Below are 144,179 nucleotides of genomic sequence, written 5' to 3' on the forward strand. Positions count from 1 at the left end.
GGAGTTCCTCAGGGGTCAGTGTTGGGATCCTTGCTCTTCCTGATATGTATTAATAACACAGGCAGAACACAATTTCAAAATTTGTGGATAATACGAAACTTGGGAGCATTGTGAACTGTGAAGAAGATGGTGTAGAACTTCAAAAGGACATAAACAAGTTGGTGAAATGGGCAGACAGGTGGCAGATGAAGTTCAATGCAGAGAAGTGTGAAGTGATTCATTTGGTAGGAAGAACATGGAGAGATAATATGAAATAAAGGGTACGATCCCATAGTGGGTGCAAGAGCAGAAGGACCTGGGTGTATATGTGCAAAAAGGAGTTGAATAAATACTTTACATCAGTCTTCATGTTAGAAGACACTAATAGCATTCCAAAAATACTAAATAATCAATGGGCAAGGGGGGTGAGGGGAGGATATAAATGCAATAATTATTACTAGAGAAAAAGTACGAGGGAAACTAATGGGCCTAAAGGCCAATAAGTCCCCTGGACCTGATGTGTTACATCCTAGGATATTAAAGGAAGATAGTGGATGCACTGGTAGTAATCTTCCTAGAATCCTTAGATTCTGGAAAAGTCCCAGAGGATTGGAAAACTGCCAATGTAACACCCTTATTCAAAAAGGAAGACAAAAAATAGGTAACTTTAGGCCAGTTAGCTTAACATTCATCATTGGGAAAATGTTACAGTCTATTATAAAGGATGTAATAGCAAAGCATTTAGAAATGCATAATATAATCAAGCAGAGTCAGCATGGCTTCATGAAGGGGAAATCATGCCTAATAAATTTATTAGAATTCTTTGAGGAGGTAACAAGCAGGATAGATAAAGGGGAACCAGTAGATATAATATATTTGCATTTCCAACAGGCATTTTACTAGATACCACACATGAGGCTACTTAATAATATAAGAGCCAATGGGGTTGTGGGGTAGTATATTAACATGGATAGAGGATTGGCTAACTAATAGAAGACAGAGAGCTGGGATAAGGGGGGCATTTTCAGGATGGCAACCTGTAAATAGTGGAGAGCCACAGGGATCAGTGCTGGGGCCACAATTATTTACAATATATATTAATGACTTGGATGAGGGAAATTAATATACTATCGCCAAGTTTGAGGATGACACAAAAATAGGTGGGAAGGCAAGTGGTGAGGATGACACAAGGAGTCTACAGAGGGAAAAAGACAGGTTAAGTGAGTGGGCAAAAGACATGGCAGATGGAATATAATATGGGAAAATGTGAGATTATGCATTTTGGCAGGAAGAATAGAGGAGCTGAATATTATTTAAATGGAGAAAGACTGGAGAAAGCTGCAGCACAGAGGGATTTGGGGGTCCTTGTGCATGAATCTCAAAAAGCTAGCATACAAGTTCAGCAGATAATAGGGAAGGCAAATGGAATGTTGGCCTTTATTTCAAAGGGAATGGAGTATAAAAATAGGGAAATCTTGCTAAAACCAAATAAGGCGCTAGTTAGGCCACACTAGAATACTGTGAACAGTTTTGGTCCCCTTATCTAAGGAAAGATATACTGGCATTGGAGGCAGTCCAGAGAAGGTTCACTAGGTTGATCCTGGGTATGGAGGGATTTTCTTATGAGGAAAGGTTGAGTAGGTTGGGCCTGTACTCATTGAAGTAAAGAAGAATGAGAGGGGACTTTATTGATTAATATAAGGTTCTTAGGGGGCTTGACAGCATAGGTGCTGAGAGATTGTTTCCCCTTGTGGGACAATCTAGGTCCAGAGGGCATAATCTCAGAGTGAGGGGTCACCCATTTAAGACAGATATGAGGATGAATTTCTTCTCTCAGGGGGTAGTCAATCTGTGGAATTCTTTACCACAGAGGGCTGCGATAGAGGCTGGGTCATTAAGTATATTCAAGGCTGAGATGGACAGATTTTTAATCAGTAAGGGAATCAAAGGTTATGGGGAAAAGGCAGGAAAATGAAGTTGAGGAATATCAGATCAACCATGATCTCATTGAATGGCCTACTTCTGCTCCTACTTCTCATGGTCTTATGGTTTTAAATCATTGAAGGTGGCAGGACAGGTTGAGAGAGTGGTTAATAAAGCATACAGTATTCTAGGCTTTATTGATAGGGGTACAGAGTACAAGAGCAAGGAGGTCATGTTGAACTTGAATAGGATGCTAGTTCAGCCTCAGCTGGAGTACTGCCTCCAGTTCTGGGTGCCACATTTTAGGAAAGATGTGAAGGTATCGGAGAGAGTGCAAAAAAGATTCATGAGAGTGGTCCTAGGGATGAGGAACTTCAGTTATGAAGATAGATTGGAGGAGTTGTGATTGTTTCCCTTTGAGAAGAGAAGACTGAGAGGAGTTTTGATAGAGGTATTCGAAACAATGAGGTATCTGGACAGAGTAGATAGGGAGAAACTGTTCCCACTCATGAAAGGATTGAGAACAAGAGGACACAGATTTAGGGCTCGATTTTACATCTCGTGGGCGGGCGTGCGCCCAGCCTGATCACGCGTAAAATAGCGCAAGATGACGTCGGGAGAGCGGTGTCCTGGTGTAATCCTGCGCTCAGGAGATATTTCGGTCAGCGAGTGCACGCAAAAGTCAGAAGCGCGCCCGCCGACAATTAAGAGGGCAATTCAGCCCATTAACGGTGCGATTGACTCCGATTTTTCGTTGCCCGTCCAGCTTTACGGTTGGCGGACGGGCGAATTGGCCAGGCGGCCTTTGCATTTTTCATCAAACCTCATCCATGGGCAGGATGAGATTTCCGCGATGAAATAAAATATAAATAAACTTCTGCGGACAGCATTTTCATTAGCTAAGTTTTCCGGTGATTGATTATGATGCATGGACACTTTTTTTCAGCTTTTGAAGCCTTTACTTTTGCTTTCTCAGGTCTTCAGCTCCCTGAAGGCAGCTGTGCCCGGAGGAAGCTCTCTGCCTTCCGGGAGCTTTCTTGTCAGCGCTGGCCCACGCCCATGTTAACGTCATCACCCACCCTCCTCCTGCTCCCATCCCAGCAGCACTGAAATTTTCAGCACGCATTTCACACTGGCCAGCAGCCAGTTAATTGGCCAGCAGCCAGCACAAAATTGTGGCCGGGGGCCGATCGCAGCTGGCAGTCCGTTTACCAGCCGATCCTGGGCCTGCCGATCGCAGCCCGTCTGCCGAGCTGAAAATTCAGGCCTTAAAGTAATTGGCAAAAGAAGCAAAAATGACGTAAGGAAAGCTTTTTCATGCAGTGAGTGGTTAAGGCCTGGAATGCATTGCCTGTGTGTGGTAGAGACAGGTTCAATTGAAGCATTCAAAAAAATTTTTAGCCTGTTATCTGTAAAGGAAGAATGTGCAGGATTACAGGAAGAGGTGAGGGAATGGCACTAGGTGAATTGCTCATTTGGAGAGCTGGTGCAGACATGATGGGTCGAATGGCCTCCTTCTGTGCTGTAACAATTCTATGATTCTGTGACAGGTATTATGATTAAGGGTAGACTAGGGGAAATGAGGGGAGGTGTGAGGAGTGGAGGGAAGGCAGGGTCATTACTCGTGAACACTATACCGTGATCCTGCTGAAAGTGTGACATGAGGGCAGCAGTGAATTGTTGGTGATGTTCACCATTGTGAAGGACTCACTGACAATAACAATCTGAATACATGAAGAGTGACCAATTGCCCTAAATACTGGAGGGTTGCTGGTGAAACCAGGGTGGGAGTCATTAACTTTAGAAGAGGAGAGAAGAGGAAACACGGAGGCCGGGTAACTGCTTTGTTCTAAGTGAATGTGAAGTGGAGTTTTTAGGGAAGTTGTCAGGCAGTTTGATAACAGTGAGACATCAGGGCTGGAAGGGTTACTGTCACCACATCACCTGCAGCAGGAGAGTTTCTTCCTTGGGCGAAGTCAGTCCTGGAAAGAGATCTTTCAGAATGTTTTCAAACAAGGGGACATCTTCAGCCAGGAATTTGGGGAGATTTGCATCCTTTAGTGCGTGGATGAGAATATGTGATTCATCAGTCTGGCTCATGGGCATCTTGGGATGTCTGCAGAGAAAGTATTTTTAAACATGGTGTTAGAAAAAAAGTTAATCTGAGCATTGAAGTTGTGTTGTTGCTGCGATTGCAGCCCTGAAAGTGACAATGAGATGAATTTCACAGGACAGACAGGAAAACATTAAAATGCATAATCACCATATTAATCCTTTCAATACTGTTCCACTCATCACAGAAAGGCAGTGGTTGCTGTTGGATACAAGGACCAGTCTAACAGGGAGTCATTGCTTGATATAATCTCACAGGGAAGTCAGTGCATGGGATGTGGGCATCACTGGCTAGGCTGGTATTTATTACCCATCTGTAACTGACCTTGTTCAGAGGGCAGTGAAGAGTCAACCTCTGAAGTCACATGTAGGCCAGACCAGCAGGTTGCCTTCCCCAAAGGGCATAAGTGAACCAGACAGGTTTTTAACAACAATGGTTTCATCATTAGACTTTTAATTCTGAATTTTTATTCAATTCAAATTTCACCATCTGCCATGGTGGGATTCAAACCCTGGTCCCCAGAGCATTACCCTGGGTCTCTGGATTACTAGCCCAGCGACAACACCACTATTCCGTCACCTCCCCCTATATCTGCTGGTTACAGTCCCACAGGAAGGTCAGTGTACAGTATATGCTGGGTACAGTATCACACAAAGGTCAATGTACAGTATCTACTGGGCACAGTCACACGAGAAGGTCATTGTTCAGTATCTGCAGTGTGCAGACTCACAGGAAGGCCAGTGTGCAATTTCTGCTGAGTACAGTATCACAGGAAAGTCAGTGTACACTATCTGCTGGGTACAGTCTCACAGGATGGTCTGGGTGCTGTCTAACAAGAAGGTCAGTGTACAGACCCACAGGAAGCTCAGCGTATTGGTTACAAGTGCCACACAAAGGGCACTGTACAGTATCTGCTGGTTACAGTGTCACAAGACAGTCAGAACTGTATCTGCTAGGTACCGTCTCATATGAAGTTCACTGTACAGCATCTGCTGGGTACAGTCTCACAGGATGTTCAGTGTACCGTATCTGCTGGGTACAGTGTCACATGAAGCTCACTGTTCTGTATCTTCTGGGTACAGTCTCACAGGGTGGTCTGTGTACAGTATCTGCTGGGTGCAGTCTCACAAGAAGGTTAGTGTACAGTCCCACAAGAAGTTCAGTGTACTGATTACAGCATCACATGAAGGTCACTGTACAGTATCTGCTGGGTACAGTATCACAGGATGGACAGTGTACAGTATCTGCTGGATACAGTCCCTGGGGAAGGTCAGTGTACAGTATTTGCTGAGTACACTATCCCAGGAAGGTCACTGTACAGTATCTCAGGTGTACAGTCTCACAGTGAGTGTACAGAATCTACTGGGTACAGAATCACATTAAGGTCACTGGCAGAGTGGATGAGATAAGATGATTATAAGCTTTGGTTGTTCCATACCAAGCTTGGACTTTCAAACAAGGTTTTGATCATGAGGTTGCAGGAGAAGAGAAGGACAAAGGTAATGGACAAAAGGATCCTCGGTTAAAGGAAACAAATATTAAGAAAAATGCAAAGGGGGCTGCAGATCCGCTTATTTTCATTAACACCCCAGATGTTTTTCACTGTTAGCAGCTCTGGAAACTCTGGTTAAATATCTCTCAAGGAGATATAGTACATAGAACTTCTGCTGCTGCTGTGTTTCGGGAACAACAGATCCTAGGTTAAAAACAAAAAAACTGCGGATGCTGGAAATCCAAAACAAAAACAGAATTACCTGGAAAAACTCAGCAGGTCTGGCAGCATCAGCGGAGAAGAAAAGAGTTGACGTTTCGAGTCCTCATGACCCTTAGACAGAACTTGAGTTCGAGTCCAAGAAAGAGTTGAAATATAGAGACCTTCTCTCTCTCTCTCTCTCTTCCCACCCCCCCTCTCCCACACACCTTAAACCAGCTTATATTTCAACTCTTTCTTGGACTCGAACTCAAGTTCTGTCGAAGGGTCATGAGGACTCGAAACGTCAACTCTTTTCTTCTCCGCCAATGCTGCCAGACCTGCTGAGTTTTTCCAGGTAATTCTGTTTTTGTTACAGATCCTAGGTTGTCAGAATGCTTAGTAAAAACGTTACATTTGCCACATCACAGCTTCAGTTACTGAGGATGATAAACAAGCATGTTTAGCAGACGGTGTTCATTAAAGCACCCAGATACATAATTCATCGACCTTTCATCACTCCACCACTCAGAACTATGGTGCAAATTAGCCTCCTCAGTTACAATTAGCTGTGTTACTTTCAGTCCCTGGCTGAGTACTGTTGATTAAATCTTGTGGATTAGATAATAACTGTCATGTCTCTCAGGCTGGCAGCACTCCCAAGAGGAAGTGCAACGCCCAAGCCTCTTTCATGCTGCTGAGGGTACTGACAGACCTGCTATCATGGTACATGACAGCAGGATCCCAGGTCACTTCCAAGCAGGCATGAGATGCTGAACAATCAGCAGTGAGCAGAGACAAACAGTGGCTCCAGAACCAAAGTTCCCAGCTTCCGCAGGATGTTTTCCAGCTGTCAGAGATAAACCTATTAGAGGGCATCAACAACAAAAACATCCATTTATAGAGCCCAATTAACCAGGTAGAAGCAGATTCAATGGCAACTTTTAAAGGGGAATTTGATAAAATTCTTGAAGGGTGGAGGTCTATGAAGGAGCAGGGTGGAGGGATTTACAAATAGGGGGCACAGACATAATGGGCCAAATAGTCCCCCTATGCTGTCTCATTTGAAACATAAAGTCGAATTAAACTAAACTTATAATTGGAATGATACTTTTGTTGTCAGCTTTGTTCAGATATTTAGCAGCATTATCTCAAGAATTGGCTTCACTGAGTCAGACACCCAGCTGCAAACAGGAGAGAGATATCGACCTCCATCTGTGGCCTGCAGGAAGGGAGCCTGTGAGCAGGGCAATGCAACTCAGACCGTCCCTCTCATCTATCTCCCTTGTTAACTGCTTCACCCTCAAGGTTCTGGTTGAGATTGGAACCATCCATCATGGGGAAATCTCTGATAGACAGTTCGTCCCATCCCCTCGGTACAGTTGGCATCTATCAGGGAGAAACTGAACAGCTCCCCATTAGTGCACTTACTCAATCTCAACTGCTCTCTTCTTCTGTCCTGCCATCACTAGCACAGACTTTATGGACCTCATTCCAAAGTCATAATGGTCCTAAGGAGACAGGAAAGGAGAGTGGATTGAGAGTTCAGAGATAGACACTTCAGTAACAACAATAACTTGTAGATATTTAGCACCTTTAAAGTAATAAAACATCCCACGAGGCTTCACAGAAGCATTTTTTTATTCCATCACAGGCTGTGGGTGTCATTGGCTGGGCCAGCATTTATTGCCTATCCCCAGTTGCCCTTAAATGGGCGACCCCTTATTTTTAAACAGTGACCCCTAGTTCTAGATTCTCCCACAAGAGGAAACATCCTCTCCACATCCTGTCAAGCCCCCTCAGGATCTTATATGTTTCGATCAAGTTGTGTCTTACTGTTCTAAACTCCAGCAGATACAAACCTAGTCTGTCCAACCTTTCCTCATAAGGCAATCCATCCATTCCAGCTATTAGTCTGGTAAACCTTCTCTGAACAGCTTCCAATGCATTTATATCCTTCCTTAAATAAGGTGATCAATACTGTACACAGTACTCCAGATGTGGACTCACTAGTGCCCTGTACAACTGAAGCATAACCTCCTTACTCTTGTAATCAATCCCCCCTCAATAAATGATAACATTCTATTAGCTTTCTTAATTACTTGCTGTACTTGCATACTAACCTTTTGTGATTCATGCACTAGGACACCCAGATCCCTCTGCACCTCAGAGCTCTGCAATCTCTCACCATTTAGATAATATGCTTCTCTTTTATTCTTCCTGCCAAAATGGACAATTTCATATTTTCCCATATTATACTCCATCTACCAGATCTTTGCCCCTTCACTTAACCTATTTATATCTGTTTGGAGTCTCCTTATGTCCTCTTCACAACTTACTTTCCTACCTATTTTTGTGTCATTAGCAAATTGGGCAACCATTCCTTTAATCCCTTCATCCAAGTCATTTCTATAAATTGTAAACTGTTGAGGTCCCAGCACTGATCCCTGTGGCACACTGCTCGTTCCATCTTGCCAAACTGAAAAAGGCCCAATTATGGCTACTTTCTGTTTTCTGTTAGCCAGCCAATCTTCTGTCCATGCCAATATGTTACCCCCTACACCATGAGCTTTGATTTTCAGCAATAACCTTTGATGTGGCCTTCTTGAAATCTAAGTACAGGACATCCTCCGGTTCCCCTTTATCCACAGCACACATTACTTCCTCAAAGAACTCCAATAAGCTGGTTAAACATGATTTCCCTTTCACAAAGCCATGTTGTCTTGCCTAATGACCTTGAGCTTCTTGAACTGCTGGAGTCCATGTGGTATAGGTATGCCCACAGTGCTGCTTGGGAAGGATTTCAAGGATTTTGACTGAGCGACAGTGATGGGACAGTGATGTATTTCCAATTCAGGATGGTGAGTGGCTTGGAGAGGAACTTGCGGGTGATGCTGTTACAATACTTCTGCTACCCTTGTCCTTCGAGGTGGTAGAGATCACAGGTTTGGAAAGTGCCGTTGAAGGAGCCTTGGTGAATTGCTGCAGTACATTTTGTAAATGGCACACACTGCCGTCTCTGTGCATTTGTGGTGGGGGGGAGAAAATGTTTAAGGTAGTGGCCGGGGTGCAGATCATGTAGGCTTTTTTGTCTTGGATTATAAAACAGAATATAATACTGAACCACATAAGGATAAATGAGGGCAGAATGCCAATACCTTGTTCAGAGAAGTAGGTTTTAATGACAGTCTTAAAGGAGGAAAGCACAGTAGAAAGGCATAGAGGTTTAGGGAGGGTATTTCAGAGCGTGGGGCCTGGGCAGCTGAAGGCAGGGCCACAAATGGTGGAGAAATTAAAATTGGGGATGCTCATGAGGACAAAATTAGATGAGTACAGATATCCTGAGGGGGTTGTAGGGCTGGAGGAGATTACAGAGATAGAGAGGTACAAGCCCATGGAGGGATTTGAAAACAAGGATGAGAATTTTAATATTGTGGTGTTAACTGGGAGCCAGCATAGGTCAGTGAGCAGAGCACATAGGATGTTATTTATGAGTTTGAGAAGAATTGATCAGTACTGTGGCAGGAGCAGAGGCCAAGAACATGGAGTTCCAGGAAGGATGCTCATGAATTTGGGAGGTGGCAACATGTTTATGGACCTTGGAGAGGAAAGGGAGATTGGAGATGGGGTGGAGGGGTCAAGGGTTGGTTTTTGCAGGAGAGGGGTGATATCAGATGGAGGAGCAGAACCTGCAGAAAGCGAACCATTAACAATGTCAGCTAAAATGGAAGCCAGGAAGAAAGGTGGGTGGTCAGTTTTTGAATGGGAATAAAGTAGCGAGAGCAAGAGCTGGGTCTCATGGACAAGATGAGCTCAGAAAGGACATGAGGAGAGAAAGGAGAGAAATTAAAGAAGGAAATGAATTTTCTCAGGGCTAGATGTTATTGTATACTACAAGTATTTAATTGTTTGCAGGTGGGGGGCATTAACTGGGGATTCATTTGAGTTTCATATAGACACAAACTAAAACTGTGGTTGTTATGTTAGGAAATGTTTGCTTGAAATGTGAAACTTTGTAAATTAATATAAAAGTGAGTAAAGAGTGCTCCATTTCTAATCTTCATCAATTGGTTTTCAGGAATAGGACCAGGGAGAATCTTAGAGGAAGTTTGACCGTATGGGCTAGTGGAAGGGAGGGAAGCGATAGATGCAGCTGATCAGTCTTGGTGACAAAGAGTTCCTCACACTTGTTGTTGGAGGTGAGGGTGGAGGAGACTGGGAGAGGTGTTTTAGAAGATGGTTTGCAATAAAGGGAAGAAGCCAGGGTTACCTAAAATATTTAATCAACAGCGTTTGTGTTATTGCTGAGAAAAGAGATTTTTTTGTCAAAGCTTTTCATCTTGCACTCATCAGGACAATTTGCAGGAATATCAAATGTAAAGGGAACAACACCACATGGACTGCAGCGGTTCAAGAAGGCAGCTCATCACCACCTTCTTGAGGACAATTAGCAATGGGCAATAAATGCTGGTTTGGTCAGCAATCCCCACATCCCGTAAAAAAACAATTTATACTGTATGAGAAGAGGATGCTGATTGGTTGAAAAGTGGACTCTGATTGGTAGAGGCGTTGCCACAGGGAATGCACTAGTGATGGTGACTGACAGTTAACTGCTAAGCATTGTTTGAGATTTAAACGAGGCAGCTTGACACTGATTGGTCAAGGCATTGCCCTGAGGGATGAACCAGCAAATGGCTTTCAGGTATTTTATTTAACTGGAATGGGCGCAATGTGTGTACATGCTTTTTCTGTTCGCAGAGAACAGGGCCCTGTGTATTAATATATGTAGCTTCAGTACATGCAAATGTGCCACACTGCAAGCTCAACTGATAATCTTAAATTGGTTGCCAGCATAATTCTTAACATGGAGATAAAAACAAAAAAACTGCGGATGCTGGAAATCCAAAACAAAAACAGAATTACCTGGAAAAACTCAGCAGGTCTGGCAGCATCGGCGGAGAAGAAAAGAGTTGATGTTTCGAGTTCTCATGACCCTTCGACAGAACTTGAGTTCGAGTCCAAGAAAGAGTTGAAATATAAGCTGGTTTAAGGTGTGTGTGTGGGGGGCGGAGAGAGAGAGAGACAGAGAGGTGGAGGGGGGGTGGTGTGGTTGTAGGGACAAACAAGCAGTGATAGAAGCAGATCATCAAAAGATGTCAACGACAATAGTACAATGGAACACATAGGTGTTAAAGTTAAAGTTGGTGATATTATCTAAACGAATGTGCTAATTAAGAATGGATGGTAGGGCACTCAAGGTATAGCTCTAGTGGGGTTTTTTTTTTTATTTTTTTTTATAATGGAAATAGGTGGGAAAAGGAAAATCTTTATAATTTATTGGAAAAAAAAAGGAAGGGGGAAACAGAAAGGGGGTGGGGATGGGGGAGGGAGCTCACGACCTAAAGTTGTTGAATTCAATGTTCAGTCCGGAAGGCTGTAAAGTGCCTAGTCGGAAGATGAGGTGTTGTTCCTCCAGTTTGCGTTGGGCTTCACTGGAACAATGCAGCAAGCCAAGGACAGACATGTGGGCAAGAGAGCAGGGTGGAGTGTTAAAATGGCAAGCGACAGGGAGGTTTGGGTCATTCTTGCGGACAGACCGCAGGTGTTCTGCAAAGCGGTCGCCCAGTTTACGTTTGGTCTCTCCAATGTAGAGGAGACCACATTGGGAGCAACGAATGCAGTAGACTAAGTTGGGGCAAATGCAAGTGAAATGCTGCTTCACTTGAAAGGAGTGTTTGGGTCCTTGGACGGTGAGGAGAGAGGAAGTGAAGGGGCAGGTGTTGCATCTTTTGCGTGGGCATGGGGTGGTGCCATAGGAGGGGGTTGAGGAGTAGGGGGTGATGGAGGAGTGGACCAGGGTGTCCCGGAGGGAGCGATCCCTACGGAATGCCGATAAGGGGGGTGAAGGGAAGATGTGTTTGGTGGTGGCATCATGCTGGAGTTGGCGGAAATGGCGGAGGATGATCCTTTGAATGCGGAGGCTGGTGGGGTGATAAGTGAGGACAAGGGGACCCTATCATGTTTCTGGGAGGGAGGAGAAGGCATGAGGGCGGATGCGCGGGAGATGGGCCGGACACGGTTGAGGGCCCTGTCAACGACCATGGGTGGAAAACCTCGGTTAAGGAAGAAGGAGGACATGTCAGAGGAACTGTTTTTGAATGTAGCATCATCGGAACAGATGCGATGGAGGCGAAGGAACTGAGAGAATGGGATGGAGTCCTTACAGGAAGCAGGGTGTGAGGAGCTGTAGTCGAGATACCTGTGGGAGTCGGTGGGTTTGTAATGGATATTGGTGGACAGTCTTTCACCAGAGATTGAGACAGAGAGGTCAAGGAAGGGAAGGGAAGTGTCAGAGATGGACCACATGAAAATGATGGAGGGGTGGAGATTGGAAGCAAAATTAATAAATTTTTCCAAGTCCCGACGAGAGCATGAAGCGGCACCGAATAATCATCGATGTACCAGAGAAAGAGTTGTGGAAGGGGGCCGGAGTAGGACTGCAACAAGGAATGTTCCACATACCCCATAAAGAAACAGGCATAGCTGGGGCCCATGAGGGTAACCATAGCCACACCTTTTATTTGGAGGAAGTGAGAGGAGTTGAAGGAGAAATTGTTCAGCGTGAGAACAAGTTCAGCCAGACGGAGGAGAGTAGTGGTGGATGGGGATTGTTCGGGCCTCTGTTCGAGGAAGAAGCTAAGGGCCCTCAGACCATCCTGGTGGGGGATGGAGGTGTAGAGGGATTGGACGTCCATGGTGAAGAGAAAGTGGTTGGGGCCAGGGAACTGGAAATTGTTGATGTGACGTAAGGTGTCAGAGGAATCACGGATGTAGGTGGGAAGGGACTGGACAAGGGGAGAGAGAAGGGAGTCAAGATATCGAGAAATGTTTGTTTGTCCCTACAACCACACCCCGCCCCCCTCCACCTCTCTGTCTCTCTATCTCTCCGCCCCCCACACACACACCTTAAACCAGCTTATATTTCAACTCTTTCTTGGACTCGAACATGACCTGTCGAAGGGTCATGAGGACTCGAAATGTCAACTCTTTTTTTCTCCGCCGATGCTGCCAGACCTGCTGAGTTTTTCCAGGTAATTCTGTTTTTGTTTTGGATTTCCAGCATCCGCAGTTTTTTTGTTTTTATCTCTGTGTTTAATTGACTGCCACTGCTCTTCAAGAAATGCCTACCTCCTTGAAGAAGTTCTGTTCCTCTCTGCGACAAGATTTCCGTATCTCTCTGTTGTCTTGCTCACCTTCCTTGCTTTCCATTTCCCTCCTGGTGTTTGACAAGGTGTTTACTAAAACCCGCTTTCACAGCCATATCTCCTTTCTCAGTGACTGTCTCCGTCTCCGACTTACCCCACGTGGATTTCAACTGAAATTCCACCCCTCATGTTTCGAACCCACCCAGGATTACAGGTATCTCCGGGACAAAAAACGTTTCTCGGACTGCTGTTCCCGTCACATTCTGAAATCCACACTCAGTGCCATGCGCCGCCATATGAACACACTCGACCTCTCCCTCCAGCAGCACCGCCGTACCTTTTTTCAAAGCTGCGCATGCCCCCAGTTTCATTTTATCCTTCGGCTCATCCGACGCCTCAACAAGAAACTTTTTCTCTTTCTCTCAAGTGCTAAGGAACGCAAGCTCCAACAACTCATCGACACCAACACCCATCTAGGACCCTCCACCCCTGCCTGTCCCTCCGTCCCCACCCTTTCTTCCAATCCCAACCCCAGCCTTGTATTCACTATACCCCCTGACCTTCCCCTCTCCGATGCTGAACGTTCAGTGCTCAGCAAAGGACTTAGTTTCATACCCTTACGCCCTCACCTCAATGAATTTCGGGCTCGGCATGATACTGAACTCTTCTTCCGCTGCCTTCGTTTCCGGGCTCACTCCTTTGGGCAGGAGTCCTCTCCCAGTTCAACGGATCCTTTTACCCATCTCCAATATTCTCCCTGCACCTGGACCCCTCCCTCTGGATTCTTACCTTCTCTTGATCTTTTCATTGAGAACTGTCGGCGCGACATTAGTCGTCTCAATTTCTCTGCTCCTCTCACCCATTCTAATCTCTCTCTCGCTGAACTTACTGCACTCCATTCTCTCAGGTCCAACCCTGACATTGTCATCAAACCCGCTGACAAGGGTGGTGCTGTTGTTGTCTGGCGCACTGACCTCTACCTCGCGGAGGCTGAGCGTCAACTCGCAGACACTTCCTCCTACCTCTCCCTGGACCATGACCCCACCACTGAACATCAAGCCATTGTTTCCAGGACTGTCACTGACCTCATCTCCTCTGGGGATCTCCCTCCCACAGCTTCCAACCTGATAGTCGCCCAACCTCGGACGGCCCGCTTCTATCTCCTACCCAAAATCCACAAACAGAACTGCCCCGGTAGACCGATCGTCTCAGCTTGCTCCTGCCCCACAGAACTCATTTCTCGTTATCTTGACTCCCTTCTCTCTCCCCTTGTCCAGTCCCTTCCCACCTACATCCGTGATTCCTCTGACACCTTACGTCACATCAACAATTTCCAGTTCCCTGGCCCCAACCACTTCCTCTTCACCATGGACGTCCGATCCCTCTACACCTCCATCCCCCACCAGGATGGTCTGAGGGCCCTTAGCTTCTTCCTCGAACAGAGGCCCGAACAATCCCCATCCACCACTACTCTCCTCCGTCTGGCTGAACTTGTTCTCACGCTGAACAATTTCTCCTTCAACTCCTCTCACTTCCTCCAAATAAAAGGTGTGGCTATGGGTACCCGCATGGGCCCCAGCTATGCCTGTCTCTTTATGGGGTATGTGGAACATTCCTTGTTGCAGTCCTACTCCGGCCCCCTTCCACAACTCTTTCTCCGGTACATCGATGATTACTTCGGTGCCGCTTCATGCTCTCGTCGGGACTTGGAAAAATTTATTAATTTTGCTTCCAATCTCCACCCCTCCATCATTTTCACGTGGTCCATCTCTGACACTTCCCTTCCCTTCCTTGACCTCTCTGTCTCAATTTCTGGTGATAGACTGTCCACCAATATCCATTACAAACCCACCGACTCCCACAGCTATCTCGACTACTGCTCCTCACACCCCGCTTCCTGTAAGGACTCCATCCCATTCTCTCAGTTCCTTCGCCTCCATCGCATCTGTTCCGATGATGCTACATTCAAAAACAGTTCCTCTGACATGTCCTCCTTCTTCCTTAACCGAGGTTTTCCACCCACGGTCGTTGACAGGGCCCTCAACCGTGTCCGGCCCATCTCCCGCGCATCCGCCCTCATGCCTTCTCCTCCCTCCCAGAAACATGATAGGGTCCCCCTTGTCCTCACTTATCACCCCACCAGCCTCCGCATTCAAAGGATCATCCTCCGCCATTTCTGCCAACTCCAGCATGATGCCACCACCAAACACATCTTCCCTTCACCCCCCTTATCGGCATTCCGTAGGGATCGCTCCCTCCGGGACACCCTGGTCCACTCCTCCATCACCCCCTACTCCTCAACCCCCTCCTATGGCACCACCCCATGCCCACGCAAAAGATGCAACACCTGCCCCTTCACTTCCTCTCTCCTCACCGTCCAAGGACCCAAACACTCCTTTCAAGTGAAGCAGCATTTCACTTGTATTTCCCCCAACTTAGTCTACTGCATTCGTTGCTCCCAATGTGGTCTCCTCTACATTGGAGAGACCAAACGTAAACTGGGCGACCGCTTTGCAAAACACCTGCGGTCTGTCCGCAAGAATGACCCAAACCTCCCTGTCGCTTGCCATTTTAACACTCCACCCTGCTCTCTTGCCCACATGTCTGTCCTTGGCTTGCTGCATTGTTCCAGTGAAGCCCAACGCAAACTGGAGGAACAACACCTCATCTTCCGACTAGGGACTTTACAGCCTTCCGGACTGAATATTGAATTCAACAACTTTAGGTCGTGAGCTCCCTCCCCCATCCCCACCCCCTTTCTGTTTCCCCCTTCCTTTTTTTTTTCCAATAATTTATAAAGATTTTCCTTTTCCCACCTATTTCCATTATATAAAAAAAAATTTAAAAAAAAACCCCACTAGAGCTATACCTTGAGTGCCCTACCATCCATTCTTAATTAGCACATTAGTTTAGATAATATCACCAACTTTAACTTTAACACCAATGTGTTCTATTGTACTATTGTCGTTGACATCTTCTGATGATCTGCTTCTATCACTGCTTGTTTGTCCCTATAACCACACCACCCCCCCTCCACCTCTCTGTCTCTCTATCTCTCCGCCCCCCACACACACACCTTAAATCAGCTTATATTTCAATTCTTTCTTGGACTCGAACTCAAGTTCTGTCGAAGGGTCATGAGGACTCGAAACATCAACTCTTTTCTTCTCCGCCGATGCTGCCGGACCTGCTGAGTTTTTCCAGGTAATTCTGTTTTTGTTTTTAATTCTTAACATGCTAAGGATTACTTAGCTAATATTGTCCAATCGCAGAATCACATCTAACGTTGGACACTGTGTTTTGAGTTTTGCAATCATGGGCTGACTGGGCACAGTCTGTACCTTGCCTGTTGTGAACAGTGGCTGGGACATGCTGTCTGATATGATCCGCCAGTCTTTGAGATGTACGGCCTACATACCTAGCATCACACTGGCACTGAAATTTATATACCACATTACTCATTTGTGGTTCAATGGCTGCAACCTGTTAGTGGTGAATACACTCATGTTGCTACTGCATAGTAACAATGTGAAGCACTTAGCTTCACCTTGCCCTTCCAGGGTAATCTGAGGTAGTTTGGTAAACTTTTCAGGGCCAAAAGTGATGGCCTTAGGCCCATTCATGAATTTGTGTGACATACAGCACAAAATGATCTGATCAGGGTAGCCATTATTTATTTTCTTTCATGGGATGTGGACATCACTCTTGTTGCCCATCCTGAACTGCCCTTGAATTGACCACTGTGGGCCTTGAGTCACATGTGGGCCAGATCAGTAAGGATGGCTATTTCTCTTCCCTAAAGGACATGAGTGAACTAGATGGGTTTTTATGACAATCAATGATAGACCATTACTGAGACAAGCTTTATATTCCAGATTTATTAACTGAATTCAAATTCTACCAGCTGTCATGATGGGATTTAAACCCATGTCCCCACGTTATTAGCCTGGGTCTCTAGATTATTAGTCCAGCAACATTATCACTACATCACCCTATCCCACCCTAGTATGCAGGATGCCTTTGATGTGACCTACTTCAGCATCAAGCTTGCATGGTAAGCAAATGGCTTGCGTGCCATTTATGAGATTGCCGATAAGGTCAATCTTATAGCGTGTGGAATTTAAATTCAAACAATGCTTGACAGTTAATTGCCTGTCACCGTCAACTGCTGCATTCTCCATGGCAACGCCTCTACCAATCAGAGTCCACTTGCCAATCAATCAGCATCCTCTTCTCATACAGTATAAATAGTTGTTCCCTTTACATTTGGTATTCTTGCAAATTGAATGCAAGACGAAAAGCTTTGACAAATAAAAGTCTCTTATTTCAGCAATACTCAAGTTCTGTACTACCAAATGACTGTAATTTCACAATTACATATGTCTTGTCTGTGTTCAGGCAAGTCCTATACTGAAACAGCTTCAATAATCTTTCAGGAGATTATTTTCAGAAGATGGAGGTGAAGATTGGGCTCTTACCTGTTGGGATAACTGCTTGCTGGCCAGCTGATATACATCAACAATCTTTCCAGAGAGGGACTTGGCTGATTTAAAGCCCTCGGAGAACAGCATGATTTCTGCGATAAGCTCATAATCAGGCTCCATCATTGCCACTGGTCGGAACAAGGATTTCAGGTTGTCTGGGAGTTCAACTCGTCCTTCATACCTGAAGCAATGAAAACAAATGCAAATTTGACATTAGGAACAGGAACTGCTGGGAGATTAGTCAGTATCAGAGAGAGATTGGGCTGGCAGCATTGGGAGCCATACCTCTGTCTTTACAAGGAAGATCAATGCAGAGGCAGCCAATTAGGAGGCCACCTCCCAGAAGATTGCTGAGCCGGTCTCCTTATTGGCAAGTGTGGCTCGGGACCAATGCCCATGTCACGCACACAAAGGTGGTCATGGTTGTTGGAAACCCATCAGTCACAGGATAACATGTTTTTCAAATTAATTTAGGGGATGTGGGCATCACTGGTTAGGCCAACATTTATTGCCCATCCCTAATTGTCCTTGAGAAGGTGATGGTGAGCTGCATTCTTGAACTGCTGCACTACACGGTAGACCAACATTCACGCTACGAACAGACATACACACCGCAGACTGATACGCTCGAACTGCAGACTGACACTCATACTGTAGACTGAAACTCATATTGCAGACTGACACACTCACACTGCAGATTGAAACGCACACCGCACGCTGAGCGACTCACACCACAGACTGACACACAGACCACAGATTGCCACACTTCCCCTGTAGACTGACGCACACGCCGGATATTTACAGACTCACACCGCAGACTAACACACTCATACTGCAGGCTGACACATTAACATCACAGAATGACACACTCACACCACAGACACACACTCACTTTACCTGACACTCTCACATGGCAGAATGACACACTCACACTGCAGACTGACACACTCACATTGCAAACTGACACACTCACAGTGCAGAATGACACACTCACACTGCAGACTGACACACTCACATCGCAAACTGACACACTCAGTGCAGAATGACACACTCACACTGCAGACTGACACACTCACATCGCAAACTGACACACACACACTGCAGAATGACACAAACACAGATTGACACATTCATATTGCAGATTGACACACACACCACAGACTGACACACTCGCACTGAAAACAGACACACACATCGCAGACTTATATATTCACATTGCAGACTGCCACATACCACAGACAGACACATTCACACCACTGACTGACACACACACCGCAGACTGACAGACTCACACTGCAAACTGACACACCCACACCGTAGACTGACACACTCACACGCAGGCTGACACATTCACACTGCAGACAGAGGGGAAAAATAGAGCATGAGAGGAAACTTCAAGGAACATAAAAGAGGACTCGAATAGCTTCTATAAGTGTGTATAAAGAAAAAGATTAGTGAAGACCAATGTAGGTCCCTTACAGTCCGAAACAGGAGAATTTACAATAGAGAACAAGGAACTGGCAGAGCAGTTAAATAACGACTTTGGTTCTGTCTGCACGGCGGAAGACACAAATAACTTTCCAGAAATTCTAGGGAACCAAGGGTCCAATGAGAAGGAGAAATCGGAGAAATTAGTATTATTAAAACAATAGAACAATAGTGCTGAAGAAATTAGTAGGACTGAAAGCTGATAAATCCCCAGGGCATGATAATCTACATCCCAGGGTACTAAAGAAGGTGGCATTGAAACAGTGGATGCTTTGGTTGTCATGGGCTGAATTTTATGCTGATTGGGCGGGCATGCAACCAAGCCAATTGGGCATGAAATTGCGCAAGATGACGTCGGGCGAGTGTCCCAACGTCATCCCGCACCCGCGCAACATTTCAGTCAGCGGGTGTTGGAGCCACACCCGCCATCAATTAAAAGGCCTCTGAAAAGGCAAGTGACCAAGACTTCACGCTGCCCATGCAATTCCGCACTCATCACAGACAGGAGCCAACATTTTGCAAAACCTCATCCAAGGGTGGGATAAAAAGTGTCTGTAGCATTGCCATTGTGAATGGTGAGGAGTTTTAGAGATAGTTTGCTGCTGGTTGCTTATTGGTGCGTGGCAGCTTGATCTCTGTTCGGGGCTTCATTGTCAGCATTTCCAGGCTGCATGTGAGGACTCTATTCTGCGCTGTGTCTTTCAGTCTGTCTAAAAAGGGTGCGGAGAGTGGCGGGGACTTCAGTTTGAAAAGGGCGTGGAGAGCAGGAGAGACTTCAGTTTGAAAAGGGCAGGGAGAGCGGCAGAGACCTCAGTTTGAAAAGGGTGCGGAGAGTGGCGGGGACTTCAGTTTAAAAAGTCCACAGTCGGGAAAAAAGATAAAAAGCAACTGTAATGTCACAGGAAGCTGGTAAATAGATTGGCCGGAAAGTGCTCAGTCTAAGGGGCAGTGTGTGAGGAACCAGCCTGGGACAGGCGAGTTCAGGCAGATCCATAAATAAAACAAACTAAAACTTTAAAATAATAAATCAACATTTGAAAACTTTAGAATTAAAATCAAATGATAAAGGTAAAAAAAGCCATAAAATAAAGTAATTTAAACAAACATCTAAAACACATACCTTGTAGTTAAGAAGCATATAACCTTTAGTTGTCAGTGGTACTAGCATTCAAAAGCACAGTAAATTGTAGCAGACATAGGAAGAAAGTAATTAAAGTAAATTAGCTAAATAACATAAGTCCGAATGGTGGGACAGGTGTTATGTTGCAGCTGTGAGATGTGGGAGCTTTTGGACGTCAAGGTGATCCATGACAAACACGTCTGCAAGAAGTGTAAGCAGCTTGAGGAATTCTGGATCAGGATTATTGATCTGGAAACCGAAATGCAGATACTGCACAACATAAGGGAGGGGGAGAAATACCTGGATACTTTGTTCCAGAAGACAGTCACTCCTCTTAGAATAGAGTCATCTGTTTTGGTCAGCAGTGAGGGATGGGCGATGTGACTGTCAGTGAGGCAGGTAATGGGACCGAGCAGACAGTAAGGAAGGAGCCTCAGGCTTTGCAGTTATCAAACAGGTTTGGGGTGCTCATAACCTGTGTGGATGAAAGCGAAGTCTACAAAGTGGATGAGCTGGCTGGCCATGGCACTGTAGTACAGGAAGTCATTCAAACGGGGGGAGCAAAAAGGAACGTAGTGGTAGTAGGGGATAGTACAGTGAGGCGAGATTGACAATGTTCTCTGCCACAAAGAGCAAGAGTCCAGGTAGCTGTGTTGCCTGCCCGGTGCCAGGGTTTGGGACATCTGCTCAGGGCTGGAGAGGAAATTGCAGTGGGAGGGGTAGGATCCAATTGCCATGGTCCATGTAAGTAGCAATGACATAGGTAGAACTAGGAAAGAGGTTCTGCAAAGTCAGTATGAGGAGTTATGCATCAAATTAAGAAGCAGAACCTCAAAGGTAATAATCCAGTTTGTTGGGAACTGGTATCAGTACTGGGGAAAGTGAGGGCTGTACCATTAGGACAGTTTACACCTGAACCTTGCTGGGATGAGTGTCCTCACATATCGCATAACTAGGGAAGTAGAGAGGGCTTTAAACTAAACAAGAGGAGTGAGAGATCAAGATTGAGTAGAGGTAGCAATTCAAGGTGTAGAGTCAAGACAGGAGAGCAAAATAGTAACATGAGAAATGAGGGTCAGAGAATAGCAGTAAGGGACAGAGAGAAAAAAAACCTAAGAATACATCAACAATCAAGACTAGATGTTACAAAGGTAACAAAAAGATAAAACTGAAGGCTATCTATCTGAATGCATGTAGCATTCATAGCAAAGTAAATGAATTGATGGGCCACATTGAAGTAATAAATATGATCTGCTAGCAATTACAGAGACGTGGCTGCAGGACGACAAAGATTGGGTCCTTAATATTGAAGAGTACATGACATTGAAGAAGAATAGGGAACTAGGTAAAGGTGGAGGGGTAGCACTGGTAATCAAAGAGGGCATTGGTGCAATAGTTAGAGATGACCTTGGTTCAGGACATCAGGATGTAGAATCGGTTTGGGTGGAGATGAGGAACAGTAGGGGAAAAAGTCATTAGTGGGAGTGGTCTACAGGCCCCCTAACAGTAGCCACAGTGCAGGACAAAGTATTCAAGAGAAAATATTATGTGCTTGTGATAAAGGGATGGCAATAATCATGGGTGATTTTAATCTACACATAAACTGGAAAAATCAGATTGGCAGTAGTATCCTGGCTGAGAAGTTCTTAGAATGCTTTTGAGATAATTTCTTAGAGCAGCATTGTTCTGGAAGCAACCAGAGAGCAGATTATATTAGATTTGGTATTGTGTAACGTGACAGGATTAATTAATGACCTCAGAGTAAAGGCACCCCTAGGTAGCAGCGACCACAATATGATTGAATTTTACATCCAGTTTAAAAGGGAGAAGAGTGGCTCTAAGACTCGTATCTTAAACTTAAATAAGGGCAACCATGTGGAGATGAAAGCTGAGCTAGCTGAAGTGAACTGGGAAACTAGGCTAGAGGATAGATCAATTGAGAAGCAGTGGCAGACATTTAAAGGGATATTTCAGAGTATTCAGAACAAGTACATTACACTATAAAGAAAAAATCGAAGGGGAGGACCCATTATCTGTGGTTAACTAGAGATGTTAAGGAAAGCATCAAGCTTAAGGAAAAAGCATACAACTCCACAAAGATCAGTGGCAGGACAGATGATTGGACAGAATATAAAGAATGGCAGTGAATGACTAAAAGGTTAATCAGGAGAAAGATATCAGAGTATGAGAGGAAGCTAGTGAGAAATGTAAAAGCGGATAGCAAGAGTTCTACATGTACTTAAAAAGGAATAATGTAAGTAAAGTGAGTGTTGGTCCTCTAGGGAGGGACAGTGGGGAGTTAATAGTCGATAATAAGGAAATGGCAGAAGAGATGAAAAAGTATTTTGCTTCTGTGTTCACTATAGTGGATACAAAGAACATTCCAGTAATAGCTGCAAATCAGGAGGTGAACAGGAGAAAGGAACTTGGTGAAATTGAAATCACTATGGAAATGGTACTGGGCAAATTGATGGAGCTGCAGGCTGGCAAGTCTCTGGGTCCCAATGGACTACATCCTAGGGTCTTAAAAGAGGTGGTTAATGAGGTAGTTGATGCGCTGGTGTTAATTTTCCAAAATTCACTAAATTCTGGAAAGGTTCCATCAGGTTGAAAAGTAGCAAATATAACCCCTCTATTCAAGAAGGGACAGAGGCAGAAAACAAGAAAGGATAGGCCAGTTAGTTTGACGTCTGTCGTGGGGAAGTTATTAGAATCGATCATTAAGGAGGTTATAGCTGGGCACTTAGAAGAGCTTAAGACAATTGGGAAGAGTCAGCATGGTATTGTGAAAAGAAATTTATTGGAGTTTTTTGAAGGAGTAATGTGTGCAGTAGATAAAGGGGAGCCTATAGACGTACTGTACTTGGATTTCCAGAAGGCATTTGATAAGGTGCCACATCAAAGGTTATTATGGAAAATAAAAGCGCATGGTGCAGTGGGTAACATATTAGCATGGATAGAAGATTGGCTGGGTGGCTGCCTGGCAGAAAGCAGTGAGTATGCATAAAGTTCTGTCGAAGGGTCATGAGGACTCGAAACGTCAACTCTTTTCTTCTCCGCCGATGCTGCCAGACCTGCTGAGTTTTCCCAGGTAATTCTGTTTTTGTTTTTGTTTTGGATTTCCAGCATCCGCAGTTTTTTTGTTTTTATGCATAAATGGATATTTTTCTGATTGGCAGGATGTGACGAGTGGCGTCCCTCAGGGGACTGTGCTGATGAGGGGAGTAAAGACATGGTAGCTAAATTTGCAGATGACACTAAGTTAGGTAGGTAAGTATGTCGTAAAGAGGACATGAGGAGGTTGCAGATGGATGTAAATATGTTGAGTGAGTGGGCAAAGATCTGGCACATGGAGTTTAATGTGGGAAAATGTGAAGTTGTTCACTTTGGCAGGAATAACAAAAAAGCAGAGTATTACTTAAATGGAGAATGGCTGCTAAATTCTGAAGTGCGGAGGGATCTAGGTGTTCTAGTCCACGAGTCACAAAAAGTTAGTATACAGGTACAGCAAGTAATTAAGAAGGCTAATGGAATGCTATCCTTTATTATGGGAGGGATTAAACATAAAAGTAAGGATGTTATGCTTCAGTTATACAGGGCATTGGTGAGACCGCACCTCAAATATTGTGTGCAGCTTTGGTCTCTTTATCTAAGGAAGGATGTAAATGTATTGGAGGTGGTTCAAAGGAGGTTTACTAGATTGATACCTGGAACGAGTGGGTTGTCTTATGAGGAAAGGTTGGACAGACTGGGCTTGTTTCCACTGGAGTTTAGAAAAGTGAGGGGTGATTTGATTGAAGTATACAAGATCCTGAACAGCCTTGACAAGGTGGACGTCAAAAGGATGTTTCCTCTTGTGGGTGAGTCCAGAAGTAGGGGGCACTGTTTAAAATTAGGGGTTCCTCTCTTAGGGCAGAGATGAGAAGAAATGTTTTCTCTCAGAGGGTTGTGCGACTTTGGAATTCTCTGCCTCAGAAGGTGGTAGAGGCGTGTCACTGAATATTTTTAAGGCAGAGGTAGATAGATTCTTGTTAGGCAAGGGAATCAAAGGTTATCGGGGTTAGATGGGAATGTGGAAATCGAAACACAAGAAGATCAGCCATGATCTTATTGAATGGCAGAGCAGGCTCAAGGAGCCGAATGGTCTGCTCCTGTTCCTATTTCTTACGTTCTTATGTTTTTATGACTCATTGTTGTCTTCAAGGCCTCTGTGGACCTTTCTCGGTATCAGACAGCCTTCTGTAATCCTGGGAATGGGGGTTGTGCTCTTTGCTGGAGGCACCTCCACTGAGGAGGAAAAGTGGGGGGGCAGAAGGGAGAGGAGGTCAGGTATCCCTATGCAGTTTCCATGGGAGTGACCTATGGGAGGAGAGGCACAGGCACAAGGAGCACAGGGCCAGCAGGCAGTCCAAGGCGGAACGGGCTGTAGAAGATGCCACTATCCTGCTGCCAGGGTTTACAGGCAGCAATGCAGCTACCTCAACATGCCAGAGGTGGAATGCCAAAGGAGGTTCCGCCTCTCCAAGGAGACTTTGACCTCCATTTGTCATATGATTGGGCCCAAGATCACCCCTGACTGTATGGGTGCACACCCCATGCCAGTTGCTCTGAAGGTTACAGTGGCCCTCAGCTTCTATGCCTCCGGCTCTTTCCAGGGGTCAGTGGGGGATTTGTGTGGAATCTCCCACTCAGCTGTCCACAGTTGTGTCAAACTGGTGACAGAAGCTCTGTTCAGATGAGTCATGACCTTTATTCATTTCCATACGGATGAGGCCAGCCAAGCTGAGCGAGCCAGAGGGTTTGCAGTGATTGCTGGGTTCCCCCACATCCAGGGTGCAACCAACTGTGCACATGTGTCAATCAAGGCGGCAGTGGGTCAGCCGGGTGCCTTTGTCAACAGAAAGGGATTCCACTCCACAAACGTGCAGACAGTGTATGAACACAAGACGCATATTCTGCAAGTCTGTGCAAGGTGCCTTGGCCGCTCCCATGACGCGTACATCCTGAGACACTCCCAGGTCCCGAGGCTCCAGCTCAGCTGGATGGATGACTGCTGGGTGATAAGGGCTATCCGCTCAAAAGGGGTTGACCAGTGAGAGACGCGACCTGTCCATGAGCATAAAGAGACGGGTGGGGGCGGGGGCTTAATGTCCGCCCGGTGCATTGCGGCCTCTGCAGCCCCTTATGTTATGATGGGCCTCTGTAGTCGTCCATGAAGCAGCAGATGCTGGATGTCCAGCAGGGTGTGCGGGAGGATCTGGTGGGGATACATGAGGGAATGCATGCCATGGTGTCGGTTGTGGAGGAGTTCCTGTGGAGCATAAGCACCTCGTTGACCCTCACGGCTGAGCGCAATGCCTCATCCATGGAGAGAGTGGCGACTTGCATGGAGAGACTCCTCGAGGGCCTCAATCAGGGCTTCCTGGGGAAGCACTTGGACCTGCAAACCCTCACACTGGCAATGATTTCAGCTGGTCAGTGTCATTGTGGGAGATGGATTGGGCACCCAGTATCCCAGCTACGTGCCCGTCCATCAATGGTGAGCAGGGAGGTTCCAAAACGGCCTCATGTTGGTGCAAGAGCTGCCTATCATCTCTGCGGTCTCCTCTCAGGGTGTTCTGGATGATGGCAGCAGCTCCTTCGCCCATGACGGTGGCATCTGATGCAGCTGCGGTGACTGGGGAGATGCCAGCCATGGCACTTGCTGCTCTCTCCCAGGCGGGGCCAGCACAAGCTCCATGGGCCAGAGTATGCCCGCCAAGGTCATCAAGGCCAACAGGACAGCTGAGTGAGCAGGCTGTCTCCAATGCTGGTGTCAGTGAGGGGGGAGCACCTAGATGTAGCACCCACAAGCGAAAACGTAAAGCACCTTAAACACAGCACGGCCTGATCAAGGGTGATATTTGTTTCCCCCAATTTTCTCTTTTTTTTTAATGGTGTGATGTCAAACACCAGTCCATGTTAATTTCTGCAATGTTTTTCAGTCACCAGTTAATGATGGTTTTTTGTGCAACTGGCCTCTGGATGCTTCATTGGCCTGCCCGTGTAAAATCACAGTGCGCTGCTGATCACGGGCGGTGGTCAGCTTCCTGACTGCCCTCGCTGATTCTGCACGCCAAGGGCAAAATTCTGCTCACACAGTGCAGACTGACACATTTGCACTATAGATAGACAGACTCACATGGCAGACTGACACACACACCGCAGACTGACACACACACCGCAGACTGACACACTCACACCACAGACTGACACTCGTACAGCAGATTGACACCCTCACACGGTAGATCGACACCCTCACAAAATCACAGAATTTTAACGGCACAAAAGGAGGCCATTCAGCCCATCATGTCTGCACTGGCTCTCCAAATGAGCATTATGACCTAGTGCCATTGCTCTGCTTTTACCCCAAACCCCTGCACATTGTTTCTATTCAAATAATCATCTAATCCCCTCTGGAATGCCTTGATTGAACCTGCCTCCACCACACTCCCAGTCAATGCGTTCCAGACCCGAACCACTCGTTGTGTGAAAAATCTTTTTCTCACATTACATTTGTTTCTTTTGCAAATCACTTTAAATCTGTGCCTTCTCATTCTTGATCCTTTTACAAGCAGGAACAGCTTCTCCCTATCTACTCTGTCCAGCCCCCTCATGATTTTGAACAACTCTATCAAATCCCCTCTTAGCCTTCTTCTCTCCAAGGAGAACAGTCCCAACCTCTCCAATCTATCCTAATATATGAGGTTTCTTATCCCTGGAACCATTCTTGTAAACCTCTTTTGCACTCTCTCCAATGTGTTCACATCCTTCCTGTAATGTGGCACCCAGAACTGTGCAGAATACTCCAGCTGAGGTCTGACAAGTGCCTTATGTAAATTCAACATAACTTCCCCGCTTTTGAACTCTATGCCCATATTAATAAAGCCCAGGATACTATATGCTTTATTAACTGCTCTCTCCACCTTTCCTGCCACCTTCAATGATCTATGAACATATACACCCAGGTGTTTCTGTTCCTGCATCCCTTTCACCCCTTATTTTATATTGTCTGTCCATGTTCTTCCTACCAAAATGCAGCACCTCACACTTCTCTGCATTGAACTTCATCTGCCACCTATCTGCCCACTCCACCAACTTGTCTATGTCCTTTTGAAGTTCTACACCATCCTCCTCACAGTTTACAACACTCACAAGCTTTATATCATCCACAAACTTTGAAATTGTCCCCTGCACACCAAGATCTAGATCATTAATATATATCAGGAACAGCAAGGGTCCCAATACTGACCCCTGGGGAACTCCACTACAAACCTTCCTCCAGCCTGAAAATATCCATTGACCATTACTCTGCTTCCTATTTTTCAGCCAATTTTGTATCCATGTTGCTACTGACCCTTTTATTCCATGAGCAATAACTTTTCTCACAGGTCTGTTATGTGGCACTGTATCAAATGCCTTCTGAAAGTCCTTGTACACCCCATCAACATGGTAGTCAGAGAAATGATAGACAGACACATGACAGACATCCTCGCAGGGTAGATGGGAAATCTCATACGGCAGACGGACACCCTTACACGGCAAACACACTCCCTCATACAGCAGACAGGCACCCACACATGGCAGACAGACACACACAAAAACTGTTCAATGGGCCTACCAGCTTTGGCCCTCAGTTTTTCATTTCTATCCATACCTCCGAGGTGCCTCCATTTTGTGGCGTCCTTGACCTCCTCAGTAGCCCCCATGTCTCTCAGTGTAGCTGCCAAGGCTCCAGAGTTGCCGGTCCTATGAGTAGGCTGGGATCCCAATTGGGAGAATTGGGAGCCATCCCTTAATAGGACAACAAGTGCCAAGATGGCCAATTGCTGAGCTGGCCTTGTGCCGTGCAGGCTAGGGACCACACTCTGGTCCTTATATTGGGTTCCTGATGGACAAAAGCAGTACAAGTAGAAAACGCACCACCACTATCTCAAGCGTAATTAGGATGGGCACTGAATATGACTTTGACTGAATTACTGAGAGCAATGTATTTTTTAAATGGTTGGAACTACTTCATAAAAAACATAAGGAAATTTCTAGGTTTGTGCAAAAGAACCAGGGACGAGATGGCCAGATTTTGTTTTAATTTAGCATGTTTTAATCTGTAATGCATTGCCTGAAAGAATGGTTGAAGCAAATCCCTGTGATAAGTTTTAAAATGCAATTGGATTTGTAATTAAAAAGGGAAAATTTGACAGGCTATGGACTGTGGAGCTAATTAGCATAATGACTCAATGGACCGGACAGGTTCCAATAAGAAACAGATAAACGTTAATACAGAAAGCTTTTCAGGTACTCAATGCTCAATGTGGACTCTCGTCAGGAAACCCCACTCCCCGGATGGCCAGCACATAAGGCTCATTAGTCGGAGCCTCCCAGAACATCACATGATGCCTGATAGACAGCAGGAGAGGCTGTACCTTCAGTTACTACAATTAGAAACATCTTTCAAAGAGCCAGCACAAGTACAGTGGGCAAAATGGCCTCCCTATGTGCTGTACTTCTAAGTTCTCATGAAAAAAATTGATACGGAGCTTGTCCCTTCCTCATGTTGTACATTGATCCTTTACTTTGAGTTGGGCAGGTAGGTGGGTAAGTGGGTAGGTGAACTGGGTTGGTAGATGGGTAAGTGGGTAGGATGGATAGGTGGGTAGGGTGGGTAGGTGGGTCAGACTGAGAAGTTTCATTGCCAACAGAGTTGAACCAAGGCATCAGAGAAGCCCAGAACTTCCCGGCAGCAGCAATTTTTTTAATTCATTCATGGGATATGGATGCCACTGGCTGTGCCAGCATTTATTGCCCATCCCTAATTGCCCTTGAGAAGGTGGTGTCACAGGATTCCTAGACTCTGATCTGCTCACGTAGGCACAGTATTTATATGGCTGGTCCAGTTCAGTTTCTGGTCAATGTTTAGATTGCTGCTGTAAATTCCCCAGACTTGATGCTGCTGTGGATTTCATCCAGGACATTCCGATCCTGGTTTTCACAGAAATGCACAACACAGCGTCTCTCGGGGAACTCCATCAAAGCAGATGCAGCCAGGGGAGGATAGGGTACGCCTCCTTTTTGCAGCACTAGCTGCCGTATGGCAAGTTTAAGGATCCAGTCTTAAAATGTTAGTGAATGGTTGAGTGAATGTGTGAGTGAGTGAATGGGAATGGGTGAGTGGGTAGTTGGGTAGGGTGGGTAGTTGGGTGAGATTGGTAGAGAGTGAGGTGGGTAGGTGAGTTGGGCAGGTAGGTGGGTAAGTGGGTAGGTGAACTGGGTTGGTAGATGGGTAAGTGGGTAGGATGGATAAGTGGGTAGGTGGGTCAGATTGAGAAGGGTAGTCAGGTATGGCTGGGAGTTTAGTCTGGTGGTCTGGGAGGCAGTCAGTTGGTCAGAAGGGGTAGTCAAGGCAGGGGGTAGTGGAGTGGTTGAAAGTTAGTCAGGTCGGGTTGGCGGGGGGTAGTTGGTCAGGCTAATGGGGAGGGGTAGTCATGTTGGGGGGTAATTGAGTCATTGAAGGTCAGCTGGGGTAGTTTGGGGGTGGCAGAGTGTTTGGTCAATTCAGTGAGGGGGGTGGTTGTCAGGTCGGCAGAGTGAGAGGTAAAGTAGTTAGGTCTGGTTGAAGGAGTAGTCGGGCTGTCAGGGTAGTTGATTGGAGGGGTTCAATTGTGTAGTTACCCAGTGTAAGGCTAGGTTTTAATCTGTCTAACATTTCCAAGGGAAGGATTTTCCCCTCATCGGGTGGGTATGGCGGGAGGGCCTGGGAGGGGCCGCGAAATAGTCCACCGCCTACGATCGGGCCTCGACTGCGATTTCGCTCTGGCTGGTCAATTAATGGCCAGCCAGCATGAAACTGCGCTGAGAGCCTCAGCACTGCTGGGGTGGGGTGGGGCGGGAGGAGCACAAACACTGAAGTTTGTGCATGCGCAGGGGTGCGTTCACTGAAAGCTCCCTGAAGGCAGAGAGCTGCCTCAGAGAGCTGAAGACTTTTAAAAACAAAATCAGAGATGTTAAAAATCTGGAAAAAATGTCCGCAGAGCAGACTCACGCACCTTTATATGGTGATTATTAAAATTCTGCCCAAACATTTTTATTTTTTACAATTTCATTATAGAAACCTCATCCCTCCCTTGGATAAGGTTTTGCTAAAAATGCAAAGGCTGCCTGGTCATTCGCCCACCGCCAATCATAAGGTTGGTCGGGCAGTGAAAAATTCACCTTAATTACCAGCTAAAGAGCCTTAATAGGTCTCTTACGTGTTGGCGGGTGTGCTGCCAATGCTGGCGCATGCCCGCCGAACAAAATATCACACAAGTGCATGATGACATCAGGACACTCGCCCGACCTCATCGCAAGGTATTTCACGCTCGGGCGTGTCGGGCGTGCTTCTGCACTCCAAGCTGAAAATCCTGCCCCTGGGTAACTATTTGCGTAAGCGCCCCGAAACTAGCTCAGGTACAGAGACATTCACAGAGGGTCCCGGGGAGCAGGGGAATTACCCATCAGATGTTTAAACTTCCCAGGCAATTGCCAGGGCGGAATGTAGGTCCACATGTCAGGATTTCCATAGTGTCCTTGCCTGCATCTTCAGTCACATGTCCAGCCTCTAATGATCCAGCTGCTGGAAGATTTGGTTCATTTATTTCTGTGAGTGATGTTACTTAATAACACATATCACCTGATGGACCTTTCAACTAATAGTACATTAAATTCTAATCTTGCACAAGTCACATTGTGGGATAAATAAACTGTCTGCTGTACCCTTACAGTATCAGGATGGAATTAGAAAAATGTACTATGAAGAGATGATCCTGGTGTAAGCCGAGCAGAAATGGCAGGGGTTTATTACCAGGACAGGAGTTGACGTCAATCCTGGAATTCATCAGCTGAGGAGAAGAAAGATGTTGAAGCTTAAGGAAAGTGGGTGAGGAATAAATACACTAATCCTGGCAGAATCAAACTAAACGGCACTAACACGTGTGGCTGGAACATCAAAGGCTTCCTACTTCAGCAGCACTTGGGGATTAAAGTTTAATGTCAGTCACATAGCTGACCCAAGAGGCTGAAGGAAGAGAGAGACTGACAACATTGGCATTTTGCAGCATTTCTGCAGTTCTTCAAAGCAGAGCTGAGAGTGAGCTGACCCATTTACAGTGCCACTTGGCTTTCTTCAAACAAAGTGTGTGATCTATATATATGGAGAGATGAGCAAATAGTGTTTTTCTAGAAGCTGGTATGAGACCCAAAGATGATTGATCTCCACAGAGGGTAGACAGGATATGCCACTGGGATTTATCAGTGCCCTGATACTTTAAACTGAACAGGTACATTGAACCTTTTAGAACAAAGGGTCATGTCTCATGAAATCACTTTTCAGTCGAGCAGAATCACCATTAATCACCACATTCCATCCATTTGTGTTTCTTGGAGTCTTTGAACATCACCATTTTCACCTCCTTTACTTCAGTCCCTGTTTCTCTGCTCTTTCATTTCTGTTCCTCATTCTCTATCTTGCCTCCTTCACTATTACCCTTGATACCCTCTCTTGCATTTCTCTCTCTCCACCCTCATATTCCTGTTTGCTACATTTCTGTTTCTTTCCTGATTCCTCCTCTTTCACTTGTTTCTGTCGTCTTCTATTTGTTTTTCTCTCCCTTCATCTTGTTTCTCTTCCCTCCTCCATTTATGTTTCTCTCTCTCTTCCTTCTGTATCTCTCTTCCCCTTTTCCTCTGTTTCCCCCACGTATTCACTATTTTCACCCTTGTTCACCTCTATTTTCAGAGCAGTTTTATTTATTTAGGATCTCGTGTTCAAGTCATTTTTGTTCAGGACCAAGCCAGCTTGTAAACTGGTCCGGGGATTGGGAACTAGCTCAAGGCTTGGGAACTGGCCCAGGAATTCAAAACTGGCCCAGGGATTGGGAACTGGCCCAGGGATTGGGAACTGGCCCAGGGATTTGAAACTGACCCAGGGATTGGGAACTGGCCCAGGGATTGGGAACTGGCCCAGGGATTGGGAACTGGCCCAGGGATTGGGAACTGGCCCAGGGATTGGGAACTGGCCCAGGGATTGGGAACTGGTCCAGGGATTTGAAACTGGCCCAGGGATTGGGAACTGACCCAGGAATTGGGAACTGGCCCAGGGATTGGGAACTGGCCCAGGGATTTGAAACTGGCCCAGGGATTGGGAACTGGCCCAGGGATTGGGAACTGGCCCAGGGATTGGGAACTGGCCCAGGGATTTGAAACTGACCCAGGGATTTGAAACTGACCCAGGGATTTGAAACTGACCCAGGGATTTGAAACTGGCCCAGGGATTTGAAACTGGCCCAGGGATTGGGAACTGGCCCAGGGATTTGAAACTGGCCCAGGGATCGGGAACTGGTCCAGGGATCGGGAACTGGTCCAGGGATTGGGAACTGGCCCAGGGATTGGGAACTGGCCCAGGGATTGGGAACTGGCCCAGGGATTGGGAACTGGCCCAGGGATTGGGAACTGGTCCAGGGATTTGAAACTGACCCAGGGATTTGAAACTGACCCAGGGATTTGAAACTGACCCAGGGATTGGGAACTGACCCAGAGATTGGGAACTGGCCCAGGGATTGGAAACTGACCCAAGGATTGGGAATTGGCCCAGGGATTGGGAATTGGCCCAGGGATTAGAAACTGACCCAGGGATTGGGAACTGGCCCAGGGATTGGGAACTGGCCCAGGGATTAGAAACTGACCCAGGGATTGGGAACTGGCCCAGGGATTGGGAACTGGTCCAGGGATTGGGAACTGGCCCAGGGATTGGGAACCGGCCCAGGGATTGGGAACTGGCCCAGGGATTGGGAACTGGCCCATGGATTGGAAACTGACCCAGAGCGTGGGAACTGGCCCAGGGATTGGAAACTGACCCAGAGCGTGGGAACTGGCCCAGGGATTGGAAACTGACCCAGAGCGTGGGAACTGGCCCAGGGATTGGAAACTGACCCAGAGCGTGGGAACTGGCCCAGGGATTGGAAACTGACCCAGGGATTGGGAACTGGCCCAGGGATTGGGAACTGACCCAGGGATTGGGAACTGGCCCAGGGACTGGGAACTGACCCAGGGATTGGGAACTGACCCAGGGATTGGGAACTGACCCAGGGATTGGGAACTGGCCCAGGGATTGGGAACTGGCCCAGGGATTGGAAACTGACCCAGAGCGTGGGAACTGGCCCAGGGATTGGAAACTGACCCAGAGCGTGGGAACTGGCTCAGGGATTGGGAACTGACCCAGAGCGTGGGAACTGGCCCAGGGATTGGGAACTGACCCAGGGATTGGGAACTGGCCCAGGGATTGGAAACTGACCCAGGGCATGGGAACTGGCCCAGGGATTGGGAACTGACCCAGGGATTGGGAACTGGCCCAGGGATTGGGAACTGGCCCAGGGATTGGGAACTGGCCCAGAGCATGGGAACTGGCCCAGGGATTGGGAACTGACCCAGAGCGTGGGAACTGGCCCAGGGATTGGGAACTGACCCAGGGATTGGGAACTGGCCCAGGGATTGGAAACTGACCCAGGGCATGGGAACTGGCCCAGGGATTGGGAACTGACCCAGGGATTGGGAACTGGCCCAGGGATTGGGAACTGGCCCAGGGATTGGGAACTGGCCCAGAGCATGGGAACTGGCCCAGGGATTGGGAACTGACCCAGGCTTTTGGAGCTGGATAGTCTGACCTTAAAGAGGCACTGCCATTATGTCAAAAATAAGGGAAGTAAGAAATAAAAATCCCAAATGGTGGAAGAAGGTCAGTCAACACCTCAAAAATAAAAATATTTTTGTGCTTGAGAACACAATAGATCAATGTATCCACGAAAATGATGGCAGATCTTCAGTGGCTCTTTACAAAGGACTTGAGTCAAATCTTTTCTTTCAATAGGTGTATCCAATTGAAGCATAATTTGTGTCATCAACGTACTGACTCTAGTCTCATTGAAATATTCCCAAAAATCAGACATGCAGTGTAGAGCACACAAACACAAGCAGGAATTGACACAAATGGGTTGTCCATTACAGAGGTAGGTGAAATGGCAGCTTTTCCACATTATGTTCTGAAGCAGAGTTTTTCACAGTCATACAGTACCAACCATCACTGAATTATTATTATTATTTTGTTTAGTTGGTGCCACATTGATGTGTACTTATCAGGCTATTTTGATTAAGTTTCTGGACAATAGTAACCGCCACGATGATGGGGCATTTGACAATTGTGATGCCATTGAATGTCAAGGGGAGATTGTTAGATTCTCCCTTGTTGGAGATGGTCTTTGCCTGGCACTTGTTTGGCACAAATGTTACTTGCCACTTATCAGCTCAAGCCTGAAGGTTGCTCAGGTCTTGTTAGACATGAGCACAGACTGCTTCATTAACCAAGGAATTGCAAATGAGGCTGAACACTGAAATTATGAGCGAACATCCCCACTACTGATCCTATGATGGATGGTGAAATAGAAGCAGCTGAAAATAGTTGAACATACAACACTGCCCTGAGGAATGGGTCAACAACAGTGCTATCAAGCGGCACTTGCTTAGCAATAACATGCTCACTGATGCCCAGTTTGGTTTCCGCCAGGGCCACTCAGTTCCTGACCTCATTACAGCCTTCGTTCAAACATGGACTAAAGAGCTGAACTCCACAGGTGAGGTGAAAGTGACTGCTCTTGACATCAAGGCGGCAGCATCTGACCGAGTGTGACATCAAGGAGCCCTAGCAAAACTGGAGTCAATGGGATTCAGGAGGAAAACTCTCTGCTGGTTGGAATCATACTTAGCATAAAGAAAGATGGTTGTGGTTGTTGTAGGTCAGTCATCCCAGCTCCAGGACTTCACTGCAGGAATTCCTCAGGGTAGTGTCCTCAGCCCAACCATCCCCAGCTGCTTCATCAATGACTTTCTTTCCATCATAAGGTCAGAAGTGGGGATGTTCGCTGATGATTGCACAATGTTCAGCACCATTCACAACTCCTCAGATACTGAAGCAGTCCATGTCCAAAAGCAGCAAGACTTGGGCAATATCCAGGCTTGGGTTGAGAAGTGGCAAGCAACATTCACACCACACAAGTGTCAGGCAATGACCATCTCCAACAAGACAGAATTGAACCATCACCCCTTGGATGTTCAATGGCATTACCATCACTGAATCCCCCACTATTGACATCCTAGTGATTACCATTGACCAGAAATTGAACTGGACTAGTGATATAAATACTGTGGCTACAAGAGCAGGTCAGAGGTTAGAAATCATGCGACGGGTAACTCGCCTCCTGACTCCCCAAAGCCTGTCCACCATCTACACGGCACAAATCAGAAATGTGATGGAATACTCCCTACTTGCCTGGATGAGTGCAGTTCCCACAACACGCAAGAAGCTGGATAGTGTCCAGCACAAAACAGCCCACTTGATTGACCCCACAGCCACAAACATTCACTCCCTCCACCACCGATGCACAGTAGCAGCAGTGTGTACCATCTACAAGATGCTCTGCAGGAATTCACCAAGGCTCCTTAGACAGCACCTTCCAAACCCACGACCACTAACACCTAGAAGGACAAGGGCAGTGGATAGATGGAAACACCACCACCTGGAAGCTCACCTCCAAGTCACTCACCAATCCTGACTTGTAAATATATCACCGTTCCTTCACTGTCACTGAGTCAAAATCCTGGCATTCCCTTCTTAACAGCACTGTAAGTGTACCTACAGCACATGGACAGCAGCGGTTCAAGAAGGCAGCTCACCACCACCTTCTCAAGGACAGCTAGGGATGGGCAATAAATGCTGGCCCAGGCAGTGAAGCCCACATTCCATGAATGAATAATAAAAATAGCAGGGGGAACTGGTCTGGTACTAGATGACACAAGGAATGCTTGCTTGGTACTGGATGACAGGGGGTGTATAGTCTGATACTGGATCAACAGTGGGTACTGGTCTGGTACTGGATTACATGGGGATTACCGGTCTGGTATTGGATCACATGGGGAGCACTGCTCTGGTACTGGGTCACACAGGGAGTACTGGTCTGGTATTGGAACAAAGTGTGAGTACTGGTCTGACATTGGATCACAGGGGGAGTACTGGTCTGGTATTGGATCACATAGTGAGCACTGGTCTGATACTCGATCACCCAGGGAACACTGGCTTGGCACTGAATCACACGGAGTGCTGATCTGATATTGGAATACACAGAGAGTGCTGGCCTGGTACTGGATCACATGGCGGGAACTGGTCTGGTATTAGATCACATGGTGGAGTACTGGTCTGGTATTGGATCACACAGGGAGTGCTTGTCTGGTACTGGATCACACAGTGAACACTGGTCTGATACTCAATCACACAGGGAGCACTGGCCTGGCACTGGATCACATGGGAAGAGCTGATCTGGAATTGGGTCTGGTAGTGGATCACAGAGCTAGTACTGGTCTGGTATTCGATCATATGGGTGGTACTGGTCTGGTGCTGGTTCACAAGGGGAGTATTGGTCTGGTATTAGATCACAAGGGGAGTGCTCGTCTAGTACTGGATCACAAGGTGAATGCTCATCTGGTACTGGATCATACGGTGAGCACTAATCTGATACTCAGTCACACGGGGAGCACTGGCCTGGCACTGGATCACACAGGGAGAGCTGATCTGGAATTGGAATTGGTAGTGGATCATAGGGCTCGTACTTGTCTGGTATCCAATCATATGGGTGGTACCAGTCTGGTGCTGGTGCACAAGGGGAGTACTGGGCTGGTACTGGATATCTGTGGAGTACTGGTCTGGTATTGGATCACAGGAGGAGTGCTCGCCTGGTACTGGATCACAGGACTAGTACTGGTCTGGTATTCGATCATATAGGTGGTACTGGTCTGGTATTGGATCACAAGGGGAATACTGGTCTGGTACTGGGTTGCACGGGTGGTACTGGTCTGGTACTGAATTACAAGGGACTACTGGTCTATTATTGGATCACACAGGGAGCATTTTTCTGGATCTGGAGAGCACTAGCCTCATATTGGATCACACGGGGTCTGCTAGTCTGGGCCCTGCATCGTATGGAGATAACTGGTTTGGTACAGGATCACACAGAGAATACTGGTCTGGAACTGGATCATACAGGGAATGCTGGTCTGGTACTGGATCACACAGGGTGCACTAGTTCTGGCATTGGATCACAAGGGTATAACTGGTCTGGTATTGAATCACAGGGGGAGTATTGGCCAGGTGTTGGATCATGCGGGAAATACTGGTCTGGTAATGGATGACAGGGGAGTATCGGTCTGGTATTGGATCACACAAGATTACTGGTCTGGTATTGGATCAAAAAGTGAGTACTGGTCTGGTACTGGATCATATGGGGAGTACTGGTCATGTAGTGGATTACACTGGGAGTACTGGTCTGGTACTGGATCACAAGGGGAGTACTAGTCTGGTACTGGATCACACGGGGAGTACTATTCTTGTAGTGGATCACACAGGGAATGCTGGTCTGGTATTGGATCACACGGGGGAGTACTGGTCTGGTACTGGATCACACAGGGAGTATCGGTCTGGTACTGGATCACACAGGGAGTATCGGTCTGGTACTGGATCACACAGGGAGTATCAGTCTGGTACTGGATCACACAGGGAGTACTGGTCTGGTACTGGATTGCACAGACAGTGCTGGTCTCATACTGGATCACACAGTTTTTACTGGTTTGCTACTGGATCACATGGGGTATATTGGTCTGGTATTGGATCACACCGGGAGAACTGGTCTCATATTGGATCACACAAGGATTACTGGTCTGACCTTGTATAGCATGGGCAGTGTAGGTCTGGGATTTTATCACATGGGAGTGCTGGTGTGGTATTGAATCACATGGGGAGGACTGAGTTGGTGCTGTATCACACAGGCAGTACTGGTCTGGGAATGAATTGCACTGGGGAGTACTGGTCTGATGTTGGTTCACATGGTGAGTACTTATCTGGCTGGACCACACATAGTACTATCGCGTTCTTGTCTCATTTAGAAAAACTCACTATTCCAGGATCATCTTAGAATGGAAAGGTAACCATTGTCTTCATTTCTCTAATGCAAGCCCTCTTCATAACCCCTTACCACTTCCCCTCTCTTCCAACAAAATGTGTAAGGAGCTCATTGACCTCTTTCTCAATAAGATTGAGATTCTTTGATTAGCTTCCTCTGTTTCGTCCCTCCCTTTCACTAGCCCACCTCTTCCTCTAATGCTCCTCCTGTGCCAGCCCTGAATTTTTCTCTAGATTCTCTCCAATCTCCACTCGTGCCCTCTCTAATATCTCACACTATATTTTATAAAATATAAATATATATATATCAACATGGCTACTTCCTAAAATTTTAAAAACTGGACAAGGGCTTTAAAAAGGCTGAAGCTATGTCTGCCTGTAACCCTGAGCAAAAGGAACTTTATGCTGTGACCTTCGAACCATAGGAGCCAATCTCGCAGTATCGAAGAAATTTGTGCCTCTTTATCTCTAAAGAGACGTAAGCGACCCAGCGAGTGACAGACACCAAACTCAAAAGGAATTATACAAAGTCCTGGCCAGCGGACACTACCATTCTGCTAGGACAAAGGACCCAGCACCTTTCCTTCCAAATTCTAAATGGTTGAACATTAACAATCTTAAGAATCCAGACAAAGGAATATACATCCTTTGCAAAAGCCAAAGTGGAGAAGTGGGAGTCATGCCACCTGACCACCCTAGCTGGCAGAACCAGTTACCCTGCCTTGTCATACTGTCAATCAATCTTCCTTCTTCCATCTAGCAAACAGTTGCTCAGGACAAGGGCTTGGTCCAGGTAGATGCCTGGGCCCATCTACACTCTTTATTCTGGAACTTCTGGCCCAGCAGCTACAAGACTAATTGATCTCTTTGTGCCTATCTCATCGTGGAAGCCAAATCTGCTGGAAAAGTGAATTAGCCAGCATCATTCGATTTTTCTGTGAAGGAATTCACCACTGGACGTTTGATTCTGGACTCTGGACTCACCTGAAAAAATAATTCTTTGTTCTGTGGTCTTTGCCCTGTAAGCCTTTCTTTCTTTATCCTCCCTCTTTTATTCTATGAATGAAAGAGGAGGCTATGTTGCGCCCCTCCTCTCATGTTGGAGTATGCGCAAATAAACTATCCCTCTGAGTTTACCCTATCTTGAGTTTGCTGCGGGGTAATTAATAGAAATTGAATCACACCAAAACTGATGGGTTGGAAAATATGCCACCACATAAAAAGGGGTAAATCAAAATCCAATTACCTTTCTGTTTATGGACGGGTGGTGAGAGGAGAAATCAAGGCTGTTTAAATTAAACCACCTCCTATCCATAGCACCAACTTTTGGTCCCTCAACTCTGATCCCACTAAAGTACGGACCACCCAGTTTCTCCTCCTGTCCCCCATGTTAGCCGATATTATTAACAGTTTTCTCTCTTCATTGTCTTTCCTCTTCTTCTAATCATCCGTCATCACCCCTTCCCTAAAAAATAAACCTTTGACCCCTATCCTTCCCATAAACTATTGCCCTATCTCTAACCTCCCTTTCCTCCTCTAAGTCCCTGAGCATGTGCTGTTGCCTCCCAAATCTGTGCCCATCTTTCCCAGGGTTCCATGCTACAATCCCTCCAATCAGGTTTCCAGTCCTAAATAAATACAGAAAATGCTGAAAATACTCAGCAGGTCTGCCAGCATCTGTGGAGAAAGAGTTAACATTTCGAGTCCATATGACTCTTCTTCAGAGCTGTGAAAATGGTGGAATTTGATGGTGCAATTTGAATTAAATCTAGAATTAAAAGTCTAATAATGACTATTGATTGTCGTAAAAATCAGTCCTTTAGAGAAGGAAATCTGCCCTCCTCACCTGGTCCGGCCTACGTATGACTCCTGATCCGCAGTACTGTCGTTGACTCTGAAAATGCCCTCTGAAATGGCCTAGCAAGCCACTCAGTTGGATCAAACTGCTAAAAAGCCAATAAAAAGGAATGAAACCGGACGGACCACCCGGGATCCAGCTAGGCTTTGGAAACGACAACAGCAATCCCAGCCCTGTCGACCCTGTAAAATCCTCCTTACTAACATCTGGGGGCTTGTGCCAAAATTGGGAGAGCTGTCTCACAGACTAGTCAAGCAACAGTCTGACACAGTCATACTCTCGGAACCATATCTTACAGATCTTGCCCCAGACATCACCAACGCCATCCCTAGGTATGTCCTGTTCGACTTTCAGGTCGGACCAAGCAGAGGTGGCAGCACAGTAGTTTACAGTCAGGAGGGAGTTGCCCTGGGGGTCTTCAGCATTGACTCTGACCCCCATGAAGTCTCATGGCATCAGGTCAAACTTGGGCAAGGAAATTTCCTGCTGCTTATCACGTACTGCGCCCCACGATCACCCCCCAGCTGATGAATTAGTTCTTCTCCATGTTGAACACCACTTGGAGGAGGCACTGAGGGTGGCAAGGGCGCAGAATGTTCTCTGAGTGGGGGGGCTTCAATGTCCATCACCAAGAGTGACTCGGTAGCACCACCACAGACTGAGCTGCTAGACTGAGTTTGTGGCAGATGGTGAGGCAACCAACAAGAGGGAAAAACATAATTGGCCTCATCAAAAACAGAAATACCTGAAAAAACTCAGAACTGTTCTGTTGAAGGGTCATGAGGACTCGAAACGTCAACTTTGCTCTTCTCTGCCAATGCTGCCAGACCCGCTGAGTTTTTCCAGGTATTTCTGTTTTTGTTTTGGATTTCCAGCATCTGCAGTTTTTTGTTTTTTTTAATTGGCCTCATCCTCACCAACTTGCCTGCTGCAAATTCATCTGTTCATGACAGTATCGGTAGGAGTGGCCACTGCACAGTCCTTGTGGAGACAAAGTCCCATCTTCACATTGAGGATACCCTCCATTGTGTTGTATGGCACTACCACCCTGCTAAATGGGATCGATTTTGAACAGATCGTGCAACTCAAGACTGGGCATCCAGGAGGGCTGTGGGCCATCAGCAGCAGCAGAACTGTACTCAAACACAACCTGTAACTTCATGGCCCGGCACATGCCCCACTCTATCATTACAACCAAGCCAGGGTGGTTAATGTGAAAAGTGTTCTACTCTTAAGAAATGTAATTTCTAATCATTGCAATTACAAAAATTCTGAAAATATAAATTTTCCAAAAAAGGAATGCAATCTGAATGTTTTAAAATACAGACTCAGCTTTAGATCAACATATGGCAGGAACATAAATATTTCTCATTAATTTACTGCTTACCCAGGGTTCATCGTTGCAAAGAAGCCACAGGACATATTCAGTCGGATTTCTCTGCCTTCAAACACAAACCTGGAAGAAAATAAGCAAACTGCTAATCGATTGATAATGACATAATGTACAACATTTCATAGGGCATGAATGTAGCCAACATTCAATTACTTATCACCATTGTTAAATAATCCAGCGAGTATCATCTTGAGGCAGCTGTTTGGATGGCTGCAAGCACTTTGTTCCACATTAAGTCCCATTGACCTGTCACCCTGTGCGTGCTGACCTACATTGGCCCCAGTTTTGCAATGCCTTGATTTTAAAATTCTCACTCTTGTTTTCAAATCCCTCTATCACCTCACCCTTCCCTACCTCAGTAAACTCTTTAAACAACAACTTATAGTTATATAGCACTTTTAACATAATGAAACATGCCGAGGTGCTTCTAAAGAGCAGTATAAAACAGTTTGACACTGAGCCACATAAGAAGACATGAGGTCAGGTGACCAAAATCTTGGTCAAAAATGTACAGAAAAGAAAGAAAGTGAACTAGAGAGATGCAGAGGTGTAGGGAGGGAATTTCAGGGCTTGGAGCCTAAGCAACTGAAGGCACAATCACCAATAGTGGGGCAATTATGATTGTGAATGCTCAAAAGGTGAGAATTAGAGGGGTGCAAATAGCTCGGAGGGTTATGGGGTTGGAGGAGATTACAGTTATAGGGAGGAACAAGGCAGTGGAGGGATTGGAAAACAAGGATCAATTTTAAAATCAAGACATTGCTTGACCGAGAGCCTAGGTCAGTGACTACAGGGCTGATAGGGGAAGAGGGGGCTTGCTGTGAGTTAAGACATGGGCAGCAGAGTTTTCGATGATCTCAGACACAGAGGGTAGAATGTGGGAATGCATTGGAATAGCCAACTGCAGAGATAATGAAGATAAGGAATGAGTGTTTCAGCAACAGATGAGTTGAAACATGGGTGAAGTCGAGCAATGTTACGGAGGTGGAAATAGCCAGTCTTAGTGATGGCACAAATATGAGATCAGCAGCTCATCTTACAATCAAATATAATACTAAGGTTGCAAACAGACTGGCTTAATTGCAGACTGTTGTCATAAACACTTTAATTACAGAAAATGGTTCATTTTCAAGGCCTAAGAACTTTCTGGAGGAATTTGTGTTTTTTTTAATTAATTCATGGCATGTGGGCTTCACTGGCTGGACCAGCATTTATTGCCCATCCCTAGTTGCCCTTGAGAAGGTGGCAGTGAGCTGCCTTCTTGAACCGCTGCAGTCCATGTGGTGTAGGTACGCCCATAGGGTTGTTAGGAAGGGAGTCCCAGGATTTGTTATGGACAAAGAAATAGAAAAGTTGCAAAAAAATGTTTTGGATTGGGGGAGAGTGGATTTTAGTAAAATAAGGCAGGATCTGGCCAAGGTAGACTAGGAACAGCTACTTGTGGGGAAGTCTACTGAGGAGCAGTGGGGAGCATTCAAAAAGGAAATGCTGATGGTACAGGCTCAGCATGTTCCCTCTAGGGTGATAGGAAGGAGTAACAAGCCCAGAGAACCATGGATGACCAGGGATATTCAGGATACGATGAGAAGGGAAAGAGAGGCTTTTAGCAGGTACAAGGGGAGCAAATCAGCGGAGGCATTAGTGCAGTATAGAAACTGTGGAGCTTAAGAAAGCAATTAGGAGAGCAAGGAGGGGAGATGAGAAAGCTCTGGTTGATAAGAGTAGGGAAAATCCCAAGGTATTCTACAAGTTTATCTTTGGGAAGAGGATAACCAGAGACAGAGTAGGGCCCATTAGGGACCAAGGGGGCAATCTATGGGTGGAGCCAGGGGACATTGGTAGAGTGTTGAATGATACTTCACATCCAACTTCACCCAAGAGAATGAGGGTGAAGGTATGGAACTCAGGGAGAGAGACTGCGAGGTTCTTGAGCAAATTGATATAGGGAGTGACAAGGTATTGGAAGTGTTGGCAGATGGAATTTAACCCTGAAATGTGTGAGGTAATACACTTTGGAAGGAGTAATTTGACAAGGAAGTATTCAATGAACAGCATGACACTAGGAAGTTCTGAGTAACAAAGGGACCTTGGCGTGTGTGTCCATAGATCTCTGAAGGCAGAGGGGCATGTTAGTGGAGTGGTGAAAAAGGCATATGGGACACTTGCTTTTATCAATTGAGGCATAGATTACAAAAGTAGGGAGGTCATGTTGGAGTTGTACAGAACCTTGGTGAGGCCACAGCTGGAGTACTGTGTGCAGTTCTGGTCGCCACATTATAGGAAGGATGTGATTGCACTGGAGGAGGTGATGAGGAGATTCACCAGGATGTTGCCTGGGATGAAACATTTAAGTTATGAAGAGAGGTTGGATAGACTTGGGTTGCTTTCATTGGAGCAGAGAAGACTGAGGGGTGACCTGATTGAGGTGTACAAGATTATAAGGGGCATGGACAGGGGGGATAGGGAGCAGCTGTTCCCCTTAGTTGAAGGGTCAGTCACAAGGGGACACAAGTTCAAGGTGAGGGGCAGGAGGTTTAGGGGGGATGTGAGGAAAAACTTTTTTACCCAGAGGGTGGTGACGGTCTGGAATGTGCTGCCTGGGAGGGTGGTGGAGGCGGGTTACCTCACATCCTTTAAAAAGTATCTGGATGAGCACTTGGCATGTCATAACATTCGAGGATATGGGCCAAGTATTGGCAAATGGGATTAGGTAGGTAGGTCAGGTGTTTCTCATGTGTTAGTGCAGACTCGATGGGCCGAGGGACCTCTTCTGCATTCTGTGATTCTGTGATTTTGACCCAGCGACCGTGAAGGAACAGCGATATATTTCCAAGTCAAAATGGTGAGTGACTTGGTGGGGAACCTCCCAGTGGTAGTGTTCCCATCTATCTGCTGCCCTTGTCCTTCTAGGCGGTAGTGGTCATGGGATTTGAAGGTGCTGCCTAAGGAGTCTTGATGAATTCCTGCAGTGCATCTTGTAGATGGTACACACACTGCTGCTACTGTGCGTAGGCGGTGGAGGGAGTGAATGTTTGAGGATGTGGTGCCAATCAAGCAAACTGCTTTGTCCTGGACACTAGGCAGTTTCTTGAGTGTTTTGGGAGCTGCACTCATCCAGGCAAGTGGGGATTATTCCATCACACTCCTGACTTGTGCCTTGTAGATGGTGGATAGGCTTTGGGGAGTCAGGAGGTGAGTTACCCGTCGCACGATCACTAACCTCTGGTCTGCTCTTGTCATAGAATCATAGTCATAGAAGCCTACAGCACAGAAAAAGTCCCTTTGGCCCACCGAGTCTGCACTGGTCAAACAAGTACCTAATTATTCTAATCCCATTTTCCAGCACTAGGCCCATAGCTTTGTATGCCATGGCATCGCAAGTGCACATCCAAATACCTCTTAAATGTTATGAGGGTTTCTGCCTCTACCACCCTTTCAGACTGTGAGTTCCAGATTCCTACCACCCTCTGGGTGAAAAAATTCTTCCTCACATCCCCCCTAAACCTCCTGCCCCTTACCTTAAATCTCTACCCCCTGGTTATTCATCCCTCCACAAAGGGGAAAATTTTCTTCCTGTCTCCCTATCTATGCCCCTCATAATTTTATACACCTCAATCATGTCCCACCTCAATCTCCTCTGCTCCAGGGAAAATAACCCCAGTCTATCCAATCTCTCCTCATAACTAAAACTCTCCAGCCCAGGCAACATCCTGGTAAATCTCCTCTGCACTTTGTCTAGTGCAATCACATCCTTTATGTAATGTGGATTCCAGAACTGCATGCTAGCTGTGGCCTAACCAGCAGTTTATACAGTTCCAGCATTACCTCCCTGCTCTTATATTCTGTCCTTCGGCTAATAAAAGCAAGTATCCCATATGCCTTCTTAACCACCTTGTCTACCTGTCCCGCTACCTTAAGGAACCGGTGGACACGTGCACCAAGCTCCCTCTGATCCTCGGTACTTCCCAGGGTCCTACCATTCATCGTGTATTCCTGTGTCTTGTTTGTCTTGACCAAGTGCATCACCTCACACTTATCCAGATTAAATTCCATTTGCCACTGATCAACCCATCTGATCAGTCCATCTATATCCTCCTGTAATCTAAGGCTATCCTCCTCACTATTTACCACCCCACCAATTTTTGTGTCATCCATGAACTTACTGATCAACTCTCCTACATTCAAGTCTAAATAATGTATATATACCACAAACAGCAAGGGACCCAACATTAATCCCTGTGGAACCCCACTGGACACAGGCATCCAGTCACAAAAACACCCCTCAACCATCACCCTCTGCTTCCTGCCACTCAGCCAATTCTGGATCCAATTTGCCAAACTGCGTTGGATCCCATGGGCTCTTATCTTCATTATCAGTCTCCCATGCGGGACCTTATCAAAAGCCTTGCTGAAGTCCAAGTAGACTACGTCAAATGCAATACCCTCATCTACACACCTGGTCACCTTTTTGAAGAGTTCAATCAAATTGGTCAGACATGACCTCCCCTTAACAAAACCATGCTGACTGTCCTTGATTAATCCCTGCCTCTCCAAGTGTAGATTAATTCTATCCCTCACAATTGTTTCCAATAGTATCCCCACCACTGAGGTTAGACTAACTGTCCTACAGTTCCCTGGTCTATCCCTTTCTTCCTACTGTAGCCACAGTATTTATATGACTGGTCCAGTTCAGTTTCTGGTCAAAGGTAACCCACAGGATGTCGATAGTGGGAGATTCAGTGATGGTAATGCCTTTGAACATCAAAGGAAGATAGTTGGATTCTTTCTGTTGGAGATGGTCATTGCCTGACACTTGTGTGGTGCAAATGTTACTTACCACTTGTCAACCCAAGCCTGGATATTGTCCAGGTCTTGCTGCATTTGGACTTGGGCTGCTTCAGTAGCTGAGGAGTCACGAATAGTGCTGAACATTGTGCAATCATCTGCAAATATCCCCATTTCTGATTGTATCATGGAAGGAAGGTATAATGTGATGAAGCAGCTGAAGATGGTTGGGCCTAGGACACTACCCTGAGGTAGTGATATCCTGGAGCTGATTTTACTTCACTGATTATGATGGGGTGGTAATTGGTCGGGTTGGATTTGTCCTGCTTTTTGTGTACAGGACAAACCTGGGCAGTTTTCCACATAACCAGGTAGATGCCAGTGTTGTCACTGTACTGGAACAGCTTGGCTAGGGGCACGGCAAGTTCTGGAGCACAAACCTTCAGTACTATTGCTGGAATATTGTCAGGGCCTTTGCTGTATCTGATCTTCAGTACTTTCCAGCGTCCTACCGTTCATAGTGTAATCCCATGCCTTGATAGCCCTCCCCAAGTGCATTACCTCACACTTTTCCAGGTTGAATTCCATTTGCCACTGCTCTGCCCACCTGACCAGTCCATTGATATCCTTCTGCAGTTTACGGCTATCCTCCTCATTATTTCCCGCCCTACCAATTTTAGTGTCATCCATGAACTTCTTGATCATACACCCTACATTTAAGTCCAAATCATTTATGTAAACCACAAACAGCAAGGGCCTCAGCACCGAGTCCTGCGGAACCCCACTAGAAACACCAGTCACAGAAATATCCCTCTACCATCACCCTCTGCTTCCTGCCTCTCAGACAATTTTGGATCCAATGTGCCACTCTTTGTCTTGGATCCCATGGGCTCTTACTTTCTTGACCAGTCTGCCATGAGGGACCTAATCAAAAGCCTTGCTAAAGTCTATGTAGACCACATCAAATACATTACCCTCATCAACATTCCTGGTTACCTCCTCAAAATATTCAATCAGATTTGTCAAACATGATCTTCCCTTAACAAATCCATGCTGATTATCCCTGATTAATGCATGTCTCTCCAATATTCTGTCCCTCAGAATTCTTTCTATGAACTTCCCCACCACCAAGGTTAGACTGACTGGCCTGTAATTTCCTGGTCTATCCCTTCCTCCCTTTTCTTTTAATGGGACAAAGGTAGCAGTCCTCCAGTCTTGAGTATAGGCTAGATGTTGGATCCTCTAGATAGACTAGATCCTCTAGGTGCTGCTGACTGCCTGTCCAAGGGTCCTCCTCTCACTTTCTCCTGTAGGTGTTGCTGACTGCCTGTCCCAGGGTCCTCCTCTCACACTCTCCTGTAGGTGCTGCTGATTGCCTGTCCCAGGATCCTCCTCTCACACTCTCCTCTACGTGGTCTGACTGCCTGTCGCAGGGTCCTCCTCTCACACTCTCCTCCAGATGCTGCTGAAACCTGTCCCAGGGTCCTCCTCTCACACTCTCCTCTAGGTGCTGCTGACTGTCCCAGGGTCCTCCTCTCGCACTCTCCTCTAGGTGCTGCTGGCTGCCTGTCCCAGGGTCCTCCTCTCACACTCTCCTCTAGGTGCTGCTGACTGCCTGCCCCAGGATCCTCCTCTCACACTCTCCTCTAGGTGCTGCTGACTGCCTGTCCCAGGGTCCTCCTCTCACACTCTCCTCCAGGTGCTGCTGACTGCCTGTCCCAGGGTCCTCCTACACATTTGCCTACTGTTCCTGGAAAAGACAGCATTTTACGAGAAAAGGCAATTAAGCAGTTTTAAAGAAGCTGGAAATCTCTTGACCCTGGAGGAATGTTTACAAGAAGGTCACATGATGATTTAAGAACTTGGGGGAAAAACCATGCCAGGAAAACTGCGTTTAAAAGCTGGTAGTCTGGTTTTGTTTTGGGAGAAAACAAAAAGGATTAACTGCTTGGGTAAGGAAGGCAACAGCTCCTGAAGCTCCAGACCCAGTTGAAAGCAAAAAGTGAATGGAAGTTGGTCCGAAGGTGCTCTATGTTCTGAAATCAATTGACTGCAAGTTTTCTGCAAAGTTCACCTGAAAAGTAGTACAAGAGTCATTAATTGTTTCACAGACCAACCATATAAGCCGGACGCCATTTCAAGGGCTCTATCATTTATCCTTTTCCCTTGAACCACTGACTTTAGACCTTTTGGGAGGATTCACCTATTTTACTTTATTGTTTTATCCATGTGTGTGAGTTAGGGTATTTAGGAAGAGTAATTATTATACTTTCATATTCCATGCTGTGTGTTAATAATCTTTGCCTTTTGGTTAACAAGCCTGGTTTTTTAATAAATTAGTAATATTGTTGTTTATTGAAGAAACCAGGGTATTGAGTAGTCATTCTGAGATCCATAGGTAAAGTGCATATTTGATTGTATACCTAGCTGGAGGAATCATTTAAATAAATGTTGTGACCCATGAAGCAGTGGAACTAGAGTCAGACAGTGCATGCCCTGCAAATGATTCTCTGACTACTATTGGATAATGGAATCATGTGAGAATGGTCCCTCCCAGCTGGATGACAGTGCAGAGGTGTTGGAGGAGGGTGGTACAGTCAACCATTGTGAAAGGCTACAGAATAACTGGCCTATAGTTTCCCTCCTTTCAAGAATGAAGGTATTACATTTGACTTGACAGAACATAGATGGTGAAACAAGCATTGGGCTTGACTGTATAGAAATGGTTAAACAGACATTATCTTGATTGTATATAGATGGCCTAACAAACATTGGGTTTGAATTTATGGGAATGTTTAAACAGGCATTGGGCTTGACTGTACATAGAGAGTTAAACTGACATTGTCTTGACTGCATACAGCTGGTGAAACAGACACTGGGCTTGACTGTGTGTAAATGGTTAAACAGACGTTGGGCTTGACTGCCTATCGATAACCAAACAAGTATTGGGTTTGACTATAGATAGATGGTTAAACAGACATTGTCTTGACTGTATACAGATTCCCAGACAAACATTGGGTTTGACTGCATACAGCTGGTGAAACAGACATTGGGCTTGACTGTATATAGATGGCCAAACAAACATTGGGCTTGAGTGTATTTATATCTGGTTAAACAAACATTGGGCTTGACTGTTTATAGGTGGTTAAACACACATTGTCTTGATAGTATATAAATAGTGAAACAGGCATTCAGCTTGACTGTAGATAAATGGTTAAACAAACATTGGCCTTGAATGTATCTGGATTGCTAAACAAGCATTGAGCTTGACTGTCTACAGATGGCCAAACAAACATTGGGCTTGACTGTATTTTTTTAATTCATTCACGGGATGTGGGCTTCACTGGCTGGGCCAACATTTATTGCCCATCCTTCGTTGCCCTTGAGAAGGTGGTGGTGAGCTGCATTCTTGAGCCGCTGCAGTCCATGTGGTGTAGGTACTCCCACAGTGTAATTAGGGAGGGAGTTCCAGGCTTTTGACCCAGCGACAGTGAAGGAACGGCGATATATTTCCAAGTCAGGATGGTGAGTGACTTGGAGGGGAACTTCCGGTGATGGTGTTCCCATCTATCTGCAGCCCTTGTCCTTCTGGTGGTAGTGGTCATGGGTTTGGAAGGTGCTGTCTAAGGAGCCTTGGTGAATTCTTGCAGTGCATCTTGTAGATGGTACACTCTGCTGCCACTGTATGTTGGTGTAGAGGGAGTGAATGTTTGTGGATGTGATGCCAATCAAGCGGGCTGCTTTGTCCTGGACAGTGTCCAGCTTCTTCAGTGCTGTAGGGGCTGCAGTCACCCAGGCAAGTGGAGGGTATTCCATCACACTCCTGATTTGTGCCTTGTAGATGGTGGGCAGGCTTTGGGGAGTCAGAAGGTGAGTTACACGTCACGCGATTCCTAGCCTCTGACCTGCTCTTGTAGTAACAGTATTTATATCACTAGTTCAGGTTAGTTTCTGGTCGATGGTAACCCCCAGGATGCTGATAGTGGAAGATTCAGTGATGGTAATGCCATTGAACATCAAGGGGCGATGGTTCCGTTCTCTCTTGTTGGAGATGGTCATTGCCTGACACTTGTGTACCGCGAATGTTACTTGCCACTTGTCAGCCCAAGCCTGGATATTGTCCAGGTCTTGTACACTTGGACATGGACTGCTTCAGTATCTGAGGAGTCGCGAATGGTGCTGAACATTGTGCAATCATCAGCGAACAACCCCACATCTGACCTTATGATGGAAGGAAGTTCATTGATGAAGCAGCTGAAGATGGTTATGCCTAGGACACTACCCTGAGGAGCTCCTGCAGTGATGTTCTGGAGCTGAGATGACTGACCTCCAACAACGTCAACCATCTTCCTTTGTGCTAGGTATGACTCCAACCATCGGAGAGTTTTCCCCCTGATTCCTATTGACTCCAGTTTTGCGAGGGCTCCTTGATGCCATACTCGGTCAAATGTTGCCTTGCTGTCAAGGGACAGTCACTCTCACCTCACCTCAGGAGTTCAGCTCTTTCAGCCATGTTTGAACCAAGGCTTTAATGAGGCCAGGAGCTGAGTGGCCCTGGCAGAACCCAAACTGGGCATCAGTGAGCAGGTTATTGCTAAGCAAGTGTCGCTTGATAGCGCTGTTGAGGACCCTTTCCATTACTTTACTGATGATCGAGAGTAGACTGATGGTGCGGTAATTGGCTGGGTTGAATTTGTCCAGCTTTTTGTGCACAGAACATACCTGGGCAATTTTCCACATAGCCAGATAGATGCCAGTGTTGTAGCTGTACTGGAACAGCTTGACTAGGGGCCAGGCAAGTTCTGGAGCACAAGTCTTCAGTACTATTGACGGATTGTTGTCAGGGCCCATAGCCTTTGCAGTATCCAGTGCCTTCAGCCATTTCTTGATATCGCATGGAGTGAATCAAATTGGCTGAAGACTGGCATCTGTGATGCTGGGAACCTCCGGATGAGGCTGAGATGGATCATCCACTCAGAAACCTCTGGCTGAAGATTGTTGCGAATGCTTCAGCCTTGTCTTTTGCAATGCTGTGCTGGGCTCCTCCATCATTGATGATGGGGATACTTGTGGAGCCTCCTCCTCCAGTGAACTGTTTAATTGTCCACCACCATTCATGACTGGATGTGGCAGGACTGCAGAGTTAGATCTGATCCGTTGGCTGTGGGATCGCTTAGCTTTGTCTATCACTTGCTGCTTATGCTGTTTGGCAAGTAGTTCTGTGTTACAGCTTCACCAGGTTGACACCTCATTTTTAGGTATGCCTGGTGCTGCTCCTGGCATGCCCTCCTGCACTTTTCATTGAACCAGAGTTGATCCCTTGGCTTGATGATAATGGTAGAGCGGGGGATATGCCGGGCCATGAGATTACCGATTATGTTCAAGTACAATTCTGCTGCTGCTGATGGCCCACAGCACCTCATGGATGCCCAGTCTTGAGTTGCTAGATCTGTTTGAAATCTATCCCATTTAGCACGGTGGTAGTGCCACACAACACGATGGACGGTATCCTCAATGTTAAGGTGGGAGTTCGTCTCCACAATGACTGTGCAGTGGTCACTCCTACCAATATTGCCATGGACAGATGCATCTGCAGCAGGCAGGTTGGTGAGGATGAGGTCAAGTATGTTTTTTCCTCTTGTTGGTTCCCTCACCACCTGCCACAGATCCAGTCTAGCAGCTATGTCATTTACAACATGGCCAGCTCACTCCGTAGTGGTGCTACCAAGTCACTTCTTGGTGATGGACATTGAAGTCCCCCACCCATTCTGCACCCTTAGTGCTTCCTCCAAGTGATGTTCAACATGGAGTAGCACTGATTCATCAGCTAAGGAAGGGTAGGATGTTTCCTTACCCACATTTGACCTGAATGCCATGAGACCCCAAGTCAATGTTGAGGACTCCCACCTGTATAGCACTGTGCTGCCACCTCTGTCCGGTGGGACAGGACATGCCCAGGGATGGTGATAGTGGGGTCTGGGACATTATCCGTAAGGTATGATTCCATTTGGATGACTATGTCTAACTGTAGCTTGACTAGTCTGTGAGACTAACCCCCAGCAGTTAGTAAAGAGGACTTTGCAGGATCGACAGACCAAGATTGCCATTGTCATTTCCAGTGCCTAGGTCAGTGCCGGGTGATCCATCTGGTTTCATTCCATTTTGTGTCTTTGTAGCAGTTTGTTACAACTGAGTATCTTGCTAGAGCATTTCAGAGTCAACCACACTGCTGTGGGTCTAAACTCATATGAAGGCCAGGTAAGGACAACAGTGAACCTGATGGGTTTTTACAACAATCAACAGTGGTTTCATGGTCACCATTGCAGTTTTAATTCCAGATTCTTATTGAATTCAAATTCCACCATCTGCCGTGGCAGGATTTGATCCTCGGTCCCCAGAGATTTACCCTGGGTCTCTGGATTACTAGTCCAGCGACAATACGACTATGCCATTGCCTCCAGACATTGGGCTTGGCTGTATATTGATGGTGAAATAGGCATTGGGCTTAACTGTGTATAGATGGCCAAACAGACATTGTCTTGACTGTATATAAATGGGCAAACAATCATTGGGCTTGATTGTAAATAGATGGTTAAACAATTATTGGGCTTGACTATATATTATCATGAAGCTATTAATGCATATTATATAATTGTCTGGTAGATCAGACATTGGGCTTGACTGTATACAGATGGTGAAACAGGCATTGGGCTTGACTGTATACAGATGGTGAAACAGACATTGGGCTTGACTCTATACAAATGGTGAAACAGACATTGGGCTTGACTGTATACAGATGGTGCAACAGGCATTGGGCTTGACTGTATATAGATGGTGAAACAGGCTTTGGGCTTGACTGTATATAGATGGCCAAGCATACATTGGCATTGACCATTTATAGATGGTTAAACAGACATTGGGCTTGATTGTAAATAGATGGTTAAACAATCACTGGGCTTGACTACATAGTGTCATGAGGCTATTAATGTATATAATATTTTGGAAAATAGAGGTTTAGGCTGCAGATGTGTCTTAATTTAATTAAAGTCAGCTAGTCTGGGTGCTTTGATGTGTACTGGTTCTGCTATGTAAGGGAGATAGCATGCATTTCCATTTTTTGAATAAAGCATTCAAGAAGTGGGGTGAAAACTTGATGCCCCACTTGGTATCTAGCAGATACCAAGCCATATGTTTATATTACTAATAAAATTAGTACTATGGAAGGAGTTTCATTGTTAAAAGGTACAGTTCAAAGAGGCTGGTGAGACAATTAATTCAATCAATGGTGGTTGGTATAACTTCAGCAGTTTTCAGGTGTGCAGAACAGAGGCAATGTGAGGTCAAAAGGCAGCTGCAAGCCTCCAACTGGTCCAACTGGCTCCACAGTGAAAAGCGCCTCGTTCTGAATTTGTAAAGTGTCATGAAGCTATAAATGTATATAATATTTTGGAAAATATCTTTCTTTTAAAATAGAGATTTAGTCTGTGGGTATGTCTTAATTGGATTAAAGCCAGCTAGTCTGGGTGCTTTGATGTGCTAGTTTGAGATGTAAACAGAGAGATAGTGGCGCATTTGCATTTTTTGAATAGAGCATTAAAAGATGTGGGGTAAAAACTGACACCTTTCTAGCAGCTACCAAGCAATATGTTTATATTACTAATAAAATTGGTACTATGAAAGGTGCTTCATTGTTAAAAGATGAAGTTCAAAGAGGTTGTTGATACAATGAGAATTAACATTCAATGGGGCTGGTAGATATAATTTCAGTAGTGTTTGGGTGTGCAGACAGAGGCAATGTAAGATCAAAAGGCAGCTGCAAAACTCCAACTGACTCCACAGTGAAAAGAACCTCATTTTGAATTTGTGAGGTGAAAATGCTTTACATGATGTTTTGGTTAAGCCTATGGGTTGCTGTTGCCTTAGTGGAGATTAATTTGGGAATTTGTTAAAAGTTATGGTAGTAGTAATTTGTAGCCATGTGTACTTTTTTAAAGATATGTAAATTAATAAAATGTTTCATTTAATTTAATGTAAAATCTCAAGAACTAGTGATTTAATTCCTGAGTTTAGAGTTGCATCTCAAAAATAACACTTAAAATTATAGGTTATGACAGTTCTTTAAAATTTCCCTCTGGGATTTTTAAATAACTCCGTCTTGCCAACTGCATCGGTCATTACAGTTGGGGGTTGTGGCGGGAATAAATTATATCTCTAATTCCTCAACTGGTTAGGAATTGGTGAATCTTAAGCTTATGAGTACGAGGGGCACTTTGAATTCAGGAGTTGATGAGGTATTTTAGAAGTGGTGACACTGCAAGATGGCTTTGGTAATTGCTAAGACTTGTCTGGGAGTAGAAGAGATAACTCTGATTGGGTTGGAGAGAATAACCAAAAGTAAGTTAACAGAGTTGGTGGATAAGTTAAAATTGGGGTTATGTGCAGGAGCTAGGAAATCAGATATAGTTAAAAGTATAGTACAGCATCTACAGTTGGAAGTGAAACCTGACACTAGTGAGTCACAGCTGGAGGTAGTGAGACAAATGAAGGTGCTGGAATTTAAATAAGCAAAGGAACTGAAAAAGTTTGAATTTGAAGCAAAGGACAGAGAAATGGCTTTTAAAAGGGAATTAGAAATTGTGAAGATAGAGAAGAAGGAAATAGAAATAGAAAGAGAGAGAGAATTCCAACTGCAAACGTTGGCAGTTAGGAAAGAGATGTCAGTAGGCGAGGGAGGATTTATCTCTAGAGTAGAACCCGGTGGGGATGTATTTAAATTTGTACAAGCTCTTCCAAAGTTTGAGAAAGCAGATATTGAAGTATTCTTTATTTCATTTGAGAAGCTAGCCAAACAGGTGAAATGGTCACAGGAAAACTGGACATTATTATTACAGTCTAAGTTGTTAGGTAGAGCACATGAGGTATATGCTTCACTTTCAGAAGAAATGTCGGTGAATTATTCCTTAGTTCTGTTGAAGAGTCATATGGGTTCAAAGCGTTAACTGTATTCCTCTCTGCAGATGCTGTCAGACCTGCTGAGTTTTCCAAGGTATTTTTATTTTTGTTTTTGTTTTGGATTTCCAGCATCTGCAGTTTTTTGCTTTAATCTTATGTCGGTGAATTATGACGTGGTGAAAAAAGTTATTTTGAGTGTATATGAGTTGGTTCCTGAAGCATACAGGCAGAAATTGAGGAATATGAGCAAACAGCCTGGGCAAACTTATACTGAGTTTGAAAGAGTAAAAGCAAGTAATTTTGACCAGTGGATATGGATGTTAAAAATAGAGATGACCCATGCAGCTCTTAGGGAAGGAATTTGTTTGGAAGAACTTAAAGATTCAACCCCTTCAGTGGTGAGAACTCATGGAGGAACAGAGGGTTAATTCTGTAAGGCAAGCGGTAGAGATAGCTGATGATTATGAGTTAGTTCATAGAGATAAACCTTTTTTCCATCACCCTTTCAAATTGGAAAATGATAAAAAGTGGGAAGGTGAAAGGAAGGTAGGTAGTCAGGGAAGAGAAGGAGTAGCTGGAAGTTCCCAGGAAGTTTTTTTCTCAGAATAAAAAGGAAGGTGTTGAAGGTAGAAGTGATATTCGAAAATTGAGATGTTTTCATTGTAATAAAGTGAGACACACGAAGTCAGTATGTTGGAGATTGCAGGGAAAATCTGTATGAATTATTACGGTACAGAAAAGATCTGGAAGTAAAAGTACTGTGGGTTCTGAGGTTCAGGCACAGGAGAAACCAGTGGTTTGTGTACAGGTGAAACAGGGAGAATCAGTGAAAGGTAAAGAAGTGGGAATGTGTTCACAGTTTACTCAAGGTTGTTCTGAGGAACAGGTCACAGAAATGTTTAAAGATTTTGTATGTGAAGGGAAAGTCTTTCCATGTGTACAGGGTGGAGTAGATAAAGATGTTAAAATGTTAAGAGGCACAGGGGCTAGTCAATCTTTAATGTTGTGGGATAGTGATATTTGTTGTTCACAGGGAGTATTGCAGGAGAAGGTGATAATAAGTGAGGCTTGTGGAGATGCTAAATCTATTGTGGAAGATAAAGAGCAGATGGAAGATGGGTGAAGTTATAGTTGGAGTGGTGGAAAAATTGCCTATTGCAGGGGTTCAGTTTATCCTGGGTAATGATATTGCTGTATTGCAAATGTGGGTGATGCCTATGGTAGTTAAGCAGCTTGTAGAAATGTTTTCAACAGAAGTGCTACAGAAGGAACATCCTGGATTGTTTCCTGATTGTGTTGTAATGATATTAAAGGCTCATAGGGAAGAACAAAATAAGCAAGATAACTGGCAGTTCAAAGACAAGAAGAAGGTGTTGAAATCCAATTAGCTGGCACTGTATTTGATAACATTGTTCAGGAGGAAGGAATGCAGAACAGTTCAGCTGAAGTGTATAACTCAAAGAGGTTAGTGGAGTCACAGAAAAATGATTTGCAATTAAAACAGTTATATCAGAAAGCTTATTCAGAAACAGAAGAAAAATGTATTCCAGTATGTTATTATATTCGAGGGAATATATTAATGAGAAAGTGGCGATTGGATCATGTCTCAGCAAATGAAATCTATAGAGGGAGGTGCATCAGATTGTTATCCCATTCAGGTATAGAAATGAGATTCTGAGAATTGCTCATGAAATTCCAATGGGGGGAAATTTAGGAATCAGGAAAACACAGGAAAAGAAACAGAAGTAAAAGCAAAAAACTGCGGATGCTGGAAATCCAAAACAAAAACAAAAATAGCTGGAAAAACTCAGCAGGTCTAACAGCATCTGCGGAGAGGAACACAGTTAACATTTCGAGTCCGTATGACTCTTCAGCAGAACTAAGGTAAAATAGAAAAGGGGTGAAATATAAGCTGGTTTAAGGGGGTGGGGGGGGGCGGTGGCGGGATGGTGGGGGTGGGACAGGTAGAGCTGGATAGAGAGCCAGTGATAGGTGGAGATAACCAAAAGATGTCAGAGACAAAAGGACAAAGAGGTGTTGAAGGTGGTGATATTATCTAAGGAATGTGCTAATAGGTAGCATTAAGAGTAGAAAGCAGGACGAGCAAGGTACAGATAGCCCTAGTGGGGGTGGGGTGAAGGGATCGAAATAGGCTAAAAAGTAGAGATAAAACAATGGATAGAAATACATTTAAAAATAATGGAAATAGATGGGAAAAGAAAAATCTATATAAATTATTGGAAAAAAGGGGGATCAGAAAGGGGGTGGGGATGGAGGAGAGAGTTCATGATCTAAAGTTGTTGAACTCAATATTCAGTCCAGAAGGCTGTAAAGTGCCTAGTCGGAAGATGAGGTGTTGTTCCTCCAGTTTGCGTTGAGCTTCACTGGAACAATGCAACAAGCCAAGGACAGACATGTGGGCATGAGAGCAGGGTGGAATGTTGAAATGGCAAGCAACAGGGAGGTCTGGGTCATGAATGCGGACAGACCGAAGGTGTTCCACAAAGCGGTCACCCAGTCTGCATTTGGTTTCTCCAATGTAGAGGAAACCGCATTGGGAGCAGCGAATGCAGTATACTAAATTGAGGGAAGTGCAAGTGAAATGCTGCTTCACTTGAAAGGAGTGTTTGGGCCCTTGGACAGTGACGAGAAGGGAAGTAAAGGGGCAGGTGTTGCACCTTCTGCGGTTGCATGGGAAGGTGCCATGGGAGGGGGTTGAGGTGTGGGGGTGATGCAGGAGTGGACCAGGCTGTCCCAGAGGGAACGATCCAGATACAGAGGGGTTTTTTTTGGCCAGGATTACATAGGGATGTAGTCAAATTCTGTAGAACCTGTCATATATGTCAAGTAACAGGAAAATCACAAGCAGTGACTAAGCTGGCTCCTTTAATCCCAATACCAGTATTTGAAGAACCTTTTACCAGGGTCATGATTGATTGTGTAGGACCCCTCCCTCAAACTAAAAGTGGAAATCAGTATTTATTAACAATAATGGATGTGTCTACCAGGTTTCCTGAAGCGATACCTTTAAGAAATATTACAACTAAGAAGATTGTGGAGGAGTTAATTAAAGTTTTTTCAAAATATGGTTTACCTAAAGAAATACAATCAGATCAGGGGTCAAATTTCATGTTACAGCTGTTTAAGGAAGTAATGAACAGTTTGGGGATAAAACAGTTTAAGTCAACAGCTTATCATCCAGAGTCACAAAGAGCTTTGGAAAGATAGCATCAAACTTTAAAAACTATGATAAGAGCATACTGTCAGAAATATACACAGGATTAGGATACAGGAATTCCATTTTTGTTATTTGCTATTAGAGACACTCCTAATGCATCGACTGGTTTTAGCCCTTTTGAACTAGTTTATGGCCGTGAGATAAGGGGACCACTGAAATTGATTCATGAGAAATTGGTGGGTCAAAATTCAGAAACTACTCTCCTGTATTACATATCAAATTTCAGGGCAAGAATGAACAGGGCATGTGAGTTGGCTAGGGACCATTTAAAGATATCACAGCAAGTGATTAAAGTGACGGCAGATAAGAAGGCTAAAATTCGCAGTTTTGTTTCTGGAAAGAAAGTATTAGTTTTGTTACCAGTACTAGAGGATTCCTTAAATGCAAGATTTAGTGGGCCTTACAGGATTGAAAAGAAATTGAGTGAAGTAAATGATTTAATAAATACTCCAAATAGAAGAAAGAAGCAGAGGGTGTGTCATGTAAATATGCTTAAAGAGCACTTTGACAGGGAAGAGGAACAAAAAGAGGTATTAGTGATGGTGGATGAAGAGAAAGAGATAGAAATGCAGGACTCTGAAATTGATTTTCCTCTAATCAATTTGAATAATGAGGGGGTGCTTGAAAATTTAAATGAAATATTGAGTTACCTTCCAAACAAGTGGCAAAGTGATTTGGAAAAGCTATTGCAGTCACACAAACCTATTTGTGGAAATCAGTTGGGAAAGACACATGGATTTACATGGTGTATGTATAGAAATATTATCTTCAGTGAGGCAACAACATTACAGATTAAATATGGCAAAATTACCACAAGTACAAAAAGAAATTGATTTCATGGTTCAAAGTCATATCATTGAGTCTAGTTGCAGTAACTGGAGTTCACCTAATGTACTGGTACCAAAACTGGATGGACCACAAAGGCTGTGTGTGGACTATCGAATGATGAATGTAGTGACAAAAGCAGATTCATATCCCATACCACGACTGGAGGATTGTATTGAGAAAGTGGGACAATCGTAATTTACCACAAAGAAAATGATTTGCTAAAAGGATAGTGGCAAGTATCATTGTCGGAGACAGCAAAGGAGATATCAGCTTTTGTAATGCCAAGTGGACTTTATCAGTTTAAAGTCATGATATTTAGTATGAAGAATGCACCTGCGACATTTCAAAGACTGACAAATAAAGTAATTCCGGGTCTAAGCAATTGTGCTGTGTATATTGATGATCTAATCATTTTCAGTCAGACGTGGGAGAAGCATTTACAACATCTGGAAGAATTATTTACTCAACTATAAGAAGCTAATTTGGTGATGAACTTGGCTAAAAGTGAATTTACAAAAGCTCAAGTTCCGTATCCAGGCGTTACCATTGGACATGGTGAGGAGGCTCCGAGATATGCAAAAGTCAAGGTTATCATGGATTTCCCAGTGTATACAACAAAATGAGAAGGTTTGAGATTTCTGGGTATGAGTGGATTTTACCGGAAATTTGCACCAAATTTTAGCCTAGTGGTTGCTCCACTGATTGAGCTATTAAAAAAGAACAAGAGGTTTCAATGGACACTGGAGTGTCAGAAGTCATTCAATAGTTTGAAAACTGTATTAACTATGACATCAGTGTTGGCAGAACCCAATTATGCCAAGCAATTCAAGTTAGCCATTGACACAAGCGATATAAGCATTGGGGCTGTACTGTTACAAGAAGATGACATTGGAATTGAAAAACTGAGAGGGTATTTTTGACGGAAGCTGAATGTACAACAGAGAGGATATTCAATGATTTAAAAAGAGACTTTGAGTTTGGTGTTAGCATTGCAGCATTTTGAAATTTATGTTGCAAACAACTGTTTACACAGACCATAATCCTTTGAAGTTTTTGGGCATATTTCAAGACAAAAGTGCAAGGCTTTTCAGATGCAGTCTATTCTTACAACCATTTAATCTACGTATTATACATATTGCTGGAAGAGAAAACCTGTTCGCAGATTTGCACTATCAAGAGATGCAAAAGTCAAGGCTATGGTGGATTTCCCAGTGTATACAACAAAATGAGAAGTTTTGAGATTTCTGGGCATGAGTGGGTTTTATTGGAAATTTGTACCAAATTTTATCCAAGTGGTTGCTCCACTGACTGAGTTATTATCAAAAGTTTGAAGCTTAAGGAAAATTGAGACAGTTAAAAAAAATCCTGGACATTGAACTGGAGTGATTTCTATTGATATCAAGGGCTTGTGTATATATATATTGTTATGTTAATGCCTGCATCCAGTAATGTAACAGTGTAGTGGGTAGAGGAGATATTGAAAGATAGTTTAGTAAAATTAAGCCATCTTTTAGAATTGTGACGGTTCATTTTCTGTTCAGGAGGGAGATGTCATGAAGCTATTAATGTATAGAATACTTCGGAAAATGCTTTTCATTTAAAATAGAGGTTTAGTCTGTGGGTGTTTCTTAATTGGATTAAAGTCAGCTAGTCTGGGTGCTTTGATATGTACTAGTTTTGATATGTAAGGGAGATAGCGTGCATTTGCATTTTAAAAATAGATCATCCAAGAAGTGGGGTGAAAACTTGACGCCTATCTGGTAGATACCAACCCATATGTTTATATTACTAATAAAATTGGTACTATGAAAGGGGTTTCATTGTTAAAATGTGAAGTTCAAAGAGGCTGGTGAGACAATGAGAATTTGAATTCAATCAGTGGTGGTGGGTATAACTTCAGCAGTTTTTGGGTGTGCAGAGCAGAGGCAATGTGAGATAAAAAGGCTGCTATAAGCCTCCAACTGGTCTAACTGGCTCCAAACTGAAAAGAACCTGATTTAGAATTTGAAAGATGAAAATACTTTGCCTGGTGTTTGGTTAAGTCTATGGGCTGCTGTTGCCTTAATGGAGATTAGATTGGGAATTTGTTAAAAGTTATGATAGTATTAATTTGTGGCCTGTGACATAATTTTAGCCATGTATATATTTTTATGTATTTACAGTGATATAATTTTAGCACTGCTTAAAGGTTCTGAGAGTGATATATGTTTAGAACTGTTTAATAAGTACCCTGAGATATTGTTAACACTTATAGTTGTTTGGTAGTACTGAACTTGAGTATTGCTGAAAAAATAGACATGCTATCAAAGCTTTCCTTCTTGCACTCATCAGGACAGCTAGCAAGAATACCAGTGGTAAAGGGAATAACAATTTATACAGATTGAGGAGAGAGTGCTGATTGGCAAGTGGACGCTGATTGATAGACATTGCCATGGAGAATGCACCAGGGAACAGTTAACTGCAAAGCTTTTGTTCAAATTCAAACCAAGCAGGTTGCCTTTGATTGGTCAAGGCTTTGCCATGGGGAATGAACCAGGGAATGCCTGTACCCCAATCTGTTGTTTAGTTGAAAAAGATGCAATGTGTGTACAGGCTCCTTCTGTCTGCAAAGGTAAGGGCTCAGTGTGTGAATACATCTAGCTTCTCACAATCATAAGAGAGCCACACTGCAAACCCAACAGATAATCTTAAATTAGCTTTCAGTGTAACTCTTATCATGATCAGGATTGTTTAGCAAATGTTGTCCAACCACGGAATCACATCTAATGTTGGATACTACTTTTTGAGCATGGTGTGTTTGGGTACAGTCTGTACTTTGCCTATTGCGAGCAGCCGAAGGGACATTCCACTTGATAAGATCTGCCAATCGTTGGGACGTACAGCTTGCATACCCGGCATCATACCGGCACTAAAATTCATATACCACATTACTCATTTGTGTGATATGCAGAATTTCATTTTGGCTTGACGGCAGCATCCTTTTAGTGGAGAATACCACTCGTGTTGCTATTACATAGAAACTATGTGAAAGGGCTATTTCAGTTTTGCTCAAATTTTTGAGACACCTTACCCTTCCAAGGCAATTAGAGGTAGACTGGGCACTTTTCAAGAACAAATGTTGGGGCCTTAGGCCCATTCATGAGTTTGCTTAATATACAGTGAGCAGTAATCTGAATAGCATAGCCATTACCTGCAGGACTACCATTGACCAGAAACTGAACTGGACTAGCCATATAAATACTGTGGTTACAAGAGCAGGTCAGAAGCTAGGAATCCTGCGACGAGTAACCCATCTCCTGACTCCCCAAGGCCTGTCCACCATCTACAAGGCACAAGTCAGGGGTGTAATGGAATTCTCTCCACCTGCCTGGATGAGTGCAGCTCCCACAACACTCAAGAAGCTTGACACCGTCCAGGACAAAGCAGCCTGCTTGATTGGCATCACATCCACAAACATTCACTCCCTCAACCACCAACGCACAATAGCAGCAGTGTGTACCATCTATAAGGCACACTGCAAGAATTCACCAAGGCTCCTTCGACACCACCTTCCAAACCCATGACCACTACCACTAGAAGCACAAGGGCAGCAGATTGATAGAAACATCACCACCTGGAAGTTCCCCTTCAAGTCCCTCACCATCCTGACCTGGAAATATATCGACATTAATTCACTGTCGCTGGGTCAAAATCCTGGAACTCCCTCCTGACAGCACTGTGGGTGTACCTACACCACGTGGACTGCAGCGGTTCAAGAAGGCAGCTCACCACCACCTTCTCAAGGGCAACTAGAGATAGGCAATAAATGATGGCCCTGCCTGTAAAGCCCACATCCCATGAATTAATTTTAAAAAAGGGATGGCTTTGATGCGCCCTATTTTAGCATCAAGCTTGCATGGTAAGCAAATGGCTCGGGCCCTATTTACGAGGTGCTGATGTGGCCAAGCTTATAGCACTTGCAACTGTGGAATCCTAAAATGTATATTGACAAGTGGATGTAGACAGTAACAGAAAATCCATTGCTAGCCCTCAGGAAAGGGACCTCATTTTATTGCTCCATTTCTAAGGTGACCTTGAGCACAGGATGGAGCTCATTAAGAACAAAAAAACTGCGGATGCTGGAAATCCAAAACAAAAACAGAATTACCTGGAAAAACTCAGCAGGTCTGGCAGCATCGGCGGAGAAGAAAAGAGTTGACGTTTCGAGTCCTCATGACCCTTCGACAGAACTTGCGTTCGAGTGCAAGAAAGAGTTGAATATTATTTCAATATTATTTCAACTCTTTCTTGGACTCGAACGCAAGTTCTGTCGAAGGGTCATGAGGACTCGAAACGTCAACTCTTTTCTTCTCCGCCGATGCTGCCAGACCTGCTGAGTTTTTCCAGGTAATTCTGTTTTTGTTTTGGAGCTCATTAAGGTGTGTAAGGAAATCCTCACCTGCAGCTGCAGATCCAAATATAGCAACTGTATCATCTACGTGTCACAGTTATGCAAGGGGTAGGTGGTCAGGTGTCATTCCATCTCGTGAAAACTGACAAAGATGTTTGCAAGAACTGGGCCCAGAGGGGATCCCATGACAACACCATCTACTTGAGCATACATGGTGTTGTTAAAACCAAATTCAACTGCATGAGTTGCTGAATTCATAAGTTCAATGAATACAATGACAATGGTTATGTGCCTAGATCATCATGATATAGTGACGTGGTTCCAATGTCTATGACTTCCTTGAATGGTACATTAGTGAATAGGCTTACAATGTTGAATGAGCACATGGACACAGGGCACAAGTTATATTCTGATGAAGAGTCATCGAAACGTTAATTCTGTCATCCTCTGCACAGATGCTGTCAGACCTGCTGAGTTTTTCCAGCTATTTTTGTTTTTGTTGCACAAGTCAGTACGATGGAATATTCTCCACTTGCCTAGATGAGTGTAACACTCAAGAAGATTGACACGATTCAGGACAAAGCAGTCCACTTGATTGGTGCCCCACTGATTGGCACACAAACATTCACTTCCTCCACCACTAAACTTTTGCGATTCATGCACTAAGACACCCATATCCTGCTGCATCTCAGAGCTCTGCAATCTCTCACCATTCAGATAATCTGCCTCTTTTTCATTCATCCTGCCAAAATAGACAACCTCACATTTCCCACATTATATTCCATATGCCATATCTTTTCCCGCTCACCTAACCTATCTATATCCCTTTGTCGCCTCCTTATGTTCTCTTCACAACTTACTTTCCTACTTATCTTTGTGTCATCAGCAAATTTACCAACCATACCATTGGTCCCTCCATCCAAATTATTGATATAACTTGCAAAGAGTTGGTGCCCCAGCATTGATCCCTGTGGCACACCATATGTCACAACCTGCCAACCAGAAAATGACCCTACTCTCTGTTTCCTGTTAGCTAGTCAATCTTCTATCCATGCTAATGTGTTACCACCTACAACATGAGCTTTTATTTTCCACAATAACCTTTTATGAGGCACCTTATCAAATTCTTTCTCAAAACCTAAGTACATTGGTTTTGGTCCACTGGTTCCCCATTATCCACAGCACCTGTTACTGCTTCAGAAAAACTCCAATAAATTGGTTAAACATGATTTCCCTTTCACAAAACCATGTTGACGCTGCCTGATTACCTTGAATTTATCTAAGTGCACTGTTATAGTCTCTTTAATAATAGCTTCTAACATTTCCCTATGACAGAAGCTAAGCTAACTGGCCTATAGTTTCCTGTTTTCTGTCTCCCTCCCTTTTTGAAGAAAGGGGTTACATTTGCTATTTTCCAGTCCAGTGGAACCTTCCCTGAATCCAGGGAATTTTGGAAAATTAATACCAACGCATCAACCATCTCATTCACCACTCCTTTTAAGACCTTGGAATAAGATCCATCAGGACCCGGGCACTTGTCAACCTAGAGTTCCAACAATTTGCTCAGTACCACTTCCCTGGTGATTGTAATTTTCTGAGCTGCTCCCTCTCTTTCAATTCCTCATTTACAGCTATTTCTGGGATGTTTCTTGTATGCCCTATAGTGAAGACGAATGCAAAATACCTATTCAATTTATTTGCCAACTCCTTATTTTCCATTATTAATTCCCCAGGCTCACTTTCTATGGGATCAATGCTCACTTTGTTAACTCTTTCCTTTTTTAAATATCTATAGAATTTCTTACTATATGTTTTTATACATCCAGCTAGCTTTCTCTCGTACTCTCATTTTTCCTCATTATCAACCTTTAGTCATTCTTTGCTGTTTTCTATATTTTGTCCAATCGTCCGACCTGCCATCCATCCCTGCGCAACTACATGCTTTTTCTTTAAAGTTGATAATGTCTTTAACTTTTTAGGTTAACCACAGATGGTGGGTCTTCCCCTTGGAATTTTTATTTCTCATTGGAATGTATCTATTTTGTGTATTATGAAATATCCTCTGAAATGTCTGCCACTGCATCTCTATTGACCTACCTCTTAATGTAAATTGCTACTTCACTTGTGCTAGCTCTGATTTTCATGCCCTCATAATTGCCTTTATTTAAATTTAACATACTAGTCTTAGACCCACTCTTCTCTCCCTCAAACTGAATGTAAAATTCAATTATATTATGATCGCTGATACCTAGGATAGAATTTTTCCTATGGCAGGCGGGGTGAGTGGGGGCAGGGGTGGGCGTGAAGCTGATCGCTGCCCGCAATCGGCTGCGCACCTCCACTTTACACCAGAGGGCCAATTACGGCCCGTCCAGTATAACGTGTGGCCAGAAGCGCTCAGTGCTACCTGTGTGGGCAGTGGGAGGGAGAGTCAGACCCTGTGCTCTTTTGTGCATGTTCGCGAAAAAGCGCAGCAATCTCCCTGAGGAACGGAGCTGCCTCAGGGAGATTGGATGGATTAGAAAACTTTTTAATAAATAAAGTAAAAATTTATTGAAACATGTCCCCTCATGTGACAGTGTCACATGAGCTGGGGCATGTTTGTGAAGTTAGGAACATTTATTTATTTATTTTATAAAAGCTTCAGGAAACCTCATCCCGCCCATGGATGAGGTTTCCTAAAAAATGCGAAGGCCGCTTGGGCTCTTTGCTTGCCCACCAACCTTAAGGTTGGATGGGCAGGGTTCTGAACAAGTTTAATTACTTTTTTAATGGCCTTAATAGGCTGTTGACAGTTCAGCCACCTGCGGCGCACGCCCGCCGAACGAAATATCGAAATGATGCGCGATGACATCGGGACGCACGCCCAATGTCATTGCGTGTCACTTTATGCATTGGCATGTCACTCCCGCCCTGACACGCAGACCAGAAGATTCAGCCCCCAGTGGAGCCTTCACTATGAGGTGGTTAACTAATCCTTTCTCATTGCACAATACCAGGTCTAGCATAGCCTACTCCTTGGTTGGCTGTAGGACATGTTGATCTAAGAAATTAACCCAAAAATACTCTATAAATTTGTCATCTACGCTACCTTTGCTTATCTGATTGTTCCAGTATATATGTAGATTAAAATCGCCCATGATAATCACTGTACCTTTCTGACAAGCTCCAATTATTTCTCCTTTGATACCCTGTCATACCATGTGATTACTGCTCGAGGGCCTGTACATGACTCCCACAAGTGCCTTCTTGCTTTTATCATTCTTTATCCATACCCAAACTACTTCTATAGCCTTTTTTCCTGAACTTAGTCCATCCCTCTCTATTGTGTTAATGTCGTTTTTAATTAACAGAGCCAGCCCTCCACCTTTTCCTAACTTCCCACCCTTCCCAAAAGCCACATACCCTTCACAAAATTCAGATCCAATCTATGGCATCCTGCAGCCTATCCTAATATCTCCTTATGCAGTTTGATGTCACATTTTGTTTGATAACTTTCTTGTAAAGTGCCTTGGGATGTTTTAAAGATCCTATAAAAGATGCTATAAAAATGGACATTGTTTTTATTGTCATTTTGCTGAATGTATTTAAGCCACTTCCAGAAATAGACAAAATGATGAATCGTTCAGCTCAGTGTGAAAACACTCACCTCAGAGCTTCACTGTCCTTGGCTGCCTTAATGGTGAGGATCTGTGAGGCAGTTACAGACAAGACCTCCACGTCAATCCGATTAAACTCATCAAAGCAGAACCATGCTCCAGACTGAGCCATTCCAGAGAACAATTTCCCCATCATCTAAAGGGAGGGGAGGTGGGCAGTGGCATAGGGGAAATATAAAGAAAAGGCCAAAGTTAATGACAGTCTTCATTAGCAGAGCTGCCTACTCAGAGGAACTTCTGTGTGGTAATATCTGCTTACCTTTACTGGAATGAGGCTTTAATTAACTAGATAGCAGTGCCCGGCTGTACATCACAGCTGTGGATGATCAAAGTGACAGCTTTGCTGCTTTCAAATGTAAGAAATGTATTTGTGTGTGCCAATAACTAATTTGCTCCATTATGCTGTGTAAATTCGCTTTTACCTGGAGGCAGTTGAGGTTGGGGGTTGGGTGCTGGGTGCTGCTGGGGCTCATGTCCTAAGTGATGTAATATGCTGACAAACTGGGAATTGGAACAATCAAATCTAACAAAGGTGCTCAGAAAACAAGACCTGGTGAGGATAGTTAATCAGGAGGAATGAGAATATACTGAATCTTGGGGTTTAGTTTTAGTCCCGGGGCATTAATTACCTTTCAATACCTCACCCAGACATCATGTCTGAGCCTAGATGGTGAGTGTCAGTGGGCTCCTGGACTATTGAAGCTCAAAATCAGACTAACTCACTGCCCACATTCGAAGCTTCCAGTAGGACTGACCGGTGGATCTAAAGCCCTGGTTGCTTAAACCCTTCTGAGGTTTGGGATGTTGAGACCAATTATATCATTCCAGCTTGTTGATGTCAGCTGGCTCATCACAGACCAGAGATTAAACCTGGAACCTTCTGATCTCCATAGCTATTACTAAATAATGTAATTCCTTTCATCAGTAGCTAGCCCAGCAGGGAATGGATTGAGGCTGAAACTTAAGCAGAATTAAATAAGAGTAATAACAATAATGGCCGAACAGCTGAAGGTACTTTCAGGGGCTGCAGTTCTTTTTCCCTTGATCTAGATGTCTCTGGTAAGATTAATCCCTTCACCTGGGTTTGACTCCAGTTCAGGCTGGTGGAAAGATCAAGAAGCCCAAGATTCAGCAATTTGATAATCCATGCTCAAAGGAAAAGTGACACATAGAACAAGCTCAACATTCTTACAGTTCTGTTACTGACCACACTCTTCCCATTAGAAGCACAGAATTTACCCCACAGTCTCCTCTCTCACTGCTACCTGAAAATGGTCTATATGAAATGTGTTTGGTGGTCTCAGGAATGTGCCAACATAGGGTAGACATTGGGAAGGGATGGGGATCATTTAGCTCCTTGAGCTTGTTCCATTTGGTGGATCTAATATGCAGACTCCCAATGTCCTTACAACTAAAGGAAGTGCAAGAACAGAGAGACCAGTGGGTGATTGTGCACAAATCTTTGAAGGTGCACAAAGCACTTAATAAAGCACATGGGATTCTAGGCTTTATAAATAAAGGCATGGAGTACAAAAGCAAGAAGCTATGCTAAAACTTTATAAATCACTAGTTTAGTCTCTTCTGGAGTATTGTATTCAATACTGGGCACAACACTAGGAGGAATGTGAAGGTTTTGGACAGCGTACAGAAGAGATTTCCTAGAATGGTTCCAGGAATAAGTAAGTGCATGGGTAGGCTTGAGGAACTGTGGTTGCTCTTCTTTGAGCAGAGAAGACTAAAAGGAGAGCTCATGGAAGTGTTTAGAACAATGAAGGGTTTAAACAGAGTAAACAAAGAGAAATAAAAACAGAAAGTATTGTAAATACTCAGTAGGCCTGGCAGATTTTATGGAGAGAGAAACAGAGTTAACAGAGTCCAATATGACTCTTCTTCAGGAAGGTACAAATGTGATGGGTTTTATGCCATCGATAGGGGGGGATAGGAGAGGAAGAACAAAAGGAAAGATCCGGGATAGGGTAGAGGGCGGGAGAGATTAAATGAGGAAGATGCCATAGAACGAAACCAAAGGGGGTGGTATGATAGTAGTAAAGAAACAAAGCATTTTTTCCAGAGTGAGTGTAAATACCAGAATAATGAACAGTTTTGTCCGAAAGCAAAAATATGAAAAACAAGATTAAGACCAGCATATGGCAAAAAACAGAATCAAAATGGAAGACAGAGTTCATGGTCTGAAATTGTTAACTCAAAGACTTACAGAAATTGTTAGCTCACCACCACCTTCTCAAGGGTAACTAGGGATGGGCAATAAATGCTGGCCCAGCCAGCAAAGCCCACATCCTGTGAATGAATTTTTAAAAAATGTTGAGTCTAGAAGGTTGTAAAGTGGCTAATTAGTTGATGAGGTGATGTTCCTCTAGCTTGCGTTGGGCTTCACTGGAACACTGCAGCAGGCCAAGAACAGAAACGTGAGCATGAGACTATGGTGGTGATTTGAAATGGCAAATAACCGGACACTCGGGTCATGCTTGTGGACTGAATGGAGGTGTTCTGCAAAGCAATCAGCCAGTCTGCGTTTGATCTTCTGCATGTATAGGAGACTGCATTGTGAGCAGCAAATACAGTATACTAGATTGAAAGAAGTACCAATAAATCACTGCTTCACCTGGAAGGAGTGTCAGGGGTCTTGGATGGTGGGGAGAGAGGATGTAATAGGACAACTGTCACACGTCCTGCGATAGGATGGGAAGGTGCTGTGGGAAGAAGATGAGATTTTGGGGGTAATTGAAAGTTGGATCAAGATATCACGGAAGGAACTGTCCCTTCGGAATGCTACAGAGGGGCGGGGAGGGGAAGACATGTTTGGTGGTGGCATCATGCTGGAAGTGGCGGAAATGGTGGAGGATGATCCACTGAATGTGGAGGCCAGTGGACAAGGGAACATTATTGTGGTTCTGGGAGAGCGGGGAGGGGGTGAGGGAAGAAGTACAGGAAATGGGGTGTACATGGTTGAGGGCACTGCCAGCCACGGTGGGCAAAATCCTCAGTTTCAGATTGCCAGCATTCACAGTATTTTGCTCTTGTTTTCATAAATAAAGGGAAACTTTTTTCAGTTGATAACGAGAGGGGACAGATTTAAGGTGATTGGAAAAAAACCCAGAGGAGACATAAGGAAAACTTTTTTTACACATGGGTTGCTAGTATCTGGAATACACTGCCTGATAAGGTGGAAAATACAGATTGAATAATCACTTTCAAAAGAAAATGGAATAAAAATTGCCGGGGATATGGAGAAAGGGCAGGAAGTGAAACTAACTGGATTGCTTTTCGTGAGTTACAGCGTAGACCCAATGGAAGGAATGACCTTTTTCCATGCTGGATTAGTCTATGATTCTATGAACTGCATTCCTCCAATGCCAGGAACTACAGACCAAAGGTCCAGTATTCTGGCTGGGACTGCTGTCAATTATTTGGAGCACATCTCAATTTGGTGGGACATTTTGGAAAGAGGAAAATGAGCAGGTACAGATAAAGTGGGGAGAGAAACAAAAGGAAAAGTTCATTGGATTTGCAGACCAGCAAGCAAATAGTGGAACCCGGGAGATGTGGCAAAAACAAGCATTAACAAAGTGAGCGTCAGTCCTATAGAAAGTGAGTCTGGGGAATTAATAGTGGAAAGTAAGGAGATGATAAATTAATTCAAGTTATTTTGCATCAGTCTTTATTATAGAGGATACAAGTAACAACTCAGGAATAGCTGCAAATCAGGAAATGGAAGGAAGAGAGGAACTCAGGAAAATTATAATTACCAGGGAAGTGGTATTGAGTAAATTGTTGAAGCTGCAGGCTGACAAGTCCTTGGGTCCTGATAGACCTCATCCTAGTGTTTTCAAAGAAGTGGCTAGTGAGATAGTTGATGTGCTGGTTTTAATTTTCCAAAACTCCCTAGATTTGGGAAGGCTCCATTAGATTGGAAAATAGCAAATGTAATTCCTTTATTCAAAAAGGGAGGGAGACAGAAAGCAGGAAACTACAGACAAGTTAGCTTAACATCTGTCATAGGGGAAATGTTAGAAGCTATTATTAAAGATATTATAGCTGGGCACTGAGAAAAATTCAAGGCAATCAGGCAGAGTCAACATGGTTTTGTGAAAGGAAAATCATGTTTAACCAATTTATTAGAGTTCTTTGAGGGAGTCATGTGTGCTGTGGATAAAGGGGAACTGGTGAATGTACTGTACTTAGATTTCCAGAAGGCATTTGATAAGGCGCCACATCAAAGGTTATTCCTGAAAATAAAAGCTCATGGTGTAGGGGGTAAGATATTGGCATGGATAGAAGATTTCCTATCTAACAGGAAACAGAGAGATGGCAATAATGAGTCTTTTTCAGGATGGCAAGATGTGACGAGTGGTGTGTGACAGAGATCAGTGATGTTGCCTCAAGTTCTTACAATTTATAGAACTGACTTGGGTGAAGGGACCAAAGGTGTGGTTGCTAAATTTGCTGATGACACAAATATCGGTAGGAAAGTAAGTTGTGAAGAGGGCATAAGAAAGCTACAAAAGGTATAGATAGATTAAATGAGTCTGCAAAGATGTGTTCAAAGATTTGGCGGCTTGTCATATGAGGAAAGGTTGGACGAGTTAGGCTTGCATCCACTGGAGTTTACTCTCCTAAACTTGATAGGGTGAATGTGGAGAGGATGCCTCCTCTTGTTGGACAATCTGGAACTAGGGGTCACTGTTTAAAAATAAGGGGTGGCTCACTTAAGGCAGAGATGAGGAGAACTTTTCTCTTTCAGAGGGTCGTGAGTCTTTGGAACTCATTTTTATTTATTCATGGGATGTGGGTGTCACTGCCCGGGCCAGCATTTATTGCCCATCCCTAGTTGCCCTTGAGAAGGTTGTGGTGAGCTGTCATTTTGAATCGCTGCAGTACATGTGGTGTAGGTATACCCACAGTGCTGTTAGGGAGGGAGTTCCAGGATTTTGATGCAGTGACAGTGAAGGAACAGCGATATATTTCCAAGTCAAGATGGTGTATGGCTTGGAGGGGAACTTATGGGCCGTGGTGTTTCCATGCGTCTGCTGCCTTTGTCCTTCTAGATGGTAGTTGTTGTAGGCTTGGAAAGTGCTTTTTCAGGAACCTTGGTGAGTTCCTGTATTGCATCTTTTAGATGGGACATACATGTGCATCGGTGGTGGAGGGAGTGAATGTTTGTTTTTGGGGCAACCAAGTGGGCTGCTTGTCCTGATAGTGTCAACCTTCTTGAGTGCTGTTGGAAGCTGCACTCATCCAGGCAAGTGGAGAGTTTTTAATCTGCCTTGTAGATGGTGGGCAGACTTTGGGTTACTCACCACAGGAACCCTAGCTTCTGACCTGCTCTTGTAGCCACAGTATTTATATGGCTAGTCCAGTTCAGTTTCTGGTGAATATTAAATCCCAGGATGCTGATAATGGGGGATTCAGTGATGGCAATGCCATTGAATGTCAAGGGGAAATGGTTAGATTCTCTCTTGTTGGAGATGGTCATTGCCTGGCACTTTTCTGGCGTAAATGTTTCTTGCCACTTGTTAGTCCAAGCCTGGATATTATCCAGCTCCTGCTGCATTTGGACATGGACTGCTTCAGCATCTGAGGAGTCATGAATGGTGCTGAACATTGTGCGATCATCAGCGAACATCCCCACTTCTGACCTTATGATAGAAGGGAGGTCATTGATGAAGCAGCTGAAGATAGTTGGGCCTAGGACACTACCCTGAGGAACTCCTGCAGTGACGTCCTGGAACTGAGGTAATTGACCTCCAAAACCATCACCATCTTCCCCCATGCTAGTTATGACTCCAACCAGGGGAGAGTTTTCCCCTTGACTCTCATTGATTCCAGTTTTGCTAGGGCTGATTGATGCCACAGTTGGTCATTGAACCAGGGTTGATCCCCTGGCTTGGTGGCAATGGTAGAGTGGGGGATATGCCTGGCCATGAGGTGACAGATTGTGTTTGAGTACAATTCTGCTGCTGCTGATGGCCCACAATGCCTCATGGATGCCCAGTCTTGAGTTGCTAGATCTGTTTGAAATCAATCCCAATTAACAAGGTGGTAGAGCCACACAACATGATATCCTCAATGTGAAGACAGGGCTTCATCTTCACAAGGACTGTGCAGTGGTCGCTCCTACTGAAAGTGTCGTGGACAGGCACATCTGTAACAGGCAGGTTGTTGACAATGAGGTCAAGTATGTTTATCCCACTTGTTAGTTCCCTCACCACCTGCTGCAGACCCAGTCTAGCAGCTACGTCCTTTAGGACTCAGGCAGCTCGGTCTGTAGTGGTGCTATCGAGCCACTGTTCGTGATGGACATTGAAGTCCCCCACCCAAAGTATATTTCGGTGCCACCCTCAGTGCTTCATCCAAGTGATGTTCAACATGGAGGAGCACTGATTCATCAGCTGAGGGAGGACAGTACATGGTAATCAGCAGGAGGTTTCTTTGCCCATGGTTGACCTGATGCTATGAGACTTCATGAGGTCCCATGTCAATGTTGAGCACTCCCAGGGCAAATCCCTCCCAACTGTACACCAGTGCGCTATGCCATCTCTTGCTTGGTTTGTCTTAGTGGTGGGCCAGGACATATCCAGGGATGGTGATGGTGGTGTCTGGGACATGAGAGATAATGTATAATTCCACATGCATGGATATGAGACTTGTCTATGAGTTGACCATTGTCATTTCTGCTGCATCAATCAATGTCAGGTCTGTCTGGTTTCAATCCTTTTAGCAGTTTGATACAACTGAGCAACATTTTTAAGAGTCAATTCCATTGCTGTGGATATGGAGTCAGGTGTGGGCCAGACCAGGTAAGGTCATCATCGGATCTCTTTCTCTAAAGGGCATTAGTGGACCAGATGGGTTTTTACAACAATCAACAATGGTTTCATATCATCAGTAGACTTGTAATTGCAGATTTTTTACTAAATTCAAAGGTGGGATTTGAACCCAGGACCCCAGCGCATTATCCTAGGTTCTTACTCTAGTGATAATACCACTATGCCACTGCCTCTCTTCCTCAAAATGCTGTGGAAGTAGAGTTAGTGAGATTCTTGATTAACAAGGGGGTGAAAGGTTATCGGGGTTAGACAGGAGGTTACAATCAGATCATCCATGATCCTATTGAAAGACAGAGCTGGCTCAAAGTGCTGAGTGGCCTAATCCTGCTCATAATTCTTATGCTTATATGTAAATTTTAAAACTACTATGAGAAAAGGCAGCAGTAACAGGGACAGACACCCAACCCTGCAGGAATCACACTTTATTCCAAATCATGACTCCAATTAAACTTTTCATTGCAGCACAGATTGAGAAACATGAGCTTGAGAAACAGTCAGGCCCTTAGAGAGAGTGTGTCAACAGTGAGCAAAGTAAAACAATGAAAGTGGAACAGGAATTCCTTTTTTTAACATTTACAACATCAGCATTTCAGTCTCTTTGACGCATCTGAACGTAAGCAGTAACAGCTGTGCAAGATACTGCAGTTTCAGCATCTTAAGCAATGTTTTAGGTTGGTTCATCACTTCTTTCTTCCTAGATGGAGGGATGGATGCTGTGGGGAGGTGGTGGAGATGGCATACAAGGCTATGGGCCTAGTGCTGGAAAACGGGATTAGAATAGTTAGGTACTTGTTTGACTGGCACAGACTCAATGGGCCGAAGGGCCTTTTCCTGTGCTGCAGACCTCTATGACTCTATGAGATTAATGTTTTGACAAATCATGGTTAGGGAAGCTAATACTTCATGAATGGATTATTTTTTCATGGCTTTAGCCAGCGTCAGCATCATGAGACTCCCGGACATCAATGTGTACAGGCAAGTACAACCAGAGGTCATGGCCTCGCTTCACTGGTATTGTGAACAGCAACCAAATATTAATAATTAGTTATTATTGAATCGCATGATCCAGTGAATCTGACAATTCCTGATTTGCCACAAGATATTTCCCACATATTCAGAAAACAAAAATAATTTGGGGGGCATTTAATCCGGCCCTTGGGAACAGGTAGCAAGGGCTGGGGGATGGAGAAGGGCATAGAATCATGAGGGAAGGTGGAGGGAAGTGGGAATGCCTGTCACCTTCCTAAGTCCAATTCAATCAAGGTTGGGGAAGTTCGAGGATGGCCTTTCTGCCCAGAGGCCAACTGAGGCCCTTAAGTGGACAATAAAAGGTCTTTTAAGGGACTTGACTGACCCATTGTGGTATTTCTACGTTTGTTTAACACAAGCTTACCAAACTCACACAGGGCTGGATCACTAAATGTAGATTTGGCTTATTTGAATATAGAGTCATAGAGTTATACAGCACAGAAACAGGGCCTTTGGCCCATCGTGTCCATGCCGGCCATCAGCACCTATCTATTCTAATCCCATTTTCCAGCTCTTGGCCCATAGCCCTGTATGCTATGGCTTTTCAAGTGCTTATCTAAATACTCCTTAAACGTTGTAAGTGTTCCTGCCTCTACCACCCCCTCAGGCAATGTGTTCCAGATTCCAACCACCCTCTGGGTGAAGAATTTTTTCCTCAAATCCTCTCTAAACCTCCTGCCCCTTACCTTAAATCTATGCCCCCTAGTTATTGACACCTCTGCTAAGGGGAAAAGTATCTTCCTCTATTGTTCTTGCTATAGAGGGAGAGCAGCGAAGGTTTACCAGACTGATTCCTGGGATGGTGGGACTGACATATGAGGAGAGTTTGAGTCGGTTAGGATTATATTCACTGGAGTTCGGAAGAATGAGGGGGGATCTCATAGAAACCTATAAAATTCTAACAGAACTAGACAGGGTAGATGCAGGAAGGATGTTCCTGATGGTGGGGGAGTCCAGAACCAGAGGTCACAGTCTGAGAATACAGGGTAGGCCATTTAGGACTGAGATGAGGAGAAATTTCTCTAACCAGAGAGAGATGAGCCTGTGGAATTTGCCAGCACAGTAGTTGAGGCCAAAACATTGTATGTTTTCAAGAAGGAGTAAGATATAGCTCTTGGGGCAAAAGGAATCAAAGGATATGGGGAGAAAGCGGGAGTAGGCTGTTGAGTTGGATGATCAGCCATGATCATAATGAATGGCAGACCAGGCTCGAAGGGCCGAATGGCCTACTCCTGCTCCTAGTTTCTATGTTTTCTATGTTTCTATCTACCCTGTCTATGTCTCTCACAATTTTGTATACCTCTATCAGATCCCCCTGTAGCCTTTCTCTGCTCTAAGGAAAACAACCCTAGTGTAACCCAGTCTCTCTTCATAGCTGAAATGCTCCAGCCCAGGCGACGTCCTGGTGAACCTCCTCTGCACCCTCTCCATTGCAATGACATCCTCCCTATAGTGTGGTGACTAGAACTGCACTCAGTACTCCAGCTGTGGCCTAACTAGTGTTTTATACAATTCCAAGATGTAGTACAGGATTGCTCAGCAGACAGACTTACTATAAAGATTCAACAGCTATTGTTAATAGGAAAGTGTAGCTGCAAGTACTTCACACCGCATGCTGCTAGTTAAACTGAAACTCCTCAGTACAATGTCTGCTGGTCACTTGGTTTACATGCTGACTATTTCTCATTAGCATATCCTCTCTTAAAGCGATATAATAATACCAACGCTGCTGATAATTCTAGTGTTCCATTAAATATGGTGGCCTTCCCACAAGCTCTTCACATGGTGGGGGTGAGGGGGTCCTCCTGGTCCTCTGTGGTTCGTGGAGGCACACACCCCCCATTAAAACAGCAACCCCTCCTCCCCCCACCAATGATTCCTCTCCCCAACCACCCTCAACAGCACTTGCCTTATTGGCCCCAGTGAACCCGACCCCACTTGCCTGGGTTTGACTGATGGGCATAGAATAGTGTTGGGGCTCCTGGAAATGGCCGGGGTAGATTACTCTCAGCTTTCCAGCCCTCCATCAGGGTCACTGCTGTTGGCACGAAATTCAATCCTTTATGTGCTATCTGACAATTTATCCTGCTGCTGTAAATACTTTGGGTGCTTTTTGCTTTCAGCTGCACCATCTCTCATACATATTTTTCATTTTCTCTAGCTCTCATATTCATCATGGTAAGCAAAGTCACATTAGGGCAAGTACAGCGTGAGTTAGATACCGAGTAAAGTTCCCTCTGCACCATCCCATCAAACACTCCCAGGACAGGAACAGCACGGGGTTAGATACAGAAGAAAGCTCCCTCTACACTGTGCCCATCAAACACTCCCAGGACAGGGACAGCACGGGGTTAGATACAGAGTAAAGCTCCCTCTACACTGTCTCCATCAAACACTCCCAGGACAGGTACATAAGAACATAACAAATAGGAACAGGAGTAGCCCATTCAGCCCTTCGAGCCAGCTCCACCATTCAATAAGATCATGGCTGATCTGTTTTTGATTTGAATTCCACATTCCAATCTAAACCCAATAACCTTTGATTCCCTTGCCGAAAAAGGATCCATCTATCTCTGCCTGAAAAATGTTCAGTGACCCCGCCTCCACCATCTTCTGAGGCAAAGAGTTCCAAAGTCGCACAACCCTCTGAAAGAAAATAATTATCCTCACCTCTATCCTAAAAGGGCGGCCCCTAGTTTTAAAACAATGCCCCCTAGTTCTGGACTCACCCACCCTTTCCACATCCACCTTGTCAAGGCCATTCAGGATCTTGTATACTTCAATCAAATCACCCCTCACTCATCTAAATGCCAATGGAAACAAGCCCAGGCTGTCCAATCTTCCCTTGGTACAACCCTCGTCACACCATTCACTTTCAATGCCAGCCATCATAACAACCAGCTGACAGAAGGGGAGACAGATTGAGAAAGGCAATTTTCATCCCAACATTAGGAGCTGCAAACAAATCCTGGCTTTCGAGATGACAGGCAGTGAATCAGGTCACGTGTCACCTTAATTTAGTCTACTAAGATGCCCTTGAGTCAGATAACTGACTGAGATAAGTTAAGGTCAACTGAGTTGTTCAGGTGAGGTTGTTTAATTCACTGATAAAACCTATGCCATTTGTTACAGTAAATGTAGTCGAGTATTTTTACCTTATAATCCAGACCTTCAGAGCAATTGAAGACAACACAGTGCTTTCCCAGAGCCTGAAAAACAGAACCACATCTGAGTGTTAAAATGGTTAACCTTTATAAATAAATCACTTGTTAGGCCTCAGCTGGAGTATTGTGATCAAATCTGGGTTCCACACTTTAGAAGGCCTGGGGAATTGCAGGGGAGATTTATTAGAATGGTACCGGGTTTGAGTTATTTGGATAATGCATGATAAGCTACAGGCATTTTAGAAGTCCTCCCATCTTAAGAACTTCACCATGCCTTCTTCCCACCAGACTTCTTGTGGGATTTGACGACTGGAAGGCTGAGAGGGGGGAGCATCTTCTTTCCCTGCACACCTTCCACATATCCATCCATCTGCTTCCGGTAGTGTTAGAGGTTCAGAATCAATGCATACCCAACACAATAATCAGCACCAGGAAAAGACAATGTGTGGTTCGAGAAGTTGGTGGCTAGAGGTGGCAGCAACTGTCTGTTCCAGCCTTCGTCACATTCCATGCAAAGGCTAATGGCATTAACACTCTAATGAATGAACCACAGTGTCAGCATCACTGTTTCCATCTCATATCATTAGTTCTACAACAGGCTGAGGCAGCACCATTGTCATTCGGCTTCTGCCAGAGGTACTCATTCATCCACCCAACCCATGTGTTTACTAATACAAATTACTTAAATGATGCTGCAATTAATGACAATATTATTGTCACCAGCTTTGGACAAAAGTAATGTGATTTCATGTAAATTTTCGAGACAGTGATGGGGAGCGGTTGAGGGAATGCAAACACACCTTTACTGTGGAGAGATGGCAACAGAAAATGACAGAGTGAGGATAGAGAGGAGAAGCTGGGGTGGAAGACTTACACCCAGAGTTTGTTTTTGTGTATTCTTTCACAGGATGTTGGCTACATGGGCTAGGTCAGCAATTGTTGCAGTCTGTAGTAATTGTAGTTTTGATAAACATAGGACCGTACCTTTAAGAATAATCCTGTGTTGTAAGATTACATGAACTGTATAAACCAATGAGTTAGCAGCACGGGGAACCTCTAGGAGGGAGTTCTTCTTTAGTTATAGAGTTTGATGCACACATGTAGCTGCTGCTGTAATCTTGTAAATAAAGTAAGAAAAGTTGCCTGGAAAATCAATTCTATAACAAACTGGTGACAAGGGTAGACTAGATCGAGTGCTGTCCCTCGCTCAGTGATTGTGAGTGTCTAAGATAATTAAAAAGAAAGGAAGATATACTTATCCGAGATGCCACAGTTTGGCAGGATCAATCACTTTGAACCAGCCACAGATGACTCATCTCAATATATAGAATGTCTTGAGTTCCACTTTCAAGCCAACGAAATCAAGAGAGAGGAAAAGAGGAGAGCAATTCTTCTGAGTATTTGTGGGAGCAAGATCTACAATTTAGTTTGAAGCTTGACGGCTCCCAGTGCCCCTGATTCAAAGACCTTCAGTGAATTAGTAGACTTCATTAAGCAACATTTTCAACCCAAGCCCTCAGTCACAATGCAGAGGTTCAGGTTCAATTCACAGGATAGAGCACCGAAGGAGACCATTGCTAACTATGTGGCGAAATTAAAACAACTAATGGAATATTGTAATTTCAGTGAAACCCTGAATGATATGCTCAGGAGTTGTTTGGTCTGTAGCGAGCAAGTGGATGCTATTCAGTGAAGATTGCTGGCTGAAGTGGATCTTGATTTTATGAAAGCGTTAGAAATAGCACTTGCAATGGAAAGCGCTGTAAGGGATTCAAAAGCAATTCAAGGTGCGCAAAACTGTGCCGTTCTCCTAGTTTGGTGGGAACTGTCAGCCAACAGTGGTGCAAAATGCCGGGACTCTGCCGCAAAGCGGGAAACAGCCCCCGCTAACCAAAAAATTAGACGAAACAGCTTAGCAGCAAATTCAAAAACTAATTTTTATCAACATGGAAATAATAATACTCCTAACAATTGGCAATTTAAAAAGGTGGAGTGTTATTTTTGTCACAAAGGTGGGCACATATTGAAACATTGCAAAGCAAGATTAAAATATTCTTCCAGGCCACAAACGAAGTCCAATAAAGTATATAGTGTGGAAGAGCCAGAGACAACCAATTCTGACATTTATTCTTTATTCAACATGAAGGTTGGGAAGAGAGGACCAATGACTGTCACAGTGCAAGTGAATGGTAAACCCTTAAAAATTGAAGTAGATGCTGGTGCTTCTACCACTATAGTAGGAGAACACACTTTCAGATATTTAAATAAAGGTCCTCAACAATTAAATCTGGAACAAACTTCTGCCAAGTTGAAAACATACACAGATGAAGAAATCAAGGTAAAAGGTATCACCAGAGTACCTGTTTATTAAAGACATCAAACAGCACAGCTACCAGTGATTGTGGATGAAGATGAAGGACCAAGCCTTCTAGGGCGTGATTGGATGAAAAAGATTAAATTAAACTGGTCCGAAATCTTCCAGTTATGAGCAGGAGGACTACCAGAGTTGCTAAAAAAAATGATACCGTCTTCAAGGATGAACAGGGAAAAATCCAAGGCCTACAGGCCAGGATTTACGTGGACCCAGAAGCAACTCCTCATTTCTTGAAAGCAAGACCAGTTCAATACCCCCTGAGAGAGAAGGTTGATGCTGAGTGGAACCGGCTAGAGAGGCTGGGTGTCATACAAGCGGTTCGCTTCTCAGAGTGGGCAGTACCCATAGTCCCCGTCCTAAAACCAGATCAGACCATCCGGGTCTGTGGAGACTATAAGCTAATGGTCAACAAAGCAGCCAAACTGGACGTATATCCTACTCCCAAGATTGAAAACCTCTATGCCAAACTAGCAGGAGGGACAATGTATACAAAGCTTAACATGAGTCACGCTTATCAGCAACTGGAACTGAATGATGCCTCCCAAGAATTTGTGACCATAAACACCCACAAAGGTAAAAACAAAAAAACTGCGGATGCTGGAAATCCAAAACAAAAACAGAATTACCTGGAAAAACTCAGCAGGTCTGGCAGCATCGGCGGAGAAGAAAAGAGTTGACGTTTCGAGTCCTCATGACCCTTCGACAGAACTTGAGTTCGAGTCCAGGAAAGAGCTGAAATATAAGCTGGTTTAAGGTGTGTGTGTGGGGGGCGGAGAGATAGAGAGACAGAGAGGTGGAGGGGGTTGGTGTGGTTGTAGCGACAAACAAGCAGTGATAGAAGCAGATCAACAACAATAGTACAATAGAACACATAGGTGTTAAAGTTAAAGTTGGTGATATTATCTAAACGAATGTGTGAGGCGTCGGATGAGCCGAAGGATAAAATGAAACTGGGGGCACGCGGCCCACAAAGGGTTATATCAATATAACCTGCTCTTCGGTGTTTCTTTGGCCTGTGCCATTTTTCAGAAGGTGATGGGGAGCTTGCCACAAGGACTACCTCAAGTTGTGGTCTACCTGTATGACGTACCAATAACTGGATTCACAGAAACGGAACACTTGGTTAATCTAGAGGAAGTCCTGAAACAATTTTTAGAAGCAGGTGTATGCCTAAAGAAGAGAAAATGCACTTTTCAGGCAAATGAAGTCATTTATTTGGGCCATCGGATAGATGCCCAAGCATTACACCCTGTTGAAGAGAAGGTTAAAACAATCAGAGAAGCACCTGCACCTAAGAACGTCTCTGAATCATTTTTAGGGATGGTAAATCATTATGGCCAATTTCAAATTTATCAACAGTTCTCGCCCCTCTGCATTCACTGCTAAAGAAAAAGCAGTGTTGGGTTTGGAAGTCACTCCAAGACGAAGCCTTCATGAAAGTAAAACAGTTCTTGCACTCTTCAAATTTGTTGGTGCACCACGACCTGACAAAGGTATTGGTGCTAAACTGCAATGCATCCCCCTATGGAGTGGGAGTGGTACTATCTCACAAGATGGACAACGGTACAGAGAGGCCGATAGACTATGTATCTAGGACACTTACCACGGCTGAAAAAGGATATTCTCAGGTTGAAAAGGAAGGTCTGTTGATTATTTTTGATGTAAAAAAATTCCACCAATACATGCATGGGTGACATTTCACGATAGTATCAACCACAAACCACTTTTGGGTCTGTTAGCGAGTAAAAGGCTATCCTTCCCATAGCGTCTGTATGAATTCAAAGATGGGCCCTAATTTTAGTGGCATGTGAATACACTTTTGTGCATAGACCAGGGATTCATATAGCCAATGCTGATGCCCTAAGTCACCTTCCTTTGCAAGAGGACAATGACCATGTGCCAATTCCCCAAGAGGTCGCATTACTGATGAATTTCCTGGATTCCTCACCAGTCTACGCCAGGCAGATAAGAAACTGGATAAATCATGATCCAGTCTTGTCTTGAGTGACAGACCAAGTGTTACATGGATGGTCCCAGGAGCCATTCTCTGATGAAGCCAGGAGCCAGTCTCCATCCCCACCCCCTTTCCGTTTCTTCCCCCTTCCTTTTGTTTTTTCCAATAATTTATATAGATTTTTCTTTTCCCACCTATTTCCATTATTTTTAAATCTTTTATGCCCTGCTAATCTTTCCACTCCACCCCCACTAGAGTTGTATCTTGAGTGCCCTGCCATCCATTCTTAATTAGCACATTCGTTTAGATAATATCACCACCTTCAACACCTCTTTGGTCTTTTGTCTGTGACATCTTTTGATTATCTGCTCCTATCACTGCTTGCTTGTCCCTACAACCACACCCCCTCCCACTTCTCTCCCCCCACCACTACCCCCCCACCCCAACCTTAAACCAGCTTATATTTCACCCCTCTCCTAATATTCACTCAGTTCTGTCGAAGGGTCATGAGGACTCGAAACGTCAACTCTTTTCTTCTCCGATGATGCTGCCAGACCTGCTGAGTTTTTCCAGGTAATTCTGTTTTTGTTACTAATCCCAACTCCCATTTTAATTCCAGATTTTTTTATTGAATTCAAATTTCACCACCTTGCCTTGGTGGAATATCAATCCGGGTCTCCAGACCATTAGCCTAGGTCACTGGATTACTAGTCTGATGACAATACCACTACTGCTGCCACTGTGCGTTGGTGATGGAGGGAGTGAATGTTTAAGGTAAAAACAAAAAAACTGCGGATGCTGGAAATCCAAAACAAAAACAGAATTACCTGGAAAAACTCAGCAGGTCTGGCAGCATCGGCGGAGAAGAAAAGAGTTGACGTTTCGAGTCCTCATGACCCTTCGACAGAACTTGCGTTCGAGTCCAAGAAAGAGTTGAAAGTGGATGACAATCAGGGAAGTATATTGAATGGGCAGAATAAATAGGAACAAGGGACAATTAGATGCACTTCTGTAGAAAGAAAAGATTGAGGTGGTGATAACAACAATGACTTGTATTTTTATAGCACCTTTAATGTAGTAAGTATCCCAAGGCATTTCACCAGAGCATTATCAAATATAATTTGACACCAAGTCACATAAGAAGATATTAAAGCTTGGTCAAAAAGGGAGGTTCTAAAGAGCATCTTTAATCAGGAGAGAGTGGTAAAGAGTTGGAGAAGCTTAGGGAGGAAATTCCAGAGCAAGGTCACCACCGATGGTAGAAAGGTTAAAATTGGGGATATGAAAGAGGCCAGAAATGAGGAAAATAGATATCTCAGAGGGTTGGAGAGCTGTAAGAGGTTACAGAGATAGGGAGGGTTGAGCCCAAGGAGAGATTTGAACATAAGGGATGAGAATTTAAAATCGAAGCATTACTGGCCCAGGACTCAATGTAAATCAGTGAGTGCAGGGGTGCTGGACGAACAGGCCTTTGTGTGACGTAGGATACAGGCAGCAGAGTTTAGAATGAGCTCACGTTCACAGAGCTTAGAAGGTGGGAGGTTGGCCAGGAGACTAATGGAATAATCGAGCCTGGATAAAGTAGCTAGAGGCAGTTAATCTCCGGAAAATAAGCTGATTTATTGGGCATAATACAGTTTTTCTATTTTTACTTTGGTCTGTTTCGTTTCAATTTGTTAAAGCCTCCATTAAAATAGCAGACAATGGAATTGGTACTAAAGATCGAGGCATTGACAAAGGAGTCAGGGCTTTGGTAAAGATAACACTCTAATCACTGTATCATACTGGACACTTACTTTTGCAAGGTCTTTTACTGTTGCTGTTTTGCCGGTTCCTGTTGGTCCTGCTGGTGAGCCTCCGAGGTTTAGATGCAGGGCTCCAGTCAGAGTCAGCCAGCAGCGGTCAGTGAGTGGCGTGATTACTAATCGGGGTGAGCAGCCAAGATACTCATAGCCATAGGTGAAGGAGCTTTTGGCCTGGACCACATAGCAAGTATTGTTCTGCATGTTCCACTCATAACGCAACTGCCTGAAATACAGAGTTTCTGTCAGCGCTCCTTCATGGGTTTCAAGCACAAACATCTCGATAGGATGACAATGACCCCAAGACCAATGTGCAGTCGCAACTTATCTTAGAAGTGTGTCTGGTGCACTTTAAGCTGCATCATTAGACTGTCTGGTACTGTTTTGCATGGATACCAAACCTTGCTCAATTTTACTTCATAATGCTGTTTACAGCCTGACAGATTACCTTTGTGTGTCATCCATTCACATATACAAATAAAGAAACACAAACAGATATATCTACACTTGCATAAACACATTGTGCTTGTTTTTTCTCTGTCTCTCTCTAGCAGTAATAATATCACATCCTGCCGAATACTCTGCACAAGAGCATTTAGGGATGGGCAATAAAATGCTGGCCTTGCCAGCGGCGCCCATATCCCCTGAAAAAATAAAAAAAGCATTGCGCAGGGCAGTGTCATCACCGCTTCAATTTAAAATTACTCTAAATGCCAATATTCACTACCGAATATATGAATAGCATCATAATATGCAACTTTCCCAATAGAAGGAACAGAATTATGGAACATGAGCTCCAAAACATAAGGGAAATTGCCATAAAATGTTAAGAAAAGATCCCAGTAATAAAAAATACAACTGAATAATTAATTGTAGACCAGGGAACATAATTTATAAAGGTAAAAACAAAAAAACTGCGGATGCTGGAAATCCAAAACAAAAACAGAATTACCTGGAAAAACTCAGCAGGTCTGGCAGCATCGGCGGAGAAGAAAAGAGTTGACGTTTCGAGTCCTCATGACCCTTCGACAGAACTTGAGTTCGAGTCCAGGATAGAGTTGAAATACAAGCTGGGTCAAACCAGCTTATACTTCAACTCTTTCTTGCACTCGAACTCAAGTTCTGTCGAAGGGTCATGAGGACTCGAAACGTCAACTCTTTTCTTCTCCGCCGATGCTGCCAGACCTGCTGAGTTTTTCCAGGTAATTCTGTTTTTGTTTATAATTTATAAAGGGTTGGAATCTGATCCCCCGAATACCCAGAAATACACAAGAGAAACTGCATCTATTGAATAGTCAGTTGGTAACACAGGACTTCAGTATTGCTCAGAAAAGGGACATGTCAAAGCTTTTCATCTTGCACTCATCTGGACACTTTGCAAGAATACCAGTATAAGGGAAAACAACAATTTATACAGTATGAGGGGAGAGTGCTGATTGCTTTGCAAGTGGACTCTGTTTGGTAGAGGCGTTGTCATAGAGAATGCACCAGTGATGGTGACTGACAGTTAACTGCCAAGCATTGTTTGAAGTTTAAACCAGGCAGCTTGACTCTGATTGGTCAAGATGTTGCCCTGAAGAATGAGTCAGTGAATGGCTGTTGCTTATTTTCTTGAATTGAAACAGGCACAATGTGTGTACATGTTTTTTCTGTCTCAAAGAACAGGGCCCTGTGCATGAATATATGTAGCTTCCTGTACAAGCAAACATACCACACTGCGAACCCAACTGACAATCTTAAATTGGTCGAGGATTATTTAGCAAATGCCTTCCAGTCACAGAACCACATCCAATGTTGGATATTGTGTTTTGAGTTTTGCAAACACGAGCTTGTTGGGTACGGTCTGAATCTTGCCCATTGCAAATAGTGGCTGGGACATGCTGTTTGATATGATCCACCAGTCTTTGGGACATACAGTCTACATACCTAGCATCACAGTGGCACTGAAGTTCACATACCACATTACTCATTTGTGTGATAGGCAGAACATCTTTTTGGCTTGATGGCAGCATCCTTTAGTGGCACATACCACACATCTTGCTTCTGCATTGCTGCAGCGTGAAACTGTTGCTCAAATGTTTGAGATACCTTGCCCTTCCAGGGTAATCTGAGAGAGACGGCACTTTTCAGGGTCAAAAGTGATGCCTTAGGCCCAATCATGAGTTTGCGTGATATACAGCATGAAGTGATCTGATCAGGTTAGCTAATATCCTGTAGGAAGCCTTTGATGTGCCCTATTTCAGTATCAAGCTTGCATGGTGAGCAAATGGATTGGGCCCTATTTATAAGACCAATCTTAAAGCATGTGGAACTGTAAGAATCCCAATTTGTTTTTTTTGACCTGCGAAGGTAGGCTTGCGGTAGACAGTGGTAGAGAAACCCCTGGCAGGTTTCGCAGCCAGTATGTCAAGGAAGGGTAGTTCATTTGACTGGTCCATTTCGAAGGTAAATTTGAGCACAGGATAGAGCCCATTAAGATATGTAAGGGAATTGTTACTTGATTTAAATATAGCAAACTTATCATCCACATACTGGAAATATGTGAGGGGTAGGAAGTTAGGTGTAATTCCATTGAAGTCACGTTCCTCATGGAACCCAACAAAGATGATTGCTAGAGCTGGATTTAGAGGGGATTCCATGGCAACACCATCTATTTGGGCATACATGGTGTCATTAAAACTGAACTCAACTGAGCGAGTTGCCGAGTTCATAAGTTCAATGAATACTGATTCACGCAATGGTGGTGGGTCTAGATCCATTGAATCACTTGTGATCGTAGGAAATTTGATGTTTCCAGTATCCCAAACCCAACTGGTGATTATAGCTGGGAAATCACACTCCAGTGACAGTCCTTTGCCTGAAGTGGGCACAGGAGCCACTCTGGGGAATTTTGACCGCCCCACCACCAGGCAATGTGGATGCTGGCATAGACTCCTTCTAGCTGGTTTCAACAGCATTACTGAAGCTCACATTGACATCAAGAGGCAAACGTTAGATTCTCTCTTGTTGGAGATGGTCATTGCCTGGTGCTAATGTGGCACAAATGTTAATTACCACTTGCCAGCCCAAGCCTGGGTATTGTCCAGGTCTTGCTGTATTTGGACATGGACTGCTTCAGTATCTGAGGAGTCGCGAATGATGCTGAACATTGTACATTCATCAACAAGCATCCCCACTTCTGACCTTTTGATGGAAAGAAGGTAATTGATGAAGCAGCTGAAGATGGTTGGGCCAAGGACACTCTGAGGAACTCCTGCAGTGATGCCCTGGAGCTTAGATGACTGACCTCCAACAACAACCATCTTCCTTTGTGCTAGGTATGACCCCAACCAGCAAAGAGTTTTCCCCCTGATTCTCATTGACTCCAGTTTTGCTCGGGCTCCTTGATGCCACTTTCTGTCAAATGCTGCCTTGATGTCAAGGGCAGTCACTCTCACCTCATTCGGGAGTCAGATCTTTTGTCCATGTTTGAACCAAAGCTGTAATGAGGCCAGAAGCTGAGTGGCACTGGCAGAACTCAAACTGGGCATCAGTGAGCAGGTTATTGCTAAGCAAGTGCTGCTTGATAGCACTGTTAATGACCCCTACCATTACTTTACTGATGATCGAGAATAGACTAATGGGGTGGTAATTGGCCGGGTTGGATTTGTCCTGATTTTTGTGTACTAGACATACCTGGGCAATTTTCCACATAGCCAGGTAGATGCCAGTGTTGTAGCTGTACTGGAACAGCGTGGCGAGGGGTGCGGCAAGTTCTGGAGCACAACTCTTCAGTACTATTGCTGGAATATTGTCAGGGTCCGTTGACTTTGTAGTATCCAGTGCCTTCAGCAGTTTCTTGATATCATGTGGGTGAATCAAATTGGCTGAAGACTGCCATCTGTGATGGTGGGGACCTCCAGAGGAGGCCGAGATGGATCATCCACTTGGCAACTCTAGCTGAAGATTATAGCAAATTCTTCAGCTTTATCTTTTGCACTGATGAGCTGGGCTCCCTCATCATTGAGGATGGAGATATTTGTGGAGCCTCCTCCTCCAGTAAGTTGTTTAATTGTCTACCACCATTCATGACTGGATGTGTCAGGACTGCAGGGCTTAGATCTGATCCGTTGGTTGTGGAGTCGCTTAGATCTGTCTATCACTTGCTGCTTATTCTATTTGGCATGCAAGTAGTCCTGTGTTATAGCTTCGCCAGGCTGACACCTCATTTTTAGGTATACCTGGTGCTGCTCCTAAAATGCCCTCCTGCACTCTACATTGAACCAGAGTTGATGGTAATGGTAGAGTGGGGGATATGCCAGGCCATCAGGTTACAGATTGTGTTTGAGTACAATTCTGCTGCTGCTGGTCCACAGCGCCTCATGGATGCCCAGTCTTGAATTGCTAGATCTGTTCAAAATCTATTCCATTTGGCACTGTGGTAGTGCCACACAACACAATGGAGGGTATCCCCAATGCGAAGATGGGACCTCATCTCCACAGTGATTGTGCAGTGGTCACTCCTACCGATACTGTCATGGACAAATGCATCTGTGGCGGGCAGGTTGGTGAGGATGAGGTCAAGTATGCTTTTCCCTCTTGTTAGTTCCCTCACGACCTGCCTTAGACCCAGTCTAGCAGCTATGTCCTTTAGGACTTGGCCAGTGGTGGTGCCATCGAACCACTTGGTGATGGACATCGAAATCCCCCACCCACAGTACATTCTGCACTCTTGCCACCTTCAGTGCTTCTTCCAAGTGGTGTTCAACATGGAGGAGCACTGATTCATGGGCTGAGGGAGGGCAGTACATGGGAAGCAGCAGGAGGGTTTCCTTGCCCATGTTTGACCTGATGCTGTGAGACTTCATGAGGTCTGGAGTTGATGTCGAGGACTCCCAGGGCAGGTCCCTTTGTATACCACTGTGCTGGGTCTGTCCTGTCAGTGGGACATTATCTGTAAAATATTATCCTGTGAGGATGACTATGTCAGGCTGTTGCTTGACTAATCTGTGAGACAGCTCTCCCAATTTTGGCACTAGTCCCCAGACATTAGTAAGGAGGACTTTACAGGATCAACAAGACTGAGTTGGCTGTTGTCATTTCCAGTGCCTACTGTGGTCTGTCCAGTTTAATTCCTTTTTTGAGACTATGTAATGGTTTGCTACAACTGAGTGGTTTGCTGACTATTCCAGAGGGCATTTAAGAGTCAACCACATTGCTTTCGGTCTGGAGTCACAAGGACAGCAGATTTCTTTCCCTAAAGGGCGTTAGTGAACCAGATGGGTTTTTACAACAATGGTCGTCATTACTTTTAATTCCAGATTTTTATTGAATTCAAATTCCATCATCTGTCATGGCAGGATTCGACAGGTCCCCAGAGCATTAACCTGCATCTCTGGATTATGAGTCCAGCGACAATAACACTACGCCATCACCTCCCCATATAGATTGAGAAGATCAGATTGGCAAAGGTAGCCTGTAAAATGAGTCCATAGAGTATTTTCGGGCCAATTTCTTAGAGCAATGTGTTCTAGAGCCAACCCACAGAGCAGGCTATCCCAGACCTGGTAATTTGCAATGAGACAGGAACAATCAATAACCTCATGGCAAGGGAGCCTCAGGGTGACAGCGATCAGAACAAAATAGAATTTAATGTTCAGTTTGAAATGGAGAAATCTAGGTCCATGACTTGTGTTTTAAATCTAAATAAAGGTAACGATGAGAGCATGAAGGTAGAGTTGGCTAAGGTGAACTAGAAAACTAGGTTAAAAGGTAGCACAGTAGAGTTGCAGTGACAGATTTTTAAGGAGGTATTTAATAATGCTCAGAAAGGATTTATCCCAGTGAGAAAGAAAGACTCTTTGAGAAGGATGCATCATCCATGGCTAAAAAAAGAAGTTAAGGAGAGTATAAATTGAAAGAAGCACTGTACAAATCTGCAAAGATTAGTGGTAGGTCAGAAGATTGGGCAGGTTTTAAGAATCAGCAAAGAATGACTAAAAAGATAATAAAGAGGCAGAAAGCAGAGTATGAGAGAAAGCTAGCTAGTAATATAAAAACAGATAGTAAAGTTTCAACAAGTATTTGAATAGGTAAAGAGTAACTAAAGCTAATGTTGGTCCTCTAGAGAGTGAGTCTGGGGAATTGATAATGGAAAACAAAGAAATGGCAGAGGCATTGAACAGGTATTTTGTGTATGTCTTCGCAGTAGAAGAGTTAGAAAACTTCCCAAAGATTCTTGAAAATCAAGAGGTGATATGGAGGAATGAACTTAATACAATCACCGTCACCAGGGAAAGAGTACTAGGAAAACTATTAGACCTAAACGCTGACAAATCCCTAGGACTGGATGGTCTGCATCCTAGGATCTTAAAAGAAGTGGTTCCACAGATAACAGATGCATTGATTATAATTTTCCAAAATTCCTTAGATTCTGGAAAGGTTCCATTGGATTGGAAAAAAAAAAACTAATGTAAGATCTTTATTCAATAAAGGAGGGGGAAGAAAGCTGGAAACTATAGCCCAGTTAGTCTAACATCTGTCATAGGGAAAGTGCTAGAATCCATGATTAAGAGTTTATCACAGGATACTTAGTTAATCATGATTTGATCAGGCAGAGCCAACATGGCTTTGTGAAAGGGAAATCATGTTTAACTAATCCATTAGAGATTTTTGACAAAGTGACATTCAAGCTGGATAAAGGGGAACTGATAGATGTGGTGCATTTGGATTTCCAAAAGGCATTTGATAAGATACCATATCAAAGGTAACTACACAAGATAAAAACACATGATGTAGGTGGTAACATGGACAAAGGATTGGTCGACTAACAGGAAGCAGAGAGTAGGCATAGATGGGTCTTTTTCGGATTGGCAAGCTGTAACTGGGAGTGCCATAGGGATCAGTGCTGGGTCCTCAACTATTTACAATCTGTATGAATGACTTGGATGAAGGGACCGAACATATAGTAGCTAAATTTGCTGATGACACCAAGATACGTCTGAAAGTAAGTTGTCAAGAGGAGGTGGGGGGTCTACAAAGGGATATAGACAGGTTGAGTGGGTGGGCAAAAATTTGACAGTTAGAATGTAATGTGGGCAAATGTGGCAAGAAGAATAAAAAATCAGTGTACTATTTAGGTGGAGAAACATTACATAACTTGCTGGTACAGAGGGATTGAGGTGTCCTGGTACATGAATCATAAGAAGTTAGTATGTAGGTACAGCAGTGATTAGGAAGGCAAATAGAATGTTGGCGTTTAATGCAAGAGGGATGGAATATAAAAATAAAGAAGTTTTAAACAGCAGTTTTGGTCTGCTAAGTTAAAAGAAAGATATGGCTGCTGTAGAAGCAGTTCAAAGAAGGTTCACTAGAATCAGTCCTGGGATGAAGGTGTTATCTTATGAAGAACGGTTGAACAGGTTAGGCCTATATCCAGTGGAGTTTAGAAAAACGAGAGATGATCTTATTGAAACATTAAGATCCTAAGGGAACTTGATAGGATGGATACCCAGACGATATTTCCTTTGTGAGGGAGACTAAAACTAGGGGGCATAGTTTAAAAATAAGAGGTCTCCCTTTTAAGACAAAGATGCGTGGAAACTTTTTCTCCCTAAGGGTTGCTGATGTGTGGAATTCTCTTCCACAGAAACTGCGGGAGGCTGGGTCTTTGAATTTAAGGCAGAGTTCAACAGATTTTTGGTAGGCAAGGGATTCAAGAGTTACGAGAGGCAGACAGGAAAGTGGAGCTGAGAAGACAGCCAGATCAGTCATGATCTTATTGGGTGGTGGAGCAGGTTCGAAGGGCCAAATGTCCTATTCTTGCTCCTATGTTCCTATTTTCTTCCTGTGACAGCAAGGCAGGGTGGGGTTGGGGAAGGTTGGTCCATTTTGAGGATGGACATATTGGATGACCACTGACAGGAGATTGGAGGACGGGCGATTGGAAGTGTAAGTCATATGCTAAAACATCCAGGAATAAGTCTTACCTAATTTGGCAACCCTAGGTTGGTACCAGACATGGATCCGCCCTTCCCAAGCTCCATGAATGGCATCCTGTTAAGGTTCCTTGGCTGACAATACTAAACAGTCAATGCCTTTTGCTTGCTCTCTCCTATGCCCCAGGTGCACAAGATCCACTTAAAGTGCCACCTGAATGCCAGATAGAATCTGAGATGTCTAGCTGGCTCTCTGGTAACAGGGTCAAAGATTCTTGGCCACCAATGAGTTTGCCTGGAACAATACCTTTCGGGTATCATCTGAGGCTAGTTATTACCTGGTCCATTCAAAGTCATCCGCTTTGAAGATATTTTTGGTAATTAGATCACTCAGTACATCTCGACAGTGCACGTTGATAGTCAGTAGAGTCTCCAGCACTGTTTCCTGAAAAGCCCTCAGGGGCGTGGACATGAGCTCTGCCAATGCACTAAGCCTACTCATCAGCACCATACGGACATCTTGCAACTGGCTGTGCGGCCTGGATCCATTGAAACACTTCTCACAGTCCCAATTGAACATTATCTGACTCTGCATCGAGAAACACAAAGAACAAATACAGTCAGAGCAGAAAGGTCTTGTTTTATCTTGTGTTAAACAAAAATTCCAACCCCAAAGTAACCTAATGACTCTGTGGACTTTATTACTGATCCTATCCTGTTACACTCTGGAAGGGCAGTGGAAGCAGATTTAATATGACTTTCAAAAGGAACCTGGTGAATATTCAAAGATGAAAACTTTGCAGGGTTATGGGGAAGGAGGAGGAGAATAGGTCTCATAGGATAGTTCTTTCACAGATACAATGGCCTGAATGACCTCCTTCTATGCTGTATGGTTCTATGATCCTTTACCATCGAATTAATCAATTTGAGGGCAGGTGGAAGATCTAAATGAACTACATGAAAAATCAGGGCACTAGTTCACAGAGTTCTTAAAGGGCCCAGTGTGGTGTAAGTCACATTGAGAAGGTGTCCTATCTAGACCAGTCCACCCTCCTGAACCAAGGATTGACAGGTGTGGCTCTGCAGAGAACAGTAGACCCAAGTCATATGAATGACAATGAATCAAACATGGAATTAAAATTATTTCAAAATTGTTTTTTAAACTCTACACAATGCATGGAAGAGCAGTAAAGTCTGAATCAAAATATGAGGCTCATTAATCATTGTGTGTATATTAAAGTGTTCCCATTGTTTGAAGTTGACAGCCAATAAGTCATACAAACGTTACTGACCTACTGGTCTGCTTAAAAAAATACTGTAGCAGCCTTTAGGTTTTGTCAGGGTGCTTGTTAAGGGGCACAATCTGAGCGCCTCCATCTTTACAGAGGGCAGTGACAGTGAGCCTTCAGCACCACTTTGACATGTTGTTGGTGACAGTGCAGCATCTTTCAGCACCCAAAATGTGGCAGTATGAGTGAGGTAGCCTATTTCAACTCCATCTATCAATTCTGGAACAAAAACAGAAAATGCTGGAAAAACTCAACAGGCCCAGCAGCATCTGCGGAGAGAGAAACAGAGTTAACATTTTGAGTCCATATGACCCTTCTTCAAAGCTGAAGAGAAGGGGAAATGTGATGAAATTTATACTGTTAAAGTGGGGTGGGGCAGTGGAGCTAGATAGAAGGCCAGCGATAGGTGGGAATAAACGAGGGATTGACAAAGATGTCATGGACTAAAGGACAATGGGAGTGTTAATGGTAGTGGTTAGTGCTAAAAAAAGGAGCTGATAGTGGCATAAAGGTAAGAAAGCAGAATGTGACAATAGCGGAACGAGGGTAGCATTGCGTGAAAGAACAACATGAACAAGTAACAGATGGTCCTGTAGGGGATGGAGTGGGGGAAGGGGGTGGTGGTGGGGAAAAAAAGCATAGAAAATGGGATAGCAGGGGGGATAAAACTACAGATAAATGACTAACAATAAAAATTAAAATGGATAAAAAATAAAAATGAATGTAGAAAAAAGGGGATTTAAAAAAGTGGGGTGAGGATGGAAAAGAGAGTTCATTGTCTGAAGCTGTTGAACTCAATCTTAAGTCCGGAAGGCTGTAAAAAGCCTAATCAGAAGACAAGGTGCTGTTCCTCCAGTTTGCATTGGGCTTCACTGGAACATTACAGCAAGCCAAGGACGGACATATGGGCATGAGAGCAGGGTGGAGTGTTGAAATGGCAAGTGACAGGGAGGTCTGGGTAACGCTTGTGGACAGATAGAAGGTGTTCCACAAAGTGGTCACCCAGTCTGCGTTTGGTCTCCCCAGTGTAAATGAGACCACATTGGGAGCAGCAGATGCAGCAGACCAAATTGAAGGAGGTGCAAATGAAGCACTGTTTCTCCTGAAAGGAGTGTTTGCGCCCTTGGACGATGAGGAGGGATGAGAAAAAGGGCAGGTGTTGCACCTTCTGCGATTGCATGGGAAGGTGCCGTGGGAAGGGGATGAGGTGTTGGGGATGATGGAGGAGTAGACCAGGGTGTCCCAGAGGGAATGGTCCCTACAGAATGCTGACAGTGGGGTGAGGGGAAGATGTGTTTGGTGGTGGCATCTTGCTGGAGTTGGCGGAAATAGCGGAGGATGATCCTTTGAATGCGGAGGCTGGTGAGGTGAAAAGTGAGGACAAGGGGACCCTATCATGGTTCTGGGAGGGAGGGGAAGGCATGAGGGCAGAGGGGCAGGAGATGGGTCAGACATGGCTAAGGACCCTGTCAACCTCAGCGACGGGGGGGAACCTCGGTTAAGGAAGAAGGAAGATATGTCAGAAGCGCTGTTTTGGAAAGTGGCATAATTGGAACAGATGCGACGGAGGTGAAGGAACTGAGAGAATGGGATGGAGTCCTTTCAGGAAGTGGGGTGTGAGGAGCTATAGTCAAGGTAGCTGTGGGAGTTGGTGGGCTTGTAATGAATATTGGTGGAAAGTCTATCACCAGAAATGAAGACAGAGAGGTCAAGGAAGGGAAGGGAAGTGTCAGTGATGGACCATGTGAAGGTGATAGAGGGGTGGAAATTGGATCTAAAATTGATAAAATTTTTCCAGGTCCAGACGAGAGCGTGAAGTGGCACCGAAACAGTCATCGAAGAACTGAAAAAAGAGTTGTGTGAGGGTGCCTCAGTAGAACTGGAACAAGGAATTTTCCACATACCGCATGAAGAGACAGGCATAACTGGGGACCCTTGGCACACCTTTTATTTGGAGGAAGTGAGACAAGTTTAAGAAGAAATTGTTCAGCAAGAGAACAGGTTCAGCCAGGCAGAGGAGAGTGGTGGTGGGTGTTGATTGTTTGGGCCCCTGTTCAAGGAAGAAGCGGAGACCCCCCAGACCATCCTGGTGGGGGATGGAGGTATAGAGGGATTGGACGTCCATGGTGAAGAGGAGTTGGTTAGGGCCAGGGAACTGCAAATTGTTGATATGATGTAGGGAATCAGAGGAATCGTGGATGTAGGTGGGAAGAGTTTGGACAAGGGGAGAGAGAATGGAGTCAAGTTTGGAAGAAATGAGTTCCATGGAGCAGGAACAGAATGACACAATCAATCTACCGGGACAGTCCTGTTTGTGGATTTTGAGAAGGAGGTAGAAGCGGGCTGTCAGGGGTTGGGAGACTACGAGGTTGGAAGCTGTGGAGGGAAGATCTCCAGGGGAGATGAGGTCAGTGACAATCCTGGCTTGATGTTCAGTGGTGGGGTCATGGTCCGAGGGAGGTAGGAAGAAGTGTCTGAGGGTTGGCGCTCAGCCTCTGTGAGATAGAGGTCAGTGCACCAGACAACAACAGCACCACCCTCGTCGGCAGGTTTGAACATCAATTCTGGACCCGTGTTTGAGCTAATTTAGGTGCTAATAAGAATTTGCATTGACATGGTGCCTTATCCAACAGAGCTCATTCAAAGCATTACAATCACTGTTTAACCCTGAGCTGTGCTTTCAAACCACTATCCTCTCCATCCTACATTCATCTTTGTAACGTCACCTGTTTCTGTCCTACCCAACCCACCTCCTGCTGATACCCTTGTCACATCCAGATCCAACTATTATAAAGCTCTCCCAGCCAGCATCCTGTCCTCTGACCTCAGTACATCAACTATATCCCACACCAAGTCCTGCTCCCCTGTGTGTGCTGATCTACAGCCTTGTGTGTAGGGACAGAATTCTCATTCAAAGTGGACCTAATAGTTTTAGGAACTTCTTCATGTGTATTGTTAATTTCAACTTGTTAACAGGGGATACCCTGGCATATTTTACTGTTTTTGATGTTATAAGGAGCAAAGTGAAATAGATTACTTTTCGCTGAAAGCTATTCTGTAGGTTAATATGTGCAGGATTTTCCACACCCGCCCACTGCTGGGATCATCCAGTCCTGCCGCAGGTCAATGGGCTTCTGGCTGGGCACCGCCTCGCCCACGGCAGGTCAATGGGCTTCTGGCTGGGGCACCGCCTCGCCCACGGAAGGTCCCACCCGTTACAGGGCCGGAAAATCCTGGCCATCGTATATAAATTAAATCCGCTTGTTAGTTTTCAGTTAGCCTCATCTCACTTGAACACTTATCAGTATTCCTTCAAGAATTTAGGTGCTAGCAGGATTGGATGAAGAGGTTCACATACCACATCAGTGTTAGACAATAGCGTTCTGGGGAAACAAGCTCTCAGACTTCATTTAATGAAACAGGACAGTCTCCTACTTGAATTGATGTCAGGACAAATGGGTGGGAGCAAAGGTCGAGTTGGGATGCCGAGTCCCAAGGCAACACTCCACAGAAAAGGAACATCTTTAAATTCAACTTAGCCTCCAGCTTTTGGGCAACTCTACTGTTGTTCAGCTCTCAGCATTGGCCTCAGGAAAGATTCTTGAATCCAGAAGCTCAAATGACATCCCAGGTCATTGGGTCACAGATTTCCCAAAGTAAAGTGTGGAAACACTGTCAGGCTTATTCTACCCTTGGAACAAGGTCATGAATTCATGTCGCCTCTAGAGATTTGATCAATTAATCCAGTTTCAACAGTCCAATGCAGTACTAAGGGAATGCTGCACTGTCATAGTCCTTCAGGTGAGGCAATAAACTGAGCCTCTCAAATGGACGTGAAAGTTTCCACAACACTGTGGAAGAAGAGATGGGGAGTTCTCCCCATTGTCCTGGCTAATATTTATCCCTCCAACAACAACTAAATCAAATGATCTGGTACTTTATTATGGGAGTTTCTTACGTGCAAATGAGCTGTCATGTTTGCTACATGTGATTACACTTCAAAAGTATTTCAGTGGTTTCATTTTCTGGAAAGCAATTTGTGACATCGTATGGTCATGGAAAGCGTTGTAGAAATGCAACTTGTTTTTTCTTTTAAGTTTATCATGCTCAGCTGTCCCTTGATTCCCGGAGACATCTACTCAAGGCTTGTGCCACGTGGCTGAACAGGCCAATTCTCGAATTACAGATCTTTGTGTACTCGGGGAAAGACATCCCATGAGGTAGTGGGATCCAGGATGCAGGATTTGCTACCTGTTCTTTCCTTCTCTGGACATGGCCCCACCGTGAAGCTGCTCACAGAAGGTGGAAGGTCGCCATTGAGGGTCTGCTTCGGGAGGTCACTGGGGGCAGGGGCGGTGGTGTAAGCGGGGGATGGAATACAGAGGAAGGAGGGTGTAACCGAGGAGAATACAGCAACTGGGGAGGTAGGTGTAAGGGGGGAAGGAAAGAGTTTGGAACGTGGAAGGAGTCCAGGGGAGGAAGGAGTCCAGAGGGGGGAAGGAGTGCGGGGGAGGAAGGAGTAAGGGTGAAGGACGGAGTAAGGTGAGGTGTCCCAGCGAACATGCAAGGGAAGGGTCTGTAGAGTCGATGGCTATCTCCTGGGGAGCAAAAAGAGGGTGAGCATAGTAGGGGGGAATGGTGAGAGTGAGAGAGGCCAGAGTGAGTTGGTAGGGTGGAAAGGTGAGGGTGTAACGGTAGCGGAGGAAGGGATAGTGAGGGTAGCTGGTGGAGACTCGGAGGTGGACACGGATCCTGGGGGTAGGAAGGAGGAGGTCGGGGAGGTCAATGTGGATAGGGGTGGGATTCTTGGGAAGTCAAGGAATGTGCACGTCCACCTGGGCATCCCGGAAAGAAAAGGGTTCTGGCTGGTAGGTGATGGTGGGGAGGTGGAAGGCGATGCCAGTGGGGTCGACAGTGATGGGGCAAAGGACATGGGTGACTGGGGGAGGGCAAAGGACAGGGGAGCTGAAGACAAATGTTACCAGTACCATGCTTCTAAAATCGAAAGTGAAAATGCCTCATGTTGGGTGGGAACAGGTCAGATGCTGCATGGGAGTGCGATCAGTGGGTGGACGGAGATGCAGGACAACTCAGATGGCCAACTGAAAGAGAACCCCAGTATTGAAAATGCTCAGAACATTGAGATGAATGTGATGGAGGAAGGGTCCGCTTGCGTGGGAGAGTGCTTGCAGGAGGCTCCCTAAAGCCCTGCCACACACACACATTTCTCCTTCCAGAATTACCCGTGGGCCAGCTGCGTGCAGCTGAACTGCTGGTGGGGATGGTGTGGGACGGTGAATGCAGCAGGAGGACTCACAGAGCCTGTTAATAAAGCTATAAGACAGAATTACACATTATTCAATGAAAGTGAATATATTTTCAGATTATAAAGTGACAAAATGTGTTCACCCGTGCAACCACTTGTGATCAAAAATTCTTAACTGTTCTAGGCCTAACACTTCCAGATGCTGCCCTGACACAGCAGGGGTGGAGACAGCCTGTGGAATGGTTGGCCCTATTGCCTCTGGAGAGTTGAGGCTTTGAGGGCCCCATCTTGCTTTGGCTGCCAGCCTGTGAGCCAGGCGCTCCCTCAGTGCTGGCAGAGGACGAGGTTGAGGGGGTCATAGGCAAAGGGGACTCAAAGGGAGAGGACAGTCTCTGCAGTTCCTGAGTGGATGACCCAGGGGTACCAGCTGCTGCTATTCCTCCCTTCGGGTGCCAGCCTGAGTCCTTGAGGGGAAGTAGCACCTGGAGGGACATCGAGGTGCCCCGTTTCCACCTCGTGTTGCCACTATAGGAACTCACCTATGGCTATGGCAATAGACTGCAGAACTGCGCACATCTCCATGTTATGCTGGATCAGGGTCTCCATGGCGTTCGCCATCCTTCCTATGGAGACCTCCATAGAGCATGACTTCATCAGAGAGCAAGCACTCCTCCAACTCTCGTGATGTTGTCCCACCTTCTGCTGACTCTCCACAATGAGGTTGAAGACTGAATCCAGAGGTTCATCATTAACTCAGGCCTCACGGATGCCTCTTCCCCAGCAGTCCTCCAAGTGCTGGGGAGCTTGGCTGAACCTGCCTCCTCCTGCTGTGGACACGTGTCACTGCGGTGACCACCAGATTGTGAACCTGAGCATGCTCTAGATCTAGGCGTGTGTCTCTGCGGTGGTGGAGGGTGTGGGTAAGCAGTGTGACGGATCTTCCAGGCTGCTTATTTCCAGCTTTTCAATGCAGGGGGTGTCCTCTTGGCTGGGGGTAAGGAACTGGATGGAGCTGAGGGACTGGCTGGCTGAGGGCATCGGTCACTTGGCAGAGCTCCCTGTGACCAGAGTAGAGATAATTAGCGCATGGCAGCAGAATCAAAAGCAGGAGAGAGAGCACTCACAGTTGTGTTGAGAGTGGGATGATGTGGTGCAGGATCCACCGGCCTCACTGTTACTGCAGGCATGGCCCACATCCTCACCAGTCAGTGCAATGGCATGCTCTTCAAATTGAGTGAGGGGCCTAATATTGGCCATTACACCCCTGGTGTGGGACCTCTCCCTGCTGCTGTGATCCAGCTTCTCCTGCATGAAAAAAGATGAGACAGTGTGAGCAGGACACATGACACATGAGGTGAGAGGAGCCATGGGCAGGATGTGGATGCAAGCTCCAGAGGGTATGAGCCTGATGGAGATGTGAGGGTGCATGTGTGAGTTAGTGGTGTTGTCACTTGAGGTGTGAGATCTCTTTGGATGTGTGATGGGTTTGTGAGTGTGTGAGTTGAGGGTGATGAGAAGTGTGAACTACCCTGGTGGAACAGAGGAGACCATCCATTCTCTTTCGGAACTGGGTGGCTGTCCTCTTTTGCAGGGCATTGGTGCTGACCACTGCTGCCACAGCCTCCCATGCTGGATTGACTACCTTGCTTGCTGGCCTTTGCTCAGAGCGGGGGTAGAGGACTTTGCGGCAGGCCCCCTCTGCATCCAGTAGGTGCTCGAGGGAGGTGTCGCTAAATCTGGGGGCAGCATGTTTCCTCCCTTTGGCAGCCATCAGGTCGCAGCAGCTTCCTATCCCTTGAAGAGTGGGCGGCTTTTAAATATGGTGCCCAGTTTACTGAAGGCCTGATGTGACGGTGTGGCGGGTGAATGAGAGGGCACCCCAGACTCGATGGGCCAAATGGCCTATTTCTGCTTCAACGTCTTATAGTCTAATGGCCCTGCAAGCGACCCAGCATGTTTCCCAGGAATGCACAATTATTGAGGTGGGATTGGGGCAATGTGGCGTAAAAAGCTACTATTGCAGCCAGCAGGTAAAACATCCTTTTGCCCACCCACTACCGCACTTAGTGCAAATCTGGGACGATTCCACCCATTGTGTCCAGTACATCAAAGTTGATTTTGTAAGAATTTTGCCTGAATGCTTGTGGTGTTGGTTTTAAGAGACAAGCATTTGTTTGACAGTCCTCCCATTAAATCTGAAGGATGTGGCGGAGGTATTTCTGGGAGAATTTCTCTGGTACTGTTACATGTCACTGATACACAGTCCAGGTCTCACTGCAGTACAGGAATGTGGTGAAAACAACTGCTCTGTACAATAGGACTTTTGTTGATGTGTGGAGGTCTTTGTTGCCAGTTGCTGTGGTAGCTTGTAGAAGACTAAGCTGGCACAGCTCATTCAGTGTTGGATCTCCTCATCAATGGTGGCTTTTTGAGAGGAGACTGCCAAGGTATAGGAAGTGCTCAGCATATTCTAGAGTTTTGGTTGACATTTGAGGCGTTTTTTTGCAACATTCAAGGACAGGCTGAGTTTCTTGTATGCAGAATTGAAGAGATCATGAGTGCTTTGCAAATCTGGTGTGATGACGGTGGAGAATGGAAATATTTTAGGAATAATGCATGACTCCACCCTATCATCTTAACCCCTGTCAGCCCCACCCACACCGTTCCCACTGGCAAGAGGGTCTTAAAAATCTACAATCTCACCAATGTGAGAAAACAGGAAAACAAAAATCCTGTAACGTTTAGAGTAATTCAGTGGATTACTTTTCAGTAATGTTGTTTCCATCTGCTCCGTATCAATAATACACACATGAAATACATGTATTTTACTTTGAAGATTTCCTTTACAGAAGCAGATAACCCCAGAATCCAGAAATCAGCTTAAATCATTTATATTTGTCAAGCAGATTTAATGAGCTCCACATAACCTGGTGGGAATTCTTTTGCTATCTGGGTTGTTGATAATAGTTAAGCAATCACTGAAATATTTTACTCGGGGAGGAATTTTCCGTGCCCTTTGGCATCGGGCAACATGGCGGGCGTGAGCAGAGAATATGGTGGGAAGGCCACATTGTGAAACCAGTTTGCGATCATCTGCTCTGCCTGTCAATGGCAGGCCACCTTTCCCACCATCGGACATCGGGAACCTAATTTTAGTGTATCTGTATATTATTATAAGCCCTGTTCACCGGAATCATCCCCCCACGCTGGATCATCCAGGCATTTCGGCATGATTCACAACTGTACATAAGCAACATGCAGCTGGCGAGCTGCACTGCACTCAGAACGTCGAGATTTATTTGCCTACCTTGCTTAGGGCAGCACTCGCAGTCATCAGCACCAGGCTTCGCAGGCAGGACCGCATCACTTTTTGGGGGTGGGTGTCATGGGCAGGTATCTAGGCTAGCCGTAAGGCCAGGCCATCCGTAAGGTGGGGGTGGCTTTCAACAGAGCTAGGGCTTGCTTGGGGAAGGGGGAGAAGTGGCCTCAGGCAAGGGAAGAGGCTGCAGGGTGAGGACTGTACTTGGGAAGGGGGCTATCCCAGGGTGTGTGAGGGCACATGTTGATCTGTGCAAGTAGCCTCAAGAGCCATCAGAGGCAGTCTCCAGAGGAGATGAGGCCAGATGGAGATGCAAAGGTGTGCATGAGAGAGAGTGGTGATGTCCCTTAAGCTGGCAGTGAGTGAGATGCCAGTGAATGTGTAATGGGCTTGTGAGTGTGTGAGTTTAGAGCGCTGAGTTGATTGCCTTACCCTGGCAGCATGGATGAGATTGATTTTTCAATTGGAAATGGGTTAGATGGTATCAGAAAGCTATCCTTTCTCCTCTGGAATCCATCTCAAATAGGCTGAGAAAGGTGAAGATGGATGCCAGCAAAGAATACTGCATGAAATGACCTTTGGTGTTATTTTTTCTACACCACTTAATGGAACAGAAACAGAACCTGTTGCTCTACAACATTTGGTACTGATCGATGCTAAGAAGCCTTTAGAAACTGTTTCCAGTAGCAGGAGAGTCGTCTCCAGAGGATATAAAATAGAAGATAATTGGCAAATTTCTTTATGCAGTGAGTTCTTAACATTTGGAATGCATTGTCTGAAAGGGTGTAAGCAGATGCCATCGTGAATTTCAAGGGAGAATTAGATAAACACTAAAAGGGAAAAAAATATTGCAGAGCCATGGAAAAAATATTGCAGGGCTATAGAGAAAGAGCAGAGGAGTGGGACAAATTACATAGTTCTCTCAAAAAGCCAAAACATGCATGATGGGGCCAAATAGCCCATTCCAGCATTATTACAGTGGGTTGTTTTTTTCATTCTTTAATGGGATATGGGTGTCACTGGCTAGGCCAGCATTTTTATTGCCCATCCCTAATTGCCCTTGAGGATTGATGGAGAGCCACCTTCTTGAACTGCTGCAATCATTGTGGTGTAGTTACACCCACAGTGCTGTTAGGGAGGGAGTTCCAGGATTTTCACCCAGCGACAATGAAGGAACAGCAATATAGCTCTTAGTTAGCATGGTGTATAACTTGGAGGGGAACTTGCAGGCGGTGGTGTTCCCATGCATCTGCTGCCTTTGGTAGAGGTCGTGGGTTTGGAAAGTGCTGTCGAAGAAGCTTTGGTGGATTGCTGCAGTACATCTTGTAGATGGTACACACTGCTGCTACTGTGTATCGATGGTGAGGGGATTGGATAATGAAGGTGGTGGATGGGATGCCAATCAAGCAGGCTGCTTTTTCCTGGGTGGTGGAGGAGGAGGCCAAAATGAATCATTCACTTGGCACTTTTTGCTGAAGGTGGTTACAAGTTCTACAAGGGAGCCTTGTAGAAGGGTAGCAAATGAGAACAACGCTCAGATGGGTCAGAGCCCAGCTTTCCCCTCATAATCCATCCATCCACCCCAAATGAAGTCAATGACACAGAGGGAGGGGAGCTAGAAGCACAGGTAGCTTGATCTAGTGTCCTCCTTGGGCACAGCTCAGAAGTTAGGTTCAAAAATGCATCCAATGGTGATCCAATTCTGTTAACCTTGTTATGCCCAAGTATCCATCCAAATCACCAGAACACACCCAAAATTAATATGAGCATAAATCAATGTAAACAACGGCGTGTGAAAATTTGAGTTTAAACTGATTTGACCATCATTAAGGCAGAGCCTGTTTAAATGACCTACAATCCAGTAACATCAAGTCTACACCATTGGGTGCAGCAGGTCCATGTTGCTATTTATGGTTCACACAAGCCTCCTCCCATGCCTCTTCATTTCACCCAAGCACCATATATTTCATTCCTTTCTCCCTCATGTCTTTTTCTTGCTTCCCCTTAATTGTATCGAAGGTATTCACTTCAAATTAGAGTTTGGAGTCATACCTAGCACTAAGGAAGATGGTTGTGGTTGTTTGAGGTCAGTCATCTCAGCTCCAGGGCATCACTGCAGGTGTTCCTCAGGGTAGTGTCCATGGCCCAACCATCTTCAGCTCCTTCATCATAACATTCCTTCCATCATAAGGTCAGAAGTGGGGATGTTCTTTGAAGATTGCACAATGTTCAGCACCATTCGTGACTCCTCAGATACTGAAGCAGTCCATGTCCAAATGCAACAAGAACTGGACAATATGCAGGCTTGGGCTGATAAGTGGCAAGTAACATTCATGCCATGCAGGAAATGACTGCCCCGAACAAGATTGAATCTAACCATCATCCCTTGGCATTACCATCGCTAAATCCCCCCCCATCAACATCCTGGGGGTTACTATTGACCAGGAACTGAACTGGGCCAGCCATATAAATACAGTGGCTACAAAAGCAGGTCAGAGGCTGGGAATTCTGTGGTGCGTAACTCACCTCCTGACTCGCCAAAGCCTGTCCACAATCTACAAGGCACAGGTCAGGAATGTGATGGAATACTTCCCACTTGCTTGGATGAAAGCAGCTCCCACAACACTCAAGAAGCTTGACACCAGCCAGGACAAAGCAGCCAACTTGATTGGCGCCCCATCCATCACAATAAACTTTCATTCCCTCCACAACCGATGCACAGTAACAGCAGTGTGTACCATTTACACTGCCCTGCAGCAACTTACCAAGGTTTCTTCAACAGCACCTTCCAAATTCACAACTGCTACCACCTAAAAGGATAAGAACAGCAGATGCATAGGAACACCACCTCCTGGAAGCTCCTTCTAAGTCACTCGCCATCCTGACTTAGAAATATATCGCCGTTCCTTCACTGTCGCTGGGTCAAAATCCTGGAACTCCTTTCCTAACAGCACTGTGGATGTAGCTACACCACATGGACTGCAGTGGTTCAAGAAGGCAGCTCACCACCACCTTCTCAAGGGCAACTAGGGATGGGCAATAAGTGCTGACCTAACCAGCAATGCCCACACCCCATGAACAAATATAGAAATAGTTCTTTGGGGCACCCTTTCAATTTTTAGTGGCATACTTATGCATTAAAATAAAGAGAAAATACAGAGCAGGTCTCAGTGAGGAGAAATTTTAAAAAATAACAATTGCAAAAACAGGGGGAGAGACTCGCTCAGGGCCGGACTGGGTGGGGGAGGGAGAGACTCCCTCAGGGCCGGGTTGGGTGGGGGAGGGAAAGACTCACTCAAGGCCGGACTGGGTGGGGGAGGGAGAGACTCACTCAGGGCCAGACTGGGTGGGGGAGGGAGAAACTCACTCAGGGCCGGACTGGGTGGGGGAGGGAGAGACTCGCTCAGGCCTGGACTGGGTGGGGGAGGGAGAGACTCACTCAGGGCCAGACTGGGTGGGGGAGGGAGAAACTCACTCAGGGCCGGACTGGGTGGGGGAGGGAGAGACTCACTCGGGCCCGGACTGGGTGGGGGAGGGAGAGACTCACTCAGGGCCGGACTGGGTGGGGGAGGGAGAGACTCACTCAGGGCCGGACTGGGTGAGGGAGGGAAAGACTCACTCGGGGCCGGACTGGGTGCGGCAGCCTCTGGTCTGGTATGGCACCATATTTAAAGGGTGCCCCTGCACAGAGCTCTAAGGGATCAGAAGCTGCTGGTGAGTCATGGCTGTCATAGGGAGGAAAGATCCTGCTCCCGGAAGTACCTGCCCCCCATTACAGACCGGTCAGTTTAACTTCGGTGGTGGGGAAACTTCTAGAAACAATTATTCGGGATGGAATTAATAGTCACACGGAAAAATGTGGATTGATTCGGAAGAGTGAGCATGGATTTATTAAAAATTGTGACTCACTAACTTGCTGCAGTTTATTGAAGATGTAACAGGGATGGTTGATGAGGGCAAGGCTGTTGATGTGGCGTATATGGATTTCCAAAAGGCACTTGATACAGTGCCACATAACAGACGTGTGAGGAAAGTTATAGGTCATGGAATAAAAAGGGACAGTAGCAAAGTGGATACAAAATTGGCTGAGGGATGGGAAACAGAGAGTAATGATTAATAGGTATTTTTTGGTTTGGCAGAAGGTTTGTAGTGGAATTCCCCAGGGGTCGGTGTTGAGACCCTTGCTTTTCCTGGGGAAGGATTGTTTGCTGAGTGGGCAGGAACGCATCCGACCTGCCTGAGCATAAAATGATGTGCGATGATGTTGGGCGAGCATCCTGATGTCATCACACACTAGCGCAATGTTCTGGTCGGCGGGTACACGTGGGAGTCGGCAGTGCACCCACCAACAATTAAAAAGCCTATTAATGCCTTTAAGAATGTAATTGAATTAAATTTTTCACTGCCCGTCTGATTTGGACAAGCTGAGTGAGCAGGCAAATGCATGGCAGATGCAGTATAATGTGGATAAATGTGAGATTATCCACTTTGGTAGCAAAAACAGGAAGGCAGATTATTATCTGAATGGCTATAAATTGAGAGAGGGGAACGTGCAACGAGACCTGGGTGTCCTTGTACACCAGTCCCTGAAGGTGCACTCCCATGCAGGTGCAGTAGGTGGTAAAGAAGCAAATGGTATAAAAACAAAAAAACTGCGGATGCTGGAAATCCAAAACAAAAACAGAATTACCTGGAAAAACTCAGCAGGTCTGGCAGCATCGGCGGAGAAGAAAAGAGTTGACGTTTCGAGTCCTCATGACCCTTCGACAGAACTTGAGTTCGAGTCCTAGAAAGAGTTGAAGTATAAGCTGGTTTAAGGTGTGTGGGGGGGCGGAGAGAGAGAGAGAGAGAGAGAGAAGTGGAGGGGGGTGTGGTTGTAGGGACAAACAAGCAGTGATAGAAGCAGATCATCAAAAGATGTCAACAACAATAGAACAAAAGAACACATAGGTGGTAAAGTTGGTGATATTATCTAAACGAATGTGCTAATTAAGAATGGATGGTAGGGCACTCAAGGTATAGCTCTAGTGGGGGTGGGGAGACCATAAAAGATTTTAAGATATTTAAAAATAATGGAAATAGGTGGGAAAAGAAAAATCTGTATAATTTATTGGAAAAAAAAGGGGGAAACAGAAAGAGGGTGGGGATGGGGGAGGGAGCTCACGACCTAAAGTTGTTGAATTCAGTATTCAGTCCGGAAGGCTGTAAAGTGCCTAGTCGGAAGATGAGGTGTTGTTCCTCCAGTTTGCGTTGGGCTTCACTGGAACAATGCAGCAAGCCAAGGGCAGACATGTGGGCAAGAGAGCAGGGTGGACTGTTAAAATGGCAAGCGACCGGGAGGTGATCGCTCCCTCCGGGACACCCTGGTCCACTCCTCCATCACCCCCTACTCCTCAACCCCCTCCTATGGCACCACCCCATGCCCACGCAAAAGATGCAACACCTGCCCCTTCACTTCCTCTCTCCTCACCGTCCAAGGGCCCAAACACTCCTTTCAAGTGAAGCAGCATTTCACTTGCATTTCCCCCAACTTAGTCTACTGCATTCGTTGCTCCCAATGTGGTCTCCTCTACATTGGAGAGACCAAACGTAAACTGGGCGACTGCTTTGCAGAACACCTGCGGTCTGTCCGCAAGAATGACCCAAACCTCCCTGTCGCTTGCCATTTTAACACTGCACCCCGCTCTCTTGCCCACATGTCTGTCCTTGGCTTGCTGCATTGTTCCAGTGAAGCCCAACGCAAACTGGAGGAACAACACCTCATCTTCCGACTAGGCACTTTACAGCCTTCCGGACTGAATATTGAATTCAACAACTTTAGGTCGTGAGCTCCCTCCCCCATCCCCACCCCCTTTCTGTTTCCCCCTTCCTTTTTTTTCCAATAAATTATATAGGTTTTTCTTTTCCCACCTATTTCCATTATTTTTAAATATCTTAAAATCTTTTATGGTCTCCCCACCCCCACTAGAGCTATACCTTGAGTGCCCTACCAGCCATTCTTAATTAGCACATTCGTTTAGATAATATCACCAACTTTAACACCTATGTGTTCTTTTGTTCTATTGTTGGTGACATCTTTTGATGATCTGCTTCTATCACTGCTTGTTTGTCCCTACAACCACACCAACCCCCTCCACTTCTCTCTCTCTCTCTCTCTCTCTGCCACCCCACCCCCCCCTACCCCACACCTTAAACCAGCTTATATTTCAACTCTTTCTTGGACTCGAACTCAAGTTCTGTCGAAGGGTCATGAGGACTCGAAACGTCAACTCTTTTCTTCTCCGCCGATGCTGCCAGACCTGCTGAGTTTTTCCAGGTAATTCTGTTTTTGTTGTGAAGCAAATGGTATGTTGGCCTTCATAGCCAGAGGATTCAAGTACAGGAACAGGGATGACTTGCTGCAATTATACAGGGCCTTGGTGAGACCACACCTGAAATGTTGTGTGCAGTTTTGGTCTCCTTATCTGAGGAAGGATGTACTTGCTACAGAGGGAGTGCAGTGAAGGTTTAGCAGACTGATTCCTGGGATGGCGGGACTGACATATGAGGAGAGATTGAGTCGATTAGGATTATATTGGCTGGAGTTCAGGAGAATGAGGGGGGATCTCAGAGAAACCTATAAAATTCTAATAGGACTAGACAGGGTAGATGCAGGAAGGATGTTCCCGATGGTGGGGGAGTCCAGAACCAAGGGTCACAGTTTGAGGATAAGGGTTAGACCATTTAGGACTGAGATGAGGAGAAACGTCTTCACCCAGAGAGTGGTGAGCCTGTGGAATTCACTACCACAGAAAGTAGTTGAGGCCAAAACATTGTATGTTTTCAAGAAGGAGTGAGATATAGCTCTTGTGGTGAAAGGGATCAAAGGATATGGGGAGAAAGCAGGAGCAGGCTATTGAGTTGGATGATCAGCCACGATCATGATGAATGGCAGAGCAGGCTTGAAGGGCCGAATGGCCTCCTCCTGCTCCTAGTTTCTATGTTCTATGCTTCTATGTTTCATTAAAAGGGGCATAGAGTACAAGAGCAGGGAGGTTATGATAAACTTATATGAGACATTGATTAGACCTCAGCCGGAATATTGGGTACAGTTCTGGGAGCCTCACTATAGTAAGGATGACAACACATTGGAGAGGCTGCAGAAGAGGTTTAGGAGCATTGTTCCAAGGATGAGAGAGAGCACGCACGTGCCGGAGGGGGGAGAGAGCGTGCGTGCGGGGGGAGAGAGAGAACGCATGGGGGAGAGAGTGCATGCACAGTGGGCAGAGTGTGTGAACAGGGGGAGAGAGCGCATGTGTGCGCGAACATGGAGTGTTTGTTTGGTGCAGAATGAGTGAGTGTGTGTGTATGCTTTGTGGGGAGACTGAGTGAGAGTGTGTTTATGCGTAATTGGAGAAGAGTGAGTGTGTGCGTTTGGTGGAGAGTGATGGTTGTGTGTGTATGTGTGTGTGTGTATCTGTGTGTTTGGAGGAGAGTGAGTGTACACGTGCTTGGGGGAGAGGGAATGAGTGAGTTTGTGTTTGGGGAGATTGAGTTAGTGTGTGTTTCGGGGGAGAGTGAGTGTATGGATGTTTTGGGGAGCGTGAGTGAGTGTGTGTTTGGGGGAGAGTGAATTTGTGTGTGCTTGGGGCAGAGTGCATGTGTGTGTGTCTGGAGAGAGTGAGTATGTGTGTTTTGGTGGAGAGTGTGTGTACGTGTTTTTGTGTGTGTGTGTTTGGGGGGGAGAGTGTGTGAGGGTGTGTATGTGTTTGGGGGAGAGTGGGTGTGCGTATGTGTTTGTGGGGAGAGTGTGTATGTGTTTGGGGGAGAGTGGGTGTGTGTATGTTTTGGGGAGAATGAGTCTGTGTTTTTGGGGTGAGTGTGTGTGTGTGTGTGTGTGTGTGTGTGTTTGGGGGTGAGTGAGTGAGCGTGTATGTGCGTGTGAGTAGGTGTATGTGTTTGAGGGGAGAGTGAGTGACTGTGTGTGTGTTTTGGGGAGAATGAGTCTGTGTTTTGGGGATGAGTGAGTGTGTGTGTGTTTGGGGGTGAGTGAGTGTGTTTGGGGAAGAGTGTGTGTGTGTCTGTGTATTTGGGGCTGAGTGTGTGTGTGCGTTTGGGGGTGAGTGAGTGAGCGTGTATGTGTGTTTGCGGGTAGAGTGTGTGAGCATGTGTATGTGTTTGGGGGGAGAGTGAGTGACTGTGTGTGTGTTTTGGGGAGAATGAGTCTGTGTTTTGGGGATGAGTGATTGTGTGTGTGTTTGGGGGAGAGTGTGTGTGTGTGTGTGTGTGTGTCTGTGTGTGTCTGTCTGTGTGTTTGGGGCTGAGTGTGTGTGTGTGTTTGGGGGTGAGTGAGTGTGTGTTTGTGTTTGAGGAAGAGTGTGTGTGTGTGTTTGTGTGTATGTGTTTGTGTGTGTGTGTGTGTCTGTGTGTTTGGGGGTGAGTGTGTGTGTGTTTGGGGGTGAGTGAGTGTGTGTTTGTGTTTGGGGAAGAATGTGTGTGTTTGTGTTTGTATGTGTGTGTGTGTCTGTGTGTTTGGAGGTGAGTGTGTGTGTGTGTGTTTGGGGGTGAGTGAGTGTGTGTTTGTGTTTGGGGAAGAGTGTGTGTGTGTGTGTGTGTGTCTGTGTGTTTGGGGGTGAGTGTGTGTGTGTGTTTGGGGGTGAGTGTGTGTGTGTTTGGGGGTGAGTGAGTGTGTGTTTGTGTTTGGGGAAGAGTGTGTGTGTGTGTGTTTGGGGCTGAGTGTGTGTGTATGTGTGTGTGTGTTTGGGGGTGAGTGAGTGTGTGTTTGTGTTTGGGGAAGAGTGTGTGTGTGTGTGTGTGTGTGTGTGTGAGTGTGTGCTTGGTGGAGAGTGTGTGTCTGTGTTTGGGGGTGAGTGTGGAAACAGTGTGTGTCCATGCCTCACTCGCAGTCGCTGGATTCCCACTCACCCTCAACTCCACACACCAACACACATTCACACACACTCACACAGTGAGTGAGGGTAACTGAACATCAAGAGATTGGGAGTGAGCCACACAAACAGACTATGTCCATCTCACACTCGAATGATGATCTTTATTAATCGCTCTTTAATTATTAATTTTTTTTTTGACATTGCTTTATTTTTGCGCAGCAAGTTGCTTCTTTTGTTCATGCCACAACTTTATTTTGAAATTCACATTTAATGTTGTGCCAAACCTTATGTTTCTGAAATTTGCACATCGGTCTTGAGTAAGATGGAAATGGAAATGTGGCCCTGCCGAGTGGAAAGGTTGAACGAGCCTGATTTAAACAAAGTAGCTGAATTAATCAACACATGGCATGAGTGAAGCACAGTGCACTCTACGAGTGTCAATGAAAAGCAAAGAGTTTTGACACTGAGCCATGGCTGTTGTCTGTCAATTATTAGAAGTATCTAAGTGTCTGGAATTCGCTGCCAGAGGAGGTGGTGGAAGCAGGTACGATAGTGGTGTTTAAGAGGCAGTTTGACAAATACATGAATAGGATGGGAATAGAGGGATATGGACCCCGGGAGTGCAAAATGTTTTAGTTGACGGGCAATATGATCGGCGCAGGCTTGGAGGGCCGAAGGGCCTGTTCCTGTGCTGTACTTTTCTTTGTTCTTTGTTCTTTGTATTGCTCTGTTTTAGTCCTCTATTAAAGCCCTGCATAACTGAAGGCTGAACCTGTAAGTTCAAAGGTGCTCATTCTAGCAGAAGTGATTTGGGTAGTGGTAAGGAGCAGGATTCTCCAATATCACTTCTCCAGGGCGCTAAGGTTTACAGCCATTCTCCATCTCCTGGAGTGGTTGAGTGCAGTTAATGTGACATTGAACTCAGAGTTTTCGTAATCTGTATGCCTCAGTTCCATGTGAGCCTGTGCACTCCCCACCTGACCCATAGGGTGGGTGTAGGGCTAAATGAATTTAAAAAATAGATGAAGACTCTGCTTACCACAGTGAGGACCACCTGCCCTGGATGAGACAGCACCCACTCTTTGAATTGTGTTGAGTTCCAGGTGGTTATTCCCATTCGGAGATGCCTAGATTAACATTCAAAGAGAAACATCAGTATCTCAGACCCAGGAGCCATAGACAGAGCTCACCAAGGATGCTGTCACAGTACAGACTAATTGTATTATACCAGGACTACTGCTGTGTGAATTGCCCTGAGAGATTTGACTGAGATTAAGATGAATCGATTAACCAATTCAGTGGGAAAACCTGTGTTTTGTTCTTCACAAATAATGGTTTACTAAGAATGGATATTGAAGAACTGTAATGTTGGAAGGAATGAGGAGAGTCAATGTAAACAAAATTGTACAATTTTGAGGTGTGGAGAGGATGCAGAAACAGAGGCCTGGGAGTTATATACAAACGTTTCTGAAAATGGCAGGACAGGTAGAGATAGCTGTTTAAAAGCCATAAAGGATCCTTGGCTTTATAAATAGAGGCGGAGCGTACAATATTCAGTAAGCTATGCAAAACGTTTATAAGGGTTCCCATTCCTGCCCACAGCCACATGACTCCTGTGGGACTTCAATTATGTTGAGAGAAACTGGATTATGCTGATTCCCAGTTAGCTATTCCCATCCCGAGATGCCTAGATTAATATTTAAAGGGAAGGTGAAATGGTGGCCACTGAACTAGTAATCCAGAGGTCCGGGCTAATGCTCTGGGGACATGGGTTCAAATCCCACCATGGCAACTGGTGAAATTTGAATTCAGCTTACAGAATCTGGAAAATAAAGTTAGTCTCAGTAATGGCAAACATGAAACTATCATTGATTGCTCTTTTGGGAAGGGAATCTGCCATGCTTACCCAGTCTGGCCTACATGTGACTTCAGATTCACAGCAATGTAAGGCACTCTTAGCCCCCCTTAGAAATGGCCTAGTAAGCCACTCAGTTCAAATGCCATCAGGAATGGGCAACAAGTGGCCTTGCCAATGGCATCCACATTCTATGAAAAATATTACTTTACTCCTGAAAATGCTGCTTCAGTGTCCTCGGATATTAGGCCATTAACAGGTGACATCAGCAATATCTTTTAGTTCATTCCGTCGCTGCATCAAGATATGAACATAAGAAATAGGAGCAGGAGTAGGCCATTCGGCTCCTCAAGCCTGCCCCGCCATTCAACAAGATCATGGCTGATCTGCCCCAGGCCTCAACTCCTCTCTCACGCCAGCTCCTCATAGCTCTCAATTCCCCAATATTTCAAACATCTATTTAGCTCCTCTTTAAATACTTTCAGTGATCTAGCCTCCACAACTCCCTGGGGTAGAGAATTCCAGACATTCGCTACCCTCTGAGAGAAGAAATTCCATCGCACCTCAGTTTTAAATGAGTATCCCCTTATTCTGTAACTATGTTCCCTAGTTCGAGATTCCCCCACTAGTGGAAACATCTTCTCAACATACACCCTGTCATGCCCCCTCAGAATCTTGTACATTTCAATAAGATCATCCCTCATTAGAACCATAGAACCATAGAACACTACAGCACAGAAAACAGGCCATTCGGCCCTTCCCGTCTGTGCCGAAATATTATTCCGCTGGTCCCACTGACCTGCACCTAGTCCATAACCCTCCAGACCTCTCCCATCCATGTATCTATCCAATTTATTCTTAAAACTTAAGAGTGAGCCCGCATTTACCACGTCAGATGGTAGCTCATTCCACACTCTCACCGCTCTCTCTGAGTGAAGAAGTTCCCCCTAATGTTCCCCCTAAACTTTTCCCCTTTCACCCTAAAGCCATGACCTCTCGTGTTTATCTCTCCTAACCTAAGTGGAAAGAGCCTACTCGCATTTACTCTGTCTATACCCCTCATAATTTTGTAAACTTCTATCAAATCTCCCCTCATTCTTCTACGCTCCAAGGAATAAAGTCCTAACCTGTTTAATCTTTTCTTGTAACTCAACTCCTTAAGACCCGGCAACATCCTAGTAAATCTTCCCTGCACTCTCTCAATCTTACTGATATCTTTCCTGTAGTTAGGCGACCAGAACTGCACACAATACTCCAAAGTTGACCTCACCAATATCTTATACAACCTCACCATAACATCCCAACTCCTATACTCAATACTTTGATTTATGAAGGCCAGTATGCCAAAAGCTTTCTTTACAATCCTGTCTACCTGTGACGCCACTTTCAGGGAACTATGTATCTGAACTCCCAGATCCCTTTGTTCCTCCGCACTCCTCAGTGCCTTACCATTTACTGTGTATGTCCTACCTTGGTTTGTCCTTCCAAAATGCAACACCTCACACTTTTCCGCATTAAATTCCATCTGCCGTTTTCTGGCCCATTTTTCCAGTTGGTCCAGATCTCTCTGCAAGCTTTGAAAGCCTTCCTCACTGTCCACAACGCCTCCAATCTTAGTGTCATCAGCAAACTTGCTGATCCAATTCACCACATTATCATCCAAATCATTGATACAGACAACAAACAACAATGGTCCCAGCACAGCTCCCTGAGGCACACCACTAGTCACAGACCTCCAGGCTGAGAAGCAATCATCCACTACCACTCTCTGTCTTCTCCCACACAGCCAATTTCGAATCCAGTTTACAACCTCTCCATGGATACCAAGTGTCTGAATCTTCTGAACTAACCTCCCATGTGGGACCTCGTCAAAGGCCTTACTAAAGTCCATGTAGACAACATCCACAGCCTTTCCTTCATCTACTTTCTTGGTAACCTCCTCGAAAAACTCTACAAGGTTCGTTAAACACGACCTACCGCTCACAAAGCCATGCTGACTATCCTTACTTGGCCCTTGGCTGTCCAAATAATTGTATATCCGATCTCTCAGAACACCTTCCAATAATTTACCTACCACTGACGCAGGCTCACTGGCTTGTAATTACCTGGTTTACTTTTGGAGCCTTTTTTAAACAACAGAACAACGTGAGATATGCTCCAATCCTCCGGCACCTCACCCTTGGCTAAGGACATTTTAAATATTTCTGCCAGGGCCCCTGCAATTTCTACACTAGTCTCCCTCAAGGTCCGAGGGAATATCATGTCAGGCCCGGGGGATTTATCTACCTTTATTCGTTATAAGGCAGCAAGCACCTCCTCCTCTTTAATCTCTATATGTTCCATGACACTACTGCTTGTTTCTCTTCCTTCCATATACACATATATATACACTTATATACATTTTTCTAAACTCTCATGAATAAAGGCCTAACCTGTTTAGCCATTCTTGATAAGTCAACCCCTTCACCCCAGGAATCAGCCTAGTGAATCTCTTTTGAACTGCCTCCAGTGACAGTGTATCCTTTCTTAAATATGGGGACCAAAACTGTACACAGTACTCCAGATGCAGCCTCACCAACTACCTGTACAGTTGTAACAAGGCTTCCCTATTTTTAAACTCCAACCCCCTGGCAATACAGGTCAAAATTCCATTTGCCTTCTTAATTACTTGCTGTACCTGCATGCTAACCTTTTGGGTTTCATGCACAAGAACACCCAGATCCCCCTGTGCTGCACTTTTTTGGAGTCTCTCTCTATTTAATTAATAGTCTGCCTTTTGATTCTTCCTACCAAGGTGCATGACTTCACACTTTCCTACATTAAACTCCATCTGCCAAGTTTTTGCCCACTCACTCAACCTATCTCTACCCCCTTGCAGATTCCTTATATCCTCATCACAACATGCTCTCCCACTTATTTTTGTATCATCAGCAAATTTGGATACATTACACTCTGCCCCTTCCTCCAAGTCATTGATATCGATGGTAAATAATTGAGGCCCCAGGAATGATCCTTGTGGCACTCCACTAGTTACGTCTTTCCAACCTGAAAAAAATCCATTAATCTTGACTCTCTGTCTTCTTTGTGTTAACCAATCCTCAATCCATGCTAATACATTACTCCCAATACCGTGAGCTCCACACCTGGGAAATTCCGGCATCTCCTTCCCCACGGATGGAGTTGAGCAGAATGAGAGAGCACTAAGCTTTGCCCACATGGCAGGCCTTATGAAATGTCTTTTGGAAATCCAATTATACCACATCTACAGGTTTCCCTTTATCCATCTTGCTTGTTACTTATTCAAAAAAACTCTAATAAATTAATTTAATACAGTTTCTCTTTCCTAAACTATGTTGACTCTGCCTGATCAAATTATGATTTTCTAAGTTAACCTCCTTAATAACGGATTCTCACAATTCTTATATGACAGGTGTTAGGCTAACTGCCTGTAGTTTCCTACTTTTTGCCTCCCTCCTCTCTTGAATAAAGGTGTTACATTAGCTATTTTCCAATTGGCTGGGACCCCTCCAGAATCTAAGGCATTTTGGAAGATTATGACCTATGCATCTACCATCCCTGCAGCCACTGGGGAAACGAAGTGGCATTGTCACTGGACTAGTAATCCAGAGACCCAGGGTAATGCTCTGGGGACCTGGGTTTGAATCCTGCCAGATGCTGCAATTTGAATTCAACAAAAATTTGGAATTACAAGTCTAATGATGACCATGAAACCATTGTTGATTGTTGTAAAAACCCATCTAGTTCACTAATGTCCTTTAGGGAAGGAAATCTGCTGGCCTGGCCTACATGTAACTCCAGACCCATAGCAACGTGGTTGACTCTTAAATGCTCTCTGAACAAAGGCAACTAGGGAGGGGTAAGGAATGCCAGCTATGCCCACATCCCAAGCATGAATAAAAAAAATCTTTTTTTAAGACCCTCAGATACAGGTCTTCTGCTCCTGGTCTAATAACTTTGCCAGCACCTTTTCCCTAGTGATGGTGATTGTTTTAAGTTCCTCACTTTCACCTCTTGAGTTTCAGGCATATTTAGGAAGTTCCTCCACATTGATGGCAGACACAAAATACCTGTTCAACGCCTCTGCCATTTCCTTGTTTTCCATTATCAATTCCCCATACTCACGCTCTAGAGGACCAACGCTAGCTTTAGTTACTTTATTTTCCTAATTAAATTCTTGTAGAAACTCTTACTATCTACTTTTATATTATTAACTAACTTTCTCTCATACTCTTTTCTCCCTTTTTTTTGTCATTCTTTGCTGGTTGCTAAAGTCTGACCAATCTTCTGATGTCCCAGTAATTTTTAAAAATTGCATAGTGTTACTTTCAATTTGATATAATCCTTAACTTTCTTATTTAGCCATGGATGATACATCCTTCTCAAACAGTCTTTCTTTCTCACTGGGATAAATCTTTGCTGAGAGTTATTAAATATCTCCTTAAATTGAGATGCCACTGCATCTCTATTCCTCTACCTTTTAACCTAGTTTCCTAGTTCTGCCTTCATACCCTTATAATTACCTTTATTTAATGTCCTTTAGGGAAGGAAATCTGCCGTCCTTACCTAGTCTGGCCTACATGTGACTCCAGACCCACAGCAATGTGGTTGACTCTTAAATGCCCTCTGAAATGGCCTAGCAAGCCACTCCATTGTAACAAACCGCTATAAAGACACAAAAAAGGAATGAAACTGGACGGACCACCCGACATCGACCTAGGCACTGGAAATGACAATCGCAGCCCTGTTGACCCTGCAAAGTCCTCCTTACTAACAGCTGGGGGCTAGTGTTGTCTGACAGACTAGTCAAGCAACAGCCTGACATAGTCATCCTCACGGAATCATACCTTACAGATAATGTCCCAGACACCACCATCACCATCCCTGGGTATGTCCTGTCCCACTGGCAGGACAGACCCAGCAGAGGTGGCAGCACAGTGCTTTACAGTTGGGAGGGAGTTGCCCTGGGAGTCCTCAACATTGACTCCAGATCCCATGAAGTCTCATAGCATCAGGTCAAACATGGGCAAGGAAACCTCCTGCTGATTACCATGTACCACCCTCCCTCAGCTGATGAATCAGTGCTCCTCCATGTTGAACACCACTTGGAGGAAGCACTGAGGGTGGCAAGGGCACAGAATGTACTCTGGGTGGGGTACTTCCAATGTCGATCATCAAAAGTGGCCTGGTAGCACCATTACCGACCAAGCTGACCAAGTCCTAAATTACATAGCTGCTAGACTGGGTCTGCAGCAGGTGGCGAGGGAACCAACAAGAGGGAAAAACATACTTGATCTCATCCTCACCAAGCTGCCTGCTGCAAATGCATCTGTCCATGACAGTTTCGATAGGAGTGACCACCGCACAGTCATTGTGGAGACAAAGTCCAGCCAGTGTTGTAGCTTGGCTAGGGGTGTGGCAAGTTCTGGAGCACAAGTCTTCAGCACTATTGCTGGAATATTGTCAGGGCCCATAGCCTTTGCAGTATCCAGTGCCTTAAGCCATTTCTTGATATCACGTGGAGTGAATCGAATTGGCTGAAGACTGGCATCTGTGATGCTGGAGACCTCCGGAGAAGGCCAAGATGAATCTTCCACTCAGCACTTCTGTCTGATGATTGTTGCAAATGCTTCAGCCTTATCTTTTGCACTGATGTACTGGGCTCCTCCATCACAGAGGATGGAGATATTTGTGGAGCCTCCTCCTCCAGTGAGTTGTTTAATTGTCCACCACCATTCACAACTGGATGTGGCAGGATTGCAGAGCTTAGATCTGGTCCATTTGTTGTAGAATTGCTTAGCTCTGTCTGTCATTTGCTGCTTATGCTGTTTGGCATGCAAGTAGTCCTGTGTTGTAGCTTCACCAGGCTGACACCTCATTTTTAGGTATCCCTGGTGCTGCTCCTGGCTCCTCCTGCACCCTGCATTGAATCAGGGTTGATCTTCTGGCTTGATGGTAACGGTGGGGGGATATGCGAGGCCATGAGGTTACAAATTGTGGTTGTATCAATTCTGATGTTGCTGCTGGCCCACAGCACCTCATGGATGCCCAGTTTTGAGTTGCTAGATCTGTTTGAAATCTATGCCATTTAGCATGGTGGTAGTGCCACACAACATGATGGCGGGTATCCTCAATGTGAAGATGGGACTTTATCTCCACAATGACTGTGAGGTGGTCACACCTTCCAACAGTGTTAGGTGCAGATGCAATAGGTAAATTGGTGAGAACAAGTGGAAGATGGTGGCATATTGGTATTGTCACTGGAATAGAATTCCAGAGACCCAGGATAATGTTCTGGGGATCTGGGTTTGAATTCCATTATGGCAGATGAAGAAATTTGAATTCAATGAAAATCTGGAATTAAAAGTCCCCCACCCAAAGTATATAGTGTGCCCTTGCCATCTTCAGTGCCTCCTCCAAATGGTGTTCAACATGAAGAAATACTAATTCATCAGGTGAGGGGGGATGGTAGGTAGTCATCAGCAGGAGGTTTCCTTGCCCATATTTGACCTGATACCTCGAGACTCCATGTGGTCCAGAGTCAATGTTGACAACTCCCAACTGACTGTATACAACTGTGCCATCACCTCTTGTGGGTCTGTCCTGTCAGGGGGACATGACAGGACATACCCAGGGATGGTGATGGTGGTGTCTGGGACATTGTCTGTAAGGTATGATTCTGTGAGGATGACCATGTCAGGCTGTTGCTTGACTAGTCAGTGCAACAGCTCTCCCAATTTTGGTACCAGCCCTCAGCTGTTAGTAAGGAGGACTTTGCAGGGTCGACAGGCCTGAGATTGCCTTTGTTGTTTCTGGTGCCTAGTTCGATGCTGAGTGATCCGTTCGGTTTCATTCCTTTTTGTAGACTTCATAGTGGATTGATACAACTGAATGTCTTGCTTGGCCATTTCAGAGAGTATTTAAGATTCAACCACATTGCTGTGGGTCTAGAGTCACATGTAGGCCAGATCAGGTAAGGACGGCAGATTTCCTTCCTTAAAGGACATGAGTGAATCAGATGAGTTTTTATGACAATCGCCAATGGTTTCATGGTCAGTATTACCAGGACTAGCTTTTTAATTCCAGATTCAGTAACTGAATTTAAATTCCACCAGCTGCTGGGATTGAACTCATGTTCCCAGAGCATTAGCCTGGCCCTCTGGATTACTAGTCTGGTGGTAATACCATTATGCTCTTGCCTCCCCTATTCAGTTTCAAGCCCTCTCTACCACGTTAGTTATTCAATTCACCAGATCACTGGTCCCAGCATAGTTCAGGTGAAGACCACCCCAGTGGTACAGCTCCCATTTTCCCCAATGCTACTGCCAGTTCCCACAAATCAAAACACATTTCTCCCACACTAATCTTTGAGCCATGCATTCTTTTCTCAAATCTTATTTACACTGTGTTAATTTTCCCATGGTTCAGGTATATTATCTTTGAGTTTCTGCTTTTTAATTTAACTCCTAGCTGCTCATAATCCTTGAACAGGACCTTGTTCCTCGTCGTTTCTGTCATTGGTACCCTTGCTGACCACAGCAACTGGATCCTTCCCCTCCCAATATAAGTTCCTCTCAGGCAACACAGCCTTGTGGACTCATGCTCTCGGCTGCAGAGAACTGTGCCTATCCCCGTGACTATACTGTCTCCTACTACCATTACATTCCTATGAACTGCCCCCACTTGAATGGCTTCTTGTACCATGATGCCATGGTCAGTCCACTCATCCACCTTGCAAGTCCCACTTTCGTCCATACAAACTGCAAGAACATTGAACCTGTTGGACAATTGCAAGAGCTGAGGATCCTTCACTTCTCGGTCCCCTTACCTGCCTCATTCGCAGTCACACCCTCCTTCAATCCTCTGACCATTTCTTAATCAAGTTGTTACATATTCTTTGCAGCCAGAATGCATTGCCCCTTTAAAAGATGCTAGGTACCTTTAAGTGTTGTGCTGAGCTCTAAATAGGTTTCCAGCCAATGAATAGTGCTGGCTGTAAGCACACAGTATTGCAATCAGAAGGTATTATGAATATTATATTCTGTCTGCATTGAATACTAACTGCTCACCTCTGCCCTTGCCAGATGCTGCAGTTTCGGTTATGATCAATTTCTAACACTTACTTTTTTACAGACTCAAACATGGCAGTTTCCACATTTCCCAGCCATTGCTCAATAGGACCCCGGATCCGAATATTCCTGCACAAAACAAGTTTAACAAGAATCAGTGTCATAAGGACACAACAACCACACAATACATTAGCTGGGCTTTGGCAATTTGGGGCTTTTTCTCTGGGAATATTGAAACTGAATGTAAAATCTAAGTTGAATTGGTCCTACAGAATCAAAGAAGAGTTTCTTCAGCAATAGGTTCACATGGTTAAATGGCAATTAAATGTTGCAGGAAAGAAAAGTAAGTTAACAGAAAAAGTGTGCTGGACCATAATGTTTTAAGAAACTTACTGATTATGATGAATCAAGGAAACACTTAATCATAAACATTGTATCGTCTTCCAGTATTTCCTGGCATCATAAAGTAAAAGGTTGTCTGAGAGGGATCTAGGAAGGCACTGGTTAAAGGGGTCTTGACAATTCAGGATTAGGTCATCTTTTTGGAGTCATGACCATGTAACGTGTGAGCTTTCTGGTGAAAGTGTACAGGACATAGCGCAGTGACTGGAGAGGCTCTTGGAAGAAGTGACCAGCTGACATGAGATAGGAATTGTATGTATGGGTGAGGTCCTTCAAGGTTAATTTCAGAAGCCAAGGGGTGGATAAAGGTGGATTATAATCTGAGTATTGCCACCAGTGCCATGCAGAGATCCAGATGGAGAAAAAACAAACCAAGGCACCTGGAGTACTGTGCACAGTTTTGGTCCCCTTACTTGAGGAAGGATGTAGTTGCATTGGAGGCGGTTCAGAGGAGGTTCACGAGATTGATTCCTGAGATACGGGGCTTGTTTTATGAGGAGGGATTGAGCAGTTTAGGCATATACTAGCTAGAGTTTAAAAGGATGAGAGGAGATCCAATTGAGGTATATAAGATGCTAAAGGGGATAGGCAAAGTAGACGTGGAGGGGATGTTTCTCCTTGTGGGGCATTTTAGAGCGAGAGGCTATAGTTTTAGGCTAAGAGCTGGTAGATTTAAATCAGAGATGAGGAGGAATTACTTTTCTCAAAGGGTCATGAATCTGTGGCATTCACTACCTCACAGTGCAGTGGATGTTGGGACGCTGAATAAATTTAAGGAGATAGACAGATTTTTAATTAGTAATGGGTTGAAAGGTTATGGGGAGAGAGCAGGAAATTGGAATTAAGGCCAAAATGAGATCAGCCATGAGCGTAATGAATGGCAGGGCAAGCTCGAGGGGCTGAATTGCCTACTCCTGCTCCTAGTTCTTATGTTCTTATGCTCTATGTAATACAAAGCTTGAAAAATAGCTTAAGATGGGGACGCATGAATTTCTTAGGCCTGTGAAAGGAGGCTGGGCTTTAGCTAACCTGGCTGAGAGGGAAATTGGCACAGTGTAGGTGTACTTAAACTAGGGTAATGGGAAGGTGGAGGGGCAATTAAATTATTTACTATTCTAGAATACTGTACTATACTGTGCTTTTACTGTAGAGAAACATCCCTCGCTACTTCATTGAGGTGTAATTTCAAATATGGATGCTGAACCAAAGGAGGAAATAAGAAGTGATGGAAACCTTGGTCCAAAGAGGTTGTTTTCAAGGAGGGCCTTAAAGGAGGAGAGGGATAGAGGGATGTGAGGCACAGCATCCTCAGCACAGTCAAAGGCATGATGGAAGGCAGCACAAGTGTATGCAAAGTGACAGGACTGTGAAGTGCAGTAGGCCATCAGCAGCAGTGGAATTTTATTCCACCATGATCTGTGACCTTATGGCCCAGCATATCCCTCACGCAACCATTACCATCAAGCCAAGGGGCCAGTCCTGGTTCAATGAGGAGTACAGGACAATTAAACAACAAACTGGTGGAGGAGGTACCATGAAAATTCCCATCCTAATGATGGCAGGCACAACAACCAAAGTATCTTAGCTGGGATTTGGCACTTTGGGGATTTTTCTTTAGGAATGTTGAAACTGAATGTAAAATCTAAAATCAATTGTCCCTACCAAATTGGCTGTTATGTCCCTTTGCACATTAGTGCAAAAGGCAAGGCTGAGGCTTTTGCAAACATCTTTTGCTAGCAGTGTCAAGTGGATGATCCTTCTCAGCCTCCTCCTAAGGTCCTCACCATCACTTCACATGACTGCCAAACTTCAACCAATTCGATTCACTCCACGTGATATTACGTGGCTGAGTGCATTAGGCACAGCAAAAACTATGGATTCTGATACCATCCTGCCTGCAGTGCTCCAGAACTGATCATGCCTCTAGTCAAGCTGTTTCAGTATAGCTACAATATTGACATCTGCTCAACAATGTGGAAAATTTTCCAGTTTTGCCTTGTCCACATCTGGATTAGCACCCATTAATCTACTCTCAACCAGTTGATGAAATATGTCATCGACCGTGGTATCAAGCCAGGGCGACTCTGCTCCACACCTCAGTATAGCCTTGAATCAAACATGGACAAAAGAGCTAAATTACAGAGGTGAGGTGGGCGTGACTGCCCTTGACATCAAGGCAACATTTGACCAAGTGTGGCATCAAGGAGCACCAATAAAATTGAAGTCAAAAGGAATTGGGGGAAGCTCTCCACTGGTTGGAGTCGCACTTAGCACAAAGGAAGATGGTTGTGGTTGCTGAAGATCAATCATCTCAGCCCAGGGCTTCACTGCAGAAGTTCTCTATAAGGCCCAACCATCTCAGCTACTTCATCAATACCTTCCATCCACTATAAGTGGGGATGTTTGCTGAAGATTGCAGTGTTCAATCCCATTCGTAACTCATAAGATAATGAAGCATTTTGTGCCTGCATGAAGGACAAAAGACCTGGACAAAATTCAGCTTGGATTGATAAATGATAAGGAACATTTGTGCCACATTCGCACATACACATACAAGGAACACAGAAAGTTAGTATGCATGTACAGTAAGTAATTAGGAAGGCAAATGGCATATTGGCCTTTATTGCAAAGGGACTGGAGTACAGGCGCAAAGAAGTCTTGCTACAATTGTACAGGACTTTGGTGAGACCACACCTGGAGTGCTGAGTGCACTTGTGGCCTCCATATCTAAGGAAGGATATAGTGAAAGTTTGCTGATGAAGAAAAATCTCTTCACTCAGAGGGCTGAAAATCCTTGGAATTCTCTATCCCAGGTGGATGCTCCATCACTGAATATATTCCAGGCTGGGATGAATAATTTTTTGATGTTTCCAGGAATCAAGGAATGTGAGGAGTTGGTGGGGAAATAGAATTGAGGCAGAAGATCAGCATGATCATGTTGAATGGTGCAGCAGGCTCAAGGGATCATATGGTCTACACCTCAATTCTTTTAGTGCTCACGCAAGTGGCAGTTGGGTGTGGTGTCATTAAACAGGAAATTAGGGACACATGCAATAAAAGAACATCTGTAATTATGAGTGACTTTAATCTGCATATAGATTGGGCAAATCAAATTAGTAACAATACCCTAGAGGAGGAATTCCTGGAGTGTATGTGGGACGGTTTCCTGGACCAATACATTGAGGAACCAACTAGAGAACAGGAATGAGAAAGGAATAATTGGCAATCTAGTTGTGTGAGGCCCCTTGGGGATGAACAACCATAATATGATGGAATTCTTTATCAAAATGGAGAGTGAAGTAGTTGACTCTGATACTAGGGTCCTGAGTCTAAAAAAAGGAAACTACGATGGTATGAAGCAAGTTGGCTATGATGGATTGGGAAACATTACTTAAAGGGATGACGGTGGATAGGCAATGGCAATCGTGCAAAAAGCACATGGGTGAACTGCAACAATTGTTTATGCCTGTCTGGAGCAAAGGTAAAGCAGGAAAGGTGGCCAAACCATGTCTTACAAGGGAAATTAGAGATAGTATCAAATCCAAGGAAGAGGCATACAAATTGGCCAGGAAAAACAACAGACCTAAGGATTGGGAGCAGTTTAGAATTCAGCAAAGGAGGGCCAAGGGATTGATTAAGAAGGGGAAAATAGAGTATGAGAGTAAAAACAAAAAACTGCGGATGCTGGAAATCCAAAACAAAAACGGAATTACCTGGAAAAACTCAGCAGGTCTGGCAGCATCAGCGGAGAAGAAAAGAGTTGACTTTTCGAATCCTCATGACCCTTCGACAGAACTAAGTAGAAATAGGAAAGGGGTGAAATATAAGCTGGTTTAAGGCATGTGTGTGTGTGTGTTGGGGGGGGGTAGTTGGGTGGGGGGAGAGAAGTGGAGGGTTGGTGTGGTTGTAGGGACAAGCAAGCAGTGATAGAAGCAGATCATCAAAAGATGTCACAGACAACAGAACAAAAGAACACATAGGTGTTGAAGTTGGTGATATATATCTAAACGAATGTGCTAATTAAGAATGGATGGTAGGGCACTCAAGGTATAGCTCTAGTGGGGGTGGGGGGAGCATAAAAGATTTAAAAATATTTTAAAATAATGAAAATAGGTGGGAAAAAGAAAAATCTATATAATTTATTGGAAAAAACAAAAGGAAGGGGGAAGAAACAGAAAGGTGGTGGGGATGGAGGAGGGAGTTCAGGACCTAAAGTTGTTGAATTCAATATTCAGTCCGGAAGGCTGTAAATGCCTAGTCGGAAGATAAGGTGTTGTTCCTCCAGTTTGCGTTGGGCTTCACTGGAACAATGGAGCAAGCCAAGGACAGACATGTGGGCAAGAGAGCAGGGTGGAGTGTTAAAATGGCAAGCGACAGGGAGGTTTGGGTCATTCTTGCGGACAGACCGCAAGTGTTCTGCAAAGCGGTCGCCCAGTTTACGTTTGGTCTCTCCAATGTAGAGGAGACCGCATTGGGAGCAACGAATGCAGTAGACTAAGTTGGGGGAAATGCAAGTGAAATGTTGCTTCACTTGAAAGGAGTGTTTGGGCCCTTGGACGGTGAGGAGAGAGGAAGTGAAGGGGCAGGTGTTACATCTTTTGCGTGGGCATGGGGTGGTGCCATAGGTTGGGGTTGAGGATTAGGGGGTGATGGAGGAGTGGACTAGGGTGTCCCAGAGGGAATGATCCCTACGGAATGCCGACAGGGGGGGTGAAGGGAAGATGTGTTTGGTAGTGGCATCATACTGGAGTTGGTGGAAATGGCAGAGGATGATCCTTTGAATGCGGAGGCTGGTGGGGTGATAAGTGAGGACAAGGGGGAACCTATCATGTTTCTGGGAGGGAGAAGGCGTGAGGGCGGATGCGCGGGAGATGGGCCGGACACGGTTGAGGGCCCTGTCAACGACCATGGGTGGAAAACCTCGGTTAAGGAAGAAGGAGGACATGTCAGAGGAACTGTTTTTGAAGGTAGTATCATCAGAACAGATGTGACGGAGGCGAAGGAACTGAGAGAATGGATGGAGTCCTTAAAGGAAGCGGGGTGTGAGGAGCTGTAGTCAAGGTAGCTGTGGGAGTCGGTAGGCTTGTAATGGATATTGGTGGACAGTCTATCACCAGAGATTGAGACAGTGAGGTCAAGGAAGGGAAGGGAAGTGTCAGAGATGGACCACGTGAAACTGATGGAGGGGTGGAGATTGGAAGCAAAATTTTAAAATTTTCCAAGTCCCGACGAGAGCATGAGGCAGCACCGAAGTAATCATCGATGTACCGGAGAAAGAGTTGTGGAAGGGGGCTGGAGTAGGACTGGAACAAGCAATCTTCCACATACCCCATAAAGAGACAGGGCCCCAACTATGCCTGTCTATTTATGGGTATGTGGAACATTCCTTGTTCCAGTCCTACTCCAGCCCCCTTCCACAACTTTTTCTCCGGTACATCGATGATTACTTCGGTGCTGCTTCATGCTCTCATCAGGACTTGGAAAAATTTATTAATTTTGCTTCCAATCTCCACCCCTCCATCATTTTCACGTGGTCCATCTCTGACACTTCCCTCTCCTTCCTTGACCTCGCTGTCTCAATCTCTGGTGATAGACTGTCCACCAATATCCATTACAAGCCTACCGACTCCCACAGCTACCTTGACTACAGCTCCTCACACCCCGCTTCCTGTAAGGACTCCATCCCATTCTCTCAGTTCCTTCGCCTCCGTCGCATCTGTTCCGATGATGCTATCTTCAAAAACAGTTCCTCTGACATGTCTTCCTTCTTCCTTAACTGAGGTTTTCCACCCACGGTCGTTGACAGGGCCCTCAACCATGTCCAGCCAATCTCCCGCGCGTCTGCCCTCACTCCTTCTCCTCCCTCCCAGAACCATGATAGGGTCCCCCTTGTCCTCACTTATTACCACACCAGCCTCCGCATTCAAAGGATCATCCTCCGCCATTTCCGCCAACTCCAGCATGATGCCAAACACACCTTCCCTTCACCCACCCTGTCGGCATTCCGTAGGGATCGTTCCCTCCGGGACACCCTGGTCCACGCCTCCACCACCCCCTACTCCTCAACCCCGACCTATGGCACCACCCCATGCCCACGCAAAAGATGTAACACCTGCCCCTTCACTTCCTCTCTCCTCACCGTCCAAGGGCCCAAACACTCCTTTCAAGTGAAGCAACATTTCACTTGCATTTCCCCCAACTTAGTCTACTGCATTCGTTGCTCCCAATGTGGTCTCCTCTACATTGGAGAGACCAAACGTAAACTGGGCGACCACTTTGCAGAACACCTGCGGTCTGTCCGCAAGAATGACCCAAACCTCCCTGTCGCTTGCCATTTCAACACTCCACCCTGCTCTCTTGCCCACATGTCTGTCCTTGGCTTGCTGCATTGTTCCAGTGAAGCCCAACGCAAACTGGAGGAACAACACCTCATCTTCCGACTAGGCACTTTACAGCCTTCCGGACCGAATATTGAATTCAACAACTTTAGGTCCTGAACTCCCTCCTCCATCCCCACCCCTTTTCTGTTTCTTCCCCCTTCCTTTTGTTTTTTTCCAATAAATTACATAGATTTTTCTTTTTCCCACCTATTTCCATTATTTTAAAATATTTTTAAATCTTTTATGCTCCCCCCACCCCCACTAGAGCAATACCTTGAGTGCCCTACCATCCATTCTTAATTAGCACATTCGTTTAGATATATATCACCAACTTCAACACCTATGTGTTCTTTTGTTCTGTTGTCTGTGACATCTTTTGATGATCTGCTTCTATCACTGCTTGCTTGTCCCTACAACCACACCACCCCCCTCCACTTATCTCCCCCCACCCAACCCACCCCCCTCCACTCCCCCCCACACACACACACCTTAAATCAGCTTATATTTCACCCCTTTTCTATTTCTACTTAGTTCTGTCGAAGGGTCATGAGGACTCGAAACGTCAACTCTTTTCTTCTCCGCTGATGCTGCTAGACCTGCTGAGTTTTTCCAGGTAATTCTGTTTTTGTGTTGAGTATGAGAGTAAGCTTGCAGGGAACATAAAAAATGACTGTAAAAGTTTCTATCAGAATGTGATGAGAAGAAGATTGGTGAAGGCAAATGTAGGTCTCTTACAGTCAGCAACAGGGGAATTTATAATGGAGAACAAAGAAATGGCTGACCAACTAAATACATACATTGGTTCTGTCTTCACAAAGGAGGATACTAATAACATACCAGAAATGTTGGGGAACACAGGGTTTAGTGAGAGGGAGGAACTGAAAGAAATCAATATTAGCAGGGAAATAGTGCTGGAGAAATTGATGGCATTGAAGGCCGATAATCTACATCACAGAATACTTAAGGAAGTGGCCCTAGAAATAGTGGATGCATTGGTGGTCATCTTCCGAGATTCTATAGACTCTGGAACAGTTCCTACAGGTTGGAGGGTAGCTAATGTAACCCCACTATTTAAAAAGGGAGACGTAGAGAGAAAACAGGGAATTATAAACCAGTCAGCCTGACGTTGGTAGTGGGGAAAATTCTAGAGTCCATTATAAAAGATTTAATAGCTGAGCTCTTGGAAAACAGTGGCAGAATCGGACAGAGTCAGTATGGATTTACAAAAGGGAAATCATGCTTGACAAATCTCCTGGAATTTTTCGAGAATGTAACATGTAGAGTCTGAATTATTATCTGAATGGCTATAAATTGAGAGAGGGGAATGTGCAATGAGGCCTGGGTGTCCTCGTATGCCAGTCGCTGAAGGTGCAGCAGGCGGTAAAGAAGGCAAATGGTAAGTTGGCCTTCATAGCCAGAGGATTCGAGTACAGGGGCAGGAATGTCTTGATACAATTATACGGCGTCTTGGTGAGACCACACCTGGAATATTGTGTACAGTTTCTGTCTCCTTATCTGAGGAAGGATGTATTTGCTATAGACAGAGTGCAGTGAAGGTTTACCAGACTGATTCCTAGGATGGCGGGACTGACACAAGAGGAGAGATTGAGTCGGTTAGGATTATATTTGCTGGAATTCAGAAGAATGAGGGGGGATCTCATAGAAATCTATAAAATTCGAACAGGAGTAGACAGGGTAGATGCAGGAAGGATGTTTCCGATGGTGGGGGTGTCCAGAACCAGGGGTCACAGTCTGAGGATACAGGATAGACCATTTAGGGCTGAGATGAGGAGAAATTTCTTCACCCAAACAGTGGTGAGCCAGTGGAATTCACTACCACATAAAGTATTTGAGGGCAAAACATTGTATGTTTTCAAGGAGGAGTTAGATATAGCTCAAAGGATGGCCAGATGGTTAACTGTGAGGTTGAGTGTCTTGGGCTACAGGAAGATATAGACGGGATGGTCAAATGGGCGGTTAGTGGCAGAGGAATTTAACCCTGAAAAGTGTGAGATGATACACTTTAGAAGGAGTAATTTGACAAGGAAGTATTCAATGAGGAACAAAGGGACCTTGGTGTGTATGTCGATCGATCTCTGAAGGTGGAGGGGCATATTAGTGGGGTGGTGAAAAAGGCATACGGGACACTTGCCTTTATCAATCGAGGCATAGATTACAAAAGTAGGGAGGTCATGTTGGAGTTGTATAGAACCTTGGTGAGGCCACAGCTGGAGTACTGTGTGCAGTTCTGGTCGCCACATTATAGGAAGGATGTGATTGCACTGGAGGGGATGCAGAGGAGATTCACCAGGATATTAAAAGCAAAATATAGCGGATGCCTGAAATCTGAAACAAAAACAAAAACACCTGGAAAAACTCAGTAGAGTTTCGAGACTCAAAATGTTAACTGTGCTCCTCTCCGCAGATGCTGTCAGACCTGCTGAGTTTTTCCAGGTATTTTTGTTTTTGTTTCACCAGGATGTTGCCTGGGATAAAATATTTAAGTTATGAAGAGAGGTTGGATAGACTTGGGTTGTTTTCGTTGGAGCAGAGAAGACTGAGGAGTGACCCGATTGAGGTATACAAGATTATGAGGGGCATGGACAGGGTGGATAGGGAGCAGCTGTTCCCCTTAGTTGAAGGGTCAGTCACAAAGGGAGACAAGTTCAAGGTGAGGGGGAAGGAGGTTTAGGGGGGATGTGAGGAAAAACCCTTTTACCCAGAGTGTGGTGACGGTCTGGAATGCGCTGCCTGGGAGGGTGGTGAAGGCAGGTTGCCTCTCATCCTTTAAAAAGTACCTGGATGAGCACTTGGCACCTCATAACATTCAAAGCTATGGGCCAAGTGCTGGTAAATGGGATTAGGTAGGTAGGTCAGGTCGTGTCGGTGCAAACTTGATGGGCTGAAGGGCCTCTTCTGCACTCTGTGATTCTGTGATTCTTGGGGCGAAAGGGATCAAAGGGTATGGGGAGAAAGCGGGAGCAGGCTATTGAGTTGGATGATCAGCCATGATCATAATGAATGGCAGAGCAGGCTCAAAGGGCTGAATGGCCTACTCCTGCTCCTATTTGCTATGTTTATATGTGTCCCTACACCACATAACTGCAGTGGTTCAAGAAGGTGGCTGACCACCATCTTCACAGGGACAATTAGGATAGGCAATATATCCTGACCTTGACAGTCATGCCTACATCTGATGAATGAATTTAAAAAAACTAACAGTGGTGCCCAATAGGGATACAATGTACAAAAACACTAAGAACATATCGGGCTGAAGGACAGGGATAAGGGAGCCCTACAAATTCGACAAAAATGCCCAGGTGTCAGAGGAATCAAACTGGAGATCGCAAGGCTCTGTTAACAATATGGATTAGAACATTATAGGCACTTCATCAAGTGCTTATATCATCATTATAAGTACAAGTTATTTTCTTTCTTTAGGCACTTGTATTTATAAAGCACCTTTCATGATCTTGGGATGTACCAAAGTACATTGCTTTGTCGATGAAATATTCTTGAAGTGAGATGCTATCGTAATTGTCATGAACATTGAGTTTAATGAGACAATCATGTTTTAAAATGCCCCCTTTAATTTAAAGTAAACCAGGAAGTTCATCAACAATGGATGATGAATTCCTGAACAACACTTCAGTTCTAAGATGTGTCCATGTGATCTCAGGTTATCAGGGGGAGAAAATCTCAAATAGAAAGTCACCGAGGCATTGAGTGGCAGTTTTTAGCACCTTTCACAGGAGCTCTCAGAATAGAAGAAAAGCTACAATTGAGTCACTGGTGCAAAAGCTACTGCTGTGGAGAAGAAGGAAAGCTGCTTGTGTTAAAGACTAAGCAGGACAGGATGTTTTTAAGGGTTCAGCTTCATTCCAAAAGAAAGGGAACAGAACATTTGCAGCTGTTGAGGTCTGCCTTGCAGGTGATAATTAGATCTGGAAAACTCAGGCAAAGTGGAACAAATGTCGAAGAACACTGCAAGTTTCAACCTAGCATGACAGAAGGAGGCGAACTTCTGCTGGGGAACTGAAAGTGACTTTCAGGCTGTTCCTTTGGTGCTAGATGTGTGGCATGGGGTAAAAGCCTTTTGTAAGGTATATTTGATGGTGTTAATTAGTTAATGTAAAACTTACCTTTTTCTTTAGATTGAATTATCAGTTGCCTGTTAATTAATGTTTATCTGTGTTGATTTTAGTTAGTTTGTTACAGTAGAGGTGTTAAAGGAGAAATCTTGTCCACCAGTTTCTTTCCGTTGCCATCATGGGGATTTTTCCCTTTTAAAGTAACAAAGCACGAAGAAAGCAGCTTGTCACTGAGTGCAGCTGGACGTATGGCATGAGCTTGAGAATTTGGAGAATGGGGTAATTGTACAGCTCAATTTTAAGTGTTCATCTCTTTCTAAGATCGAGTGCAGTTTGCATCTGGCATTTAACCACAATTTACTGTTAAAGCTAAGTTTCTTTCAGTCTTAGACAGGGATAAAGAAGCTCCTGACTGGAGAGGCAGCCACAGTTATTTAATTAGGCAGTTAGTTTGAACAGGTTTCTCTAGCCAGCAATGCTGACTATCTCTGTAAAATTTCAGCTACTTGAAACAGGTGGTCTTGCTAAGCGCACAAAGTAAGCAAGCACTAAGAGAGCAGCTCATCACTGAGTATAGCTAGACACAGAGTGTGAACTTGGGAATTCAGCACAATGCGGTAGCAGGTGCTGTTCCAGCCTTTTACACCATAGGAGTGGGCCAAGAGAGGGAGCCAGAGACCAGCAATGGGACTCGAGAGCTGAAGCCTGGAAGTAATTGGTGAGTTTTAAATTTCCTTTTTCTCTCTAAATATGAGGCAGTAGTTTAAACTAGTGCTGGAAGATATAAATATTGAGTTAAATCTACAGCTTAATTAGTTAAACCACTTGTTATAATTACAGATAATCATTGAATGTTATTTCTAAACTTAATTTGTTAAATTAAACAGAATAAAGATGGCAGAGCAGGTGGTGTGTTGCAGCTGTAGCATGTGGGAGATGGTGGACAGCTGCGTGATCCACTGCAAACATACCTGCAGTAAATGTCTGGAGCTTGTGGAAATTTGGCTCAGAATTGGTGAACTGGAGTCTGAGATTCAGACATTGTGATGTATCAGGGAGGGGGAAAGTTTGCTAGACACTTTAAGCCAGAAGGCAATCACCACCCCTTAGGCTTGGTCTTCTGATTGGTTCATGAACAGGGACAGGTGAGTGTGACTGCAAGTGAGGTAGGTGTGGGGATCCAGAAGATAGATGTGAAGGAGTCTCAGCCCTTGCAATTGTTCTACATGTTCAAAATTCTAGCAGCTTGCATGGACAAAGAAGGGGGCTGCAGGGTGGATGAGCAAATTGACTACGGCACAGTGGTGCAAGGTTGCACCAACAGATGAAGCAGGGAAGGAGTTGCCCTGGGAGTTCTCAACATTGGCTCTAGACCCCATGAAGTCTCAAGGCATCAGGTCAAACAAGGGCAAGGAAACTTCCTGCTGGCTACCACATACTGCAACACCCCCACCCCCAACCCCCCATTGCTGATTAATCAGTGCTCGTCCATGTTGAACAACACTTGGAAGAAGAACTGAGGGTGGCAAGGGCACAGAATGTACTCTGTGTGAGGCACTTCAACGTCTATCACCAAGAGTGGCTCAGTAGCACCATTACTGACCAAGCTGACCGAATCCTAAAGAACGTAGCTGCTAGACTGGGTCTATGGAAGGTGGTGAGGGAACAAATAAGAGAAAAAAATATGCTTGACCTCAACCTCAAAAATCAGATATATCTGTCCATGACAGTATTATTAGTAGGAGTGACCACCACATAGTACTTGTGGAGACAAAGTACTAACTTTATCTTGAGGATGCTAAATGGGATTGATTTCAAAAAGATCTAGCAACTCAAAATTGAGCATTCATGAGGGGCTATGGACTATCAGCAGAATCACAGAATCACACAGTGCAGAAGAGGCCCTTCGACCCATTGAGTCTGCACCGACACGTGGGTAAAAAAGTTTTTCCTCACATCCCCCTGTCTGCACCCCCTGTCCACCATCGACAAAGCACAAGTCAGGAGTGTGATGGAATAATCCCCACTTGCCTGGATGAGTGCAGTACCCAAAACACTCAAGAAACTGCCTAGTGTCCAGGACAAAGCAATTTGCTTGATTGGCACCACATCCACAAACATTCACTCCCTCCACTGCCTACGCACAGTAGCAGCAGTGTGCACATCTACAATATGCACTGCAGGAATTCATCAAGGCTCCTTAGGCAGCACCTTCAAATCCCATGACCACTACCGCCTAGAAGGACAAGGGCAGAAGATATATGGGAATAGTACCACTGGGAGGTTCCCCACCAAGTCACTCACCATCCTGACTTGGAAATATATCGCTGTTCCTTCACTGTCGCTGGGTCAAAGTCATAGAATCACAGAATCATAGAGTGCAGAAGAGGCCCCTCGGCCCATCGAGTCTGCACTAACACATGAGAGCCACCTGACCTACCGACCTAATCCCATTTGCCAGCACTTGGCCCATAGTCTTGAATGTTATGATATGCCAAGTGCTCATCCAGGTACTTTTTAAAGGATGTGAGGCAACCCGCTTCCACCACCCTCCCAGGCAGCACATTCCAGACCATCATCACCCTCTGGGTAAAAACGTTTTTCCTCACATCCCCCCTAAACCTCCTGTCCCTCACCTTGAACTTGTGTCCCCTCGCGACTGACCCTTCAACTAAGGGGAACAGCTGCTCCCTATCCACCCTGTCCATGCCCCTCATAATCTTCTACACCTCAATCAGGTCGCCCCTCAGTCTTCTCTGCTCCAACGAAAGCAACCCAAGTCTATCCAACCTCTCTTCATAACTTAAATGTTTCACCCCAGGCAACATCCTGGTGAATCTCCTCTGCACCCTCTCCAATGCAATCACATCCTTCCTATAATGTAGTGACCAGAACTGCACACAGTACTCCACCTGTGGCCTAACCAAGGTTCTATACAACTCCAACATGACCTCCCTACTTTTGTAATCTATGCCTCGAGTGATAAAGGCAAGTGTCCTATATGCCTTTTTCACCACCCCAATAACATGCCCCTCCACCTTTAGAGATCCATGGACACACACGCCAAGGTCCCTTTGTTCCTCAGAACTTCCTAGTGCATGCCATTCATTGAATACTTCCTTGTCAAATTATTCCTTCCAAAGTGTATCACCTCACATTTTTCAGGATTAAATTCTATCTGCCACTTAGCTGCCCATTTGACCATCCCGTCTATATCTTCCTGTTGCCCAAGACACTCAACTTCACTGTTAACCAACCGGCCAATCTTTGTGTCATCCACAAACTTACTAATCCTCCCCCCATACAGTCATCTATGTCGTTCATATAAATGATGAATAATAAGGGACCCACCTTATCAAATTACCCTGTATCCCATGTGCATTTGCCTTCTTTGTAAGTCTCCCATGTGGGACCTTGTCAAAGGCTTTGCTGAAACCCATATAAACCACATCAACTGCACTACCCTCATCTACACACCTGGTCACCTCCTCAAAAAATTCAATCAAATTTGTTAGGCATGACCTCCCTCTGACAAAGCCATGCTGGCTATCCCTGATCAAACCTTGCCTCTCCAAACAGAGATAGATTCTCTCCTTCAAAATTTTCTCCAATAGTTTCCCTACCAGTGACATGAGAGTCACTGGCCTGTAGTTCCCTGGCTTATCTCTACAACCCTTCTTAAATAGCAGAACCACATTAGCTGTTCCCCAGTCCTCTGGCACCTCCCCCGTGGCCAGAGAGGAATTAAAAATTTGGGTCAGAGCCCCTGCGATCTCCTCCCTTGCCTCCCTCAGCAGTCTAGGATACAAATCATCCAGACCTGGAGATTTGTCCAATTTTAAGCCTGCCAACACCTCCAATACCTTGTCATTCCCTATATCAATTTGCTTAAGAACCTCGCAGTCTCTCTCCCCGAGTTCGATACCTTCATCCTCATTCTCTTGGGTGAAGAGAGATGTGAAGTATTCATTCAACACTCTAGCGATGTCATCTGGCTCCACCCATAGATTGTCCCCTTGGTCCCTTAGGGGCCCTACTCTTTCCCTGGTTATCCTCTTCCCATTGATATACTTATAGAATATCTTGGGATTTTCCCTACTTTTATCATATTGACCTCATTAGTTCTCCTGTACACATTTCAAGAAATCCACTCCATCCAAGCAGCAGCAGAATTGTATACAACCACAAACTGTAATCTCAAAGCCTGGCATATTCCCCCACTCTACCATTATCATTAAGCTGGGGGATCAACCCTGGTTCAATGAAGAGTGCAGGAGGTTATGCCTGGAGCAGCACCAGGTAGACCTGAAAATGAAGTGTCAACCTGGTGAAGATCCAACAGCGGACTATGTTATTTTTTATTGATTTATGAGATATGGGCATTGCTGGCTCGGCCAGCTTCTTTTGTCCATACCTAATTGCCCTTGAGAAGGTGGCAGTAAGCTGTCTTCTTGAACCGCTGCGGTCCCTGTAATGTAGGAACACTCACAGTATTATTAGGGAGGGAGTTTCTAAAATTTTGACCCAGCAACAGTGAAGGAACAGTGATATATTTCCAGGCCAGGATGGTGAGTGGTTTGGAGGGTAATTTCCAGATGGTCATGTTCTCATCTATCTGCTGCCCTTGTCTTTCTAGATGGTAGTGGTCGTGGGTTTGGAAGGTGCTGCCTAAGGGGTCATGGTGAGTTTCTGCGGTGCTTCTTTGGATGCTACACACTGCTGCTACTGTAAATTGGTGGTGGAGGGAGTGAATGTTTGTGGATGGGGTGCAAATCAAGTGGGCTGATTTGTCTTGGATGGTGTCAAGCTTCTTGAGTATTGTTGGAGCTGCACTCATCCAGGCATGTGCATGCCAAACAGCAAAACCAGCATGTGATAGAGCTAAGCAATCTGACAACAATGGATCAGATCGAAACTCTGCAGTCCTGCCATAGTCATGAATGGTGGTGGTCAATTAAAGAACTCACTGAAGGAGGAGGCTCCAAAATCACACCCATCCTTGATGATGGGGAGCCCAGCACACTAGTGCAAATGACAAGGCTGAAGCATTTGCTACAATCTTCAGCCAGAAGTGCCAAGTGGACGATCCATCTCGACCTCGTCCAGAGGTCCCAGCATCGCAGATGCCAGTCTCCAGTCAATTCGATTCACTCCGCATGATATCAACAAACGGCTGAAGGCACTGGATACTCCAAAGGATATGGGCCTTGACAACATTCTGGCAATAGTACTGAAGACTGATTGAGACATATAAGATCCTGAGGGGTCTTGACACGGTTGATGTGGAGAGAATCTTTCCACTTTTAGGAGAATCCAGTATGAGGGGCCACCGTTTAAAATAAGGGGTTGCCCATTTAAGAACAGAGATGAGAAGAATTATTATCTCTCAGAGAGTTGTGAGTCTTTGGAACTCTCTTCCTCAAAAGCAGAGAAATTCAATATTTTAAAGGCAGAGGTAGATTCTTGATAAGTATGGGGCTGAAAGGTTATCAGGAGTAGGCAGGAATGTGGAGTTGAGGTTACCATCAGATGTGCCATGATCTTGTTGAATGCTGGAGCAGGCTCGAGGGGCCAAGTGGCTTACTTCTGCTTCTAATTCGTATGTTTGTATGACTTGTGCTCCAGAACTAGCTGTGCCCTTAGCCAAGCTGTTCTAGTACAACATTGGAATATCCCCAGCAATGTGAAAAATTGCACAGATATGTCCTGTCTGCAAAAACCAAGAAAAATATAACCCAGCCAATTATCGCCCATCAGTATACTCTTGATAATCATAAAGTGATGGAAGGGGTCATCAACAATGCTATCAAGTGGCACTTGTTCAGCCATAACCTGCCCACTGATGCTCAATTTGGGTTATGCCAGATCCACTCAGCTCCTGATCTTATTACTTTCTTATATATTAATTTAACGGGATGTGGACATTGCTAGCTAGGCCAGCTTTAATTACGCATCCCTAATTGCCCTTGAGAAGTTGGTGAAGAAGCCTTCTTGAACAACTGCAGTCCATGTGGCATAGGTACACCCACAGTGCTATTAGGGAGTGAGTTCCAGGATTTGACTAAGTGACAGAGAAGGAACTATGACATATTTCCAAGTCAGGATGGTGTGCGGCTTGGAGGGTAACTTCCAGTTGGTGGTGCTTCCATGTATCTGCTGCCCTTGTCCTTTTAGGTGGTAGTGACCATGGGTTTGGAAGGTGTTGACTAAGGAGCTTTGGTGAGTTTCTGCAGTGCATCTTGTAGATGGTACACACTGCTGCCACAGTTCATCGGTGGTGGAGGGAGTGAACGTTTTTGGAGGGCATGCCAATCAAGCGGGCTGCTTTGTCCTGGACGTTGTAAAGCTTTTTCAGTGTTGTTGGAGCTGCACTCATCCAGCGGAGAGTATTCCATCACACTCCTGATTTGTGCCTTGAAGATGGTGCACAGGCTTTGGGAGGTCAGGAGGTGAGTTACTCGCCACAGGAAGCCCAGCCTCTGAGCTGCTCTGAAAACCTCAGTATTTATATGGCTGGTCTAGTTCAGTTTCTGGTCAATGGTAGCCCCCCCAAGATGTTGATAGTGAGGGATTTCGCGATGGTAATGCCATTGAATGTCAAAGGTCGATGGTAAGATTCTCTCTTGTTGGAGATGGTCATTGTCTGACACTTTTGTGGTGCAAATGTTACTAGACACTTGTTAGCCCAAGCCTGGATATTGTCCAGGTCTTGCTGCATTTGGACATGGACTGCTTCAGTATCTGAGGAGTCGTGAATGCTACCAAACATTGTGCAATCATCAGAAAACATCCCCACTTCTGATCTTATGATGGAAGGAATGTCATTGACGAAGTAGCTGAAGATTGTTGGGCCAGGGACATTACCCTGAGCACCTCCTGCAGTGATGTTGTGGAACAGAGGTGATTGACCTCCAACAACCACAACAATCTTCCTTTGTGCTAGGTATGACCCCAACCAGTGGAAAGTTTTCCCACTGTTTCCCATGTCTCCAGTTTTGCTGGGGCTCCTTGATGCCACACTCAGTCAAATGCTGCCTTGATTTCAAGGGCAGTCACTCTCACCTCATCTCTGGAGTTCAGCTCCTTTGTCCATGTTTGAACCAAGGCTGTAATGAGGTCAGGAGCAGACTGACCCTACTGGAACCTAAACTGAGCATCACTGAGCAGGTTATTGCTAAGCAAGTGCTGCTTGATATGATTGAGAGTAGACTGATGGGGCGGTAATTGACCAGTTTGGATTTGTCCTGCTTTTTGTGTACAGGACATACCTGGGCAATTTTCCACATAGCCGGGTAGATGTCAGTGTTGTAGCTGTGCTGGAACAGCTTGGCCAGAAGCATGGCAAGTTCTGGAGCACAATTCTTGAGTACTATTGACAGAATATTGTCAGGGCCTTTGCAGTGTCCAGTGCCTTCAGCCGTTCCTTGATTTCACACGGAGTGAATCGAATTGGCTGAACACTGGCATCTGTGATGCTGGGGACCTCTGGAGGAAGCCAAGATGGATCATCCATTTGGCACTTCTGGCTGAAGATTGTTGCGAATGCCTCAGCCTTGTATTTTGCACTAATATGCTGGGTTCCTCCATCATTGGGGACGGGGATATTTGTGGAGCCTCCTCCTCCAGTGAGTTGTTTAATTGTCCAGCACCATTCATGACTGGATGTGGTAGGACTGCAGAGCTTAAATCTGATCCACTGGTTGTGAAATCACTTAACTCTGTCTATCACTTGCTGCTTATGCTATTTTCCATGGAAATAGTCCTGTGTTACAGCTTCACCAGGTTGACACCTCATTTTTTGGGTATGCATGATGCTGCTCCTGGCATGCCCTTTTTCACTCTTCTTTGAACCAGGGTTGATCCCCTGGCTTGGTGGTAATGGTAGAGTGGGGCGTATGCTGGGCCATGAGGTTACAGATTGTGGTTGAGTGCAATTATCATGCTGCTGATGGCCCACAGCATCTCATGGTTGCTCAGCCTTGAGCTACTGTTCAAAATCTATCCCATTTAGCAAGGTGGTAGTGCCACACAACAAATCCGTCATCCTTACCTGGTCTGGCCTACATGTGACTCCAGGCCCACTGCAATGTGATTGACTCTTAAGTGCCCTCTGAAATGGCCTAGCAAGCCACTCAGTTGTAACAAACCGCTACAGAGTCACAAAAAAGAAATGAAAACGGACGGACAGTCTGCCATCGATCTGGGCACCGGAAATGACGACGGCAATCTCAGCCCTGTCAAGTCTGTAAAACACTCCTTACTAACATCTGGGAGCTAGTGCAAACTCTTAAAGCCACATATTCATTTGCGCTATTCTCCTATTTCTGAGCTCGCGAACATGTGGCACTGGGAGTAATCCAGAGATTACAACCCGAGGGGTCCTGCTTTTCAGTCTACTGCCTAAATCCCTGAATTCTTGATGTAAGACCTCATCCCTCTTTCTACCTATGTCATTGGTACCAACATGTACCATGACCTCTGCCTTATCATCCTCCCCCTTCAGGATGCCCTGCAGCCGTTCAGTGACATCCCGGGCCCTGGCACCAGGGAGGCAACACACCATCCTGGAGCGATGTTGACGGCCACAGTAGCACCTATCTGTTCCCCTGACTATAGAATCCCCCATTACTATTGCTCTTCCTCTCTTCCTCTCCTCCTGTACAGACAGGCTACTTAAGGCACCAGAAGCTTGGCTCCATCTGCACTCCCTGGAGGAACTAGCGCCCTTATCAGCCTCCAAAATGGAATACAGATTTGCGAGCAGGACCCCAGGGGACTCCTTGACTACCTGCCTGTTTCTTTTGGACTGCCTAGTGGTCACCCATTCACTTCCTTTCACAAGTCCCTTCAACTGCAGTGTGACCACTTCTCTAAACTTGCTATCCACAATGCTCCACAGTGTCCCCAGCCGCCATGCCAGCTCTGAAACCTGAGCTTCCAGGAGCTGCAGCTGGACACACTTCCTGCACACATGCTGGTCCCAGGCACTGGAAATGTTCCCGGATTCCCACATGGAGCGCAAGGAGTACACCACGGCTTTGAGCTCTCCTGCCATGACTTATCCCTTTAAATTAAATCTTTTAAATCAATTACTCTGGGGCCCTTCTTTCCTGATCCTCATTACTACAGAATATATAAACGATAACCTACAAAAAGACCTTAAACTATAAGCAATACAAGTAGTAAATAGTTACCTGACTTTACTCACTACTTACCAGTCATTCCTCTCCCTTATAGCCTCTACTGCTACAGAAGGGCAAGACCACTCTCTGAAGATTTAAGAAGCTGAATAGCAAAGAAAAAACGCAAAGAGTACCTCTTCCCCTCTGCACCAAATTCCCACTGTGCACCAAATTGCCAATACCCACACTCACTTTGGCTGTGTCTCACTCAGGATGAGGTCTCTCCCCTGCTCGTGTGCAAGCACACTGACACAGGCCTTGGTAAGACTACACCTGGAATATTGTGTGCAGTTTTGGTCTCCTTGCTTTAGAAAGGATATACTTGCCATAGAGGGAGTGCAGCGACGGTTCACCAGGCTGATTGTTATATGAGGAGAGATTAGGCTGACTAGGCCTGGTATACACTGGAGTTTCGAAGAATGAGAGAGGATCTCATTGAAACATTTAAAATTCTGACAGGGCTGGACAGAGGGGATGCAGGGATGTTGTTTCCTCTGGATGGGGGGGGGGGGTTCTAGAGCTAGGGGTCACAGTCTTAGGATATGGGGTAGGTCATGAGATGAGGAGAAACTTCCTTGCTTAGAGGGTGGTGAACCTGTGCAATTTTCTACCACAGATGGCTGTGGAGATCAAGTCACTGAATATATTTAAGTAGGAAATAGATAGATTTCTGGACTCTAAAGACATCAAGGAGCATGGGGAGAGCACAGGAGTATGGCGTTGAGATAGAGGATCAGCCATGATCACATTGAATGGCGGAGCAGGCTTGTAGTGCTGAATGACCTACTCCTGCTCCTATTTTCTATGTTTCTATGTAGCAGGTTGGTGACTCCGTGCTGCAAACCATTGGGGCAAAGGTATCTCGTTAAAGCAGTAGCATTCTGCTTGGCACAGCCAAGGAACTGAAGCTGTGTTTGTGAGTTGGTGCTTGAGTGCAATCTCGACACTCCAGTGCAGCAGAACATTGGGAGATGAGATTGAAACCCTGTGAGGTGGGCCGTCATTGATGCCATCTGAGTTGGAGTGACTTTTGGAAAGAATTCCAAGATAAGATCTTTGAAGCTGAAGACTGGAATCCTTTGTGAAAGAGACAGAGTTTCAATAAGATTGGTTGAGTCACAGTGGATTGTTGAGTAATCCATGAACTCTGTCTTGGTTGCATTTGATATTTAGTGTGCAGTGTGGTGTGTTCGACCACAGTCAGCCTGATAATTCACATGTATCTCATATTAACCCTGATTGTTAGAGTTTAAGATGGATATTGTAAATTGTTTCATCTTTCTGATTTTGTAAAGTTTAAATTTTTTGTTCAAAGCACATGGAATCTTGTGGCTTTATTCTAATATCTTGAGGCTCAAACTTTGTCTACTTTAAACAAAATTAACAATATTACCAAAACCTTGGGGTCTGGTCTAGGGTCATAACAATATATTCAAGACTGAGTTACATAGATTATTGATCAACAAGAGAATTAAGAGCTATAGGGAACAGGAAAGTAGGGTTGAGACCATAGTCATATCAGCCATGATCTTATTGACTGACAGAGCATGCTTGAGGGGCCATTGGTCTGCTCCTGCTCCTAATTCTTGAGTTCTTTTTCAAAGTTCTTGGTCTCTACAGGGATTGTAGGATAGTATAGGAAACATAGCAGCTAATTGGTATGCAGCAAGGTTCAATAAACGGAAGTAAATGGCCAGATTATTTGTTGTTAATGAAACTCACTGGCTGGGAGTGACCATCTCGAAGTATACACCCAAACATGAGTCAGGTGGCCATTTTTGCCCTAAAATGGGTGTCTGTTTCAGAATCTGCACAGATGTAATGAGTCAAGTAGCTTCTTTCTGTGCTGTAACATTCTCTGATTCTTTGATTCTTGACCATTCAAGCCCAAAATAGAGGGCAAGGGGTGTAAAGATCAAGCAACTTATGCAAATAGAAATAAATGTATTAGTTAACATAGCTGGTACCTTGGCAAAGGAAGATTCTCATTTTCTGCTGACTTGATCATCATCACAATGGGAGGTCTTGTAGCTTGCTTGAAGATTTCCAGAGATCTAATGTTCTCAAAGCACTTGGCCAAATGAGGCTAGAGAAACAATGAACAAATCAATTTCACAATCAATACAGCCAAACCCGCTAATTAGGAGCTCCTGTGGTAATGACATTTTCCAACTTTCTATTAAGGAAATCAGAGAATAATACACTACATGAGATCATTTGGATTACTGTGTCCATGCCAGCTCTTTGAAAGAGCTATCCAATTAGTCCCATTCCCCTGCTATTACAAATATACACACATAAGAATTAGAAGCAGGAGGAAGCTACTCAGTCTCTCGAGCCTGCTCCATCATTCAATAAGATAGAACCATAGAAAAGTTACAGCACAGAAGGAGGCCATTCGGCCCATCTTTTTTATGCCAGCCCGAGGACACCCAGGTGCCCTTTCTAATCCCACCTTCCTGCACCCGGCCCATAGCCCTGCAGCTTACAGCACTTAAGGTGCAGATCCAGGTACTTTTTAAAAGAGTTTAAAGTTTCTGCCCATACCACCAACTTGGGCAGCGAATTCCAGACACCCACTACCCTCTGCATAAAAAAGTTCTTCCTCATGTCCCCCCTACACATTCTGCCACTTATCTTGAATCTATGTCCCCCGGTTCTGGAATTCTCCATCAAGGGAAACAATTTTATCCTGTCCACTCTATCTATTCCCCTCATAATTTTGTACACCTCAATCAAGTCACCTGTCAGTCTTCTTTGTTCTAAGGAAAATAACCCCAACCTATCCAATCTCTCCTCGTAACTACACTTTTCTAACCCTGGCAACATTCTTGTAAACCTCCTCTGCACTCTCTCCAGAGCTATTACGTCCTTCCTGTAATGTGGTGATCAGAACTGCACACAATACTCCAGTTGTGGCCTCACTAGTGTTTTATACAATTCCAACATTATATCCTTACTTTTATATTCTATACCTCTGCCAATAAAGGAGAGCATTCCATATGCCTTCTTTACAGCCTTGTCTACTTGAACTGGTGCCTTCAGGGACCTGTGTACTTGTACGCCAAGATCTCTCACTTCATCTACCCCTCTTAGTATATTCCCATTTATTGTGTAATCCCTGTAACTGTTTGACCTCCCTAAATGTATGACCTCACACTTCTCTATGTTAA

This window comes from Carcharodon carcharias, chromosome 5 (assembly GCF_017639515.1).
Source record: "Carcharodon carcharias isolate sCarCar2 chromosome 5, sCarCar2.pri, whole genome shotgun sequence".
In the NCBI taxonomy this organism is placed as follows: Eukaryota; Metazoa; Chordata; class Chondrichthyes; order Lamniformes; family Lamnidae; genus Carcharodon; species Carcharodon carcharias.